The sequence below is a fragment of the Brachionichthys hirsutus genome, chromosome 5 (genome assembly GCF_040956055.1).
Source record: "Brachionichthys hirsutus isolate HB-005 chromosome 5, CSIRO-AGI_Bhir_v1, whole genome shotgun sequence".
Classification (NCBI taxonomy): Eukaryota; Metazoa; Chordata; class Actinopteri; order Lophiiformes; family Brachionichthyidae; genus Brachionichthys; species Brachionichthys hirsutus.
In genome coordinates this window covers 2,178,278-2,322,456 of record NC_090901.1, presented here as the reverse complement: position 1 = coordinate 2,322,456, position 144,179 = coordinate 2,178,278, and the positions used below count along the sequence as shown (strand labels likewise).

General features: G+C 41.2%; 4 protein-coding genes and 1 non-coding gene across 5 annotated transcripts; 4 read left to right on the top strand and 1 right to left on the bottom strand.

The window, feature by feature from the left end:
• Window positions 1-1,772: 1,772 nt before the first annotated feature.
• pclob (piccolo presynaptic cytomatrix protein b) lies at window positions 1,773-24,913 on the top strand. The gene is made up of 30 exons (XM_068739899.1): window positions 1,773-1,880; window positions 2,053-3,938; window positions 3,989-4,070; window positions 7,402-8,641; window positions 9,099-9,839; window positions 9,954-10,654; window positions 10,778-11,043; window positions 11,393-12,206; window positions 12,469-13,507; window positions 14,655-14,723; window positions 16,213-16,301; window positions 16,381-16,456; window positions 16,567-16,692; window positions 17,087-17,195; window positions 17,417-17,478; window positions 17,578-17,660; window positions 17,715-17,819; window positions 18,075-18,122; window positions 18,204-18,334; window positions 19,140-19,166; window positions 19,568-19,661; window positions 20,403-20,474; window positions 20,849-21,016; window positions 21,071-21,149; window positions 21,410-21,623; window positions 23,235-23,321; window positions 23,425-23,483; window positions 23,948-24,085; window positions 24,177-24,322; window positions 24,770-24,913. Exons 1-30 carry the CDS (start codon window positions 1,773-1,775, stop codon window positions 24,911-24,913), a joined length of 9,003 nt encoding a protein of 3,000 aa, XP_068596000.1.
• Window positions 24,914-29,964: 5,051 nt separating this feature from the next.
• On the top strand, window positions 29,965-68,332 carry LOC137894131 (voltage-dependent calcium channel subunit alpha-2/delta-1). The gene is made up of 40 exons (XM_068739605.1): window positions 29,965-30,053; window positions 33,741-33,822; window positions 34,046-34,162; window positions 39,563-39,622; window positions 39,722-39,757; window positions 40,644-40,773; window positions 44,875-45,006; window positions 45,932-46,001; window positions 46,108-46,158; window positions 46,369-46,468; window positions 49,134-49,292; window positions 50,458-50,562; window positions 50,810-50,888; window positions 51,134-51,183; window positions 51,264-51,353; window positions 51,434-51,508; window positions 51,587-51,667; window positions 51,906-51,980; window positions 53,127-53,186; window positions 54,843-54,899; window positions 55,103-55,174; window positions 55,474-55,535; window positions 56,180-56,256; window positions 58,938-58,998; window positions 59,092-59,183; window positions 60,154-60,235; window positions 60,694-60,756; window positions 61,348-61,451; window positions 61,959-62,048; window positions 62,167-62,234; window positions 62,330-62,368; window positions 62,609-62,680; window positions 63,985-64,137; window positions 64,316-64,368; window positions 64,692-64,747; window positions 64,861-64,990; window positions 65,748-65,860; window positions 66,508-66,590; window positions 66,827-66,905; window positions 68,295-68,332. The coding sequence occupies exons 1-40, from the start codon at window positions 29,965-29,967 to the stop codon at window positions 68,330-68,332; spliced, it is 3,285 nt and encodes a 1,094-aa protein (XP_068595706.1).
• Window positions 68,333-76,250: 7,918 nt separating this feature from the next.
• hgfb (hepatocyte growth factor b) lies at window positions 76,251-90,835 on the top strand. Its single transcript, XM_068739416.1, has 18 exons — window positions 76,251-76,299; window positions 77,120-77,273; window positions 77,548-77,660; window positions 78,075-78,189; window positions 79,570-79,718; window positions 81,760-81,880; window positions 82,610-82,728; window positions 84,870-85,035; window positions 85,129-85,259; window positions 85,814-85,907; window positions 87,075-87,205; window positions 87,931-87,960; window positions 88,414-88,519; window positions 88,780-88,854; window positions 89,041-89,190; window positions 89,304-89,410; window positions 90,019-90,161; window positions 90,656-90,835. Exons 1-18 carry the CDS (start codon window positions 76,251-76,253, stop codon window positions 90,833-90,835), a joined length of 2,133 nt encoding a protein of 710 aa, XP_068595517.1.
• A 20,629-nt stretch (window positions 90,836-111,464) lies between these two features.
• lrrc4.2 (leucine rich repeat containing 4.2) lies at window positions 111,465-113,459 on the bottom strand. Its single transcript, XM_068739500.1, has one exon. The coding sequence runs from the start codon at window positions 113,457-113,459 to the stop codon at window positions 111,465-111,467; it is 1,995 nt and encodes a 664-aa protein (XP_068595601.1).
• A 19,063-nt stretch (window positions 113,460-132,522) lies between these two features.
• On the top strand, window positions 132,523-132,594 carry trnae-cuc (transfer RNA glutamic acid (anticodon CUC)). Its single transcript has one exon. It is a non-coding gene; the product is annotated as a tRNA-Glu (tRNA).
• The last annotated feature ends 11,585 nt before the right edge of the window (window positions 132,595-144,179 follow it).

Here is a 144,179-nt window from a genome sequence, read left to right as displayed (position 1 = left end):
TGCATTGCTGATGATGAAGATGATGATGAATATGTTTATTAGATGGAACGTTAGAGCAGTAAAAGTACAGGCAAACAATATAATGTATTACAGTACAAGTACAGTCAAACACCCCGTCTAAGGGGAGCATTTCAAAAAAGCCCTTGTGGTCTTGTTTCCGTTGAAAGTCATTTGTACGTAATTCATGAAAATGCATGAAAAGGAAATAACAGGCAGAAAAACTCTCAAAATAGCCTAACCTAAACCAAACCCCGACGGTTGCTGTTCTTTTGTCTTGTCGATATCAAACATTTGAAGAGTGTCTAATAGTTGTATTTGACAAAAGTACATTTCTATTTTCTGTGAAATAGGAAGATTCTTTTTCTGACAGTTATTTTTTTATGATAATGGGGGTGGTGTTCTTGCAATCCATCGACTCTCAGTAAACAACAAAACAAATCTCTGGAGTAACTGTAACTGTGTCTTCAGTTAAATTTGGCAGAGGCATATTACAACACACTCTGCTCATTTGGCACATAATTATTGAGAAATAACGCTGACAACGATGTCCTCCTAATGTAACTAACACCTCATTCTTGTGGACTCCAGAGAGGGGAAAGCCTTAGGGTGTGAGTTGACCGAGGAAGTGACACAGATTGACTTTTAGAAGAGCAAAAACAGAAATAGTTTATCTTTAATGAAAATGAAATAGATTAATTACCATACTCCATGCTGCTTTATAGGATCTGGTTCATCCAAATGGTTTCATCTGTGACTTCTCTACCATGAATGCGGATGGCTGTCACAGAGAGAAGAAATTGACTTTTTCAGATATGAAAGGGGCTTTGAGGTCTGAAAGAAGATGAGGTTGCTCCAGGCCAAGCAAGGGCTAATAGCGAGGCTTGCTTTTTCTGCCTCAGCTGATGCCATCAAAAGCCCAAGAACGATTGTTGTCTGATAAGTGGGACACTCGTGTGTCATGCAATGACAACTGAATGCAACTGAAAGTCTTCTATCCTGTACATATTTTGATGTACTGTATTGTAATTGTTGTGTAGTATAGTTCCTAATCCTGTATTCTGTTTGTTTAATCACAGAAGGAATGGCTTTGCCTGAACTGCCAGACTCAAAGGGCTTTATTGGGACATTTGGGAGACTCACCAGCATCTGTCAAGAGAGACACACAACCTCCACTGGCAAATAAAAAGGCAGAGCCCAAAACTACACCTATCAAAGCAGCACATGCAGTTCAAATCCCCAAAGAAAATACAGAACTTATATTGGTCAAGATGGAAACTAGTGCCTCAATTGCCCCTGTACAAATTGAGCATGAAACAACAATTATACCCACAACTGCAAAGGTTTTACCTGCTACAATAGAAAAGCACCCATTAGCAGCACCAACACCAACATCTTTTATACCCACTATGCCCACTGTGCAAGAAAAATTATTAACAACAATGGTTGATGTTTCAAATACAGATGTCCCCACCACTGAAGCATTGGGAGCATATAAAGAAGCAGTGAAAACCCCTTCAAAATTTAACCCTGATATAGATGGAACTTCCTCTTCCTTAGTGACCATAATTCAACCCATTTCCTATCAGGCTGCAGAGGTGGATTTAGATGGAATTGTTCCAGTGACTGAAACACAGCCAGAATTTTCTGTTACACAGAGAACTTTTGAGGAAGTACAACATGACGATCATATAAAGTTGACAGGGCCAACAAAATCTTTACAGCAGTTTGGGGTGAGATCAGAGCCACAGCAAGTTTCAGGAGCAGAGCCAGTCATGACTGTTGGCAGCAAGGAAGTTGAAGACAAGCTGGTTGAAAAGATTATTGACATCCCTTCGTCTCCAGAGAAACAGCCAGTATCTACAAAGAGCATCATCATGAAAGTAAGAAGGGGTCCTTTATATCGAAATGTGTTCCAATAAAAAATGTAAAGCACAAAAAGAACATGAATTGAGTGCATTTCTCTGAAGAAAGACAGAAGTCTATTACTGAAATAATTTGTTAGCTTTCTTAATTCTTCATGTTACTTATCTTTGTTTTTTGATGTATTTTTAGGAACACAAAGAAACCAAGCAAGAGCCAATGCAAAAAGCAAAGACCTCTCTATCCACAGATAAGAATAATGTAGCAGCTACTGAGCCTAAATCCAAAGTTGATGGGGATGAGGAAAATCAACCCAAGATTGTACCCATATCACAAGAAGAGGAGGAAGTACAGGTGGTTACGGATACAAGTAAACATAATATAAATACCTATTCATCCATGCCAATAGAGGAATGTAAAGCTGAAAGAAAACGCTTAAGTTTCCAAGCTATGGAAGAAAGCAGTGAAAGTGAGCTGACACCTTCACCCTCACCTAAAATCCAGAGTAAAAGACTAAAGGCAGCCAATGTTTCATCCAGCAGTGAGGAAATAAAAACTGAAAGTGCTGACTCCTATATGGAAGAGGAAGACTTCATCCGGAAACAGATAATGGGTATGTGTGATGAAGAAGAAATGTCTCATTCAGAAGATGAAAAAGAAAAGAAATTGGCAAATAAGGAAGCTATTGAAGAGACTGAGCTTGATAATGTTAAAGTGATATCCAAATCATTATGTATAAAAAGTAGCACTGACATAGACAATAGTCAAGAAAGGAAAAACATCCAGAAATCTGGCACTGCAATTACTAAGGATGTTTCTCAAAGTCCAATAACTTTCAAAAAAGCTATTCCAGTGATGAAACAAAGGCAAAGCACAGATGAAGAAGTAGAGAGCATTACAGATTCCCTTTCAAAGGGATCATCTAGTGTTCATGCATCCAGCTTTACTCCAGGATCTTCACCTACATCAGCCTCATCCCTGGAAGACGACAGTGATAGCAGTTCCAGTCATGCAAAAGTCAGTGGGGATAAACAGCATCGCAAAGGTAAGCATAGACAGAAACCTCAGCCTCTCCCTACCATTGAAGACTCCTCTGAGGATGAAAAGATGAGAGAGGAGAAATCTAGAAGAGACCAGGAAGATATTTTGGACTACAGAAAACCATCGTCTCCAACTGAAAATGTCTCCTCCACAGAGGATCTGAGGCAGGCCATTATACTGGAGGAAACCAGCAGAACATCTGGCTCTGAATACTCTGCTAGTATAGAATCTGAACCAGAGGCAAGACAAGCCATTCAGAGAGGACGTAAGCCTCCAACAACAGTGATTCCATTCATTTATTCTCCTCCTTTTGAAGACAATATTGTATCAAAATCATTGAAGAGTGCTGAAGAAGCATATGAAGAAATTCTTCAGAAGGCAAAAGCTATTCCAGGGGAGAGTCCTCCTGATATCGAGCCCCTCTATGAAGGAATGGCAATAGAAGACTATCTATATGAATCCTTGGTGGAGGAGCCTGAAATTAGGGTAGATGATCCTAAAGATGAAGAGGATACTGACTTGGATTCTCTCACAAAACTCAGATCTCCAGAGCAGGTTTATGAAGAGATGATGCAGAAAAAAAGAGAACTGGTGATGATAGAGGAAGAGTTTCAACAGGCCCAAATAGCCATGGAGTCTTCCTCATCAGGGGCTTCCGTCATACCCACAAATGAGACATTGATAACTGGACAAATCGACACAATTAATACAGGGACAGAAACACCTAGTGATGCGCTAGTGAAGAAAAAGAAACGGCCAGCTCCGCCACGTCCGTCTGAACCTCCGAAGCGCACTGAGATCACTGTTGTTCCCAGTACTCCTAGTGGATCTATAAGTTTTGTTAGGCCAATGGTCCCTCAAAACCCAGCATTCAGAAAGGCCTTGTTCCCCATACCAGACCTGAAGATTACCCAGTGTTCATCTGGCGAGGAAGAGGATGATAGTCTTGCAGACGAATACGGTGTTGGTATTTCCTCTGACATTACACCCAGTGATGACTCTGAGACTAAAGAATATCCATTCATAAGTTCTCCTTTGTCAGAAACTGCTGATATAGAACCTCTCTGTGTCGTTTGTGAAATTCCAGAGCCAAAACCTATTCCAAATCCGATTTCAGCTCCAGAACTCACGACTACACCTTCACCCATATCACCAGTATCACCGCCAACGTCCCCAGCCACACCAGACTCCAGTTTTTCATCTAATGCTACATCTTCATCCTCCTTCCAGGCTCAAACACCTCTTTCACCAGATTCAACTTTACTCTCTACACCAACACCTCCAACTTCATTTGTATCCCAATCACCTCCTGAGATCTTGCCAACATCACCTATCACAACTTCAGCAGTAATGTCTAATGGTGCTCCGGGGAACTGGAGCACCACAGCAACCACAGTTGTAGTTACAATACCAGATGTTGTTTTGGACCAGTCGAAAGGTCCAACAACTGCTACATTTCAAATGAAGTCATCTACAACAGAGACTCCAGCTTCCACACCAGTAGCAGTATCCACTCCTTTGCCTGTTGTGGTTCGGATGCCAGACTTAGTTTCATCTCCATCTCAAGTTCCAATTGAGGCTCCAAGTGTTGTACAGGTCTCAGCACTCAGTCCAGCTCTTAATCTTGTTTCAACTAAGTCTACAACACGAATTGCAGCTACACCAGTTGCAGTCTCCTCTGCAGGACCGGTTGTAGTCCAAATGCCTGATCTGGTTTCAACCACATCACCAATCTGTTCACAAGCCCCACTACCAGTCTCAGCAATCATGACTACCCCAGCTCAACCCCAAGCAAAAGTGGTGCATTCAGTTCCTGTACAACCAGCCATCCAATATAAAAGCCCGGTAGTACAAACATCAGCTAAAACATCTCAAATATCTGTAACAGCTCCAGCATCAACTACTATAGTCAAAAAGAAAATCCCACCCCCTCCTCCTCCTCGATCTACTCCAGTGTCATTACCTCAGCCTAATACAGAGCTGCAGCTTGTAAAGCCTGTTCAGCATGTCACTCCTACCGTGACCACCTCTATAGCTTTGGGAACCAAAGTGCCTGGCCAGCCAATGCAGTCTGTTATTGTGGATATACAACCAAGAATAGAAGAAAAACAAGATCATATGGCTGTACCTCAAGTAGTAACCCCAACTAGACCCGGACATGTAGTTATCATAGTGCCTAGTATAGAAAACATGCAAACTCTGCCTGGAAATATTCCAAAAGATATAGTTTGTAGAGGTCCACTTTCTTCCACCCCTTCCATGATGCTAAATAGTTACATAGCCACACAATCTGTTTCAAATATGCCCAGTTCAGTTCTTCCTTCACTATCCACCAAGGTATCTACAATGCCAGTGATTTCAGCTCCACCACTTCCACCTAAACCAGTGACTGGGACCAAAGTTATAGACACAGTAGAAATACCTGTCGCAGACACACCTCCACCACCTCCCACAACTTTACCCAAGCCAACTCTTCTTCCAAAGCCACAAATTCACACTGCAACAACAATTACCACAACAACAGGAGCACAAGTTGTTACAATAACTGGCAATCAACTTGCCAAGCCTCCCCCACCCATACCGCCAAAGCCTATATCAATCCCAGCAGGACTTGTTTTCAGCCATAAGCCAGGGGAGAGTGTCAAGCCACCAACTCTGATCATCCCCAAAGCTGCTACACTGCCCAGGACCAGAGAACCTCCAAATGTTTTGTCTCTTAGCCTGACACGACCTGTGGAGTCTAAATTGGGTGTTTCATCGCCAAAGTCACCCATATCTCCTAGATATGCCAAATGTTTGAAAACTTATGTTGTGATAACACTTCCATCTGATATTGGCTCACCAACAGAAGGCATAACAGTCCAGGCACCTGTTAGAAGAGGCTCTATCCCATCTACAAAGGTCTCAGAAGTGAAGACCTCAACTTTTGAGCAAAAAACATCAAATGAAGCATTCTCAGCACAGGCCACAGTTAGAAGAGCATCTGTACCCACTGTAAAGCATCCGCCACTCATACCAATAACTCCAACTATGGCTGGAGAGCAGATAGAAAACTCTGAGATAATATCTACTGATGCACAAGCCAGGAGAGATTCTTTGACATATGTGGTGCAACCATGTATTAAAGTAAAAAGTGCACCCATTCGAATTGAGAAACCATATATTCAACAGCAACAACCAATTACTCAGCCAATGGTACCACCTAAGGCAATGGCTAAGGACAACACAATGCCCTTAGAGGCAAACTTTGATACTCAACCACTAACAGTGCAAGCCAAAGCAAGAGTGCACTCTAAGCCATCTGTTACTCAGAGTGAAAGCATAGCGACAGAGGTAATTTCAGTTCAATCAGATGTTTCATATGGAGCACTCATTCCTCAGGCCCCAGTACCAACCTTACAAATGCAGCCACAACCTCTGAGAGATGTTGCTGCTCAGGCTCAGCTACTTTTTGAGTCTCCAGTTCTGCAAGATAGACCAGCTGTAGTCCCATCCACTGTTATTTATCCACAAGATGCAACTCAAATAGAAATACTGCATGAAGAACAAGATATGCCTACTGGCATCATTACCACTGAGGCATTAACAATGAGACTAAAAATGCCAGGAGTGAGTGAGCAAATTCCTGCACAAAAGCAACTCATGACAATGCATGTCGTCTCATTACTACCCCTAACTGCGCAGCAAGCAGACGTTCAGTCCTTAGTAACAAAGCAGATACACATACGCCAACCAATTTTTGCAACTCAAGGGGTGACAATCCCAACAAAGACTGAAATACCAGAGGATATTGCAACTGAATATGCTGTTAGAATACCACGAATAATACCTGAATCATCAGTACCTGAAGTTTGCCAAACTGCCGTTGTTCACTCAGTGCCACTAAATACAGAAGTAACATTGTCACTTCCTGTGATTGAAGTTCAACAAATGGTACTACAATCAGAAGGTGATGACATTCCACAAGTCCATGGAGCAACTGCAGAATCCGTAATATCACATTCAACACCACCACTGGGGACAGTGCCCTTTAAGCCTGAGCATGAACCCTCTAAAGAGACTATCAGAAAAGATATAGAAAGAGGAGCATCAATATCAACCTCAGTGATGCAACATCAGACAGTCATTGGAATGCCAGCTGAGATTATTAAAATTGAGGAAGCAACCAGTCAGAGGACATCTATATTACCCACAGTACAGCCTCCAAAAACCACAATCGAGATATTTACCTATCCCAGAGAGTATGAAAGGACTGCACAGGTGGTTACAAGTGCTGCCTTTACTGCTACCAGGCGAGCATCCATTGCCTTGCAACAACCAGTACTACCGACACAATGCGCAAATATGCCACCTGAAAGAGATGTTCCTTTTGATGGCCTTGCTGCTCCCATCCACTACAGCAGATTGATTTCTTCAACAGAGCAAAAACCACGCTCTTTACCATATTCATTGGACTATGACCACCCTGTGGAGATAGTAACCTCTGATCCTTCTGCACAGGATATTGCACATGGTGATTTTGTGGCTCCTGTTACCATCACTGAAATTCAACAGTCTATTGAAAGCCAAGGGATTCGAGGATTAGAAAAAGTGGTTTCCAGTATGAGCCACATGTATTCTTCTTCAATTTCCACCTCTAGCCAGCCTCCTGAAATGTTGCCTAACCTGGTCACCGAGGTTGTCACCACTGAGCTCCAGAGGACAACTGTTTCTGTTGTCCATGAAAGAGTTCCACAGATCTCCCCACCAAGTGTAGCAATCACTATACAACCAGATGTGACAAAAGTTCAATCTTTGTTGAAACAAAATGGGAAGATAATGTATCCCGGTGATGTTATTGATTTACGCACCATGAAGGTTGGTGTAGACATAACAGATAAAGGCATGGACCTGACACCGCCTGAGTCATTACGGCAGTCTTTTTCAAGTGAGTGTAGTGCCCGTCAAATCACAGCAGTACAGCCCGAGATTGTAAATCTTAGTGCGGAGATCCCACCTGCAACCACACTGACTGTTGTGACTAATAACATTACAATAGTCACATGCACGGCTACCATTGCTTCATATAACAACACTCCCGCAGAAAAACCTCTTAATTTGCAGGGCCCTGTTACATCACTACCTTTGCCTCTCACCACATACAAAGCATTCGAGCCACTAGCACAGATTGTATATAGACCTGTGAACTCCCAGGGCATCAATAGGGCTGCAGAGCCCACATTTCAAGACATACCCATTAACCTTTCCTTTGGAGTATCATCAGGAGGCAAACAGTTGACTACTTTATCCTCAGTAGCTATTAGCAATGGAGGCCCTATCTTTTCATCGGAGACTGCAGGGGCCATAGATTTGTCAAACTACAGGCCAGTAAGAACTTTGGTAGCTTGGTCTGGAACAAGCCCTGGAGTGATGACTACCATCATTGATGATGATGATGGGACACCAGTTGACCTTACAGCTGGAAGGAGGAGCACATGCTGTGATGTCATTTACAAGCTACCATTTACAGGGAGCTGTAGAACACAGCCACCGATTACAAACCAGCCAGAGAATAGAGATGACCACTATCGATATGATATTGCTGGGCTGTATGGTATCAAAGAAATGACTGACATAAAGACCTCAGTTTCTGAGAGTAACTTGACAGCAGCAGGAATGTTCTCCTACGATCCTAAGAATGGCCATGAAGGTGGATCTTCAGATGGAGCAATAGACCTCACTGCTACCCAACTTTCTGTTGGTGAGTATGGGAATATTGCTGCTTGTTTACTATTATCTATTTTTACTTCATGGGGTTGAATTTCAATGCAACGAATTGATTAGATCAGACATTGACTTATAAAACGTCTTTCTGTACCTTCTATTATTAAGGTTCAAAGTGTATGATGTATGTTTTCATCTTTAAGTTCATTGATGTATGCCTTCATTTAATGCTTTTTGTTTGATTTGCTATTTGACATGCATGATTTAATTTTTTTTTCTCTTTTTCTTCATACAGATGCATGTGTGTGCCTGCGTGTGCTCCCTCGCTATTTCGGGCTTGCATCATGCTAACCAAAATGACTGCAGATGTGCATGTGTGGCAGGAGTCTTTATTTTATCCAAGTTGCATGGCCCTTAATAGATACAAAATGCAGTATGTTTTTGATATTGCAATATATTTAATTATGTCAAATCTATATCTTTGATTGTGGCAGGTAAAGCTCTTGACTACACTAGCAAAACTACTGGAGTCTATCCTGAGATGGCGACTGGTTCCTATTCCCAAGGCCCTACAACTGGTTTTGGTGCAAATAATATTCTAAGAGCCTCTGATGGAGTAGTTTACTCCTCTGTTGCCACCCCAGTTCCATCCACATATGCAATTACAACTCAACCAGGCTCCGTCTTGAACACTCCTTTAACACCCATATCAACAATCCAAAACCAGACATTGCCACATCAATATGGGTTCATTCCCAGTGCAGACCCGGCACAGATATTTCCTTATGACACAGGGTTACCTAAGGACCTTCTACCCACTGCTTTTGCTGACATTATTCCAGGATATCCAGAGATGTACTCAGACACTACCCTTGAAGCAATTGCTGCTTCTCTAGATGCTTTAGCATCCTCCCCGATATTCCCTGGCTTAGACAACACCAAGATGGCCCAGTATCAGATGGAAAGGGAGTTTCTAGAGCTAGAGAAGCTAAAGCAGTTATGTCTTGCGGAGGAGCTGGAGTGGGAGCGGCAAGAGATCCAGCGTTATCGTGAACATGAGCAGCTCATGGTTCAAAGGGAGCTTGAGGAGCTTCAGGCTCTGAAACAGCAGCTGCTCCTGCAGCAAGAGGAAGAACATCATGCCCACATGGTGGCACAGCACAAAACCTATACCCAGCAGACAGAGCAATTGCAACAAATCCAACAACTTCAACTGCAACTCCAGCGTCAACTAGATGAACACTATGGCACCACAGGGAATCTCCTAGATGCAAAATATGCAGGGGTAGGGGACAATGGCCAGTACTGGCCTGTCAAAGATGAGTCAGCAATTTCATCCATTGGGACACAGTTTGAGGAAAGTCAAGAACAGTTTAAGCTAGTAAATATTCATCAAGCTGATCAGGACACAGTGAAAAAAATAATCGATAGTGGCGTACAGACAGACGATGAAGACTCAGAAGAAAAACAGCATATAGGAAGGAAAAAGAAGAATAAAAGAAATGTTGATAGCTCAGGTCAGACTGATGTTGAGGACCAAGATGAGTGGGATGCTCCCACAAAAGCACGACGGCGCTCTCGAAAACACAGCAGTGAAGGGAAACATGGATCCAAGGTCTCCAGTATTGCTATCCAGACAGTGGCTGAGATATCTGTCCAGACTGATCACTCTGGAACAATAAAACGACCCAAAGTCCACATGGACACTAAGGTGGAAATCATAAAACATATCTCAGCTCCAGAGAACTCTCAGAGAGGTGGCAGTCTGAGCTGTCAGACAGACTCAGACAGAAGACACACTCCAATTGAGGTGGGCTACAGTACACATCTAACAGCAGATCTACCCTCTAAGCCTAAAGTCTTTTATAACACAGTTTCTCCACTATCCACGGATAAATTGACTGGAGGACAGAAAATGTTGACTGCTGACCCAACTAGATTTTCATCTGGGCCTCGGATATTGAAAGCTGGTCAAAAGTCTCTTTCTGACCCTAAATCCCTCAGTCCAGCCACAGAAGACAGGATGAGTGGATATGCAGACAGCTATTCAGTAAGTCACAGTCAAATGTGGTATAACTGGAATAAAAATTACCTATTTTATCACTGTTGATGATTCTAATTTTAAACATAATTTAATAATTACCCGATTTATGATTTTATTTTTGCTTTCAAGGGTCGTGGTTCTTCTTCTGGTACAGGTAGGAAAGTAAAGCGGACACTGCCAGACCCCCCTTCTGAGGATGACTCTTTGGTAGGACGGGGGGGCTATAGCAGCAACTCTGCTCGTCGTCGTCTTGCCCGCAGTACAACAATGGCCCGTGCAAAGATCCTACAGGATATTGACAAGGAGCTTGACTTGGTAGAGCGGGAATCTTCCAAACTTCGCAAAAAGCAGGCTGAGCTAGATGAAGAGGAAAAGGAGATTGATGCAAAGCTACGGTGAGATGGCAAATTTGTAAAACCAACACAAACTCTTCACAATTCAGTGTGTGGATGTGCTTGTGTGTGAGTGAGAGTGAGAGCGAGAGAGAGAGAGTAAGAAAAAGTGATCATTCATCCCCATCATGGAATCATTTGTCCTAATTCATCTGCATGATTCCCCTCTTACTTTGATAGCTTATGGGCCAAAGGGCTGCCTTGACATCTCACAGTGAGACCTTTCTACACTCACACATAGTAAAAGGTAGTAATGTGTGAGAACCAATAACATTGTTTGTCTCTGGTAGACATTTTATTGATTTGTTAGTGTTAAAATGTAATAGCATGTTCCATTTATTCAATATTGTAGGTACCTGGAGATGGGTATCAACCGGCGCAAGGAAGCCTTGCTGAAGGAAAGAGAGAAACGAGAAAGGGCCTATCTTCAGGGGGTGGCAGAGGAAAGAGACTATATGTCTGACAGTGAGGTTAGCAACATTAGAGAAACTACAGCTGATGGCCATGAGAGACCACGCACAGCTCCACAGTCTGAGTTTGAACAATTCATCCCTCCACAGACAGAAGCAGATTCTCAGTACAACACACTAACAAGTCCCTACTCTCATTATGGCCAATATGTTCCCCAGACTCAAACCACAAGTGACTACAACCAACAGAACCTATATCAGCAGCAGTCACTTTATCACCAACAGGTGTCTCCTTACACAACCCTATCACTCTCTCATGCCCAGGATCAAACCACCAGCTACCAACACGCTCTGCTCATTCAGCAAGGAAAGCCACGCCAAACCTCCTTGTCTGATTTAGAGCCTAAAATCACTACGAACTACGAAGTGATGCACAACCAGCCCTTACAACTTATTGTACCAACCTCCACAGAAAGTGGCTATGGGGTAGCGCACCTAGGGGCCAAGTATGGCAATTTGGATTTAAGGCTAGGCCTAGAGGAGAGGAGTGTGGCCTCTAGTCCAATGTCTAGCATTTCTGCTGATTCCTTTTATGCTGATATTGATCACCACAATGCCAGGAACTATGTGCTGATAGAGGACATTGGAGAGTTGACCAAGACATCACCAAGGCTGAGCAACACAGGCTTGGGTTCTGGATTCAACCTTCCTGATAAGGAGTTGTCCAAGGCAGACAGGCTGCTGAGGGCAGCAGAAGTCAGGCGAACAGCTGAGGTAAAATATGTACTTTGATATAATTTAACTTTCTCCATGTACTTGTGAATATAACTACAGTATAAGAGGTTTAAATTTTATTTTTTCTGTGCTTTTTTACTCATCGGTCAGACTAAAATTTAAAATATAGATTATTCAGAAAGCAGGAAAACAAAATTTTAGTGTTGCATTAGGATGGCAGGGTATTCAAATATATGTAAAAATGCATGAAAATTATCTATTTTTTCTTTTATTTCCCTTGCAGGTAGCTGATTTTTTAGGTTCACCTCGGCTTCAGAGTTATGTTAAAGGGGACGATGAAACTATGGAGGAACCCTATGAACTGAAGCTACTGAAACAGCAAATTAAGCAGGAGTTTAGACGAGGGACTGAAGGGTTAGAACACTTAACAGGCCTGGGCCTGCCTCATTATCTTCCAAGTGATAGCAACTTTCGGCACTTCCCTAAAGGAGAAAAATATAGCATTGGCAGGCTCACTCTTGAAAAACAGGCAGCAAAGCAACTTCCAGCTGCTGTGCTGTACCAGAAACAGATGAAGAACAAAAAGGCCTTGATAGACCCAAAGGCCATTACAAAATGTTCCCCAATTCAGGAGAGTAGGGACCTAGAACCAGACTTTTCAAGCTACATTGGTTCTGGGGCTTCCTCTGTCACCAATCTAGCTGCCACAGCAAGGTTGCTTCAGGATGAGATCACATTTGGCCTTCGAAAGAACTTGTCGGAGCAACAAAAGATTCTGGGGTCTTCCCTGGGAGGTAATGTTGCTGGTTCTCTTAATCTTGGGCAGCATATTGGGCTAGGTTCCTCTATCAGGACAGCAGTCCAGGATGATAGCACCTACCCAAGTGGCAACCGTTCCCGCCCCTCATCACGACCCTCTTCTGTTTATGGCCTGGATTTATCTATCAAAAGGGACTTATCCAGCTCCTCACTCAGACTTAAAACCGAAGGTGAGGTTTTGGATGCAGCTTTTGCCCCTGGGGTGGCTAGGGCAAAGCCCACCAGTTTACCCATTAGCCAAAGCCGGGGCCGCATCCCCATTGTGGCTCAAAATTCTGAGGAAGAGAGCCCACTAAGCCCTGTGGGACAGCCTATGGGTATGGCTAGAGCATCAGCTGGACCCCTTCCTCCAATCGCTGCTGATTCCAGGGACCAGTTTGGGTCTAGTCATTCTCTGCCAGAGGTACAGCAACATATGAGGGAGGAATCAAGGACACGTGGCTATGATCGAGACATAGCATTCATCATAGATGATTTGCAAGGCGCCATGTCTGACAGCGAAGGTAAATGGAGGCTGATACCATTGCAGCAACTTCGCTGTATAGATCTGCTTGTCAAGCATGCAAATGTTGAGTGGTCTGACTGACTGTGCATTAACTGATTCTCTCTCTAACACAAATGCTCGATATAGCTGTTGTTTTTTTTTCATTGTTTGTCATTGTAGATAGCACATTAAATGTTTGCATGCTATTTCCCTTTTATTTAATATCCTGTTCATCAATACATAATACTCTGTTAGCCTTGAGTTTATGTATGTAACCAATCAATTCTATCCAGTTATTTCATTAGCATGCTTTATTATTTTGTTTTCCAGTGACTTCTTTTCTTTATACATATGAAAAAAAAAATAATAATAATAAGCTTTACATACTAAGAGATAGCACGGTTGGTAAGCAAAATTCCCCACTACCTCATTATTTATCCCAATAGCAATATACATATAGAGTAGAATACTGTAAAAATAAATTGCAAGAAATAGAACATTGTATCATAAAGAAGGTAATAAAGTAATCCAACTGGTTTCTTATAATTTGCATTTATATTAACCTGCATAGTAATTCAGTGGGTTTCTCTCGTCTAAATGACTACTATGCATTTATATGGACTGTTGAAAACTACAATTAGCTTCACATTATTGTGTAGCTTTTGTGTTGTGTCAACCATGTCTTTTTTGGATACTCTAATTCTGGTTTTGCATCCGTGCATGTTATCCAATACATTTCCATCCTAATAAAATGAATGTTTTCTGCCTGTTGGTTGTTGCTGTGGCTATCCTGTTGCTTGTGATTTTTCTATGTGTCATAGTAACAACTAATATTGACAATATTGACATGTGCAATCCCCATCTCAGTAAATGTGGGATTGGTAGAGTCCCATTAGGTTGAACAGTTAGTTCAATATTCCTTAAGATTGAACCACATACAGCATGGTATGCATGTAATAAAACGAATTAAACAGTCACATCAAAAAGGACCAATGGCCTGTCAGCCCCATTGCTTTTTAGATAAACAATAGCAATAGCAGTAACATACATGTTTAGCAGTTAATAACTGTGTTTGTTGGCCACTCACAAATGATAGTTGAATTTTTGAGAAGAAAATGATATTTACCCTGAACCAATGTCAAAGTGTCCATCTGCCTTGATTACAGCACTAAGTGAGACCATGCTGGCTATGAACAGAGATGATGCCAGAATCTTTCATGAAAGTATCAGACACGGTAGAGTATCTTACAGTACTAGTTAAATTATTTGATAGTTGGTTCTCTTTTCCAAAATGTGCTTGATGTCACTCATAGTGCTTCTGCTTGAATTATAAATCAAGAGGCTATTGATGTTAATCTTAGTATCAATAGTAATTTCATTCATGTATCTACTGCTACTACTACAATTACTAATAATATTACTACAACTACTACTACTGGTAGTAGCAGTATGACAATTACTTTTAACACATTTCTGAAAAAAACATAATTTTGTACCCCAGCTGGAGGCCCAAACTGGAATATAGAAGGTGAGAAAACATCCCAATGTCCATGTAGTTACAATAGTGTCTGCCTCCATGCCACATCATGGTTCTGAATGATCCACCTCTGGCTGATTTTGTAAACATTCCAGACTCATTCTGGAATGACCCACATCTCAACATTATATAATACTGTACATGTCATTTACAAGCAATGTAGTTGTAGATTTGTCAGATCCATTCATAACACTAAATATTTTTATGTGCATATAATTTATTAACTTCAGTTGCATATTCTGGAATGACTGCACATCATAGTGGTTCTGTAAGCATATCAGGCCCATTCTCTGTGTTTGTGTTCATGCACTTTTGCAAAATTGTCACTTATACCTTGTGCGATCATGCATACGTATTATCATAAAATTATGTTTGCATTCAGTTCCAATAGGTGCCCATAGGATTGTTGTGCAAATGTTTTAGAGAATCCTGAAGGTCGATGTTGCCGTCATCAATTGACTCTCAATCAGAAAACTGATAAGTGCTGCAATCAAAGGTATGCAGAAAACAGGCAACATTTATCTTCAGCGGAAATCATCATCAGGCAGTTTCTCTCCATTTGATAATTTATTAAAAGGTATGAGACATCTAATGAGCATCACCTACAGTACTTCAGAACTACATTAACATATGTAGAGGACACTCTTCACCATTCGGATTTTGATCCAATGACACAAGTTACGGTTGAAGGTAAGGATGTAGCTATCGTGTAAATAAAATCCTGCATTTTAATACAAAGGATACAGTAGAGACAATAAAATATGAAAATACGTAGTGTCCTTAGGCTATTTCTTAAATGTTTTTAGTATATATTAAAGTATGAAAAAGAAGGAGCCCTTTTCTCTGATGTGGGGATTTTGCATGCTACGAAAAGAATGGCATATTAAATTTTACACTTATTCATCATCCATTTAGCATTTGCATTGATCAGTTGATCTCACACATAATGGGTCTAGAGTGGACAAGAGGTAATTACATTTTCGCTTTCATCCAACCAATCAGAGATTATGCTGTATTCAGTTATAGATGTGACCAATTCCAACAAATTATAAAAGCCTTTTAATTCAAGATGGATCTCTGTTGAATTTGTCATCTGGAAAGCAGATATCCATCAAGCTGTCAAAGATACAGCAAGGTGTGTGTGTGTGTGTTTATACTTCACTTTTAACTGCTTCCCCTCTGCCTAGCCTACCATCTGAGGAGAGAAGACACTGATTGGTTTGATAAGCCCAGAGAAGGACATCCACAGAGCAGAAATGTTTCTGATAGAAGAGGGGTGAGCTCCACATCTAACCATGTCTAACTTCACATCATGCTGTTTCTTACGCTGACTTTCCAACCTCGACTGACTTCAGATGAAACTGGTCCCGTATGCCTTCCCTCACACTTGCATCAAGCTCAAGAAGGATGAGAATGACAGTAGTGTGTCTGGTAGGGCAAATACAGCAACACACACACACACACACAGATAACTTACAAGGATTCTAAACACAATAATTTTCTACCACAGTGTTGCTGATTTGGATTTACTTTTCACTCAGGGAATGGACTTGGTATCCATGTGGTAGGTGGTAAGGAGATTCCAGGGAGCAAAGGAGAGATTGGAGCCTTCATTGCCAAGGTTATTCCTGGCGGTGTGGCCGAACAAACGGGAAAGATTGTAAAAGGTAAGGGGAGGAATTTGTTTAAATAAGGAATTGCAATATTAAAATTTTAAATATGAATAATCTAAATGAGCACTGGCTCGTGCATTCCTTTGGCTTTGCTTGGAAATTCATTCCCCTTTGAGACGCTAGTGGTGTGACGATAAATGTTAATGTTTACCTTCTGTTAAAAATCCTTACCTGAATCATAAATCAGTCGAAAATCTAAATTGAAAGTGACTAAAGATATTCATCTGGGTAGACTTGAATTGTTGTGTTTTAACTGCTATGAGAGCATGAAGGCTTCACTATGTAGATTTTGTTGTATTTCATATAGAAGGGATGGGGTGAAATGTGTGTGACATATACACACATCCCGGCTGGGAATGACAATCTAATTGCCCCTGTCGTGACATAGGAATGCAGGTGTTGGAGTGGAATGGAGTCCCTCTGACAGCAAAGACTTATGAGGAAGTGCAGTGCATTATGGGCCAGCCATGTGCGGAGGCGGAACTCTGTGTGAGACTGTGAGTTACATCTGTCATCATTTATCCGTGTGTTCCACTGAAACTCCTACGTGTTTAGCTGCAATCTGGTACCTCTGCATCTATGAGCACGTCCACTCCTACCTCCTTTCCTTCTTCTTAATTCAAAGCCCCTTCATTGACACAAATCACTCTGTGACTACCTTCTGCTAAGATGTACTGGTTGATATGCAAGCACAAATTTCCTGTATGGATCCACATAGTGACCTCAATATGCTGTCGGATCCTGAGTACCCGCAAGCCTTGGAGCACCATGTCCAGGCTGGTATGTAAATTGATTGGTTGAGATGTTTGCATATATGTATGTTTCTTCATACCTATTTCATACAAATGCAATATGTGTTTGAATGCACATATGTTGCAGCAGGTGGGCAACGTTCCCCAGGCGTGGATCCTCAGCAGTTGGCTGCAGAACTGCAGAAGGTCTCCCAGCAACAGGCTCCTGGTGTGGCTGGAACCGGAGTTGGTCCCGGGGGGTTGGGCATTCTGTCTGCACTCGAGCACTCCGCCATCCTGCACTCAGGTACTGGATCAGCTGCCTCTAGCGGTGTGCCAAGCCCCGGCCAGCCTGCATCCCCCGCTGTAAACAAGAAACAACGACCTAAGGTAGTGGATTTGGACAATTCATGTTTGACTTGGCTCTCTTTTTAAATAAGACACCATGCAGTAGGGAGGCTGTGTAGGAACATCAAATGGAAAGACTGTGCTCAGGGTTGATGACAGGTTAATTATAATGGAACAACAAATCTGTGTGATGTGATACAGAGCCTGATCCAGAGAGAAATATGACTGGTCTAATGAGAACTCTTCTTTGACTAACCACAATACCTTTTGTTATTTTCTTCCAAACTTTTGTTGAAGCCAACAGAGGTAATGAAGTGTCCTCATCCTATCACGGGAGAAATTCAGGTAAACAAATGTCATAAAGATCTTTTTTTTTAGATGCCGTTTGATCTTTTACTCATAGCTTCGACTCCCTTTGGTTTTCAGCTCCAGATCAACTACGACAGGAACCTAGGAAACTTGATCGTCCACGTCTTGCAGGCTAAAAACCTGGCCCCAAGGGACAATGACAGCTACTCTGACCCTTTTGTCAAAGTCTACCTCTTACCTGGCAGAGGGTGAGTCATGGATGGGTTTGAGTCTTCACGAATGTCTTGTCCATGTCTCCCTTTCTGCTTCTGTGTCTGTCTTGTTTTCTCTTCCCCCTGTTTCTTTCTGACTTGGTATAGACTGTGCCGCATGGAACTGACTAACTACATAAGCTTCTCTGATAGAATGAGACTGAATAGAATGAGACGAGGCAGTTATTGTAAGATTAACTTGATGGCGAGTGTAGATTTATATATCTTTTTTTTTTTACAAAGTGAGAGGAGATCCTAGGTTATGCTGCAACACACGACTGTAAATTACCTGGTTGTTGATGGCCTGTAAGCGAGGAAACATGCTGACCAATGTGCTGAATTCACCAGCTCTTTCTTACTCGATCCACATTTACCTAAAGTGACTTTTAGTGGTGCCTCCTTGTATTAAATCACTACATGCCCCCCCCCTATCCTGTCCACTTTACTGTCTTTCTGAGCCACAGAAAAAAGGATCGATACAGCCTTTATCTGCTTTGTAACAGTATCTGCAGTCAGATAATGAGCCAATCAGACCAATGCACAGTCATGGTATCTCAACAACAGCTCTAAATACTGATTTAGTCCTTCTCCCAAGTGTGACTTGTAATCACTGCAAGGTCCTTTGGGCACATGTCACATACATGGAGCACAAAAACAGCAATACACCCTCCAGAGGATATACTGATTGCCTCAACTCTCTGTCCGTTATTGCCATTTCTTTGAGCTCTCTGGGCTTCTCTGACTGTTTTGCTTTTCTTGTTTGTGATATCTGCCCTCCTCCTCCTCTTCTGGACTCCCTCAGCCAAGTCATGGTTGTCCAGAATGCAAGGTAGTGTGGTGCCGATCTTTGCTTTTAGTTGGTGTTATCTCTTTCTTTCTCTGATTCGTCTCCAAAGTGGTTTTTCCATCCTTTGTTTGTGGCCTTTGTTGTACGTCAAATGTTCTGATCTATTTCATTATTTTTGAACAACACTCCTATCATTGCCTTTTCTCTCTGGGGGTTTTCCCAATTCTAACTCACCACAAATTCTATCGCTGAACTTATTTGTGATTTTGTTAAAAGGGTCTCATGCAAAACAAGACACAAGACAGTTAAAATATCCACTATGCTGAAACCATCTGTCCAGTCTGCATTTGCAGTGGTAAATGTCTGCAATTAGGTCAAACAGAAAAGGTAATTTATCACTTGTTTAATGACAATAAATTAATCTGACTATCATGACTCATCAGTGCTGATAACAAGAGAAGGACCAGGTATGCTCAGAAGACCATGAACCCAGAATGGAACCAGACTGTCATCTACAAGAACATTCATTTGGAGCAGGTACTGTGCAGAAAACTATCAGCACACACACACACAAAACCTTTTACTGTGAGCCTCTTTGGATGAAGAGGATGTCTTATAGCCTCATTGGATTATTTTTTCCCCTTCTGTCTTGTCCCCTGGGCTGTTATCAGTGTCCCTCTGAAAGCTCCACTCAGCAGTCCTAACACTACAGTTAACAAACCACTGCAGGTTTTTCACAGTCTCAATACAGACAGGATGTTTTTTTATTTAAAGAAAAAGCAGCAATAAATAGAGCTAATGTGTCTGTGTTTGGTCAGAGCATGTGTTGTTTGAGACCCCACCCCCCCGCCCCCGACGGAGACTACGACTATGAAGAAAGAATGCAGATATGGTAGCTTCACCGGTCAGAGTAGAGGCATTGGCTGCTCTGAGGGCCCCTCTGCTAATCTTCTTTGCTGGCGGGGGGGGGGGGCGTAAAGATGCCGCAGAATCACTCATTTGCTCACTCACCCCTTGAGATAGGTTTCCGTTTCCTCCCACAAGTTTGTGCACACACATTCACAAACACATGCGCACACATGCATGGGCATACAATACATGGACAACAATTAAATGCAAGTCTTCTGTGGTTGGTTGGCATTCATTAATGCGCTGTAATAATGTGATACTTCATCCGCCCACATACAAAGAAACAATCATATTTCTCCACCACAAACACACACATGCACACAGGATCTGTCGCTATAATCTGTGCCTCGCTCCTCTTCCTCTATGCAGTTAAAGAAAAAGATGCTGGAGGTGACGGTGTGGGACTATGACAGATCCTCCTCCAATGACTTCCTTGGCGAAGTGAGTGTTTGTGGAATCTGGGTCCCACTTTTCCAAATGTACATCTAATATTCGCCTTATGACAAAGGGTTTCTGTGTATCTTTTCGAAAGATCAACCTTTCTTAAAACAACTGAGTCATATTTTCATATTATATTATATAATCTGTCTTTCAGCTCATAAAGTTGGAAGTCAAGATTTGCTGTCCGTGGATCTGTCTAGTAAACATTTGTTTTCTTGTGCTATATATCAGTATGTACAAGGAAATTGTTAGCTGCCTTCATTCAAATCCTCATCTCTGTACCTTTCCATTAATTAGTATTTTTGTTATACCCCTGAGTGTTTAACTTTAGGTACTTTTCTTTCATTAAATGTTATCGTGTGTGTGTCTTTCAGGTGTTGATTGACTTGTCGAACACAGCACAGCTAGACAACACTCCTCGGTGGTTGCCTCTGAGGGAGCAGAGTGAGAGTATTGAACAAAGCAGAGCCCACCATGCTGCTCAGGGCCCTCCGCGACCTGGGTCCGGTCAGGGTCAGGCACAAAGTCAAGGCTATATGTCAGTGCCCAGTATGGGGCACGGGCATGGTATGGGACAGGGTCGAGGACTAGGACAGGGAGATGGAAATCAAGATTCACCTAGAAACTCTGTAATTAAAAGCAGAAGCCATGGAATCTTTCCCGATCCAGCCAAAGGTAAAATAATGCACACGCCATTCATTTACAAATTTCCATGAATTAATTTTTTCTATATTGACAGTAGGTTTTCATTGTGCAAGTCATTTCTAAGGTGGTCACTCAGTTGGCTGTTACCATAGAAACAAAAGTGCTGTAATTAGACTCCAGAATGTGAGTCAGGTTAGGGCGGCTGTGGAACAGACTTAATCTACATTACATTTCTTTACACTTATCTGAATAGCAATCTTAATTTCCTATTCTATCCTTCTATTCTCCAGACATGCAGATGTTGTCTTTGGAAAAGTCACACAGCAGCCCAGGCAGCTCCAAGTCTTCCTCTGACGGCCAGCTACGCTCCCACGGCCCTTCTCGAAGCCAAAGCAAGAGCAGTGTTACTCAGGCCCACCTTGAGGATGCTGGAATTGCCATTGCTGCTGCTGAGGCTGCTGTGCAACAGTCCCGCCTGCAACCAAGTAAATCCCAGCCCTGCCCGTGATTGTCTTCCAGTGAATTACTTCCCTTTTCCTGTGCATGCAGGCTTTATTAAGATTGACGGAAACCTGAGCCAGTGTTTGTTCACCTCCCATTGACTTCTGCTCTCCTCATCTTACTTTAGACTCCGAGGAAAATAACAAAGTGATTTGATTTACATCTACAACCTTAATTTAATTGTTGCCTTAATTTCTTCCACGTTTGAGGATTTTTGCTGATACACTCAATAGGGTAGATGAAAAAGAAAATATTGTGTTTGAAAATCTGAGCTTTCTGCAATGACATTCCATCTTTCATTTGAATCTAAAATATCCATACATCTGACACATGCCTGACTCCAAACAGGTTATAGATTTGAAGAGATTAAACATAATCTAACAATTAAAAATATATATATATATAAGAAAAACTGTATTTAATTAACTCTGAAAGAGGACCCCCAGATCCTTCTACATGAAATATGCATGTGCCAGTCCCAAGCATATGGATTCTACAGTGTGATCTCCAACCCAGTATTGAAACCAAACTGGGACATCAACACCTAAATTAGCATGATTCTATTTATGCATAGGCATAATCTTGTTCTCAAAATGTAGAACTATGTTGTCGATCTTTTGTGAGATGAGCTAGCACAGCATCAAAGTTTCTGTATTTAAGCATGCAGTTGCAGCTTTTCCAGCTACTGGACCCTTGTCCCCAAGGATTATGTGACAGTGCAGTCTCTGTTTGTGTTTATGCATGTGTGTGCCATATGAATGAACCTTTAGAGAACTCACAAAACAACACAAACACATGGTTATGATACACAAGGCTCCCCTCCAAACCCAATCCTCTCCCAAACCCATCACCTAAAAAAAAGGAGGGCCAAACATGAGGCTGAACCTGACAAACCAGGAAAAACAGAAACGAGATGTTCAAAAGTCAACAAGCCATTCACTCTGCACTCACCAGCCAATGAGTGTAAAAGCTTCACCTGTGAGAGGAGCAAAGGTGCCAAGAGAAGGTGAGGCAACATAGGAAACATGTACTGAAAAGTGTTAACACAGTCAATTAAACGAGAAAAAAAATGAACACAAAAATGTAATCTACCATGTAAACAAATGTTTAAATAGTGATGATTTTAATGTTACTGTCTGTGTATATTTGTGTCATTTTGCCACCTCTGTATTAATATAGTTACATTTCTGCGGCTGTAGAGAATTTAATGCTACACTTCACATACTCCCTGAACTAATTATGCCCTTTCACACTGTTTGAACAGAACTCAATAGTGTGAGCCAAGAACAAATGATTAAGTCTATGAACAAACAGCCATACTGTCTTGCATTCAATTCATTTCCATCTTTGAATTCCACTTTGTGACCATTATTATTTATTTTGTGGGCTGTAGAAGGATTGTAGAAGGAACCAAGACTATACACACTGCACTGTTAACTGGAGTGGGTGATGCTCAGTCAAAGTTTTGTGTGAAAGACAACATTCACCCGGAGTGAATGTTTCTGCAGACACGCAGGCATGGATGGATTGATGATCACTTTCACACTTGTCACCCTCAGGACCAGGACACCGACTCGGTGATGTCTCTGGACCGGTAGTGCTTTCTGCCCCAAGTCTTGTAGGAGACGCATATGGGGGTCTGGATGGGGAAGAAGGGGAGGGTACCGGAGTAGACAGCGCCATCTTTCAAGTACCACGCATGTACGACCATTTTATTCATCTGTTGATGCTTAAGGAGGGTAGAAATGCCTCAAATTGCATTGCCATTCCTTCGATAATATGCCATTTCCTTTTTTTTTTACAGTGGCAAGACACTCCTCAACGGCACAGACAAAAACCAAGCAGGAACTCCAGAAAGTGAAGGTGAATTCCTGAGCTGTCTTCCTTTTTTTCCAGAAAAAGCAGCTGCGATGCTGTGGAAGAAAAACACAATCCTGGCTCTTCTCACTCTAATGCTCCATCTACTGGATGTTTTCTGTAATGGCATGATTTGTTTTTCTATATCTAATTGTGTCCTTTAAGTGCCTCTAATTTATGTTTTCATAATGAGGACATGCATTTGTTCAGTTAAATGTTCAGTCAAATACCATCAATATTTACCAATGGATTTAATAATTTAATTTTACTTTTTAAGTCCAGCTTCATTTATGCATTTAATTATTTAGACACAATTTAGTGACAACAGGAGATAACGCTTCACTTCATGTGCAAATGTAGATTTGTTGGTGACACTCATGAATAGCCAAAGGAAGAAATCTAGAGAGAGAAAAAAATCATCTTTAACTACAAAATGACCGTCTACTTCTCTCTGTCATTGTTGTTTCTAGGTGGCAAAACACAAGTGATGGGGGAGATTAAGGTTGCTCTAAAGAAGGAGGTGAAGACGGAAGGAGATCAACTTGTCTTGGAGATCCTGCAGTGCAGAAACATCACTTACAAATTCAAGAGTCCAGACCACCTCCCAGGTCTGGAAGTAGTTTATGCATGTGCACGGGTTTAAATATATGGTGTCAAACACCTTTAAGGTGAACAAATCCATGATTTATTTCATTGCAGACCTGTATGTGAAGCTCTATGTGGTGAACGTGGCCACACAAAAGCGGATCATTAAGAAGAAGACCAGAATCTGTCGCCATGACAGAGAGCCCTCTTTCAATGAGACCTTTAGATTCCCCCTCAACCCAACAGGACATTCCATACAGGTAGAAATATTTGTAGCAATTTATCAATTAATTCTGTCCAGTTTAGCGTCTGTCTCTGAAATGACTCATTAGTGGAGGCTTGCAAGCCCTGGCAAAAGAAATTACTGTAGAAAATCGTCATGTCAAATTGTTATCATTATTATCATTATTATTGTGCTGCATGATATGAAAAAAAAGTTGCTGCTAGTATTTACAAAAGGTTAATAGTAGATATAGTTAATAAAAAATCCAAGAAATCTTTCAAGATCTCAACCAGACCTGTTTATAGGAGAAAATATGTTTAAATGAATATACATGTAATGTGTAATAAACAAAAACACATACATTTATGTGCTAATATATCCATATCATTTTGTTTTAAAAGGTAAGCTTGTTATTTATTTTAGCATTTTTTTCACAATGAAAAATCTGCATTAGTAAAAATTGCCCCCCCAATGTTTTTTCTAGCTTTTCTTGGTGTCCAATGGAGGCAAGTTCATGAAGAAGACACTGATAGGAGAAGCCTACATCTGGTTGGATAAGGTGGACATGAGGAAGAGAGTGGTCAGCTGGCACAAGCTGTTCGTCAGTTCCACTCAGACCAATCCCTGAACACCATGGCAAAAAAGATGGAGATGAAGTCAGAGGATACGAGTTCAGAGGGCTGCTTTAACAAAACATGAGAAAAGTATAAAGGGAAGTAAAAAAAAAACTCGATGTAATCCCTCCGTCGTTTCTTTACCTCTTTGGTTCATAAGTAATAAAAAAGGAGGTAAATATGTGCTAACACCATATCAGCTGTTTCAACCCAACACTGCCAGCAACTTGTCCACCTCCTCCCGTGTATAGTCTATGCTGGCTGTAGGACTTACCTGTGGGCGACATGCAACAGCAATGGAAACAGACTTATCAGCAATATGGCTGTGAGATCAGTGATGTCATACAACCGCTCCATTTCATGACCCGCGTGACACTTTGTTCTTTCAGTTCTGTGAGACTGGGCGAAGAAAAGGTGAATCTGATTTCCTGTAGTCGTCAACTGAATTAGAGTCGAGTTCTCTTTGCCAGGAGTCGCTGTGATGTCTAAAAGATCAATGCAATGTCGATGGAAACAATCTACCTGTTTTAGATATTTATGAGGGAATGCATATTTTTTTGTATAATAGTCTTTTAATTTCATGTAAAAAAAACTAATATATATATATATATATATATGTCAGTGCCCATATATATATTATATCACAGACTGCACAGAACAGAGGTTGGCTGACGTTTGCTGTGCGATGAAGATAAAATGTATAGTACTTCAGAGTGTAGATATCGCACATGTAGAACAGAGCATATCAGAGAATCACACTGTACAGTGTGATGTTTATACTATACGGAGATATCAGATGCAGAGTATATCGAGATACAAGATACAAATTAAAAGTTCTCTTATCACTATAATACATATAAAATATAGACTGATGGTGTGGGTGACGCGGTGACAATCCAGTAGGCTCCTTTAATCTGAGGTGTAGGCAGTCATCAGAGCTTCTCTGTGAATGTGGACCTGCACGAGCTCAAGGATGTTCTAGAACAGCAGCTCCTTCGGTCTTTTGATCACACTAAAACACCACAAAACATTCAGCAGGGCTGTGGCAGAGGACAGTTCAGTCAAGGAGTCGACATCCCGTGACAAGTTGCTGTTTCACTGTGATGCTATGGAGAAGGGTAGGTTAGGGATACAAAGAGATTAACAGCATATCGTGTTTGGAAACACATGCTATATTGAATGTTACAAGCCAACTGTGGAAGATAACAAGAGTTAATCGTGTCTGTGTCACGTTTAGATGTGAGTATTTTACTTGGAGACTGTTGCAGTTGGTCAGAACACACGTTGTCATACATGTTATTAAACTGTTGGAATGAACATGTAATTCGCACAAATTGTTGTAGAAAAAAAGACATGAGATTCTGCAATTGTGTTTACGTAGCCCCCCCCCCCCCCCCCCCCAGGTCTGAGTCTTACCTGCAATAAGAAAAACATGTTGCTACCAAATCAAATGTTTGCATTTCTCAGAATGTGCTGAACACTCACCGCCACGCCGTTTTGGGTCAATCGCTCCAGAACCCGTCTCCTTCGACCAGTTCAGTTTTGAATCAGAGGACGTCTCATTGCTAATGTGGAGCGAGGGACCCAAGTACCGTAATCATTTGCAATGTTTTACCACAACTTCTAAAGAACAATCAAAGCGCTCAGATGCACTTGTGTATTTAGGCGTATCACCGGGCTGATGCAATTTCTATAAGAATTCAATATAACAGAGGAAAGAAAAAAGACACAGAAAACAAAGTTCCTATAGAACATGGGTTAAAAATATATAATAAGGAATGGATGTGTGGGCGACCTATCAATAATGACATTAGTGTGCCATTTTCTTTCTTTCTTTCTTTCTTTCTTTCTTCCTGATTCCAGATCCATTGGCTCTTAATCCTATGCAACAAATGTGTTTGATATGTTTGGAACAAAATATGATATCTTTGAACACATAATCAAAAAAATAAATATAACCTTAGTTTGCAAGGAAATATTATTATTTGTAGATATTTTTTTTTTTACTTTTAATATTAATTGTTGTTAACAGTTGTTAACATCTAAATGGAGCTTGTGCACTTTATTATGCCATTGTTTATTTCCAAGTCTCATTTTCATTGTAATGACATGCAAGATGATTCATGGTTTATGTGCTGACAGATGATATTGTGGTGCACAATTTGTGTCGATTTGGCAAAAGAAAGACATGCAAACGTGTTTGGGAGTTTCCAAGCAAAATGCACAATCTGAGGAAAAATGATCTTTCAACATGCTCATAGCAGACTCAACTGTGTGCAGTGAGTTCAGTAATTAAGACATTTGCACTCAATGCTCAGTCATGACTGTTTAACCCCTCGTGTTTCAGTAGAATGTCCCGAAACTAAAAATCCCTTTTGTTCTAATCAGCTGTGACCTGTAATTGTGATGCCATCAATTCGTTGTTGTTCTGAGGGGTGTGAATGTGACTTGAGTCGCTTGACATGTGAACAGAACGTGTTTATTTTCTACAAAGACTGAATGTTTATATTGTCTGATGTTTGCGCATGTGAGTGTTGGGGGAAAAAAATCACAAAAGACTTGCACAGCAATATGCATCTATAGATGGGAAATGGGAGTTGACTGTGTAAACCAATGTGCAACCACGTCGCGCACCGGACAGGCACAACACGAAGAAACAAAATCTACCCAACTTCAGTAGTCGTCTGAGAATTCATGTTTTGGATGTTGCATGTTTTGTTGATGCTTTGTCTGTATGTTTTGCTTGCAGATTACGTTTGAAAAGAAACAGAATATGTATAGATTTATCCGTATTCTGACTGTAAAGAAATAAGCTTGTAAAATTGTCCTGTTTTTTTTTTTCATTCTGTGTAAAAAACAAACAAACAAAGAATCAAATGTTATGGCTTTGTGGTTGTACACAGGATGTGTTGAGATATTATGCAAATTGTTCTAAAAAATAAGATCAGATGTTTCCCCTAAATCTAAAGAATAAATATTAAGAAGATCTATATTATGTGTGTAGATGTGTCTCCGTGATTGTGATTTTACTAAATAACCTCTAGATGGCAGTGTTATCTATCTGCTGTTATTACGCGGTGTACTTCTCCTGGGGCGCAATGAGACATTATATTAACCTCATTTTTGTAAACAACGCTTATGTCTGCGAGTTTGTTGTTTCTCCTGAAATCAGGATCAGCCTCCTGACCTTGTATTTTAAAAGTTTAAAATATCCTCCTGGGACCCACCCAGTTAGCATGCCATATGTAATGGACAAATGTCCACTACAGAGGACATGCTAACTGGCTGGGTCCCAGGAGGATATGCCTAGTCATTAATATGCAAAATATTATTTAAACATTATAATCACCACTTGCGAAATTGTTAACAAAAAATATTGCATTTTGAGTTTCTGCTCAAACAAATTGATTATAAACTCAATTTAATTATTTTTGGTCTCATAATGCAATGTAGTATTTTGTCAGGCTTCAGTCTGAGAGACATTCCATAGATGCCATACGTTTTGATTGTGTTCTTTTTATATACATAATGTATTTCTTGCACTATGTGTGAGGAGAGCTGGATTGTGATATCTGAAAAGAATTAAGGCTTCCAACTGTCCATCACCTCCACACTGCTCAGTTAAGAACCTCTTCTAAACTGTCACTGACTCTTCTCAATCCCTTCTAACGGTGCGTTTGTTGTTCTGCTTGGGGAAAAGAACGTGAGAACGGTGTCATGTGAGAGGATGCATGCAGTGAGGGTCACGTGTTGCACATAGTAAAGGGATGACCTGAGAATAGCTGAGAAACTGAGGGGGGATGAGCATCAGTGCAATCGGGTTGGAGCAAGGGGAGAGTTGTAGAATGGAGAGGAAAAGGGGGGTTGGGGCTGGAGAGAGAGAGAGAGAGAGATGAGAGTGATGGTGTGTGGTTGCCAAGCAACAATTGATAACCAAATCCCAAAGCATCCTGCTCGTGATGCCCTGCCCTCCCTCCAGGCCTGAATGAACACAGTCGGTTTACATTCTCACTTTATTTAATTATTTAGTCATTTCAAAGTGTTGATGCTCATTTAAAATACAATAACGAGAAACTGTGATTTTAGATGCAGAAGCTAGAATAACTCATGGTGTATAATCCATCCATCTCCATCCATCCTCCACCGCTTGCCCGAGGTCGGGTCGCGGAGGCAACAGTCTATGAATCCCGAGGCGTTCCCAGGTCAGCCGATATGGAAGCAATCTCTCCATCTTGTCCTCAGTCTTCCCCAAAGCCTCCTCACGGTGTATTAATCCATAAATATTTCAGAATGCACAGCACATATTCTCAAATTCACTCTTTGCAACTTGAATGGTTGGTTTATACCGCTGAGATTTATTGGGCTTTTACGATACCTTTTTTTTATTATATTTAAATACGATTTTATACCATAAGTGTGCAATCAATGAAACTGTCACAGAACTGGGGCTGATTCCCATGTGGGGTAGTTTCAAGATACTAGAATTACTGATCAAGTGTCTTAGTTTGCGCCATTCAAGCCGCTCAATTACCCCCCCCCCCCCCCCCCCCCGCAGCCCACATAAAGTGAAAGGTTGCAAAGCATTTCAAACACATGCTTGCATCAGTATTCAGTGTGCATGTGGTCATGTGTGTGTGGGAACTAGAAAGACCCTCCGTGTGCCAAGTATTTCTTTACTGAGGGGTTATTTTTATTTTACAACGAATAACCTTGAGGGAAAGAAAACACGTTTAATGGATCCGGACATACAAATAGATACATTTACAAATGAATAAGAAACAGTTATCAGGCTAAAATGAGCATGTGCGAGTTTTAGGAGGAGGGGGGGGGGGCTCTGGGAGAGAGACAGCGTGAGAAAGCGATAAAGAGAGATAGCGAAGGGAGATAGGTGATGAATATCCAGCTTCAGTACCTGTTCGAGCTCCTGTTGACCGAGTGAACAGATTGGAGTCGTCAGGGTCCGTTAATCTGCCGCCTGTGCGCACCGCCGCCTGTGCGCACCGCCGACGGGAAGCGGCGTTCGTTTGGTTTTGACGCGCGTCGGGGAATCTCCCCTGATAATATCATGGATACCTGCCTGGTACGAGCCTGCCTGTTTTGGGCACTGTTGTGGCAGGATGGCTCTTTTGCGTCGCAGTTTCCGTCGTCGCTCATGTAAGTAAAGCCGCTTTAATCCGATTTGAAGCAGTTTGCATTCCGCATGCCTTTCGTCAGCACTCAGGGTGTGCAGCTTGTGTTTTACGCTAAGAGTTGGGCAGGCGGCATTTCATTCATGCTCCAGCGTTCATCTGGAGGGAGAGGTTTGGGTTAGAGTAGGCACTACGTCTTTCTCTGGCTGCTCGCTTCAGGCGCTGATTATAATGTTGGCTCCTTTACGCAGTGAATTAAAGTGGCCAGCAGCGCAGTGACAGCTTCTCAAAGAAGTTACCTGCATCGGTCCTGTGCCCCTGTGAGAAATGACAGAAGTTGTCCCTTGTCTGGAGTCCTTACGGCTTCAGAGTTTGATTCCATCCATTCCTCATCCAACCGATTCGAACCCGCGACCTCCTTGCTGCAAGATCAGATACCAGAATTAACAGAATTTCAATATATGGCAATTTCTGTTTGTTTAATGAGAAAAATGATGAACTTTGATATATTGAAGTAGCTAAAGTAATATTGTCCATTGAAAATAATTATTGTGTTTGAAAAAAAGCCTGATATTGAACAAATGAAAAGTGTATATACGCAATTTGAGAATGTACATAGAGTGATTTTTGACTTGGCAGAGTTTTGTGAGAGGAGGGTTGAGGGGCTGGGAAGCTCTGAAGAGCAGGAGCTCCTGGAGGAATGAACAGCAGACGTCTGCTCTGATCCCGAGCATTTATGAATAGGAGGGCTCCAGACGTATCCGTAAATAACGATGGAAAAAATATATATTGGACTTGCATATTGTCTTTTTCAGGGCAAAATAAACCAACACATTTGAGGCTGTTTCCTGGGCTCTGTGACGAAGGCTGTGAGATCTCCTGCATCCCACTGCATTGGGAACCGAAACTTAACAAACATTGCTTTAGGCAACAGTGCCTTTTTGAGAGTACTGTGCCCCATTGAATAATAATTGGAGCCAGAGTTCTGGGTTCTTGATCCTTTTTGACAGCACATGTTACATTTTGGAAATTCTGCAATTAAATTCCGAGTCCCGACACACAGTTAACTTTTTGGTTGTTAATGAGGGGGATTTACCTTCACTCTTCTTTCTCAATCTGTCAGCAGCAGTGAGTGGAGGTGCAATATATTGTAATTAGTCTCACTTCATTCTTATTGACCGGAGTGTTCATTGAAATACAGAGGGGCTAAAGGAAAAGAAAGAAGATTCTGGGGGGGGGGGGGGGGGGGGTAACCAGAGTTCTCAGTGATGATGGATACCATGAGAAACTGAACTGTGCCCAAACACAAGCACACACCCTCAACGTTTGCCGTCGCTCACAGCCATTTCTCTGAAAAAATAAGCGCAAGTCAAACTGTTTTAAAGAAGAAACAGTTAATTGATGAGTCTTATATTCAGGTCTTCAAATCCCACAATTTGTTTTGTTTGACGTCAGGATTTGTTTTCAGGGAAATGTTTCCGTTTTCTCTGGGAAACTGCCCTCTTCTGTGTTTCCGTGTCCCGGACTTCTTAGCTGTCTGGACTGGGCCCCTTCTGTTTTTGCTTCTATAATGATGTGTAATTAGACTGTAGTTTAACACAGATGCTTACCGAGGTGCAGACTCTGGGCAGCTCATTACTCTCTCCGGAGCCTGAGTGAGAGCGCCACAACATTATGTCTCTCTCTTTTTTTTATTGCCTTGTTTTCTGTTTCATTCCCATTTGCTCTTCCTGTGTCTGAAAAACAATGTGGGGCAGTGTCTGACCCAGTTTCCATTTGTGCGTGTTTATGTGTATGTGTTTAATTATCCAGCGATGTACCAGGGGCTGCTGCAATCTTATCCCAGCAACCAGAGCAGAAACATTTTGCTACCTCAGCTCAGAAGTATCTACTTTTATTACTGTTTTGCCATCACCGAATTTCTGTCTCATTTTATCGATTGAAAGAACATCATTGTGATAATATTTTGATCGCGATAAGATAATACGCTTCAATGAATTTAATATAATTAATATTTGTATAGAAATAGCAACAACCTAATTCATTATTCCCAATTTCATGAGGAGATAAAACTTCACAAATCAAAAGAGTGTGCCACTCCTAATGCCTTTCGAGAAGCATTGTCACTTAATGCATGTTTGGTACCTCAAGGGATCATTGAAAATGAATTAAGACAAAAGAATGAAAGTGCAGAAATGTTCTATGCCTGAGGATCATACTGATACCATTAAAGGCCAATTTCTATAGAATTTCAACAGGGATGCAACCGCAGATCCAAGTGGAACTATTTCAAAGGTAATGGAACCGTAGATGTTGCACCCCAAACGTGAGATTCTTGTATCCCACGATGGCGAACGCTTGTATTAATCCTCCTGTTAATGGCTTATATCCTGATATTATATCAAGATAATTGGGCTGAGCTTTTGAAACAAAATATTCTAAATAGGTTTGAAGAGAAAAAAAACCCCCATGGACACACAATAAAACACATCCTCACACACACATTGCACCAGTGTGTGTGTCACATCCATTTATCAGTGCCGCGAACAGAAGTTAAACTCTGGAAAGACAAGCCTCTGCTTCTCACACAAAGACACACACACAAAAAATACCAAAAAATAAGTTACAAATAAACAACATAGTTCTCCTGGAAGAGCAGTCTCTGGCGTCAGAAGCAGCGCTTCAGAGTTTTCAGCCAGTGAAGCCCAATCAGTAACTCCTGGTCGGGAATCACAAGAGACTGGAGACCTAAGGATGTAGCAGGTCAGAGATCTGGCCGTGCAGGGCTCGTCTAGATGTGGAAACAACAAGGTTGAACTTCACTGGAAGCTAATGAACGGGCGATGAAATGTTGAAATGGCTGTTAGGGGATTTCCCACCCAACCTGTTCGGCAGCCTTGCAAGGTGTCAATCATTTGTGGACTGTGTATTGACATCTCACTGGGGCAAAAGGGAGATGCTATGGTCCAGCCAAAAGAAAGATAGAAAGAATGTCAAGAATATATGAAGCTTATTTCAGTTCTGCTGTTCCATTAGTTCAAGAGGAAAACATTCATGCATCCAGAGAACTGTTTGCAAGCATCAGCCACTCTCAACGTGAATACAGTCGGCCAGCAGCGATTTGTCCATCCTGAAATGTAATCTTATGTCAATAATGAAACACAAAGACACACTTAGTGGGCGCTCAAAGCCTGCCTTCAGGTGGGACAGATATTTTATAGACCTATGAACTGCTGGATTACCGGTAGTAACTCATTAAGAAAATGCTGTCAAAAGCGAAACAACTTTTTCACATAATAGTCAGGAAGACATCCAGCTAAAGTCTTGCGTGTCAAGTCAATATAATATAGAACATAAAAACATCAAACTTGCCAGCGGAGATAAAAATAGAAATAAAATTAAACACACAAGCCCATGTTCTTATTTATTTTATTTATTGTTTTTGTGTGTCCAACATGTTGTGTCACAAGACACAACATTTATCTTATTGCAATGCCATGTGTCTGATTTCTATTGGTTCCTGGTGATTCTGGCAGTGATTGGAAGATATTTCATTTGACCTATCAGAGTAATGGTCTTTGGCTTATTTTTCCTTTCACCCTGTGTATGTCGATGGTCTTCATAGCTAACAGGTTTCACTGTGAAATGTCTGCGATGTGTCTTTTAAAAGGATTACGCCTGCATTACGTGTGTGGATTGCTTTGTTCCCTAGGATTAAAGAATGGGTTGATCAGATGCAGAAGGAGCTTGTCACCCTGGCTGATGTGGCCACAGCTCAGAAGAGCCTCACTGAGGTATGAATCCACACATACTAAAGACACAGGCATAAAGAAAGAGCCCCAGAATGTCTCTGCATCCCCACAAATGTCAGCTTGACTCAGTTTGAGTTATTTAAAAGTTTTATTCTCTTTACATCTTGTATGGAACATACATTTATGTCACAGGACATTTCTTAAATACTACATCATGGGCATGACTTTACATGGCGTGATACATATGCCATCTGTTTGTCTCTAGATTTTTCAGCAAAGCCAGCACTTGTACACTGTGGAACAAAATGATGCAGAAGAGCTGGTGGCCAGAGCAGCCACAAAGATTGAACAGCTGCTGCTGAAGAGGGCGGCTGCTTTGGAGGTAAGCCTCACCCCAGAACCTGCTGTCCATCTGCACATTTACATGGTGCGTTTCTGGATGGGGAAAAAAAAAATCTGTGCTGAGGAAGCCAGTTGGTTTGTACATTTTATATCCATACACAAAAGAGTAAAAGCAAATCCTTGAAAGATTCAATCGGATAGTAAGCATGTTGACCCTGGGGATAGTCTTTCCCCCTTTCACCCCCTTTCTTCCCTCTTTAAACAGAATTGGGTCAGAAATGTTCATCAGTATCAGATGTTTGAACTGTTTGCATGCATTCAGAGGGAGTTCACAGCACTGCTTCCTCTGCCTTTATAAGGCATCCTCATTGTTGTCTTATTAGTAATGAAGTGGGAGTGTTTATGCATTTTTATAAACACATCTCCTGCCAAGTGTCTGTTTTGTGTATGTTCCCTGTAAACTCCCTGATGTTCTTATCGTTTTTCCGATGCGTAAGCAGCCAGGAGAAAACTGTCCTCTGTGTTTTATCCCAGTGATAGAAGAGCGGAGGTGGTCACACATGTCGGTTGTGTTTGGGTCAACGTGTTTTACTGTGTCACGGGTGAGTGCTTGGTGGTGGGGAGGGTTTCAGCCAGCTTGATGCTGATGATCCATCCAACCTCCAGACATCAATCGCTGCTCATTTGTTTTTAGTGAATTGTGAGCCTCATTATTACCCACGACTGACCTCAAGGCACGCTGCTACAAAATTATCATGTTAAACATAAAAAATGAATGAAAGAAGGAATGAATGGATGAAGAAAGTAGAGCATGAACATGTCTTTCTGTTTCTGTTGTCTGATGCTGTGGATGCTGTGGATAGCAACACACCTTTTGTGATTGCTTTAACAAACTTATTGCAATGCTTTCTTGACTCAACGGGAATACTCACAAACTCACATTTGCACAAGGGGGGCGGGGGTGTTACGAGAGTGGCAGTAATCCTGCAAAAGCAGTGTTTTGTTTTGTTTATTTGCAGTGTACTTGTGTGTGGAATAGACTATAAGCCACTGCTAGCTTGTGGACGTAAACATGAATATTGAACATTGCGTGCGGAGAAAGGATTGACAGATCAGAGAGAGAGAGAGAGAGAGAGAGAGAGAGAGAGAGAGAGAGAGCGTTGTGAATAGTGAATCTACAGTATGTGATGTGCCTGAGCTAAATTCTCAACTCACCTCTCCATCACTCAGTCCCACCATGTTTTCTCTTTGTCTTTCCTGCTATCTGTGTACATTGTATAATTAGAAACCCATTCATTGATGGTGGACAAGACAGAAAGCAAACTGATATCACACAAGGTATTGTTCTCAGTCCACGTCTCTCTCTTACCAGCAACCAGCCCTTCATGTTATTTGCTGCAGTTGTTGTTTAAACAATCTGATGTGTGTGTGTGTGTGTGTGTGTATGTGTGTGTGTGTAGGCAGTTTACTTTTGTTCTCCTGGGGTAAAGGGCTCTATCCAGTGACTAATGGGCCAGTCCACACCATTACTGAGAGTAATACCTCACCCAGCACCAGAAAAGCTCCTGCAGGACAGCGGTAGTGTGGTGCTGTGTGTGAGTGTGTGCTTTGATATGTACGTGATCAGGAGTATATGTGCAGGCAAGACGCACACAAGTGTGCTTTTACAAATACATGTACCGCGTCTTACTCTATTGCACTGGCTTGAGTTGAGTCTTGAAATTAAATGATGGGTTCATTATTACCTCCCCCGAGGCCGAGGTTACGTACCCTCTGCGTTCACTTGCCTTAAAATCTTTGGAAAAAGAAACAAACAAAAAAAGAGCCAGCAGATGCAACATTGTTTATCTTATTAGTATTTAGCAAATACCATTCATTGGCCTCTAATCTGCTGTCAAAATATCAGCATTGAACAGAGGATGGCGCTTTGTCATTGGCAGCACACTATAGGTTTCTTATAAGCCTTGGCTTGTTGCTGCTTCAATTGGCAGAATTTAATCATCAATCTATGCTCCTCCAAATCCCTAACAGTTAGCAACAAACTGGATTCCCAATCTGCTAGCTCTCCATCCTGCACATCCCTGGCCTGCTAGCCTCCAGTGTACCAGCCTCTGGATCAATATCCTCCATCCTGCCTGCCCTGAGCTGTGTATCGTTTTCCCTGCATGCTCTGATCCTGTAGTTTCTGAACCTACATGAGACTAGATGAGGAGCCTGATGTCCAGCGGCACTCATTCACTGAGATTTGCTGTCCTATTTTCAAATGATATTCCCATGTCCCTGTCCCTCATCAACAAACTGCTGTCTCCAAAGATGCCCAGAAACACACAGACAATGGCATATATCTACGCTTCATGTCCATAAATGTACCATTCAGTGTTACATCTATGTAACCAGGATACAATGATCGGATGAGTTAAGAAATTTCACTCCAGTCGTCCAATTTGGGGTTAGAGCATATTTTTATTCTGCCTGCCTGCTGTCAAGATGCTATAATAATGAGCGCAAGATGTGATTATGTTTGTCTATGTGTGTGTGTGTGTGTGTGTGTAATACTGTGATGAGCAGAGGCATTGATACAATTAGAGACACATCCCAGTCTCTGTAGCAGATGTTACTCAACCTCCCATCTCTTCCTTGTGCTGATAATGTTAAGAGGTGTCTGCATGTGTCTCTTTTATGGCATTTCTATTTGTGTGTATGTGGTGGGGGTGGGTGGGGGGTTATGTGTTAGGCCTGGAGAACAAGTCACAATGGTTCTCACAGCGCCCCCTACAGAACGAGAGAAAATAATTGTACAGGGACTCAAAACATTAGTTTCCCAGAAATGAAAGAAATCTTTCTGTTCCTTTTCCCCATTCAGACTCCTCTCTTTTTTCTCCATCCCTATTTTCTTACCTCATTGTACCTCCCCTATTTTTACTTTCTTGATATGTCTTGAAGTTGAGACTTGTAACAAATACACAACCTTCATGATTGTGGCCACATTAGGAACAGCCACACGGGATGTGGCTGTTAATGATCTTTAGACTGTTACTATTGCCTGGGGAAGAAGACAGTCTGCTTTGAATGGTCCATTGATTTCAAGGGTGTGGAATCTTTAGAAACACTTATTTCTACCCCCCCACCTCCACCCCCACACGTACACGTACACACTACACACACCACCAGAGAGTCTGATGGGCTCAGTGAGGTTTAACGGAGCCCGTCTCATCTTCCCTGTCTATCCTTTAAGCTGTACTCTGCTTTCTCACTAAATGCTCGGTGGGCTCCTGGGCTGCCCTGGCAGAATGACAACCAAGACTTGTGAGGGCATGGCAGAGCTACCTCTCTGTGGCGCTAGCAGGACTCTGCTGCCATCCTGCACTATCGTCAGCTATTAAAGTTATTTTACTCCCAAAGGCTGCAGAGCTCATACATCAGTTTGCATGAATGGTGCAAGGTGCATGAAATGAGAACTATTATGTCACTGGCTGTTGGAATATTGATAGGCACAGCAGTTTTTGGGCCGCTTTTATGTCCACCAAGCATCTATTAACAATGCTACATGCAGATAGTAGTGGATACTTTGCCTTCTAGTATTATGTCCAGGATTGTTATGAATTCCTTCTCCTCCCGGTCCATTTTTCCCTTTGAAGCATCACATTCTGAAAACCCCTGCGCTTCTCTGCATCTATTTATCCAATTCCCAGTATCCATATTCTTCTTCCCCGTGAAGTCTGTCTGCAGGGGAGCGGCGGCGCTTCTCAGGTCTCCATTGGTCATTCTGAGACAGAGTGAACTCATTATGGTGTGAAGGTGGGTTATCGCTGCTGCAATAAGTGAGAGGGAGACTAATGAGTACGTGTGTCTCCAGGGAATGCGCTCTGTGCTCCGATTAAGTAAACTATTGTCGTGGTAAATTTGTCGCTTGAACAGAGTAATGCTGGCTTCTCATCAGAAGCATTGACTTGTAGCAGCACTGTAATTAACCCCAATGCTGTTTCGAGAGGTTACCTTCACCTCAGAGAATGGTCGCGTCACATGATGCAGCCTTTGTGGAATTTGATGGTGGCATTGCTTTGTTTGGGTCGTCTGGTAACGCCTCTCTGTGTGTACATGTGTGACAAAGAGAGAACGAAGAAGAAGGGTAATTAGGCATCCTTTCCTCACACACTCCTCCTTACCCTCCCCCGTGTTTCCCAGAGGAGGGGGGGGGGGGGGGGGGTCTCGTCAAAGCCTTGTCATGAATTTTTAACGACCCTGTCGGTCTTACTCTTCTAGGAGGCGTGTGTGTGTGTGTGTGTGAAGGGTGTGTGCATGGGTTTGCATGCACATGTGGACATAGAGACACAAAATACTGTGGCTGGATATTCTCCATTTATGTCAGCTGAATTGCTGCTAAAGTAAGATGCATGATGTGTAAAGTATCGAACAGCTGTTGCCTAAGCGTGAATCACGTCGCATAAAATGTCATGCCATGGGAGAAACCTCAAACAGAGGGAGGATCTGAAATCCATGTTTATTCTCCTATATGTTTGATGCTGCACATACCACATACATTAAGTAAACTGAATCTATTTTGAAAGGCTATGGGTGTATACTTAAAACTCAGTAGTGATGTTAACGCATGCAGTGCGATGTTAGAGTAACATTAGTTGACATTCATCTCATGACAAGACCCCCTGTACTTGGCCTTTTCAGGATGGCTATGGACGGCTGCTCCGGCTTTCTCTTTTGCTGCACATTATCGTATATCTTTTTGTTTCTTGAAATCCGTATGGAATGAAAACATGAATCACGACTTTGGTTTGAGTTTAAATGAGAATTTGTTTTTCTTTTTATCTCATGTGGTGCCATTAATTTCACCATAATCCCATGCATAAATGTAACACAAATGACAGAAAACGTTCTGCCTTGGTTTTCGGTTTTATACAATTTCTGTAATACAATCTATGAAAGCATATTTCATATTAGAGGGGAGTGCTGAATGGGTCTCTCTGGTCCTGTTGGTGTCATCTGATTGTCAAATGTATTTTAGGAAATCTTATCAAGTGAAAATTAATGCACAGGCACATGGCAGTATCCTCAAACAAGATTCAATTCAAAACTCATGTTTCAGTAATATACGTATAATTACTTCTGTTGAAATCTACTGAGCAGTAAAGGCAGTTATTTCTTCCCAGAGTGATAAATACCTGCAGCTCAGATTGTGCTGGCTGTTTTTATTGCTTATTGTTTAGTAAATTTTCAATTATGATAAATGATCTACTCTTCCCACTATTTTCATTTTGCCCTAAGCAAATCATAATCCTTTATCGGCCTCTGTTATGATTTCCATCTTGCCTTTTAGACATGCACTTTTTTTTCTCCAAGGGTTTTCTGTAATTACTGAATGCTATGCAGGCGACATACCTTATGCGGTTTCCAGTCTTAATCCCTGGAATATTTCACTCCCCAGAAACTGGCCACAGCTGCTGAGGACTTCCAGATGCGCTATCAGTGGAAAGACGAGTTTGAGGTAGCAAAAAGACACAAATGTTTCCGTTCTTTGTGTAACACCCTAAAGTGTCCATGAGATGATGTTTGTGCTTCTGTGTGACTTGTTACTTGTTTACAGGATGGCGAAATTGCCTACTACAACGCAAAGGACAATGTGAGAGTGGTTTCTACTCCCTACTGTTTACTGTCCTACCATTTTATGTCTTGCACACACACACACACACACACACAGTCACAGTCAGACATGTTCATTGACTCCCTCTCTCTCGTCCTCCCTTTCACCTCATCATCTTCCGTCTTCCATTTTGCACTTCTTATTTGCCACTTTCATGTCTTATTTTCTTTCACCTTAGCTTTCTATAATTGCCTTAGCCTTTTTACTACTATCCCTCCATATTTTGCCGATGCTCCAAGCTTTTCTTCCAGATTCTTTTCTATCATCCCTCCCCCCACTCTTTTTCATGTGAAGAGGTTTCTGCCATGTTTCTCTTCTAATTGACAGATGAGATGTATGAGCTGGCTACACTGTTGCTTTATTAGGAAGCAACTGTTCACACTCCCCCCCCCTTGTTCCTTCTCCAGGCACCTCAGTCCCCAGACTCTTTCCCGTTCCTGCATTCTTTCCTCCATGTCTCATCATCCTGTTCTTCGCATGTCTGCGTCCCTGTGCGGCTCTCATCGGAGTAGATTGGTGAAAGATTGGTAGGAGTTATAAATCTCCTAAAGGGATACAGACAATCTGGCTGTCTCCTGGTACTCTTCCCAACCGTGAATGATCGGGAGGCGAGACATCACTAACCATATGGTCGATGATGCCGTATTTTGTCAAACGATCTAGGAGGATGTGATAAGTGCAGGGTTGCCATTATTACATCAGAGTTGATGAGGATCTATAGTTAGACCGACTTTGAGATCCTCTGCTTTGATCGCAATCTGCAATCTCTTTTGTGCATTCATTGACACCTCAGCAAATAAAACAATGTATAGATGTGTGCGATATCTTAAAGCCACAGTCAGATTTTAGTCTTTGCTTCGCTCAGGTGGATTCAAATGAAACGGAGGCAAGCAAATACAGGATTCGGCCAGACTTTACAGAAGACCCATCGTTTAAACGCCTGACTGATCACAACCACACGGCTGTCCACATTCCCACTGACATCTATGATGGATGTGAGTACACACTGTCTCTCACACACACAAACCCAAGTGGTAACCATGGATACAGCTGACACTGTAAGCGCATTTTGAAATGTGTTCTTTATAGGTTGCACTTCTAGTATATTAGCATGTTTAATTTGTATAATAGGCAATGCAGTGTAATGAAGTCTTCTCCTGCATGCTGCTGTACCCTGAATAAGCTACGTGTCCTTGGGATTCAAGGAATGAATGGAATGATGTGTGCTTTTGTTCTCTTTCTGTGGAAGCTTACAAACATCACAAACATGGTTGCCTTTTTTTTACTTTTTTTAAAGGAAGATCTAGATAATAAGTCTCGATTCATGCTTTCATGCATCACATGGTTTTGAGCAGACCTTTATTTGGACATGAGAGAGTGGGTTTAAACACAGGGGGGCACTGACAATGCAAATTATGTTACTGATCCATTCAAGCCATGTTTAATTCCTGGAAAGGCTTTTTCCTCACTAAATGAAATGGAAGCTTAATTAATTTCATGAATTAAACCTTTGTTACCTGCTTTTCCATGTCAATATGACTGCTTTGAAAAGGTCTTGTAAAAGCTTTGATGCATATTCGTAAAGGAAGAGTTTCACTGAATTCTGGCCAGTGGCTCCACTGGATATGCGCTGTAAAAACGGCATTTTCTCAGGATACAACATTTTAGTTGCAAGTGTTTCTTCTGTGTTTTTATGTGTCTGCTTTGACAGCATTACTGCATTTGCTTCATACTGTGACATCAGGCAAAACTGCTGGATGCGGACCCTACACCACAAACCCACTGGCAGTTATGAAGCCGCATTATCAACACTGAAACAAAGCAGTTTGCTACTATTTTAATGTAATACAGAACCATCAGCAGCATCGGTTTTGAAGCCCTTGTCTATGCTTCACATTGTCAGCTGCCTTTGTCTATCTAAAATCATTGAAGATGATGATGGAACCTCATCAAAATGTTTTGGCCTGTCTGTTATTTTATCATGTGGTGATATTTATTTCGAATATTACCAAAAAAAATCTCTACGGTCCCTCTGAGTTCAATATGAATTTCAAAGACAGGAGGAGTGACTGCTAAATAACTAACTCTGGTTTAAATCATTTCGTCTTCCTTCTTTGTCTTCCTTTATTTGAAATCCCTGGTCAGCTCACTATATGCTAAAAGTGTCATAAGTGAACAATAAAATGTTCAGTCTTTTGAATTATGGGACACCATGGATTTGAGCAACAGGCTGCACGGATGCTGTGTGAAACAGTGTGTCTGTATATGTGTTTAGATGCTCACTAATTAGCATGGAGTAGGATGTTGTGTGTTAGCAGTGACTTGGAGGGACATTTAAATGGAGTGACTTCCTTAGCATGGCCTTCAGCCTGCTGCGGAGTCGTCTGGCCCCAAGGTCACCTTTCCGCTGACCCCAAACGCCGGGGAAGCAAAGTGAGGGACGAGGATGGGGCACACTGATGTTGGGTTCTGTTATCTGTGAAAGTGCATGGTTGGCTTATTAGCATGCTTTTGTACCTGGCCAATTTTTTACTGAGACACTTTGGTTATAATCTGGGCTCGGTGCCATGGCTTCTGAAGCTTTCTTTTTCTCACGGATGCTGTTTGTTGGTAGCCCGTAATGAGTATGCATAGTTCCACTAAGCTGCTGGGACATATCCTGGGCTGAGGTCTTCACCCTATAAATGTTCCAGGAATAGCCTCTGCTCAGCTGGAGAAAATTGGATTTTCTGGGTAAAGTGGGATACATGTTTGTAAAATCAAATCCTATAGGCAGTAAGAAGGCATGTGTGTGCGATAAGAATAGAATAGAATGAAGAGAGGCCGACATAAAAGCAAAGCTGTGGACCGGCGAAGGATGAATGAGATAGAGGGAGAGATACTGAAGACAGACGAGGGGGAAAAATGGTCCAATTCATTGGTGTTGCTTTTGGATGCAAAAGCTGAAAATGTCTGAATACAGTATGACACCAAAGGGCAGGACACATTAATAAATAATTGTAATGAGTATATTATCATGTCCAGGAAATCTTATTAGGTTATGTTTAGTTTCTATTTTGTCTTGTGTCTGTGATTCTCCCACTTCCTGTTTTATTTTGACACTCCGTCCTTTCAGACTTCCTCCCTTTGTGTGATTGTAAATCCCACCCAGATTGGTCTCACCTGTGTTCCCCTACCTCATGTATAAATGGTTCGTGTCTCCCCTTTGCCCCGTGCCAGTTTGTCTTGAGTGTTTGAACCAGAGAACCTGCGCCAGTCCATGTCAAACCAAGCCGAGCCAAGTGAGCGTTGGATTCTTTGGTACTTTGCCGGTGTTGAATTGATACTTTGTTCTTTGTCGTGGTCGTAGTTATGTTAGTCTGCGAGAATGATTTCTGTTGATACTTTGTATTAAAGGTCATTGATTTGGACTATTTCCACTCTCTGTGCTAAGCCAAGCTATTGGATGCTGACTCTATTTATCTTACTGATACCAGATTTGCATTCATTGAAATTAGAGTGCAACAAAGAAATTAATTAATTGGGATGATAATCAACATTATAAGGTCTTTTACAAACTATCGTTATCAAAGACACGTCTGTTATCAGTGTAACTCCTTTTTCTTTGGACCTGGTATTCGAGTCCTGATCTTGAGGACGGGGAACTGTTCCCTTCCTCGTCACCTTCTGCTGGGTGAGGCGCTGAAGCCTGTGTTTCCATCAGCCTCTCCGGCTGGTCCAGCCAGTTTTCATGCTTTCACCCTCTGCTCATTGTTCTGACTCATGTTATGATGCATGAGAGAAGCGAGTGTTATTGAGAGGCATTTTATCTGCTGGTAGTTTGAGGGTGTCCTTCTCTTGTGTGGAGGGACAGACAGATAGTTTGTCAATTCTAATAGGTATAAGCAGGCTAGTGCTACCATATAGTATTAATAGTATCAGAGTCCCTGCTAGGGGAAAATAATAATAAATCAAACATGAAGAGCACGCGTACATACCGAGCTATTTGTCATTTTCTAACAAGGGCTCTGGCTTTGCTATGCTTTCTTTCCTTTTATAATTCTATGAGATAAAGACATTTCAGAAATGGGCACACACTACATGCTCTCTCTCGCCCCCTCCTACCCCCAGTTCTGTAATAAAAAAAGAAATAAAAGCATGCAGTCTTGGCAGCCGAGGTTTCATTAACGGTCTCCTCCATCGGCATGCATGCAAATTAACAGTTCTTTGCGTTACACATCAGTGGGCTATGCTGCACTCGATGCTGTTTACCAATCTGTCTCACATGAACAAAAACAGGTGATGGGAACCGCATTAAAGCATAGAATACTAGATTAAATAAGACATTTAATTTATGCAAACTAATTTAGATTAGGATAATTTAATTGTTACAAATGTCACTATACTTTGCTTAGGAAATTAGCTTTAAATGAATGCTCCACTATATCGCAGTTAATTATGTATGTATTGGGTGTTTATTTAAACGTTTTACTCTTTGATTTGTTTTTATAGTCCTATAAAAATAAAGACCGATCTGCTCTCATTGACCCCCCCTGTATAAATAAAGGTTAAACAAAGAAAAGCGAGAGGCAGAGGGAAGATAGAGTTGGGGCAGCATATGCTGCGTCTCCATCCATCATGGAGTGTTATGTGGCTCTGAGCTGTCTCGGTGCTGTGTCATTACATCCATAATATCTGTTACCTTTCAGGACGTACACTATCAATCACATGCACACGTGAAAGCAAACACACACACACACACACACGCAATGTGAGTCCTTCAGGTACAATTAGACACATTTGAATTTTAATCAGCAAAAAGACATTGCCAGAAAGCCATCTTCTGCATTCCTTACTGAATATACTTACACGGCTTGCAACGTGTCCTGCTGGGCAAGTGGGTTGACTGAGTGGGCCTGTGTGCGAGTACATTTGTTAATTTGGGTTGATGGCTTTTACTGTCCACAATGATTTTCATACCAGTACCACTATGCAATGTAAATGCTATTGCACATAATTGCAGGGTTGAGTAAAATAAACATGTGATCGCAATGACACACCGCAAACCTGTGCCAGTGATTCACAGAGTGCATGTGTGGTGGCGTTTGGATTTCCAGCTAACATCGTGCTGAATGAGCTGAACTGGACAGAAGAATTGGAGGAAGTGTTTCGGAAGAACAGGGAAGATGACCCGACCCTCCTCTGGCAGGTGTTTGGCAGTGCGACAGGCCTGGCTCGCTATTACCCAGGTAATGCATATGAATTCACCCACATTCGTATTTGCCTGGCATTGATCAAAGGCAAAAATCCTTCATGAATTATTTGTTCTATTAAATTGTTTGTGCGGCTTATTATCTCACTATGAAGCTGTGTGAATTTTAAAGGTGTTAGTTTAATCATGATTATAACTATAATTTGGTTGACCTAAGATAGAGCATGCGGCTCTTAATCAGAACTACAAACAACCAGGGGCGCTCCTTTCACGCATCACTGAGAAATTAATCTCGATAAATTATAACCGTTGCTCTCCTTGCACTGGTTTTGTATGCTCTGAGCATCTATCTGTCTGTCTGTCTGTCTGTCTGCACGTTGCCAAGCTATTTCTATTCATGAGACTCCCTGTCATGGACTTTACAAGAAGGGTTTGTGTCTAATATTCATGACTTTTCCTTGGCCCTGGATTTTGTTTTCCTCTTTGTGCCGTCTTTTACCTCCTTAGTATGCACTATAGACAGTCGACCACCCTCACACTGACTTGCTTTTTCATGGTTGACCCTCACTGATAACACAGATACACATAAAGAAGACGATTACTGTCAAAACAAGTCAATCCACTGCTCTGGGCTTTGCCGCTCAGATGAACATTTTTATTTCATCTCCGTGCATGTTTGCCTATTCATGAAAGACTTTTGTGTGCGTTAAGCATCTCTTATACCTGGATAATTCTTATATGCATTCAACAAGGTGTCTGTGATCATGGGGCAAAGGTGTTTTTTTGTTGTTTATTAATGTCGACAGGACTCGTCTGTGTTGAGTATGATCACAGTGTACATTCCTAGATATTTGCAGCTCAGCGTTTCAGACTGGTCTGTCAGAAAGCAGCCCAAAATAGTGCTTGAATATGTTCCCTATAATTATGAATAAATGAATGACACATTTCCTCTCCTCCTAAAGCCTCGCCCTGGATGGATGCACGCAAGACTCCGAGTAAAATTGACCTGTATGATGTCCGCAGGAGGCCATGGTAAGAGATCCGCTAAGATAATGGTATAGCATCTATCCTTGTGTGTTATGTGTAATTCATTGGTTGTTATTTGATTGCATTAAGTCATTATTGTCAACTAATCCAGGTACATTCAAGGAGCGGCCTCACCCAAAGATATGCTAATCCTTGTTGATGCGTGAGTGACTTTCTAACCTGATCTGTAACGTTTCACGTCAATCAATCGATGTTACTGTAATACACGGCTGGCCACATCACTTCATATATTTCCCTCGGCACAAGCATTTCTAATTACACCGAGTTAAACCTCACAGGACGACAACTGAGATCTGAGCTGACAGATTGCAGTGAGAATTTGTCAGGTATTTTAATTTTATTTTTTTCACAGTAGTGGGAGTGTGTCTGGCTTGACTCTCAAACTGATCAGGACCTCCGTCAGTGAGATGCTGGAGACGCTGTCTGATGATGACTATGTCAATGTAGTTTATGTGAGTATTATTAAACGCTCCGTCGCTTTCTGATGTATGATCTGTTTGTTGTTTGTGCCAGGTGACACACACACACACACACACACACCCAAGAAAGAGACAGAGTGATAGGTGACAAGTAATGAAATATAGATTTCTCTCTGGTCTGGCCACCCTGAAACAGACCTTTAATGAAATACCCACTGCTCTATTTGGTGCACGGGATTAAAACTCTATGCCACCTGCCCCCACCCACTTCCTACACCTCTGACTGGAGTGAGGTAGCACTCATCCATCACTCTCTCAATCTCTCCATCACCCTTTTGCTTTCATTATTGAATCTTAGTATGTCACTTTAAACCTTGATTCATCTCTTTGTGTCATTACATGGTCTTCCTCACACTGTACACCATGTCTCCTCCATAGTAACCTAAGGAGGCTGCAGTTTGTGGAGAATTTATGTCTTGTTTTTAAACTGAGGGTTTACCAGCAAATTAAGTCCATTTTGTAATTTGGGTCTTATATTCATGAATTTCTACAATTTTCCTACTGATTAAAATTGCATGATTTTTAGCCAAGCTAAAAACAAAAGTCATTAATACAAACGATTACCCTTAGACTATTAGATGGTTTGTAAACAGTAACTGTGTAATAATTGTATCCAAACCAATACATGTGTAAAACTGTTATGCTGCTATGTGCACAACCACCATGAGAAAAGCGTCTCGATAAATGTTAACAACATACGTTTTGCATATTTCCAGCAATAATAGCATATGATTTTTTTTAATAGATTATAAATGTGTGCAACATTACAGATATAGTACACAGGAATCCTACATTCTTTTCTGTGTCATACATTCTCCCTCAATGACTCACTGACTCACACATGCAATGTCCTGTGTCTGGTCCTGAGGGTGTTCTAACCTCACACTAAATCATTCATCTCTGATATTACCCATAAATCCCTCCTCATTAACAGTAGCCCAGGGACAAAGTTGGCATTTGGTCTGCAAGATACTATCACACTTCCTCAGCAGCTGCACCAGGCCAGAAAGCTGCTTCCTCTGAGCTCATGCGTTCTCCCTCGCTGTCCTCATCCTCTTCTTCTATATGTACCTCACCCTCTCAGTTTGCTGAGCCTCCTTCACCTTTATTCCGCCTGTTCAGCCATGTGTAATCTGGTATCTCCACTGTTAGCCAATGTCAGTGGAGCAGGCGGAGTAGCAGAGAGTCCATTGGGATTAGAGTTTGGCGATTAGCCTCTCTCTTGTGTCATTACTAATCCATTCCTAAAACCTGGTCGCTCTCTCTTTCGCTCTCTTTCTCTCTCCCTCTCCTCTCTCTCTCTCACCCGCGCACACACACACAAGCTTTTGTAATAGGATCACAAGGGAGGGAATAGTAGAATGTGTAGCAATCTTGTTCTTTACTGCACATTTACCCAAATGAATTCACTTTTATGGGCCTGATGATTACCTCTTACAAAGCAAGACTTGTTTTTTAAGGAGCTGCATTTTTTCCCTTCATGTCACAATGACTCATTCTTAGAATTAGCATATTTCTCACAATATGATTGCCATACAAATGTTTCTCTACATGTAACATGCCTCATCACCACCCATCTATTATATGTGCATGCTCACGCTCCCCTTTCTGTCTTCTTCTTGTCAGTTTCTGCTCCTCACCCTCCCACACTCCCATCTCACCTTCCCTTTCATGTTCCGATAAATTTTAGATACTGTAAAAGATGCTGCCATCAATGATGTGGTTTGTATTTCTTGTGTTGTGAGGTTGTAAACATTAAATATTCCCTCGAGAAGCACAATGCATACATTTGACAGTGTAGCAGTTCCAGTTAGGGTAAGTCTAATTTGTGCCTGTTCTATGTGCTGAGTTTATGCGCTGACTGTCACCTTGATCGGTTGTTCTGCCTCTCAATGGAGAGGTGTGTATCTGTCGTTGTCACTCTGAAAGAAACATCAAGGCTATCACACTCGTTGCGCACACACACACACACACACCGAAAAGAGTCCGGTTTCTCATGGCTTTCCTTTCTCTGATTTTCTGTTTATATTGGCGTATCCAGCCTTCCTTCTGACCATCTCACAGAGACATATTGATTGTAGGAATCGATTAGATGCTGTGATTTTTTTAGAAGAGTTCTATAAAATTGTGGTTTCTTAAACACCTATCCCATAGTCCTCATTTAACAAGATTATTTTATTTTGTCATATCCTCCTGAGACCCAGCCATGAGCCAGTTAGCATGTCATCTGTAATGGACAAATGTCGACTACAGAGGACATGCTAACTGGCTGGGTCTCAGGAGGATATAATAACTTCTCTTATTTGTGCCTAACATCATTAGGAGTTCCTTGAGCTCAGCTTTGTGTAGAAGGAAATAGGCTTTTATATTGTGTGTGTGTGTGGATGAGTGGATCTCACCTTTAACAAAGATAGTATTGCTGCCTAATCTTGCTCATATACAGCAGAACCTTGTTTCCATGGGTACCAAATCATTGAGCTCCAAGGATGTGAAGCAATTAGTGGGACTTGATGAATGTGTCTGTTTGCCACTTCTTGATAATAGCCAAGACCAGGTGGAAGTGTTTGTGTTCACTGGCTGCAACAGCATAATGTGGTTCGAATTTGCACGCGTCGTAATAGTATCCCCCCTTATTCAGTTCAATACCAGGGTGAAGAAGACGGCATGCTTCGACCATCTGGTTCAAGCCAATGTCAGGAACAAGAAGCTCCTGAAGGACGCTGTGCAGAACATCTCAGCTAAAGGAATCACAAACTACACCAAGGGCTTTGAGTTTGCTTTTGAGCAGCTGTCTGTGGTAAGGTGACCCCCCCACACCCCCACACCCCCTATTTTTGTTAATGAAAGAACATTACCTTGTTTATTGGAGAGCAGATGAACAGTACTAGATAATGTGCTTGTCTTTCACTGCCATCTGCTGGTTAAATGAGTTACTGCTACTGAACTGTCAAGACGAAAGAAATACTACGTTGCTAATACAGGGTATGATTATAAAATAATACCAACGAATCTTGAAATTCATGAACAAATTGTATCCTAGAAAAATTTTAATGTTGATTGAACTGTTTTTGCAGTTTCGGTCTCTAAATGTATTTTTGTGGGTGTTGATAGCTGCAAGGTGATAATGGTTATTTCTTATAGAAATATAAGTCTTATAAAGGCACTTCCATATGAATCAGGTTTTTTTTTATGGACTACAAGCTGCAAGTGTTGATGGGTTTGTCCTGTTCTTTTATGCCCTGTTCTTTCACTTCTCCAAACTACTTCAAATCCGTGTCTCACTTTAACGTCATCCAGTCGAGCTTCTTGTTCTTTCCCACCTGACGCACATTCGGTACTTCCCATTCTGTTCTTCCCATTCTGTACCTCTTCCACAGCACTGTCCAAATCCACAAAGACTGTCTGTCTGCCATTTATGGAAGCCTCTTATGATAGTTTTTGGTATGAAAAAAAAAACAAATCCTTATTATTTCTATGATACAATGTACAAAGGTAATACTTCAATAATAATCAAGAGTGGGGGCAAGTTGAGCCGCCGGTTCAACTTCACCAATGTCCTTTGAAATTACCTGACCCCCACCAATTTAAAAAACTTGTAGCATCCACCAATTTAATGCTAACAGCATATCACAAAAAAAAAAAAATTCTCAAAGCAATAATATGTCTGTGAATTTTTCCTTCCATCCATCCAAATGACACTTTGTCAGACACTCCCCCTGTCTCTGATTGGTGGTTTAGATTGCAGCTGGGTGGATCTCTATATGCTGTTAGGGACTGTGGGAGTTTGAGTTTGTCACAGATTTTCCTCCTCATATCGTATGTCCTAATATGGAAAAAAAAATGTATAACCATGCGAACTAACATTAACAGGGCCAAAGTGGGACGGACTGTCATTTAGAACAAAAATCTGTGGAAAGTACACTCCACACAAATATAGAATATACGTCTTTTCATTTGTCCAGACAAATGTGAGCAGAGCAAACTGCAATAAGATCATCATGCTGTTTACTGATGGTGGAGAGGAACGAGCTCGGGCCATACTGGAGAAATACAATGCTGATAAAAAGGTTTGCCGATGACACACATCTGTATACAAATACTCATAAAAAAGCACAAGGTAGACATTATGAACAACAAACACATGTCAACACCACTGTCAACACAGGACATTACTTTTAAACTCAATGTCTGTTTACGTTACAATCCTGGTTAGTATAAAATTACATTAACAGGATCAAGATGGTGATAAATTGACTGAAAACAGAAAAACAAATATGTTTACTTTCTGGCTTTACAAGACATTATTTTTTCCAGGTGAGGATCTTCACCTTCTCAGTAGGACAACACAACTACGATAAAGGACCCATTCAGTGGATGGCCTGCTCCAACAAAGGCAATGACAGACACCATAACACATGCCAGTACTCCTGGGTTCAATTCTCTCAGACTACACTTGGTTTTGTGATCTCATATACGTGTAATCCTTTGTTTAACTCTTCTTAGGTGGTCTGTGGGTGGCATAACGGAATATATAAAGCTAAATTAGGTTAATAGGTTAAATGAACAAGTGCTGAAATACTATAATTGAATCAGAAGAACAGCTTTCCAACCTTTCTCTCATTTCACATACATCTCCAGGTTATTTTTATGAGATTCCTTCCATTGGAGCCATCAGAATAAACACACAGGTGAGAGAATAATTGATTATTGTGATTTTTAAGTCAATCAACTTTTAACGTTTTGGTAATATGAAGTTTGTCCAATTTAGGAGTACCTGGATGTCCTAGGAAGACCAATGGTTCTGGCAGACAAACAAGCCAAACAAGTCCAGTGGACCAATGTTTACCTCGATGCCTTGGTATAATGCTCCTCATGTAATGTTAATGTTAAAGCGGTGAGATTCCTGACTTGAATAGTATTTGCCTGACTCTGTGCCAGGAACTGGGTCTGGTCATCACTGGAACACTACCTGTCTTCAATAAAACCAGGACAAAGGAAGACAGGAATGGCGAGGTAGAGGACGCCTGAACACGTCGCTGGTGGAATCAGCGTAACAAATGTGTGTTTTACTGTTTACTGTTCATGCCTCAGCACCAGAACCAGTTAATACTCGGCGTGATGGGGATTGACGTGTCACTGGATGACATCAAGAAGCTCACGCCACGCTTCACGGTAAGGTGAAAAACCACATACGCACACATAGACATGCATTGAGCGTTCCCTTGGGTGCAGTTACAGACTAATGTCGCTAGAAACCACGTTTATAGAAACTCATCTGCATATAAAATGTCATTAGTTACAGCTTATTTGTTGAACATTATACTTTTATGAAGCAGCCGATTTCAACATTCTTTCAGATGTTTTACAAAAAACTCCAACGTTGCCATCTTGCTTTCATTCTTTGCTTCAGATTGGTCCAAATGGATACTACTTTGCCATTGATCCCAATGGATATGTCCTGCTGCACCCCAATCTCCAGCCAAAAGTAAGTCTATAAGTCATTTTGTGTGGCTTGTATCTTGAAGAATAATTTGATATTCCGGCTATTTATATCGGTTGTGCTTTAATTCCTTGCTCTCAGTAAATGATTTGCTGACTAGCAGTTGCTCCTTTCAAACTCGTCTATGTGCCGTCGCCTCATGGATCTTCAGAAAATGAATTAATTCCCCAGTTAGAGGATGACTGTCGTCAGGCTTCAGCTAGAAGGTCATTCAATATATGAGATCAAATAGATTTGGCAGCACACTGGAATATATGTTTACGAATGAAGGATAAGAAGGGGAACCGGTGCATATAGAATAGATGAAAGTGTTTGAAAGTGATAGTAGCACACCCAGAATATAATTTGATTTGTTCTGCCATGGGATCTCATTCCTGCAGATTTTACTGCACATTTAGCCAAATAAATTAACTCCATATATTTCATTAGATAATAATTTTGAGTATTACAACAGTGTTGAAATCATCTATTACTTTCCATATGATTTCTTACTTTTCCTGTCAACAACGACCCTGAATATTCTGACAAACCCTTAGATCGGTGCAAGGGAGCAGATTGTTTTGGCGTTGGTGCGTGATAAGGTTGCAAAAGTCAGCCATGAGCCCGATAGTGATTCCAACTGCAGCAGGCTCTGACAGGCAGCATGTTGGATGCATCTGAGGTGATGATGATCAGAGCAGCACCTCCTTTCATCTAAAAGAGTTTCTTTTTTTTTTTGATGACGCATAGTAGAAGCCCACTTATCGGTCCGCAATCTAATGCAAGCAGACAGGAAAGTGAGATGAGTGTGATTTCTAAATTTAATAACTATTATTATTGTGAGAATTCCCATGTACCGGTAATTTTTTTTTTAATACATCTTATGTAAAGATGTCTCCAGGCTTATGGAAGTTACGTGGATAGATTGTATTTAAACAGCCGTGTTCTGTAGATTGTCAGAAATAGATATCTACAATACTTGTCTATGTTTTTATATGAGTCTAGATTACCAGTTCAATAAAAGGACCCCCCCTTGTCTTTTACCCCATACTGATCTTCAGACAGGTTGCAATGCTTATCTCCTGTCAAGCTCTCTCGCTCTCTCGCTCTCTCTCATCCGTATCACTGTGCATCTTTTCATAACTTTCCTAGACAAGGATTCGTAACAGGAAGCTCAGACTCAGAAATAAGTATGCTGTCACTTTTCATGAGGTGAGACTAAGTGCTAGTACTACAGAGAGCAGAGGTAGTTCTTGAAAGTAGTGACAGTTTTGTGTATCGTAGCCCCTTAGATACGTATATAGTTGCAGTCTCTATAGGTATGATGCATTATCTCTAGTCCTGTGTCTGAATGTCCTTAAACCCAAAGCTACTGCCTTCTGTTTCTGGTTACAGTCGCTGCTGAGATCATGGAAGAACATTCAAAACAAACGAGCTGCATGTTTTTTAAGTATGCATATTTTCATGAGCATACTATTTTAAGAGAATACCGCTTGTAAAATTAGACGATTAATGGGTGAAAATCCAAATCCAAATATGGATGTGATTAAGGTTCTAAAATGATTTAATAATTAGCTTTTGTTCTGCGTTGTGTCGTAGAGAACAACTCTTTCCTTTGAAGATGTTTAATGCATGTTAAGCTCGTTTTACTCTGGAGGAAAAAAAGTATGTGTGTATCATTTTTGTGAGGCTGCCTGCCGATCATTCACTGAATCAGATTGGATGATCGCTGATGTTTGGCCTTGACAACATTTACCGTGTCTCTTCTCTCTGGCTCAGCTGTGGGTCTTTATGTAATTTCATTACATTTGCAGATGTTTAATATTCAACACACAAGCCTCCCCTGTTGCATTTTTTATTTTGATCTCACACCACAGTTTTCCTGAACAAAGCTTAGTGGACAAACACTTTCTCTCCCTCTTTCTCTGTTTCTTTTCATCTCGTTGTTCCTCAGTCACTTCTTCTCCCTTCTTGATTGTTGTTTGATCTTCTTTACTTTGCTGTTTGCTCCATCCATGCACCAATTCCTGTTCTTTTCATAGCCAGTCTTTTTTGTGCATGTTTGGTATTTTATTCTGTATCACTTAATGTTCTGCTTCTTCATCTTTTCTTCTTTCTTATTTGACTTTCACATTGAGATGCTTCAACTTAACCATCATCCGTTTCATGTTGTTTCACTCGCCATTACATGTAAGGAACTCAACTCATCACAATTAATGACAAGTTCCAATAAGTAATTGTGACTGCTTGCATGTGTCAGTATAAACACAAGACACTATACTGAAACATTAATATGCTTTCATTGTGAATCTCAAAGTGAACAAACTTTTTGCGGGACAGACTGGTGCCAGATTCCATGCACTGCTGTTTTATAGAGAAGTACTAGATTACTGCTAGTATTTTATACCGCCATAAAGCAACGCAGACGTATAGAGTTTTTAAGAGAGGACATTAATAGGGTCCGATGTCACTTTGTATCAAATCTGATTTCGGCTGCGCTCCGTGTCATGGATATTGTGTCAGAACGCTGCCATATGTTTTTCCCTATTATTTTATACCTTAGATTTGATGAAGTTCATGTGTTTAAAAAATGATCAGTAATTAACTGAATATAAAAGCCACTGCTCAAATAAGTAGCATTCACTGTGTTGTATTTCATGTCATGGCAGTAAGATGCAGGTAACAACTGTTCATCTGTGACTAGTAAGAGTGACAAATATAAAATAGCCCATTGCATGTCATTTGCTTGTACTTTACCAGTTCAGGCTTTAGACAGGGTTCTATGAAAGACATTTATTCCAACCTAAGCGAGAAGTAGAGGGTGCTCAGACTGAAATGTTATCTTTTACACAGAATCCTAAATTCCAGGAACCCGTTACCTTAGACTTTCTGGATGCTGAGCTGGAGAATGACATCAAAGTGGAGGTGCAGTGTGCAGTTACATGGATATAACACACACACACACACACACACACACTGACACATACACACGTACTGACGTGCCAGATGCCTCCACATAATTATTAACAGTTTGAGTGTATCAGAATAAAGCTGTTGATACACACTGAATCAGATCTATTGACTCCTTAAACTGCCTGCGAATTATTAGTATTTTTTCCTCCTCATAGATCAGGAAAATGATGATCGATGGAGAGACGGGTGAACGTGTCATTCACACGCTGGTGAAAAGTCAGGATGAGGTAAGAGGAAAATATCTGAAAGGATTGAGGATGTCACATTAGAGTCTGTGTGTGTATATCCGCTCTTAGAAAGGTCTCCTCTGCATTTTGGATTTCCAGCAGCATAATGTACCCAGATATTGAAAAATAGATCAAAGGCGGCTGAAATCATGTTTGTCTATTTTACGAAGGAAAAATACTTATATGACAATAATTATGATTCATATACTTCTAATGAATAAATGCTGCGTGGTTTTAACTATAAAGTTCATATTAATATTACAAAGTAATTCTTATTTCATTTGTTTCATCTTTGGCAGAGGTACATAGATAGAGGAATCAGGACCTACACATGGGCACCAGTCAATGGAACTGATTACAGGTGAGGCTCGTCAACAATCGGTCAATATTTTATTGCTCTTCATGAAGTCACTGAAGATAATTCAAAGACAAACGACTGAGAGCACTGCAGCTGATGGAGGACTCTACTTAAGCCAACAGGGGTCACTCTTTTGTTTCAATCATGCACCCCTGCTTGATAGGGTGCATGGGGTTTTGGCCTTTTATTGAATATGCAGGGACATATATATATATAAGACATTGAAAATTGAATTACAGGTAGTTGTGTATTTTGTTTTCTTTATTAATAAAAATTATCCATAACCACATTCAACTAAAATACTCGGCAGATCATTTTGAAAAGTAGCGGAACAATACGAGTCACGGGCGATGGTGGCGCAGTGGTTGAGAGGGTCGTCCTAAGATCGAGAGGTTGGCGGTTCGATCCCCGGCTCAGGCACACGTGTACGCTGTTGTTGTGTCCTTAGGCAAGACACTTCACCCACATTGCCTGGGCGCATGCGCACATGGCGACCAGCAGCAGACTACAGTTAGAAAGTGTTACTGCTGTAAACCAAATTTCCCTCCGAGGGACAAATCAATAAAAAGTATTTAGTATTTACTCCAATGTCCTCCGATGAGAAACGTCTTCTGAGTAATGTGATCATGTGTTGTTGTTTTTTGCAGCCTGGCTCTTGTTCTCCCTAAATACAGTGAACACTTCATTCAAGCTAAACTTGGGAATGACATGAAGCAAGCTATGTGTAAGTGTAGCATCATTTTCATCATCTTGAACATGAACTGTGTTCAAATACATGGATCAGGTTTTGCCAGTACTTCATGTCCAGCCCCCCGCGCATACTTGTTTTGGAGCATCCACTGGCTTCGTACCACTCGTTCTTTGCTGGAACCACAGCCACTCCTTTCTATCCCCATTGTGGTTATCTTTTGTCGGGTAGCACTCTGGTCAGTCGCCCTTTACTCCCACGCTCACTGATGTGCATGCTCCCCTTCTCAAGCTCTCCATTTTTTGATCTTGTGTATGTTTCGCTCTTCTCTCCATCTTGACTCCCTCCTTCTGGTCCTCCTTCTGGCTCGGAGGAAGATGAAACCTCCCACACCTCTTCCCCGTGCTCATTATCGGCTCTTCGAAAGAAAAAAAAATCCCCCTCTGGCACTCAACCATCTTCCCTCTGTTTTGGTGGCCAATTCCATCTCTCTACTCCTCTGCTTTTTCAGCGGGGTCAGCCCACCGTTGACAGACTTTATTGGGAATTGTCTGCCTCTCTGATTGTCTCTGTCTCTCTATCTGATCTGTAAACCTGTCCACACTTAACTTACACTAACTTTATTCCTATATTTCTGATGCTTTCTATCCTTTTCTCCCTCTTCTTTAGTTCACATTCTTTACTCTTTTGGTGCTCTTGATGCTTTTCACTATACTTTGGCCATCTCAAGGAGAAAATCGTTCATATTTGCATATATTCTCAAAATGACGTACTTCCTGTAATTCCTTGTACTTTTTCTGACTCTCTCCTGTCCTCCCTCTACACTGAAATTTCATAGCTTCAACTTGGGGCAAGTACTCACTATTCCTCTGTCTCTTTCCTTGTATTACACTGTGCAAGCATGTTTGTCCTTTGTGTGTATGTGCAATTATGCACAGATGGATAGCTGGGCAGATGCACGGGTAGATTGGAGCTTTGATCAGAGGGTATAATTGGCAGGACGAACACTGGATTCAGCACATAACCATCTGGCTTCAGTGGATTTGTCATAACTTTGATGTGACACACTAAACAGAAACGGCTAATGGTGAAATTTTCCGACATATGATATTCTGACTCAGTGTTTGAAGCTCTGTGTCTCCCTGTCTGCATACCAAATCTGTCACTTTGCCATAAGGAATGTTTAGAGGCCTGTTAAGGATAATGACAAACCCTGCCTTGCTGTCACAGACGACTTTGATAAGGAGATGGGGACTTTTTCGGGACTCTCTGTAGAGACATATATCATTTCACAATGGAGTCAGACCACCAAAGCCTTCACTCTATTTTTACACTTTCTGCTATAAGGGGTACCCCCCCTCCCCCCAGACACCTAAGGGAGCGTCCCTGGCCAAGGGCTGGATGGATGAACATAAATGTTTCTTATTCTGCATGCAATAAATAAATAGCATAAAGCCCAGGTTAAAGAGATGATGACAGAAGTAAAGAGCGAGAAAGAAGAAGAAAGAATGTGTGGAAAACAATTGGACATAAGAGACACCCATTCAAGAGTACAGAGACATGACAGAAAGACAGTGTCCAGTTGTTGTTTTTCCTCAGACGACGCCACTCAACCCAATATATTTTAAAGGGACTGTCCAAAATGTCTTTGGTTTCAGAGACCAGTGAATGATGGCCATCAATGCCTGTCATGACATTTATGAGACAGGAATTACTAATGTATTTATATTTTAATGAAATCCAGAGCAGAGCAGACAAAGCACGGAGCAGAATGATTTCTTATCTCTGCTGTATCTTCGTGTTTTTTCTTTAGTTCGTCCAAACCTCGTCCTCTGATCATTCCCTTTCCTTGTATTTCCAAAAGTCCACATCTTCTGAGAAGTTCATTCGTTCATTCAAACTATATCTGTGAAATTGAATATTCTTCCCCTGTAGTTGCACTGTGATATTTTATTATCTACTGTGGAGAATATTTCTAATTTTCACCATGGAATGACATCATCTGTCAGATGATGAATGACTTTGTGTCACTCTTTGTCTTTCCTGCTTTCTCTTTTCCTCATCTGGTTTTGGGGTCACTACAGGGCAAGAAGGCAAGTATTACTCAGAGTCTTGTTGCTCCTCCGCTCCACTCACTCTCTCTACTGTACCTTAATCCATCACCTCACATCTGTACATTGTTTTATAAGTCTGCAGAGTTCACTTCCATGTCGATGTGTTGCTCACTGGCATTACTAAAAATGCAATATTCATCCTCCTCTCAAACATGTCAGGTTAAATGCTTCTGTAACTCTGTGGTCCAAGTCTGTTTCTCACATACCAATGGTATGTGCTTTCAGTAGTAGACAGAGTTCAGCATACAGCCTCTACACAAGCTGCATAGCTCTTCAATAGGATAAGACATGAGGCGAGCCTTTGCTTCATATGAGCATCGATGCTGCTGTTTCACTGGCTGCCCCTCCTTAGCCCACGTTTTATTGGTGCACGCACTACAGATCAGCAACTCCTGGGAGGACCTGCTGTTTTGGAGATGCTCCAACACATGTCCTTTATCATTATGTACTAACCGCTAATAGGTGCTATATATCATTCAGCTACAACATTACTTCAACTGACAGGTGAAGTGACTCAGAAGAAGATGTCAGGGGCATATATTATAATAAGATGACTTTGTAGGCAGCGTGAGACTGAACCAGGTATCTTTGTGTTTTAAATAGCCATGGAAACCATACAAATGGAGAGGTTTGACGAATATGGCTACACCTACATAGCTCCAAGGTGAGTGATCTCGGCGCTGCTGTACAACGGGATTTCACTACACAGGAACAAACGTGGCGCTGAGCTTGAACCTGATCCATGCCGTTTCTTCAGGGAGTACTGCAAAGAGCTGAAGCTGTCACTCAACAACACCCAGTTTCTGCTGGACTTCAGCCAATACATTGACAGAAACACTCCAGATGCATGTGAGTCATGCATCTTTTCCCACTGTTTTCCACTAGACCCATTTGTACTGTGATGTCAGTCTGTTGCACTCGTACGATTATATCCCACTGGCCCTCTCAATGTCGCCTAGATCAATACAGCGTTTTGCATTACCGTACTGTATGTGTGAAGTGATGTGAGTGGTACCGCACTCATGCATTGACTGTTTCACCAGGACTGGTGGACGTTTCCATTCTGATGTCATGGTGATTAGCATCTGGAGGTCACAGCATGACTTTGGTCAATAGATTAGTGCGGTCTAAGCAGAGTGACATCAGCCTGATCCACTGAGTTTCCTAGAAGTCCAATGTTGTCACGCTACACAGTGATTCATGATGCTGGATTTGTCATCATCGAATGGATCATTTCCCCTGATATGGCTTACCACCATCATCCAGCTAATGGATCTCAGCACACTTAATCCATTTTAACTGGAGGTCAAGTCATACTCTTAGGTATTAATTGTTTCGAGTCACTGTTTGTGAAGTACGTTCTCACAAACCATTTTATCAGAGTGTTTACAAAATGTTTCGGGAATACATACATTTTATTTGAAAAGTACATTACATTGGGTTTTGAACTCAGTACCTTGCTGTAATCCCTCTCCTCTTATCTGCCATGCACTCATATCAGACCTGCTGGATGAGTTAATCCCCTCTCATTCATCCAGGGAAAAGATGTTGCTGAACACGTGTTTTCACCTTTGTTCACTTAATGAGTAATCTTTTTTTTTAGTATTCTTTCTATCAGCCAAAGAACAGGTCTACTTAAAGATACTTGCTTTTGCCAATTCCTCCGTGACCCATCAGTATTAATACTTGTTCAAGTCAAAAGCAGTGAATCTTCAATTTGCCTGCCAACATTTTTTGAAGCTGTTGGTATTTGTGTTGCTGCCATTACCACATTTCCATGCCGGGATGATGTCAAATGCATTTCGCCTTTAATCCACAGGTAATGTGTCCCTTGTAAATCGGCTAATCTTGGACGCAGGTCTGACAGCCGAGCTGGTTAAACTTTGGAAGAAGCAGGCAGTGTGAGTGATGTGGAAATGTATTCCTTATAACATGGAAATGTGTGTTGCATGTGTCCATTAGTGCTTTGTACTACTATAGTTGATGCACATTTCACGGAGAATTTCTTTTCTACTCGGGGTAATGTGATCAGATCTAAATGGTGAAACGTGATGAAAGCAAATTGCACAAATACAGCGTATATCACACCCAGCATTACCGCACTCGGCTAAGACAGGCTGTTTTGTGAGGGAAATAAAGTAATGACATCAGCGCGTTTCCTTTCATGGCGTGCCCACTTGTCTGAAATAATCTGAACACACAGGGTGTCTGTTAAACATTAGGACAAATAGAGACAAGTGACTGTGGGTATGAAATGATTTGTGCCATGTCTGCAGCGTGGGCCATGACTTCAGAGGCACTTTCTTCTTTGTGTGACTGACTTTGATGTTGGATTGGCTTTTGCTTTCCATGCTCTCAGGGATGGGATAGTGGCCAGGTTTGTAGCCACAGACGGAGGAATCACAAGAGTCTACCCAAGAAGGTACTCTCCCCCTTCTGCCCTTTAAGTTGCTCTCTCACAGCTTTAACTCTGAAGTTGTATAAAAATGAAAAAAACATGGGGGTTTTCACCCCAAATATCTGATGGTGTAAATGTGTGAGATGAAAATGGATCCAAAATACATTAATCTTCAAACTGCTTAAGCCACCTGCTCGCTGAGTCCTCCTAGAAATACTTCAGCTGAACTCCCAGAGCTTGCCAGAACCGGACGTGAGTTTGATCCACAGACTCAACAGCCAGTTGCAGCTCCTTTTCTTCAGTTTCCCTGCTGATGCTTTTGCCTGAACTACACTTGGGGGCTCCACTGGGTTACAATATAACATTCCAATTGACGATGAGTGCACATTCCTCCTGATGACAAATCATGTAATACAATCAGTTATTGCTTTTGCTGGATCATGCCCTTGATATATAATACCAGGATGGGGTATGACTCTGACTTCAATGACTAACATTCGACTGTAGATTAAAATAAGAGTATGATTTGTTCAGATAGATCAAATACGTTTGCTTGGTGTTGTATGTCTGTAATGATTCCTACATAGCATTACGTGACTGTATTAATGTTTTCAGTGCCGGCGTAGATTGGACCGAGAATCCTGAAACATATGAGTCCAGTTTCTACAAAAGGGCCCTGGACAATGACATTTATATTTTCACAGCTCCATCTTTCAACAGTAAGTTTTCTGCTGAGGTTCCAATTCATATATGTGTGTGCGCTGCGTGAGGGTCTTCGATGTGGCCTGGCACCAAGCCTAACCTGCTCGCTGCCGCTGGACGTCATCCAAGCCCTCACACTCCCAGACCTCTGTCACTCTTTATTCTACTCTTTCTTCCCCCATTGTGTCTTTCAACGTTTATCTCCAACCTCCCTCCTGCCCTGTATCCTTCCTGTCATCTGCACTGATCTTTCTAGCAGACGTCAGGGTAGACTAAAGTCAGGGTAATGTGCTTAGCTATGCTTACGGCTACACTTGACTAGATTAACACATGTCCTGCCGTCATAGACTCCGCTCAACATACATAAATTACAAGCTGCAAAAAATGCATGAAATGTCCCACAACATAATACCATGTTTATCCTGTGGAACTCTCATTCACAATATGAAGTCACATTTTAAAGATGATTTTTAGTTGTATTACGGGGATCACCTATTCCCTTATGTTTTTCTTTTCAATTGCAGCAGAGAACAGGGAATCTGTGACCGAGTCTGGTATCCTAGTAAGCAAAGCAGTGGAGCTCACCATCGACAAAGTGACACTCAAACCTGCAGGTCAGTCCTGCTGACGCCAGAATGGATCTTGTGATGCAGCATAAATGAATGAACAGCAGTTCATGAAAGTGGCACCTCTGCTTGTTTCTTTCTTTGTTTCTTTTTATTTTTTTTGCAGTGGTGGGAGTAAAACTTAATGTCTCATACTGGATGAGCAGCTTCATGAACGCTACCCTGAAGCAGAATGTAAGTCACAGTAATACGTTTTTATTTTTTGGATTGCAGGAACCATATTTGACACCTTTATTGTATTAATTTGTTATTGGACTTCATATTTCTAGTGCAAAGATGAGATCTGTGGCTGTCTGAGGAATGACAAGGTACAGCAATGCAGTTTATCAAGTTTAACTCCACCACTTATCTTTTGTTTTCTTAAAAATGCTTATCCCTTATCAGCACTTGGTTAAAAGTCCAAAATCAGAAAATAACTTGTCCTATAATGTTTTTTTATGTATTCAAGACTGATTGGTGTCTCATTTTACTAAATGTATTATTTCATTTCTGCATTTCCATCAGTAGAATTTGTTGCATTTCTTTCTGTTCACATTGTTCCACTGCAGCATGTAGACTGTGTAATCCTAGATGATGGGGGATTTCTTCTCATGTCCAACCAGGATGAGTACATCTCCTTGGTGAGTGACTAGTAACCATTTTCATCATGTTAGTAAGCATGTATGTGTTGCATTTCCTTAAATGATCAGTAAGCGATGATAAAACACCTCTTGAAAAACATCTGTATTCAAAAAAAGTTCAAATCAAAGACAACTGACAAACTAGAATATATACTTCTTACCGTTCTCTACTTTATTACACACACTAGCTCACATTTCTTTAGTCACGAGAATACATCAATCTCAAATAGAGGTCAAATAAGGGGCTTGTAATTCCAAAATGTTGTGGGAATGGTCTCTTAACTGTGAAAGCTCCGTTTCAGCTAACATTTCATGTCAGACCTGTAGGACAGCAGTACATCCACGTATCCGACAAGTAAAGCGCTATAGCCACTGGAGGAGGATCAAAGGGAAGGTTCTGATGGGTTTTCAGTCAGTCATGGACGCCGTAGCGAAGCGAGTCTCTCGAGCTTAGGCTGCTGCTACAGGCCCCTGGGTGTCAGCGTTTGGATATACAGAGGGGTTGGACACATTTCATGTCAGCAGTGACAGGACATCTGCTGTCTTTGATCCTTTCTACCCATTGTCTGACATTGAGTTTATGATCTTCAAGCACTTGGATAAGCACCCTCTTATATCTTTTCACATCTTGTGATACATTTGGTGTCCATTGGGATTGTGCAAAATGTTTTGATTATCTTTGTGCTATTGTCAGAATACAACCCTGAATCCTTAAAAAGACGGTAAATTACGTAAACTGTCAGCAAACACAGAATGCAATAATTTACAGGTCAATTTAAGACAAAAGGAGTCGTTTACATTTCACATACAAGATCTTTAACATTCATACTGATTTTTTTTCTGGGATGGGACAAGTTCACAATTGTGCTACATTGTTTTCTTTTTATCTGTAAACTTTACATTTCTGTCTCGTAATTGCACTTCTCAATCTCAATGTTCCTATAGGCTCATTCATGCCTATGAATCCTGCTCTAAAACAAGAACAGCCACACAATTGTTCATCCAATAAGTTTTCAGCTATAGTTTAGGGTTAATCTATGTTCAACACATTTCACTTTTAAACTAGTCAGTTTTGTTTTTTATGTAACATAAGCTGCTGGACAAGTGATAGAAATTCTTTACAATTCCCATATGAGTTTCCACATATAATATTATATAATATAATATAATAATACTATAATTTTGATGGGCTCAGCATGCAAATGTAACACCTAGCACAATGCAAAAAATATATATATCTTGTAAGATTAAATAATATGTGTGTGTGTTTTCTTTGTGGTGTCTCTGTGCATGAATTCATATAGATAGGTCAGTTTTTTGGTGAGGTGGATCCAGTGCTGATGAACAACCTGGTCAACACCTCCCTGTACTCCTTCAACAAGACCTACGACTACCAGTCAGTCTGCGACCCAGAGAAGGACAGCAAGGCTGCAGCAGGACGCCGCTCCATCTATGTGGTGAGATACATCGCTTTCTCTTGGGACGACAGTATTTTTATTCACATTTTTATTGCAGTAATATGCTTAGGAAATTGGATATATATATATATATAGTAATGTAATTCATGACTCAAATGTTTTTTCCAACCCTATCTGCTTATTTTGGAATCTCTTTCTCTTGTTTGACCGTCTTCAGCCAACCATTGCAGATTTGCTCAGTATTGGTTGGTGGGCTTCCACCGCTGCCTGGTAAGTGTGACTTTTGAGCTTTCTTTATTTTTTCCTACACTCTTGCATTTTGGTGTGTGCTTTTTCTATTTTGTGACAGGAACAGTATGATAGGCAGAAAAGCGATAAAATAAAAGGTAGGCGTTGTTGTGGGCTTTGTGGGTCAAGGGCAGTACCACAAACGTATGTTTCATCACTGTCTGTGAAACTTTCCAACTGTTATAAACGAGTTTCAAAAGGGAGCGACTGATGCCTTCCTACATTACTAGGGAATGTATTCTTTAATATGTGGACTTCAGTTGTTCAATGTTATGACGTATTTTGTTTATGGGATTTATGTCTAGGTCAGTACTGCAGCAGCTGTTCTGTGGTATCATGTTTCCTAACCTTCTAGAGGCAGGTGAGCAACAAAACAATACCGTATCTATCAAATCTGGGTGTCAGTTTTATATTAATAGAATAACAGCAATTTGTTCCCTGTAACAACTTTGTCACTAATGTCTTGTATTGCAGCAGAGTCAGCAGATGAAGACATACCAGATGCTATGTTTAAAGAAAGCTGCATCACAGAGCAGACTCAATACTTCTTTGACAATGACGAAAGATCATACTCGGGTGTCCTGGACTGCGGAAACTGCTCCAGGTACATGGATGTGTTTTTGTTTGTGGTTATGTGTGTACAAATCTGTTTCTGTATCTCTGTCCCCTAATGCTGACAATGGGGTACATTACTAAAGACATGCCTTATTATTGTATCTTCTTCCTGGAACTTCCCGTTCTTGGTCTACAGGGATGGGCCCAGAATAGCGTTAGTTTCCTTTCCCCATTCTGTTGTCCCACCTGATTTCAGGCAGCTGTTTTCTGATGACTTTTGATCGGACGCAGGTGACCTTGATCTGCCAGTAACCGGACATGCAGAAGGAAACACACACAAAAAAAAAGTGATCTGTTTTTCTTACTAAGCCCTGGCTGCACTTCAAACTCACTAATACACATTCACAGACCACTGCACATTTACTTTTCTCTAACCTCCTTTTGTGTCAATTTGAGCTGTTGGAAGGGGGTTAAATATGGCTGTAATTATGGGGTGTTATGAGTCCCACATGTCTGGTACTTTGCTCCCCCAATGTTAGCAACTGTAGACACAGAAACTTTCTTGACTACCATAAAAAGTCAATCCAAAAAGGAGAGAAGAGGCATGGATGTGTTCACACATGCCCGATTACACGCATACCTGCATGTGGTTGCATGCATTTACTCTACTGTATTCCACGCAGTCTATACAACACAGCAGTGTAGAAATAATTATTTAGAAGCTCAATTATATCCTGGTATAGTGCAGGTGTTTTACAGTATGAAAAAATACTTTTATAAGCATGCGTGGCCATGTGTGCTGCTAGGATGTATCGTGCCGAGATGCTGCCAAACACCAACCTGGTGTTCCTGATCACTGATGCCAAGGCAACGTGTTTGTCATGTGATCCCAGACCGCTTCGACAGGCTGAACAGCCATGTATCCTTTCTCTCAACTTCAAAACTGAAAATAGAATTGATCTTTCCTTTTTTTTTTACGTTCTGGCCCATTATCCATCACTCATGTGACATTTAGTCTTTAAACTCTCAATACAAGGACACCCACCTAAGGGGTCTGCAACACCCCCCATGAATGTTCATGGACGAACAGTAAACCAGACGTGCGGCGTATGAGAGCCCGTCTCGCATTACCCTCAGAGTAGTTTTCGTTTTGTTTAAATTCATCCGGGCTGAATGCTGCTGTCAGGCTGAATTAAGGTTAAGAGCAGGCGTGTGTTTGTGTGTGTGCAGGTGTCATCTGAGTTCACTATTGGATCGCAGTGTGCGCTCCTAGTTCCTAACAAGCACACACATCAACACGCACATGGTTTGTCTTGAATATAATGTTTATGTTATAAGGAACACACAAAATGCGGGCTCCAAGACCATTTCCTTTGCATTTCTTTTATTTTAATCCCTCTTAGATGTTAACAGTTAAATAGTTGGAAGACGATAAATCAGGTCATCTTGATGAGAAGATGTTTTAATGGCATGGAAATTAAAAGTTGAAAAATCATTTAATTGTTTGTTAAATGTTAACTGTGTGCTGCTGTGGCTTAAGCATATTTTCCTGAGTTTTTCCTCCAGCTGAAGGTCCAGATCCATGTGAACTGGCCCAGAATCCCAGGTACCGTAAAGGACCGGACGTGTGTTTTGACAACAATGAAAATGTAAGACATGACCACATTGTAAATTCAAGCAGGAAGAGTTTAGTTAAGCTTCACTTTTCGCCTCTGTCATTGTCTGCCTGTTCTGCATGATGATCTATACTCGGTTTTAGTCAGTTTATTTTTTGAATCCATTCATAATTATTTTTAAAGTGTTGCATGCAGTTGTCACTCACTTGTTTTTATTTCTCCTGTTTCCTCTGCTCTCTCATTCTCCATCTCAATGGCTGTTCTGCTAGGATGAGCCATTGTGTCCAGTCAGCAAAGGTTCCACTCTGTGTCCCACGCTCCTCTTCTTGTTTCTGGTGCTAATGCCTTGATCGGCGTCCTCTCGCAGCTTCATGCTACTTTGTTACTGAATTCTTACAAAGTATGACCTTAATTTCTTCTAACACATCCTAATATGGTGATCCTGCCACATTTGATATTTATTTCTGATGTGCCAGCCTATGAAAGAAATGGCTCACACGACAAATTTTCCTTACCAAGATTTAAAATCTTAGATGTAGAAATACGAGAGTAATTACTTAGCTTTAAAAGTTAAAAGCCAATTGATTTTGCGGCATGAGAAGACAATTTCACGAGTACGTAGCATTTTACTCTTGTATTCCAGCTACTCTTTTTTTTGCAGTGCATGAGTGCATCATACTATAAGCTTCTTGTTTGTGTGTCTTCTTTGTGCAATATTACGACTCTCTTTTGCATCGTTATTTTTGTATTTATTTTTAAGGGAGGTTAAATTTTAGCAGTGAATTTGAACAATTAATTTCATTAGAAATTGTGTATAAATATGTTCCTCGAGCAGGTTTTTACATGCAGCAGTCAGATTTGATTCAGACAGTAGCAAATGCACTCATGATAAGTTCAGGTGTTGCAACATTCCAGCGAAATTGTCAAACAAAGGAGTGTGGCAGACAAATTGTGTGTGAGATCATTGCTTCCTTACCCAACATCGAACTGTCAAAATGTCAAAATAATTTTGATAAAGTATTTCCCATATCTCTGTGAACTCAATGTGCATAAAGGTGCAGATAGCCCACACAACAGACCACTAATTAATGTGCATGTGTGTTTATATGGTGGAGCAGCTGTGTTGGGAAGCAAAGGGAGGGGGAGGAATAGCTGAGGAAGTAGATGAACAGAGTAAAAGTGGGTCCCTTTTTCTTGTATCTACCATCCGATTACTTTTGGCGCAGCTTCTTGTAGGAAGGCAAGTTATGTTCAGACCAGCCCATTTTGACACTGGTGTAAACAGAGGAAGTTCCACAAGGCTTTCCTGCCCTTTGAATGCAGAAAATTCCCACCTCTTTTTCCTCATTCTTTGGCATGCACGGACATCCTGAATATTCCTATTAAATACAAACAAACTGTGCCTTTATAGTGGACAGATGAATTTGTACAGACACACATGCTTGAAAAGTAGCGCTTCAGAATAACTACGTTGCAACAGATCACGCATGGGCATGGTTCATTTTGATAAATGCTCTTGCTTTCTTTCGTTGACATGAGTTAGATAAGAAGACTGCTGCCACTCTGTCTGCAGAAGATATCTGATAAGAGCAAAAACCTGAACAACACAAATTATATTTAAGATATTTGGAGTGTCTTAAAGGTCCCCATATTATGAAAAACTCACTTTCTCCTATTGGTAGTGCAATCAGAGACTGTTAATCCAGTCATATTCATTGACGACTGATTCGTTCAACAGGAGGATGATTCCGACTGTGGAGGAGGGACCTGTCTAAGCTCGTGTCTTTGGTCGATGCTTGGGCTCCAACTGCTGCTGTGGCTCATCACATCCTGGCATGAGACATGACCCTAACACGCACGCACGCACACACATACACACACACATGCACACAAGACATCTCATCAAACAAGAGGACACAAGACATCCAGGATGTGTGCAGAGAATTGACAACACAGTTTTTTATCAGAATTTCCATTCTCCAATGCCAAAGGGTGCTCGATCATTTCCTACTTGTCATTTTAAAAACTAGAGACACATTTGCTGAGCTCAGCTGCGCTCATGTCCATTAATATTATTATATTGGTGCAAGAGTGAACAGAACCCTTTAATTATGTAAAATCGAGTTCTCCGAGTTATTTAGTGGAAGCTGAAGAATTGTCCCATTATGACAACTAATAATCACTCAAAGACAGTATTATATATAATTTATTTGCTTAATCTAAAGTTTCAAATGACCATATGGATGTAATATTATTTGATTATGAAGAATGCTCATGTTATTTAAGTATTTTCACACATCTATCGATCATTTTTGTACTCCGAATCAAATAGCAAGGTGTTCTATTGTAGCTGCATGTGCTTAAAACAAACAAAAACTCAGCTCCACACAACACCATAATCTACATACATGCAAACCTGCTACAGAGAATTATCAAGCTAGTGTATCTTAGATTATTCCATCAGACGTGAGATCACCACTAAAGTTACCGTGGTATCGAAGTAAATAGATATGATTGATATTTCCTTGATCAATTATATTCAAGTATTTCAACTTTAAATGTGTTCTAGCTGGTCTGACAGCTTTTGTGATCTTCAATTTGGTGCATCAAATTCCCAGTGCCTACTGCGTAGCTCAACCGGCGTATTATCTGATGAATGAAGCGACGCACCAGTTGTGTTTCTGCAACGCATGCGTGCGTCTGCACTGCAGATAACGGAGGGGGGGGGGGGGCTGCTGCAGTGACCCGAGACAACAAATCAACCACTTTGATTGTATGTGAGAGGAACACCATTTTCCACGATGGTTAAAACAAACGAGACTCCAACACCTCTCTTTGTTAGTCCGGTTTCCTTTACTGTTCTGGTTCGCCACACTCAGGAGCCTCGATGACTTGTGAATGAGATCAGCGCAACAAAACGACTGTTTCTTTCTCTTCCTCTCCTTGCTGTTCTACTCTTTATGCTCCTTTTCCTTTCTGTGTTGCTCTTTAAGTGCTGTGAAGCCGACGCTGAAAGCTCAGCGTCAAAGTGCTGCAATGTCAATGGTTGAGCTTGTCCTGTGTCTGAACGCTGTGTCGACCTCAGGTCAGCATCGGGGCCTGTTGGAGAGAACTGTGACAATGCGTTGCCTTACTTTGCCGTGGGTGTGTTCACATGTCATTTCTCTCGCTTTAGACATTTTATTTTAGTTCTCTCCACCTCGTCTTCACTGTGACCTGCTGGTGTTGAGTTTTCAGGTTATGCCTGTTTATCAAAGTCGTGTTTTCCCCTCGGGGGGTCTGGTGTCTGTGCAGGCATGTTTGTGTCCCTCTGATATCTGATTGTGCTTTAATATTGTGCTTGATCTACTCTTTTGTGGAACTTGACTAGCCTGAATACATTTTGTATACATTTGTACATTATTTACTGTATAAAAGAGAAAAGGAAAGGAAAGCAAAAAAATGTTTATAACAGTGTTGATTATTGTGCAAATATAATATATTCACAATAAAAGTGTTGTATTGTCATGAGCCAATGTGTTGCTTTTGATTCTCTCCAATCTGTCCACGCTGTATCTGAACTGGGAACAGTTTTTTTTTTTTTATCCTTCTTGCGTGAAAGAGCTCCTTAAAAGGAAACTGCATCCAGATCTGTTTCCTCTTACATCTCTATTTGTGTGTGAAGTGAGCATTAATGGCAGCTAATTTTTCAAACCATCTCAAACATTTTGATAACATTAATGCATATAATGTTTAGATGTACAGCTGGTCCTCACTTACCAACTTACTTGTTTAATGACGACTCGGAGATACGACGAGCTTTCCGAAATTCAAAAGTATGTGTTTAGCGACAAATAATCGCTGTTACGATGAGCAGAATGCACTGGCAGCAGCGTTAGGAGTGAGTACATATATATGTACAGTATAAATGCCCTATATGTATATAAACATTGTCACTTTGTCGGTCAGCAGGCGTTTCGTTTAAGAACAAAATCGTTAAGCGACGGAATTGGGGTGAGGCTCCTCAGGGAGGAGTAAACTTCCGTGAACAAATAAAGCTTATAAATCATCTTTATAGTTGGGTGTGGTAAGAAAAACACACACATTAACGATATGCAATAGGAATGTGCAAATGTTTGCACCCTCTAAATGTATCTGCAATTTTTTTTTGTATTTTTTTTATCTGAACATTTCCAGCTAAGTGATGCAACAGTGTTGATTTATTTCCTCTTGAAAATGCATGTAAGATTTTAATATTGCAAGACTGAAAAGCACAGCTGTGTGCAGAAGCCTCATCAGGTATCATCACCAGGTATTTGCGGTCTGTTTGAGAGTGTTTGTGTGCTGTATAGTGATGTCTAGAGGGGAGGTTGTAACGGGACACTCTTGTAAACGGGGGCAAGGTCGTAGCCTTGGCTGACTTAAGAAGTTACAGACGTTGGAGAAGCAAGGCCACGTAACATCTATTTTCAGTTTGGAATTAGAGTCACAAATCTACACGAGGGGAATGAATCAACACGTTGTTTCGGTTGTTTTCAGCTTTTATTTTTGCTGACCAATGTCTACGGGGGGGGCACTGCACTGGGGTAATCACAGCTTAACTGAATCAGTTCAGCACAGGAAACAGCTTCCCCTTTTTTCCCTTTTCGATTCTAACTTCTTGTTTTTCCTTTTCCTTTATTTGATCACTGACTGCAGGTCAGAGTTAAACTCTGGCATCCTGGTGAAGTCATGTGTCTTAGACCGCCTGCCAAACACAAAACAGATATTTACTTGTATTTAAATTTGTTTGCAAAATAAACAAAATTCAAAATCATTATATTTTCTGATGCCTCTTAAGAATCCTTTTTTTCCTTATCACCCGCACAGTGCAAATGTGTGCTAATGTAGATTTACTGTTTAAAGGATTATTATAGTAGATATGTTTCGATCATCTTGGTTTTTGTATTCAAATGATTTGATAAATACTTGTAATTTGATAAGTCTGAAAAATTTGCTCTTTTCAATGGAGATAGTGACTTTTTTTTCTCATGTGATCTTAAACAGAACAATGACCTTTAACTGGAGTGAAAACATGTTTGGATCTTTTATTTTTGCTTCATGAAAAAATACCACTTTCCATGTTCAGTCTTTTTTTGTATTTTAAATTTTTAAGAAGTTTTTTTCTGCTGAATATATTTTCTTCGCACCTGCTGAGCTAATATGTAATGTATTTTGCAGTATTACTCATTGGTGGTTAAGTTTTACGAGAGTTGCTTTTGGATATGTTCCACTAATTGCAGGATGTGAGACAACGTCGACAGCGTGACCTGGATCAGCATGTCACTGATTAAAGTTCGTTAACTTTTATTTTGATAGCAATAAAACATCCATTTCCGTAGGTTTTTTACCAACAAATGCTCTTTTTTGAAGAAGATTGTGTCTCTATGATACTGTGATCACACCATTAGCACTAAATTTAGCTGCGACTCACTCGGCAAACTCCAGGTCGTGACACTCTCAGGACAATCAACCCATGTCTAAATGAACTTCCTTCTATCTGGTTACTATAATAGTGTTTACATTAGCTGCAAAACTTTTAATTAGCACCATTTGTTTTGTGTAATTATATAAAATAAAGTGTCTGCTTCCTGTAAGCGGCAACAGATGGGTTACAGATTTTCCTGTATGAGACACCCTCCCACTGGCCCAGAATGCAGTATAGATAAATCATGATATTTTGTTAACCATTATGGATATCCTAACAAGTTTTGTTAGCATCAAATGGAACATTCATATCATGTCAAATACGTTCTTAATCACAGAAAATATATCCTAAATAAGTTTCAAATATGTTCCTGCGATTGTTTAAATGTTTTGCCACCTGTTCTTACAAACCCCCTGACCCAGCAGGGCAATGACATAAGCTGAGGAAAACCCTAAAATATGATTTCGGAGAACAGAGGAGAAAAATGGCACAGGAGTTGAAAAGAGCACTTAAAAAAAAAACAGAATAACTTAAAATAAAGGGACTATTGGTTAAATGCCGCAGGCTTTTCAGAAACAAAATCGTACTTGTCTGTTCTCACCACCTTAATGCTTCTTTGTCCTCTCCTCCCAGGTTGTACGCATGCTGTGCACGTTTCAAATTGAAGGTGCAATAGTGTAATTTGAATCTTTAAAACTTAGTCCAGGCGAATGACCCCAAGGAGCCACTTTCCAGCCCATATTGGGGATTGATTTGTGGATATTATCTATGTTTAGATTGGGGCCTAACACATTTGAAACAATAACAATGATGTGTTTGATTTGTGTGAGCCACGTGCCTTCACCAAAGTCAGAGTAAATGTCACTCTGCAGGGATTAGGGCTTTTTATGTTCTTTGTGAATTTAAACAATTACAGCCCTAATAAAAAATAATAATTGCAAACCGGTTTGTCTCGATGGTTTGTTTGTCAAGCCAAGGAAGAACAAACGACTAACCTGTCACTTTCCACTGCAGGATCGAACTGTAAAGAGCATTTGATGTTAAGTTGAATTAATGTTTCTCTGTTAATGAAAATAGTTTAAGCAAGAATAGCTATTGTGCAACTACAGCAGCGATTACCCATGTCCTGTGCAGAGACTGAACAATGTAGAGGCATTCATGGCCCCCAGAGGAGGAATTTAATAGTCCCCCGACTCTTCCCTTAGCAACCCCAGTTTTTACTTCATGTGAAATATCTATTTGGCTGTTGGGAGCAAAATGTGGTAAAGACATTCATGATGCTCAGAGGAACGACACCAAAGGTTTGAGTCTATTTTAGCATGTTTAACAAACTGATATCTCTGAATTAGCACCAAATGTAAAGCAGAGTGGATCCTATTCCTCGGGTGTTTGGTCAGAAACCAACATTTTGGACAAATCGGAAAATTTGACCTGATGATGATGATTCAAAAATGTCTTTGATATCCGTGGACCATGAATGTCTTTACCACATTTTTACTCAATCCATTATGATAGCTGTGAGGGTATTTGAGTCAGTGAACCACCACATCTCAGGGGGATTCATATGCTGGGAGCCATTCTGTGTCTCAAAGAAATGTTAGAATTCATTTAGTAAGCTAATAAAACTTTGACCTGCTTTAAATGTCCTACCACAGTATGCATTCAAATGAAACTGAAAATAAAATAGATATAAAGTGCATCAGACATACATAGAAATAGTACCGATCAGCAGAGGGGGAGGGAGAAAAACACCTGACAGTGGAACACTTTGGTGATTGCTGTCGAGAAATATGTTCTTGCACAAGGGTGGGATAGCAAAAGCTACAGCAGCTGGTTCCTGAAGAGTGTGCAGAGCACGGCTCTGGGTTTTCTGTCTTTTCATGGTTCAGGTTGTGTGTGTGTGTGTGTGTGTCTGACAAATCACTCAGCCCTCTGAAGACCCAGATTGCATGGTGTCCTGCTTGCCATATGTCGTCTTCACCAACATGTTAATCAGGCATTTGAGTTCTGATGCAGGTGTGAGGTAACGTGCCTCACAACAATGCATTGCTGTTTTTTTTATTTCCCCACCCCTTTTAATAGCTGCCAAGTCTAACTGACTGTTAGTGGAAGTGTAAGAAATGAGGACATTCAGGTTTGTGTGTGTGCACATTTTAAGACTTAATTCACACTTTTATTCTTGTCCAGGGACAGTAGTCTGTGTCAAGTTTGTCTACGGCACAGTGGCACAGTGGATAGCGCTGTTGTCTCACAGAAGATCCTTGGTCTGATGCAATAAAGATGTAAGTTTATTATTTATGCACAATTCTCACATTTCAGCCTATTTTCCACTGTTCCAATCAGAAAATAATTGTATACAAAGGTTTCAATCTGAGTATATCCAGAAAACCTCACAGTGAAACCTCTTGCACGGACAAATAGAGTGCATGCAGTTTGTTTGTGTTACCCGGAACTTTCAGCAGGACTCAATTACGAGCAGTGACTGCAACTGCATGCACTGACAACAGGAAGTGTGTGTTTGTTTTAAGGAGGATCACTTGACACACTATCTGTGTTTACAGCATCCAGTTCTCCCACTGTCATCACGAACCCCATCACACACACACATCTTTCATTTTTCATTACCTCGACCTGCTCTCTGCTGTGTGCTGTGTTCTCATCGCGGTTCCTTTCTACTCCCCTTATCTTTGCCCATCTCACTCAACGTGTCACTGTGTCTGGTCCCTGTCGTCCTTTAAATTGTCCAATCTGCTCTGTGTATGACAATTAGAGTTCATAAAAGGGTTCAGCTGATTTGTTGCAGATGAAAACTTGTAGATACAGGAATAACAATATACATTAGGACTTGCACAATGTAGACGAAACATTTGAACAAATATCAGGAAGACCATTAATACGCCACACACTCAACAGATGTGCACTCGGACAAATCAGGCAACTTCCTTCTCCTGCTGAAACTTTCCTCTACCGACGGCATGAAGATGTAATGTTTTTGGCAAAAACCCACCACAGCGGAGTCTTGAATGGTGACGGCACTCATTTCTTTGGGCTACTGGGTTTCTCTAATTCCCGTCTTCTTAGCATCTCTCAGACGCAGTTAAAACACCCACTGGATTCTTTCAAGGAAAGTCAGTAATGCGATTTTGACCATGATGACTTATTGTCGCAAGCTCAAACTGATGAAGGCTCCGCATGCAGTCATCTGCTGCTCATGAGTTATGAACATGAGCTTAATGTGAACGTGTGCAGAAAGACAGAGGAGAGGAGTCTGAATGCACAGTTCCTAAAGAGAGAGAGAGAGAGAAATAGAACTAAGCTGTCTTTGGGTGAAAGTATCTGACTCATGGCTGTTTATTATTGCTAATGACTCTGTGGTCCTCTCAGGAAGCCGAGATGCGTATTTATCTGTTTCTCAGATTTGTTTTGTGCACATGGCATTGTGTTAAAGAGAGTAAAGGGAGTCCCTGCAATGCAGTAATGGGTAATGCACATTGTGGTTTCCATTGGATGCTGGAAGACAGGGGTGAAGCTCTGCGGTCGCCACCTCAGTGGCGTTTGGTCAAACTGCTGATGCCATCTCCTATATCACGCTGTCATCGCTTGAAATAGAGATGATGCTAAGGAGATGGGTTGGCATGGCCTGTCCACATCCACCTCTCATCGGGAACTTCACTTCTTATCAGACCCGGGGGGGGCTTAACAAACCCTAAACACTCACTCCCATTTTACACCCCCCCCTGCTGAGTTTCCTGTTGATGACAAGGACCTGTCGACCTTCTTTGTTTTGCACACGGCCGTTCGGTGATTATGGTAAAAACAAACCAATAAAAACAAGACAACTGAGGGGGATACAGTTAAGTGTTCATAAAAAAAGGGAAGTTATACTAAAGGAAGGAAATAATTATGACAGCAGGTCACCAAACAAGGTAATGGTACAGTAGCACACAAGTCACAAACTGTCACATAAAAATGAAATAACGACATTTTCAGAAATCTTATCGAAGCAGTTATATGACATGACATTCAAGGCAATAGCGAAGGTTTAATGGACATGTGAAGTGATTGGAGAGAGGGAGAGAGAAAAGAGAGAGAGAGAGAGAGAGGTAGAGAGAGAGAGAGAGAGGGGTACTTAACGAGGAGACGCATCATCTGTGCAGAGGTGGAAGCAACATCTCCAGCTTGCAGACCGACAGCTCCGCAAACACCGGTGCCAATTTATTACTGAAACTATTTTCTGTGACACAGTTATGTGGATTTACAAGCTCGTGTTTGGACTCTTCTTAATTTCCTGTTCAGGTAAGTTTGGCCGAAATCATTTTTTCCCGACCGCGCTGAAGGTCCGTCTGTCGCTGCTGCTGCTGCTGCTGCGCATCCTCGCTTCAACTGTAGGATTTACTTTTTACAGCACAGCCTATTATCTTCTGCTGTGTGTGAAATCATTTTAGCCCCTTCAGTAAACAAAGTATATAATCAGTTTTTAATATTCAGTTTTTGCATCAAGGATTATGTCCTCTTAGAAAATGATCAACTATCCTTCGCTTCGGATTCCAACAGGATCGTTTTCAGCCTATTGATAGAAGTGATCAGCCTATTGATAGAGGTGGGGGCTTTAACCATTACAGATGGTCCTGCAGAGGCGTTTTCATCCCAACTCACTCTCGCTCTGGTGCGCGATAAACCGAGACGCACAAAATCATCTCGAATCTCGGATCGCGCGATAATTAGATGCTGAATTGAGACGGTTCATCCTCGCGTCGCACTGCGCGACTCGTGTTATAATCAAATCAGTGGTTTGGTCATCGCGGTTCGAACTAATTGGATTTCACGGCGCGTTACGCGTGAACTCAAGTTGCGGTTCGGACCAACGTGATGCGCCCTGGTTCTCCTGGATCTTCATGGCTGCTTGTTGCATCCGCAAATAGTCCAACAGGACATCATGTGAATAAGTTTAACATTTGGTGATTAAAATGAAAAACAAGCCAGAGCACTGTGGCTTGCGTTTTTGCCCTTTTTTTTTGTCCTTTTGTATTTTAGCAAGGCACGTTACTAAATCCTAAACTTGTGTGAGTGTAAAATACTGTGAAGTCGTCATGGACACGGTTGTGTCATCGATCAGAGGGCAGGAGAAATGCACTCCAGGACTACCAGAAGAATCACAGCACGCAGCTCCTGTTCCCTGATTCATTCCACCGGACCAGAAGCAAGAGGGTGACTTTGACCAAGTGTGCCAAAGTCTGCAGCCGCAACAGAATACTTCCCTTCGCCTGCAGGTGCGTCGGCTCCCTTGAGTTGCACGTTGTATGTCAATTCCAGGAATGGAAATGGGAGTAAACAGAGCTGTCGTTGCCCAAGATTTTTTGTGGCCCTTTTATTTTAACCTGAATAATGTAATGTCGCCCGGCTGGTTTAGCAGGCTTCCTAACTGCTTCGTGAATGCAGTGTTTATTGCACAGGTTCGGCTTTCAGTTCAAGACGTTAAAGATAACTAACCATCATGTTCTCCCCATTCTCTCTTGCTCCCGTCCTTTTCCTCGTGTCCTCCAGAGCATTCCTCTACGATCATAAAAACAGGAAATGCCAGTGGCTGTCGTTTGACAGCAATTCACCAGGAGTTCAGAGCCAACAGGACTTCAACTACCATCTCTATCAAAAGAAAGGTGCCATTTGCTGCTTCACCTCTTCTGATGCTGACTGGAGACACCACAGAGGCTCACACAAAATCGACCGAGTTTCTTTAGCGCACTCCCCGTTGCTTTAAAGTTTGTGGGAGAACGCTATTACTCCACTTTCAGTGATTATATCTTTTAATCCCTCAAGAGAACAAAGTTCAGGGGCACGGGACATTTTGGCTAATTTTCTGTCATTAAGCCGTATTTGTGTAAAGAATGGACTCTGGTCACAACTGTGAACATGCAAGCTGTGTGAGCTGTTTTAAGGGATCCAACATTTTTATTTTTTTTTGGCAGACGATTAGGAAAACAGCCATGTTGACCTCAGCATCACAATAATGATCAGGTTGTTGGCTCATCACACTCTGCTTAACTGCCGTATTTCCTCTCTTTTATCCCTAGACTATGTTAGGGAGTGCATTGTGGGTACAGGTCAGAGCTACAGGGGGCGTTGGTCAGTGACAGCAAGTGGGATCCTGTGCCAAGCCTGGGCCTCTCCCATTCCTCACGAACACAAGTAAGAGTCAGGTGTATATTTCACCACAATGTTGTGGTTGTAGTGATAAACCTGCTTCTTGCTATTAGTGTTGGCCTGTAAGTGATATAGTTAGTAGTGAGGGTCTAGTCTGTATATGTGTGTATGTGAATTTAAGTATGATGTATGATGGGGCTGATTAGGCTCCTGGGAGCAGTCGTCCATCAGACTTGACCTCATTGTAACATTTTATTGAGTCACAGATCATTTCCTGCTGTAGCCCAACTGTTTATCTATGTGTGTGTGTGTGTGTGTGTGTGTGTCTGTGTGGGAGTGTGTGTTGGTGTTACTGGGATTAGGCTCGTGTCTAATGTTCAGGCTTTGTTTAAGATATGGGAACATCTCCTGAATAATTTGTCGAAGAAACTCAACACCCAGACATAGTTTTTATACAATGTAGCACCCAAAGGGAAATTAGATTAAGTATTATAAGCAAATACTTAACACATTTAAAGGTGTATGATTGTTATTTTATTTTAAACGTCAACAAACCACAACATTCTGAAGTTCATGCATTGCTATTTATTGTGAGGAAAAGCAAAACCATACAAAAAGGTTTCTCAGATATCAACAATCAGAGAATCGTACACATTTTAAAGCTTTACGATGGTCAAACGTGGCCCCATCCTTCACTCCCGGCTCTTCTCTGCCAGGAGGTTTAACTGACCATGAAAGGCTTTCGAGGAGATGTTGCTGCAGCAGACAAACACTGTAGTGTATGTTTGTACCTCAAGTGAACTGGCTTTATCAGTCTGCTATTGATTGTCTCTGTTTATCATGTAATTAAAGCCAGGTGACTTGCACATGTGATTATCTGATCCTACACACACACACACACACACAGAACATGTTTTATCAGTGAAAGGTTTCTGATTACTAATCAGGGTTAGGACTTCTAATTTCATTTCATTTTAATCTTCATTGAAAGACTGCAGAACTTTTTGTCATCATGTGGAAACATGTGTTTGGACTCTTCGCCGAGGTCAGGACCGTCAGTGTGACTACTGCCCACGGCCACGTGCACGTCTGGTGTATCGGATATGAGTCAACGGCTTTACACTACACTTAGACCTAGCCTCAAAACTAAACATAGGTAATACTAATTAAATGTTTTTCTTTATAATAACATCATGCCATTAACAGTGAAATCCTTTTACATTGCTGTTTACTGTCGTGATGACAGGCAGTTTTCAATCCATCACGGCTGCGTAGCGTCAGCAGAGGATTTTTCATTCCACCAGACTGAAAACGCTGTAAACTTAGTTTTTTTCCAAACAGAGGTTGCGCTTGCATGATAGCATAAATATTTGGTAACCAGTCTTTGTATATTTGTCTGTGTAACCGAGGTTCTGTTCCTGACAGATTCATGTCTAAGAGGTACAGGAAGAATGACCTCAGAGAAAACTACTGTCGCAACCCAGACAACTTCACCACCGGACCGTGGTGCTTCACCACTGACCCACGGCCACAACTCAGACACCAGGAGTGTGGCATACCTCTTTGTTCGGAGGGTAGGCTACACACACACACACACACACACCCACACACCCACCCACACCCATATGCATGCTCAAAACATGTTTTATATCCACTTCAGCCTTTCTTCGCATTCGAATAATGCCTTTTGTCACTACAAAATGCGTCATTAATTAACGCTTGATAGTCTAAATCTTTGGATGAAACGACGCTGACCAGTGACTTACTTCTTTCTCTGAGGCCAACTGCAGTTGTTTCCAGGTGTGTGGACCATCACCCTAACTGGAAAGATACCGGTGTAGTTTCCATGAGATAAATTGTTTGCTATTTTGTTCAGCTCTGTGTCACACACAGAGGGAAGCCCTTTGAGTGTGAATTATGGGTTTGTAAAAATACAACTTTGATGTTTACGGGGTTGCCATGAAAGGAAAACACTTTCCGACCCGTGTTTGAGCCTCTATGTTACATCGCACAGTATTACTGACAGGCTCTGATGTCTTCTTTCAGAAAGAGATGCTAATGACCTCTCTTATCGATTCAAGCTGTCAGTGGGGTTGATGCCTCTGAATGTGTGACACTGGATCACATTAATTAGGAGCCGCACTGTGAGTCGATAAGATGCTACAGGAATCCTTCAAGCTTTCCGGTTCACATCCTGCGTGGTGTCCCTCTGCGTTATTACAGGTTGTAACACGGAGATCAAGCTTTTTGTTCTGATAGAAAACCTCAGTGAGTCATTCCGAACGAAATGACAGGGTTTTGTGTTTCGAAATGAGCTGCTTTGTGGGAATCGTGCACAGATAGATCAATGTGGCGTCCACAGAACATACCTGCGTTGCCAGTAGTATCAAATGCGCTCTGTCGCAGCAGCAGTCGACTCATAAACGTCTGCTTCCGATAAGCATGTTCTTTATTGCTTATTCGACTCATCCCACAAAAATGCTGCTTCTCAGCCTCAAATATATCATTGGGTTAATTAGTATGACACACAATAGGGGCTTCCATATATTCCTTGCATTTATTTATGATGTTTGAAAACGTAACGAGTTTTGAAAGGTTTTTATTGCTAAATGTCGTTTGGAATCTATGAGAGAGGATGATCTGTGGCTTTCAACATAACTGCCACAATGTCTTCCTGTAATTATTTAAGCTATAGGAGAAATGACAGACAAAGAAGAAGGAATAACTTAAATACAGTAATACCTTGACATATAATTTGTTCCAGGACCGAGCTTGTAACTCAAATATATTTTTTCCCATATAATTTCTGTTACGGCCGTTTAAAAAAAAACCAAATCAACGCTGATAATAATGGGGGAAAACCATTTTAAATTGCTATATAGACACACACACAATTAAATGATAGATGATATACAGTATTACTGTAATAATAATAATAATAATACATTTTATTTATAGAGCGCTTTTCTGGAAACTTGCTTTTCACAGTGTACATTACATAAAAACAGCAAAGAAATACAGACAATAAAAGTGAACACGGTTTAATATTCAATAAAATGTAAAAATGCAAAAGTAAAATTATACTGTACTATACTTTACACTTTATACCGTGGCGTCCCTCGTCATCGTGTCTCTTCTTGTCACTGCTATCCTTACCACTCGCTTCCTTTGGACCCATCACTTCTAAGGAATGCTCACAGATACAGCCACAATCACGTAATGGAAACACAACACGGGATACGCGCAGGAGACGAGCACGGAAGGTGGTGGACACTCAATGAGTGAAACGCACTCAGAGCGCTCGGCCATTTACCGCCAACGTCTGGAAGTGGCTCCTGTCTCAAAACCAAAGTTCGCTCGTGGGTTTGCTCGTTTCTCGGAACACTTGTATGTCAAAGTATGACTGTACCACAACCATAGCATGGAAATGATCCGTTACAAGTAACAGTCACGCTGTATTAGCATCCAATCATTATGAAGTACTCATTGTTCAGATTGGAATATCACAGACCGAGATGTAACTGCAAGACTGAAGAGAAAGTTTAATTGTGCATTTGTCTGTTTGCCTGTGTTCATTCATGTGTCTGAATGTGTACCTGTGTCATTGCTGCGTAGTTGAGTGTATGAACTGCATTGGTGAGGATTACAGAGGACCCATGGACCACACAGAAAGTGGAAAGGAATGCCAGCGCTGGGACCTGGATAGACCACACAACCACCTGTACCAGCCCAGGAGGTGACATGCACGCACACACACACGTACACATATGCATGACTCAATAGTCTGAATGAATTGAACAAAAATCCCTTTAAACTTTAGGCAAACTTGTGTCCAACCATCCTTCCATTTATTGTGTGTGTGTGTGTGCGCGTGTGCATGTTTGCACTCGAGTCTCCTTTGAACAAGCACGTCTGCGTCGGGAGAGCGTTCCAGATAGTTGGATGGCAGGTGGTCTGGATTAGTGGGGACTCGTTAACACATCCTTAATCATCCCAGTGTTTGTGTAAACGAGGTCCCAGCCTGCTTGTAGCACGAAAGCAATGAAGGGACCAACCGCCTGCTATTCCATGCCTGGAAGCTGGAAGCCTTCAGGGATGTGAGGCTTTGGGATGACTTACTGTTGAACACCTGCAGTGCTGCAGTCTATTATCTTCCTCAGTTGCCTCTTCGCTGAGCAGATTCACAGATGGAGACCATAGAGCACTATTACTGTGATTATTTTGGATACAATGGAGAGCTTTCTTTCCTCTTTTCTTTTTTCTCTCCTGAAGTATTTCCCCTTTAGACCAGCTTTAACTATGCTATTACAATTACCAGTACTGTTGTGTACCACCATTACTAGACTGCTGGTCTTTACTACAGTCTGATGGTTGTTTTGTACATTTGCTTTTCATTCTTGCATATATTTTATTCTTATTTTTTTTAAAATACACTGAGCTTGTTGTGTTGCATGCTTTCTATTAGGCACCCTGAAAAGGGCCTGGATGATAACTATTGTAGGAACCCAGACGGACGCCACAGACCCTGGTGTTTTACCACAGACCCAAATACCCTCTGGGAGTACTGCAACATCAAAGTTTGTGGTAAGCATGTGTGCGTGTTTGTTTGTGATTTCAAGAATTAGCATTTGTCATGCATGTTAAAAGGGTGTGCCTTGTATTATGTACATACCAATGAAGTGTGACTGAAACCACAAGCATTTAAAACTCCCTTATCTGTGATAAACACTGCTTGGAACACACAAAGGCACACACCTACACCCACACACACCCACACACACATACAGAGAGGCAGGGAGAGAGTGCATTCCCGTCCTCGTGCTGGTTCTCTGTCTTTTCTAATAGCCAGAGTGTTTATTTTTCTCCTGCGCCGCTGGCCTGCTGTTTATTGTTCTATGCCAGCTTTTATATGTGGTGGTCAAACTGCACGGGGCTCAGTTACAGCTCCACGTTAGCCTTCTGTTACACACAGACACAACACCAGGGTCACACACTCTAGGAGCAGATCAATTTCATTGCACCTCGTATGCTTTGTGTTGATGTCCAACAGCTAGGTGCATGTGTCATGTCTGGCTTTGCGTTTCACGTGACCTTATACATAAACCAGCAGATAGTATTTGCTCCTAAATGATCTATAATTAGTGGCGAGTCGCTTAGGCAGCCACTGTGGTCCTCGAGAATATGATGCAGAGCGAGAACTGGTGTTATTGTTGGGCTCAGCTTCTCTTTCTCCAGAGTCCATGACTGGCCCGTTTGCCTGCTAGAATCATCAGCAGCCCTGGTACCGTGTTTACTGGATCACACTCATCCATGTGGACCCAGTGATTCACTGTTCCCACCTCATCGGTCCGCTCTTTCTCTCCTGTTCTCTCTTGATCCATCCCCATCTGATATGGAACTTTGTTGGAAACAAAGCAAGTGTATGACCCCCCCCCCCCCCCCCAGTCTTAATCAAAACAAGGCAGCAAAGAGAGACATGGACATTCAGTGCTCTGTTGTAAAGGCCTGCTCTTCTATTGTCAGAACTAGTTCATCTATTTATAGACATATGGATAGAAAATGTCGCTTTGTTTCTCCCTTGGAGATCTTGGCATTTCAGGGGGAGTGGTTGACTGATGACATAAATTGGTTCCGAGGGTTTTGTCTTCAGTCGACTTGGTCATAAGTTGGCCCATGTTAAATTACCGTAAGTAGATTATGCTGTGTCATGGATACTGAAAATGAGAAGTAGAAAGAGACAATCTCCTCTTGGTAAACATCGTGGGTGAGACTGCAGAAACTGTAGTACCGGTACTCTCAGCTCGCTCGCTTTCCGGTATGTCATAAAAACACGACATGAACAAATACACAAAAGCAGAGACTGTTCATGATGTCAACATCAATAAAGCGTGTAATATTTCTACTTTGGTTAATCATAGAATATACCCTTCTAGAATAACTGGGTTATAACAAAATGAAGGGCTGTAATTGACAACACCCCACACATGTTGACAAGTTTGAACATAAGGGTGTGGGCACAGTGGAATCTTTATTGTCTTATTGATGTGAGCATGTCTTGGTCTGTTCCGTTTGGCACTGACAGTTTGGTGATATAATTTTGCATTGTGTGATTTTTACAAGTGAATTTGAGAGCTCTACATCATGCATGCAAATGTTGATGCCTTGCATAATCTGTAATCTGGTGCATAAAGGTTTCAGTGCAGTGAAACCGGTCATCTAAAACTAAGTTGCTCACTTTCTTCCATTCCCCATCTTGACCAACGTTGTCCTTTAACAGTGTCTTTGCATGGCAGGATAATTGACAGGCGGAATTCTATTTGATAGATGTTTTTCACTGAAAAACCCTGTGAAAACCCATATTTAGGGATTGTCCTTGGTGATTAGAGTAGCGTCATTTGATACTTGTTATTAGGGTGCTGCCCTACATTTAATAAACCTTGAGTTTATTGACGCAAGTGATGACACACAACACTTTTACGATCTTGGCTCGGGTTCAAGTATAAAGCTTTGTTCATGTTTCACAGGTAATACAACACAGGATGTTCAAACCATAACACAACCAGATTCTGGACCAACAATCCAAAAGCCTGCAAATTGTTTTGTCATTGGAAAAAAAATCAGAATACCTTTTCTGAGACATAAACCAAGCTGCAGCATTCATGGTAAATTAGTTCCTATGTGACGAATGTCGCTCCACTCCTTGATGTGTTCTTGTATTTTCAAAGAAACAACTCCCACCATTAATGTGGCGGAAACAACCAAGTGCTACCAGGGCAGAGGAGAGGGTTATAGGGGGACAGTCGATGTGACCCCCACAGGACTCAACTGCCAAAGATGGGACTCTCAGTATCCCCATAATCACACATTCCCCCCCGAAGCCTACACCTGCAAGTAAGCCAGACTATCATATACATTTCTTTTATCCATCCACCCACCTGCATGCACTTACAGAAGATTACTGGACAACATTTTCCTTGTTTCCAGTGATTTGAGAGAAAACTATTGTCGGAATCCAGATGGCCAAGAATTCCCATGGTGCTTCACTACGGATCCAAGAGTACGAACAATGCTCTGCACCAACATCCCTCAATGTGGCACCCAAAACCAACTTGATGGTGAGCAACTCCAAAATCTTTACTTGATGTTCAAAACAATGAGGGCAAAGTAGTTTTTTTGATTTATCAACAACTAAGAAAAATCCTGAGTTCTCATATTTTGTGGACTGTGGAGACCATGAAACCACAAATATTGGCTGCAACTACATTGTCTCTGTCTCTGTGGAGACCTGTAGTTCAATCTTTCTGTGGGAATGACTGACCGCACAAACATGTGAATCAGGGTGACAGACCTTCAAACCCTCATTAACACCTAATTGTTTCTATGACATCATTTTGCGCACTCAACTTGCCGAATCCTAGATCCATTGATAACTACGGCAGCCCGGAATGAGTTGATTTTAATTCTTCTTTACATAATTAACTCCTCCATTGTCAACAGGTTTTAAAACATTAATCCATGTAAATGCAATATTATACCGCATAAATACTACTCTCAGAGTACTGCAGGGTTGCAAAAACAGAGGCAGTGTCTATATTCTCCATGTTCTCTGTATGAATTATATGTCAAAAATGCCTGTCTCATTTTATTTCCTCTTCGTGTCCAAATGCAGACTGCTATGAAGGCTTTGGAGAGAATTACCAAGGACAGCAGTCAACGACTAAATCAAACCTTCCCTGTAGTCCCTGGAGAGACCACAACAGCAGGTTGGCCAACTGGATTCCTGCTGCCTTCCAACCTCATATTTTTTCCAAACCCTGCTATGATGTACAGAACAGACATCATGCACTGTTAATATTGTGCAGACAAGAACATCTACTTTAGATTGAAATCAAGATGTCACAGATCTAAAATGCCTTACCAATCAGAGAAAGTCAAACACAGAGTAGAGTTTTTTTTATTTTATTTTTATTCTGTAGGTTCAAAGAAAGTCATTAGTAATGAGCAAGAAATGTAAAGATTTTGTGGCTTGATGAATTAGCTCATTTTGATACAAGCCTCTGCATTATAGTATCCGTTTTCACTGGAATGTGTGGGAACCTGCGATGTGGCAGTTAGTGCGGGGAGGTGCGTTATTATTGACCTCTCGTTAAGTCGGATTGTTGTTAGCGGATCGAGTCACGTCTCTTGCTTCTCAAACTGCTCCTGCGGGTGCCATGACTAGCCCCTCCAGCATCTCTTAATGGCTGCAGAAGTGTTTCCCTGAAGATGACCCAACTCAGCAGGAATGACTCCCAGTGATATCTTGGCTGGAGGATATACACTTCCCTCTTCACCTCTGACCCCAAACCCCTCCGTTGTATGAACACTTCAAAGCCAATCAGCTCCACTTCTTGGCTCCTGCCCAGGGGTCAAAAGTCAGGGTGAGGGAGTCACAGCGAGAGCTGGCTGTTATGCTAGCTGCTGGAAATACAACATACACTCACGCCCACCTACACACAGATTTAGAACCGTGGATCTTTGTGATTCTGTTCCCAAAATCCTTCTCCCTCAATGTCCCCCTTTTTCCGGTGCAAAGCTCCACTCAGTGTGGGAAAGGAATCTGCTTGCGGTTTAATAGTTGGAGCGAAGACACCATGCGTGCATGAGCATGTATTAAATATGTGGGTGTAGGTGGATAAATACTGTCTCAGTGAGTAATTCCTTTGAAGATCATCTTATCTAGAATAGAGAGGAAGAGCCTGCACAGCTGTTCATTCTGACTGCCTATATCCTATCAGGACACTTTTTGTTTTATTTTAATAATAGTAGATATAGATCACTGACAAGTCCTTTTTACTTTCATCATAAAAAAGTGAGTGGGACTAAAAAATAGTTCCTAAAATCAAACTGTCATGAATATTCGTATTTTTATTATTTATGTTTTTGTCCAGTGGTGAGAGGGGATTGGTGATGGACATTCTGGAGGCAAACTACTGCAGAAACCCAGATAAAGACAAACATGGGCCTTGGTGTCACACTAACAACTCTGCCATCCCCTGGGACTACTGCCATATAAAACATTGTGAGTGAATGGAAGTGTGAACGTGCAACACTATTGCAGATGTACACAATCACGTAGAAGGAGAAACAAATAGAGAAACATGAGACTGTATACAACTGCCTGGTGCTTTCTCTCTCTCTCTCTGTCTCTCTCACTAACACACACACACACACACATGTATGTGTCGACACTTTATTTGCAGTCTTTAAATCTGTCTGCACTCATAGGTCAATGGTTGCTAGAGAAGATTCACAACTCATTCAGGGCCCTCTGATTATTCCCACATGGTCCAGCAGCAAAAGGCATCAGGATCGTGTGATTTAATAAAAATGTCTTTAGCCACAACTACATTATATACCATTAGACTTGCATATGTTAACGTATAAGGCATTGCTAATACACATCCGTGCAGTTAGAAAAACAAATACCGATGATAACGTGAAACTTCAATATGATAAGATGGTGGATTATACAATACACGCAATCTGTGAGACAATGTATATTGATTTTCATCCCGAATGGACAGAAATCAATATCTAAATCGACTAACCTTAACCCTAGCCCAACTTACCAATACACGTATGCATGTACATACACAGGCTGGCCTCCTAATTTATATTCCACAGCATTTGAAAAGTGATCATGACATGAGAGGCAAGAAAAAGGACCCTGGTGAGAAAGGTGTCTCTTATCTTGTATCAGTTAATGGTCCATGATCCCTTGTTTCTGCTCTCTTCTCCCTGCAGGTGAGACTTCACAGAACACCATTCCACTCGGTGAGTGTCTCTGTCAGCTCATCCATCAGTCTGCGCCTGGGGATGTCTCAGCTACTGATTTGTATTTGGTAGCATCCGGAGCAAATTGAAATGTTTTTGGAACCTTATTTTCCTTTTCCTGCTCGGCTATTATAGCATGAATAGAAGGACATTTGGCCCTGGTGGCATCTGTGTATGTGTATGTGTGTGCATGAGTTGGTCTGTCTCTTTGAATAATTATCTTTGCATACAGAGAAGTTGCACTTAGTGTGATTATATGAACATATTTCACATTTATATTAATTAAAGGTCTCATAAATACCGTGTAGCTGGTTGGGTTTATATATTATGATGATGGTGGATCATTATGCAGCTTAAGTGTTGTGAGCATTACTACTGTGTAAACAAATGTCACTCACTATACTGTAAATGCTTTGACATGAAAAATGCTGACATGTTTGACTGCTTTGCCAGGTGAGCTGTCTTCTGTGGGTTGTTTCATCCATAAGAGAACCCGGATTGTGGGAGGAGGTCCAGTCAGAATATCAGATGGCAGCTGGGTGGTCAGCATACAGAAAGGGTACATTCAATGTTCCACTCATGTTCTTCTGCTGCTGAAGAAGAACATTAGATGATCCTGCCCAGACAGGAAAGAACACCTTTATATACAGTGAGAGAATGGATGCCATATTTGCATTTTCTTCAATTGCTAAACTTTATTCCTATGCATTCCTACAATTGTGTTAACAAGCAGTTATTAATTTGTTAATAACCCCCCCCACACACACACACATAACTTTACTAAATTGATGTAACATTTGTGCTTTGACCTTTTTCCAGCCCAGTGCACTGGTGTGGGGGTTCTCTCATCCGAGAGGAGTGGGTCCTCACGGACAGAATGTGCTTCTCTTCGTGGTAATTGTCCATTTGTTTATGTAACTTTTTCCCATTTGCTTGAATCTTTTTGTGTAAGATTTTTTACAGAATTCTCATACTGACTCCATTCAGTTGCGACTCTCTGCACTCGTCTGTGGCAGTTCTTGGAGGGCAATGAATGTGGACCGTTTCATTTACCGTTACATTTGTCTAATGCGTCTCCAGTGTTCCGGACCTCAGTGACTATCGGGTGTGGTTGGGAGTCTCAGATATGCAAGAAGGTGCTGAAGACTGGTCCAGGAGACAGGAAGTCAAAATAGCTCACGTGATATGTGGTCCAGACGGCTCCAGTTTAGCCCTCATCAGGTTGTCTAAGTAAGTAATGTTATGTACTATTCAAAATAATATTTGTGTACATGTATTGTGCAATGTTGTTGATCCATGATGCTGATCATGCTATATACTATACATTCATTAAATGTGCCCAGGCCTGCCCTTCCCGCAGACAATGTCCATACAGTACAGCTGCCAGTGGACGGGTGCTCCATTCCAGAGGGCACATTTTGTAGAATGTATGGATGGGGAGAAACCAAAGGTACTGCTATTTATTATCCTACAGTCTCTAAAGCTGCGTAACAGATACTGTAGCTACGCTCCAGGTGTCCAGGCTTTCCTGAGTATTGCATTTCTCTTGCTGCAGCACGGGATTATTGAGACATTTCTTGTTTATGATATAATGTGGCGGTTTCAGAGGATATTGTAATCTTTTCCTCTCTTGAATTGCTGGTTGCTGTGTAGCATGGGCTACACATTTCCCAGCCCTGGGTCAGTGTTTCTTGATGGGTTGCTAGACATGGACTGGAAGGGTAGAGATCTATATTTGTAATGAACATGTGTCATGGTTTCTGCATTCACTATTGAGACATTCCTCCAAGCTCCTGAATAAAAAGATGAGTGATATTGTTCTATATTATATTTTTATTACATTTGAAGACCATGCCAGAAACCACTTCTAAAATGCAATAGTTGCCCTGGTATTGCTTCTGTAGATTCTCATTCATCCAGGTTATTGAAATCTTTGAAGGCTGTATCAGAGGACTTCTATTAACATCTATATATATATTTACTTCCTAAATGGAAGTCAAGTTGCTTCAGTCTTCGTATTCCTAACGTTACATTGTAAGAGTCCTCGCACTTTTTCAGGGACTGGCCATGATGATGTACTTAAGGCTGTCAACTTGCCCATCGTCAGTAATGAGAGGTGCGAAGAGATGCACAGACGGAACCTCCAAATCACCAACACCAGGATTTGTGCTGGGGGCAGGAGCAATGAAGGAGTGTGTGAGGTAATTTTCCCAGTGAGGTGTTTTGCTATTTAAATATGAGGTCAAATATCTGTTTCAGTGATCAACAGCTCCACAATAGAACTTCCATGTTTTGCTCAGTCCTTTCTGTTTGACAAGAACAGGCCTTTAGTGATTTGGAGTCTGTAATTATTCTGTGTGAAATTATGACAGTATGAGGATGTTGACACAATGCAGTGCTTCAAAAGCTCAGCTTGATCCCAATCTCAAACAAATGTTGTTTGAATCTGTAGGCTTAGTATTCGGTCCATTTGTAAGCAGAGCAGCTGGAGGCTGTTTCTCCAAGTTTCATCAGTGATCAAAGTCTTATTTTGTAGTTTCAAAGCTTTCAAGCTGACCATTTTTGCAAATACTGGTGGCGATGTCTGTTACTAAGAGAGTGAAAATGCATTTTGCCATAAATGCAAACATTATTGCAAACACGTGTCAACCATTGATGCTTTATTTGTTTTGTTTTTTTGTTTGTTTCTCTGCAGAGGGATTACGGCGGTCCTCTTGTGTGTCAGGATGGTGAGATCAAGGTTATTGTGGGAGTAAGTGTCCATGGTAGAGGCTGTGCTCGCGCCAACCAGCCTGGCATCTTCATCAATGTGCCATACTACACACAGTGGATCTACAAGGTCTTCAAATATTATCCCAACCCTGAGATAATCTAGAGACTCAATAAAGACTAAAATAAGATCAGGAGACTAAAACATAGGACCGCTAATTCTATCTGCACTCAGGACACTTGGTTTGTCCCTGCCTACATGACTGACAGATTAATAAGAATCTGATCGGAGGATTCAATCTTAAACGACGAATGAATGGGACGACACTGTGAAGGCATCGTAATGAGATGCCATACTAATTAGGACAATCATTGATGGTAATGAAGAAGAGTAGAGGTTCCAAGACAAAGAAATGAACAGCCAAAGCAGCTAATACAAACATTTTCTTTTTAAAAAATAGCATTTGAATGCTAGACTAATAAAGTTTGTTGTTTTTGATTCAGTTGGAATCAGACCAGACAAACACACATTTGTTTTCATCCGGTATTCTTTTAACAGCAAATGCACCAGAGAGGTGTGCCTTCTTGTAAACCGTCTTGATTCCTGGCATTACTTGAATTGTTTTGAACGCCAAAGTGTCGTAGAGAACTATCCAGTGTTAGATCAATATTCAGGGCACGCTGTAAGCTTCTCACAGGGCTTAAATAAAGTGGCCCTTACTGTATATAGTATTTTAATGAGTGTATTTGTGACACAAAGTTATTTGGGTCTTATAGACCTATGATAATAAATAGATAAATGAATGTACAGTGTATTATCCACATTTCATCTTTCGGTAAATTTGGTGTTTAATGACATTGTCAGTTGTTTTTTTTGTAGCATTTTAATGTTACTTAGACCCACTCATTGTATATGTGGCTAAGGCATTTGCATTTTGTGTGGATTAAATACGGAGTAAATTTGTGTGTGTGTGTGTGTGTGTGGATGGTTAAACCAGAGCTGAATGAATTACCCTTGTCCCAAACTCAGACCTTCGTCGACATCCAATCACAAACCACTAAAGTCACAACGTTCTGTCATTCAAACTCTGTCGTGGAAAAGAAGAGATGGTTGTTGCTGTATTGTCTGAAATCGATTCTTTACTGCGATGATTGAGTGGCTTTTGAAATAAATTAGGACATATTTTAGTGGTGTAAAACCTTGGAATGGCTGTGTACACAAAATAACTACATCATTAGCAAGACAGAAAATGTTTATCTATGTGTAAAGAATTGTGTGCACTGAAAGATGCTGCAAGCTGCTACATGCTACAGGTTGTCCAGCACTGTTTGATTTTCTCTGTATTTTGACAAATTTATATACGATTTATGCCATCTTATCCACCATGATAAATGTTAACCAACTTCAGCCATTTTGCAAAGTTTAATGTCTGTAACTATATTAAATGTTTTTTTTATAATCAAATGGTATAATCCCATTTTGTGTTTTCCCTGTTAGTTGTTTTTTATACAGGGACAAAGTGTACAATGTTGTTGTTAACTGTACACTACAGTTAGCAACAACATTAACCACTGGGGAGATATTCATTGTACCAGGTTACAGCCGGGATGCTAATTACCACTTGTCGTCCCTACGGGCAATTCAGAATCTCCAATCCATCTAGTTGCTGTATCGAGTCAGTCCAGGAGATGACGCCATAGTAGCATAGAGACTATAAAGATGTGTTCTCTCGCTCTCTCTCGCTTTCTCTCTCGCTCTCTAACATGCAAATACATGCATCTGCACACAGTATCATTGTAGCTGTACTTGAGTGTTACATGAGTGGAAGCATTCTACTGTTCCTTAGTTCGAAGATTAATATATTGAAAGTAAGGGTAGATATGAAAAGGACATGATGGTGTGAGTTTGAGTGTGTGTGACGAAGCAGACTTGATTGAAGGTGAAAGGGAAAGGAAAGTGGGAACGTTAAGATGGCGATTAATTAAGAATCCCTTGATGCTTTATGAAGGAACTTATGAAGCAAGCAGAAAATACACACGGGTGGACATTTTCTCTTGCCATGCACGCTGTGCACTGATGCTGACACATCACATGCATATCACTCACGTGCAAACACACAAACAGAACCCTCGGTGCTAACAGCTACTGTAGACTCATCTAAAGTATGAGAAGTTTGCTTTCATCTGCTGGACAGGGACAAAATATAGACGTGAAGCAGAAAATGGACAATGAATGAATGTCTGCAAACATACAAAATCTCAAATGTGCAGACAGACTGAGCGACTCAGTGGATGCTCTCTCAGATCTACAGCGTACATGAGGCTAATGATCCAGACGACAAGGCTGATGTCATGGCTGATCATGCTGAAAGTGTTCCTCTGTGTGTAAGCAAATGAGAGAGGGAGAGATGAGACTGAGAAATGGGCACCCACTCATGAAAGGAAATTATTTCACAGAGAAACCTAATAGTGTTTACTGACCTAGTCGGTGATATTAATGTGTAAAAATATAAAAGTACGTCAGCTGACATCCAGACGTGGCCCAACATCATCATATAATGAATCGTTTGGTAGTCAAAGACGGGACGATTTCAATTCTGTCATATATTTGTGCATTGCACTTGATTCTATTGAAATACTTTATTTTCAATTCAACTGCAGAAGAACAGCCACAACCTCATAGGCGTGAGGGGTGTTATTGTAAGTGATCATTTCAAATAAATTGCATGGTTTTGGAGGCGGCAGGGAGCCAGAGAAGCCGGACATAACCCACAAAGACACAAGGAGAACATACAAACAGGAGAGGATAGTACATGGGAAAATACAGATCCTCCTCGATCTGCGCCACATCCGGTGACAAGCCTCGCCAGAATTAAGCATGCATTAAGATTTGCTGTGGCGACTCCGGGTGGGACAAGCCAAAAGAAGAAGATTTTCCTCTCAAATAATAAGTGGTCTCATAAAGACACATATTTATTATTATTCAATAATCAAATGTATTTCTGCTTCTTTTAGGATTATGATTTGAGTTTAAATTACATAGTTCTATTTGGACATATTTATTACCTCTACATAAAATCTGGGCTTCCCTGCCTGCGAAGCTTTATTAGGTTCCGAGAACAAAGGTTCAAGGAACCTATTGTTTTTTGAGAAATTATTATTAGGTTCCGAGAACGAAGGTTCAAGGAACCTATTGTTTTTTGAGAAATTATTATTATTATTATTATTATTATTATTATTATTATTATTTTCAAATGGCTTTTTGAGGCACTTCCCGGGCACCTAGAGGTGTCGAAACCATATAGGAGTGTCACATCTGGTGTCTAGTTTCTAAATCTGGAATTTGATTGGAATTGTATATGGATTGGGGGCTCCATAGCGCCACCTGAAGTCGGCTTTTCTCCGAAAAGGTGCTCGGATCGTCGCGAAATCCGAGTACGTCGTACCTCTGGGGGTCCCGAGGCCAGTAAATATTTTTGAGATTTTACACGCAGACAGGAAGTCAGCCATCTTGGATGGCGTGCGAAAATTTGAAATGTACGAACGCGTTTTTGAGGACTTTAGGATCGACGAAAATCCATGAAACTTTACGCGCGGGTTCGCAACGGTACTTACGAGGATTTGATTGTGTAATTTTAACGTTACGTCGCGTATTGGCTCTTTGGCGCCCCCTTGAATTTTTTTCCCTTGTAGCGTAGCTTTGACCCCCTCAACATACGCGAAAACTCTTGAAAATCGGTCGGGAGACGGACATCGGCCAACTCGACCTGCTCGTAAAGCGATTGCTCTCGGCGTGTTTCTGGGGCTCCAGAGCGCCCCCTAACGCACGGGAGGCCGTAGTTTGAACGTAGTTTGTCCGATAGTCACGAAATTTGGTGGAAAGGTCCAAATCGTCATTCCAGACATATTTGTAATTGGCTTTCTTTAGCCCCGCCCACCCGGATGTCGGCCATATTGGATTATGTACGTTTTTTGGCATACTTTGACGAACTCCTCCCAGACGCTTTATCGGATTCGCGTCAAATTCGGGTGACGTGATCGCCAAGTACCCGCGACGTTAAATTGCGAAGGGATTTTTGATCGATCGAACGATGAGCTCACAGGCCACGTTTGAATGTGTCATTTTACCATTTTAGAGGTCTCGAACTTTGCGATACTCCTCCTAGAGGTTTCGAGATATCGATCTCAAAGTTGGGCGACGGCCTCTCGACTCATTGACGACGCTAAATTGCGAAGCTTTTGTGTTTTCGCCAATCGCTGTTGCCGTGGCGGCCTTGCGAACTTTGATGTTTTGGCGTGACGTGCGTGGCTGTTGGAGCTTCACTTTACACGGTCCGACCGTCTCCAAATTTCACACGCTGGATGAGAGTCCAGACCTGAACTCGAGTACATGCCATTGACGGTGATAGTCTCAGCGCCACCTACAGGAACAGGAGCATACATTGTCCGATCGGTCCCAAACTTGACACGCTTCATCAGGGTCACGTCTAGAGGACGTACGCGTGTTTCTGACATTTGTGGATTGCGAATAAGCGCGTACCCCAACGTACGCCGGGTTCGAGGAACCTCTCAAGGCTGCTTGCAGCTTTAATTTCAATTCAGTCCTTGTTGAGAATGGAAATGGGGATTTTCTGTGTCGTCCCGATGTTTGTTTAGAAGGGTCCTAATCCAAGAAGTCCGTGCTTCATATTTCTTGAAAAGTCTGTCAGGAATAAGGAGGAGTGATGGGCTCTATATTTACTGGTTTGTAGATAGCCTGGAGAAAGGAAGTTAATCCCCAACTGTTGGGATTAAACTGCTCATAGGCCAACAATTTAATATTATATTTGCATTGGGCGACACCCATTTGTGAATATGCATAAAATCTTGGAATAAAAGCATCACAAGAGTTCACTTTCTAAAGCAATATTTTTTATAGCTACACATCTAATTTTGTTTGTTAAGCTCATATGATTTAGTTTTACAAAACCACGCCTGCAACTAAATCTGCATCTTTTTTTCACCACCAGGTCTGGATGAATGGATGCCGTAAATCTGTGTGTGTGTGTGTGTGTGTGTGTGAGAGAGAGAGACAGTGGCTAGGTTGATATTAATCATTACTTATTCAGTCCCACAACTGAATAAGACTGAGAGACATTCAGGCATGCAGGCACACAGCAGGGTGAATCATCAGAGGAGGAAAAAGGCTGGAGGACATTAAACAGCAGTCCGTGACATCATCAAATCACAGTTTGTGACCACATCACAAAGTAGCAATTTATGCTCCACGAGACATGGCGACTTGTGATGGAGTCTTCAAATGTAAGAAAGGGACCCAGACTCGTCAGGCTCCTCGCCTGTGGTGTCATCTCTCAGTATTGGCCTGGGAGGCAGACGTCCTATTTAACATTTAAAAATTGCCTTATATTATTCCCATATGCTAATATAAATAATTTTTGAGGACACAAAATATCAGCCAAGTTCTTGGTCAACGAGGGTTTAATTTAATGATGAAACCGTTTAGCGCCGGAGTCCTCGGAATGTACCTCCGTGAGAACCAGTTGTACGTTGTTGTGATTTGATGCAATACACAAAAAAACATTACATTTCTCTTTGTGTATGTCCCTTCTGCTTGTATTGGCTGTCTGTGGCAGTGGTTGATGGTTTCTTTTCTGCCTAATCTTATCCATTATGTTGAAGTATTGATTTTTAAAAGGAAGTGACCAGCTATTCCACCATTCTTCAGTTGTTTGCCAATTTGTCCAACAGTCTTGCTGTCTTCTTTTTAACTTGGCTCTATCTGTCCTTTTGTGACGAAGATATTTTTTTTTATCTGCGTGAAGAACACCACAGTGCGGTAATATCTCCTGGAACAGCCAGGGATCTGATTGGTATCACTCAGGCTGTTTTTCCCACGACTCTACACTGAGTTATTGTGCTGCCTGGTTTTCCTCCTTTCAGTCGCTCGCTCTCTTTGACTCTAATCCTTACACTCTCGCTTTCAGGAGGATCCAATGGGGAAAGTGGTGCGTTACCTCTCTCAGTTGGAAATGCTGCAGATATTAGCCCTTTCTGTTTTTTCTTCTGACTCGGTATGACATTGTGCTACGTTCATGTATGGTGGAATTGCACTGGTGAGGATGCAGTTGCATTTGTGTAGATTTGTCTTGGATGCCAGTTGCCTTGCAGAGTGTGTGTCGCTAGTGCGTCACCCGACTTTCTCCGGTCCAGACTCCCAGCTGTGTTCAGCATATGGTAACCATGGGATTCAGACTGCATATGATACAGATACAGATAGTGTGCCACCAACTAGTGTTTGACGTCATAGACGTGCTCTCCTCTCCTCTCCTTTCCTCTCCTCTGGTCTTGTCTTGTTTCCCTCTCCTTGTTTTTTTTTATAAAGGAAATATATGAGAATCACAAAATGTGACTAAATGAATCCTCAGGAGTCACTAGCATCTATAAAATGAAGGGTCACTGCACTTGACCTGATTTTATCAATCTGTGATTAGAGTTTGAAAAAAAAAAATCAATCTGTCATTTGTTGCACACAAAGATTATCATACATTTCAATTGAATCTAATTACAAACTAAATCTATGTGAACATGTGTGCTCTGCTGACTAATTGTTCCTTTGAGATAAGGTCAAAGATTAGTGACCCAGTGCTGCACTTTAAATTGGCTCGAGGCAACGTACAAAGTAATTTGTGTTCTGCTCATTGATCGAGCGGCAGCACATCGACCACTTCCTCTTCTTCCCTTCCTCTACTGTCGCCCTGTTGCTCTGATTGAAAGCCTTGTCATGGATAATGTTGCTTGGTGACATTTGAACTTAAGTAAAGGGAACAGTACTGCTGTGATAGCCATGTCTCCTCCCTAAAACTTAACAAGGCCCTCTTCTCTGCTAAAATGAAACCTTGGAGTAAACTGCTGTGCTACAAGACTGAAGACTACAGGGTCTTGTGGTCTCATGGCTACACCTTCAACGACAGCAAAGGTAAGCTATGGATCCAGCTGCTCAAAGCCATTATGCATCTCGTCCATCCCCACGGTCTCAGCCAAAATGAGCTGAATGATTTTAGCTGTTAATACGATAATCAATTATACATGTGTCAGAACTAATGGCCTCAGACACCGCAAAAGGACGACAATGTTTGACTGAAAGTCCAAAGGAATTACAAGAGGAAACATTATTTCCCTTGGATACTAGAGAGGATTAAACTCGTGGGCTTGTGGGAGAATGGAATTGTTTTTCTTTTCCCGGGGGTTATCTCAGGTAACAACTATTCAAGTATTATTAAAGAGCTAAAAATGGCCCATACGGTTATAGCAACCTGAATTCAGGTGCCAAGGGGTATTTGGCTGAGTGTGTGTGTGTGTGGTACTTACACGGCACGTATGCCATGACTGTGTGTGACAGTGCCCTTTGAGACTTGCGCTGACGCGTGTGCGGTGCTGTGTGCTGACGGAGGCAGCTGTAATATGTGTCTAAGAAGAAATCAGAGTGAGACCTCCTTAAATGTGCACAGCTCTGCAGAAAGCAACTTCAACATTTGTGCTGGAGGACAGCAAATAAGTATCCAATAAGTATATTTTGTCACTGCAAACACTGCGTGTATTCAGCAGGGTTTAGCAATATTTCAATGATATATTTGATTGTTGTGCATTCTGAATGCCCAATCTGCTCTGCAAAATCTGCTTTTTGATATGGGTTGTTTCTAATTTTATTTTTTTATTTTTATCAGTATCACTTTTTTAGATTTAGCAGAATGTAAGTAAATATACAGGACTCTAGCCCTAAGTGACGCACTTTCTTTACCTCTCGGCTACACTCTCTCTTTTATCAACCCCCAACTGCAGCCATTCAGTCTTTTATTATGGCACTGACTGCGCTCTCTTTACATGTAAACAAGATTGAATGTCTTTTTATCTCTGTTCATGCATGGTGGTACTGACAGGCCGAGTGCTCTGGACATTGGGGAAATCAGGTCAATCACCAATGCAGCTCATTATCCTCCACTATAATGGCAGACAGCCACGGACATGGATGACATTTATTGCCCAATGGTAGTTTGAGAGCACAGCTGCTGTGTATTTGTGTTTGAAGCTAGCGTCACATTTTAGACAACAGTTTGGGGAAGATGTAACCGCAGTGCCAGTTATATTTAACTAATGGATCCAAAAAGTAGCCATTCCTTTTAGTTCAAATGAAATATTTTGTTACTGAATAACACATTACTATCAACTACCGGTAAATATTTCTAACCGAATGACGTTTTGTAATTGACTGCATTTTGCGCTTTATTTAGTCTTCCTTTAATCATTGAACCTCTCATAAGGCAGCTGGTAGGCCTGTATCCCATGGAGTACTGACTGTGTTTGTGACTAAGGCTGAAGTGTATTTTATTGGACAGCTCCACAGCTACCCGTTCTTGTCCCTCTTCCCGGACATGTTCACTTGCGAGAGACAGAGTTCACGTGAAGTTTTCTGCACTCTGTGAAATCATGTCTGTTGACATTTGCGCTACGGGTACCTTGCTATGCTGCAGAAAGCACTGAGGCCATGAGTACCGGCACAGGACTGCATTCCAAATGAAGCTCCTCTCCGTTACCTTCTGGAGCCTTTCCTCACTTTACTTCCATTCATCTTCTAACGTTAGCGCTGGTTGCATCTTTCTGCCCCCCCCCCCCCCCCCCCCCCCACCCGCAGTGACTGTCACTGATGGATTATGGAAATTCCCAGTTATTATTCTGTCTTTGGTAATGGGTACAGTGAATCTGAGAGTGGAGGAAGAGTAAGGAAATCGGTGGACGCACCTTTACCTATTGACGGTGTTCATTCAACCACATTCGTATGTTTTGAGCATCATTACTAGTGGCAGCTGTTACGCTATCATATAATATCTCATATCTGAGTTTGCACTTCAATTTCAATAAATTCAGCAACTTTATTTGAGACCTCTTTTGAAACATTGCTCAATCATGTATAGTAGTTTGTTTGTTGTTTAAATTGTGCATGTCTATGAACTAATTATGTTTTCCCATGCAGGATTATAAAGGCAAAAACAATTTGGCTAGTGATAATGCAGTATGTCCTGATTTGCATCTGTAACACAAAATTAGAATGTTAGCTTTAGGAGCATGATTCAGTCATGAATACTGATAGATGATTATAATAATCCTGCTAATTCTGCTTTGCGAAATACCCCCTTGAGGATGCTTTCCTTTTGATAAGTGAGGTTCCCCTGCATAGACGCAATGTTTTTTTTTTGTGTACTATTGCTTTGATGGCTTTGTGCTATTATAAAACTTGAAATTGCGAGGGGAAAATATTTGCAATCTACGGTTTTTATCTGAGAAAAAGCTGTCTTGTTCTCTTTCACACAGGCTTTGCTCTCTAAAAGACGGCTTTGGATGTGCTGTCGGCTAATCAGAATTGCCTTAAGGGAGGACTGTCCAAATAAAGCAGCAATTTTGACCTCCTTTCAGACGCACTCTTTTCCAGCAATTCCAACATCATGTGTAACTGGCCTCAAATTGTATGAGTGCGGTATCCTGGTGGTTTCCCTTTGCTGTTTGGATGAATCAGTGGTGAAGTGGCATCATAATCCTGTCATATTGAGGCCCCTTTATCTCTTTCCTGCGTAGCAATGGCAATAATGAGTGGAAAGGGGCACAAACATCCTGTATTTGGCTGTGCCTCCTGCGATAGCTTCCAATCTTCATATGGCTAAATAGTCAGCCCCAAACTGATGCCAATTATCATGATGAATGGATGATTATTTTTCTTATCATTTTTTAAAAAAATTGGCAAAAGAGTTTGGAGAATTTGTACTTAAATGTAAAGATTTTTTTTACAAAATATGGTCAAAATATGGTTTTAAGAAGTTTCATGATCGCACCAATGAAAGCACGTGTCCATTTCTCTGGCGCTTTGTTATTTCACTATTAAAAATGTGTGTGACATCATGGCCGACATTGCAGCCCTGATCAAATGCCCCATGTTTTTCATGTTCTTCCCAGTGTATTTGTAGGATGTCGGGGTTCTCTGGCTTCTTCTCATAGTCAAAATGCTGCAGTTGTGGTGCTTTGTTTAAATGGCTGTTTGGCCTTGTTAACTGGGAACTTGTCCAGGATATAAACTGGGAAAGGCTTCCAAGTCCCCAACTACACATGAGTTAATGTTCAGATTAAAATATCATCTAAAATGCTTACACTATTATAACATCCCATTATTTTCACTACCATTGTTTAACAGCACAGACACATTGTAGAAAAAAGAATGTATTGCCTGTGATCAGATTGTTGCTGGCAAAATAGGATCATAGTACCAACGTTGTAAGCTTGTCAACATTTGAAAACATTTCAGTGTGTGTGTGTGTATGCGTGTGTGTATTCTAGTTTCCATGAAAATGTGTCCCTTGGAAAATCCTGTTTACTTGACACCCTGTTTAGAACCTTTTAGGATTTATGGCTGTGGGAATGTTTGTATCTGAGAAGGTTACTGCACTCTGTGTGCGTCACTGGCTGAGGTCATGCCAAAAAAAAGAAATAATCCACATGTTAAAGATCGTGTCTAAGCCAGAAAAGATGATGTTGCACAGGCTGTCCTTAAAGCTCAGAGAATAAAGCACACTTAAGATCTATTCAATGACAAAAGCAGGGACTGCTGGCAGGAGAAACATTTGCATAATGATCACAACAATGCTGTCCCTGTGAGTTGTCTCAGGAACCCACACAAACATACTCCACAACCCAGTTGTGTGTGTCTGTGTGTGTGTGTTGCAGTTCCGGTATCATGCTCCTTCTGGATAATGAGGCATTACGAGTGTGGAAATGACACACTCGTAATGCCTCATTATGACTATTCTACAAACAGGAATATGTCATTAGGTGATAACCAAGCCTAAACCTTGTTAGTGGTGTTGTGAAAATAATCATTATACTGTGAAATCAAGCCGCCCTGTCTTTGAGTGTTGCTGACTATCAATGACCAGTGTGTGTACTAACACCACAAACTGGTAGTGGATCATATATATTGGGGGAGTGGGTGGATGACAGAAAGAGAGAAGGTATGTGGATTGTGGCAGTAGGGATCAGTTAGAGCAAAGTGGCAGGAGAGAAATAGTGGGGGAGGTACCAGGAGCGCGAGGGAGGGGGAGCTAATTATCACAGGTGGTTTGTATTGAATTTATCACTCCTTAGTGTACGAGTGTGTGTGAATGGTTGTCTGTTTCTGTGTGGCCCAGCGATGCATTGGTGCATATAAACTGAGCATAGCAGCAGTATGGACTAACAGACTAATTAATTTTGAAGATGCTAGTGTAATCAATAGAATGCAAAGGGCTTCCATTGTCAAACACGTCCCTTGTTGTAGAGACATCTAATAAAGATCCTTGTGACCAATGAGTCAGGCCCGTAGAATATGTCTAACGTTGTAATTCACTCAAGCACTCTCACTCCTAGTTTCTTGCTGTCATTGTCTGCCATTGTTGATTGAGAATGTCATTGCTATCAGGCAGTCGCATTCACTGTAAATCACTTTATTTAATGGAGAAAAGCACAAAATAAGACTCCATCAACCATCGTGGTTAGTTTGTCCATATTAACTTCTTGTTAGACCAACATTTCCTGTATTTTAGAGCTATCTACCAGGCATTATGGCCAATTGCAAAAGCTTGCACAGACTGCATTTTTTCCCCAAAAAAACCTTTTTACAGAGTTTGTCGTGTGTCAGTGGAGCTGTGTAATTCTAGTTTTGCATACACACAAGCCTTGTTGTCTCAGTTTACCAGCCCCTTCGAGATTTAGATTTCTTTTTTTAGCACACATTTTGATGGCAGTAAAAACTTCATAGAAGTATAGTTAATTGCCTCCTCAACATGCTAAAATCGTAATGTGTGAAATGGAGATGTGGCTGTGTAACACTAAAAATCAGCCAGATGAGTTTTAGGTTCCTGTGCAGTCATGAAGAATCGAACTGTCCTACTTTTCTTTTCTCAGGTTTCCAGGTTTAATTTTAGCTTGTTGGAGTCTACTCCAACCAACTGATAAAAATACTTTCACTATGGAAATTGAATATATTTGAATATTTATTACTTGCGGACAACATGGTGGGTATCACTGCTGCCTCGAGCAAGAAGGTTCTGGGTTCAATCCCCCCCAAATAATGAAATATTTTTTTAGGTTGGGTCTGAGTGGGTTCCATGGGTACTACAGCTTTTTTTCCACAGTCCAAAATCACGAAACCGGACAGTGACTTCAATAACCTGTTAATCTGGTTACTCTAAGTTACCCATAGAACTCAATGGCTGTTCGTCGCTCTTTGTGTTGGAGCTTTGATTAACTGGAAAGCTCAGCTGGAATAGGATCCAGCCCCGCCAAGGTCAAACATAGGATCAATGGATGACTTGCATTAAAACAATACCTTGGACATATTTTGCAATAACCCAGTATACCAAGTATTTAACTTATGGTTTCCTATGTAAAGGCTCCACTGTAACATAACATAGCAATAACCTATTTATAAGGTTAACCCCCAGATGATGCTTAGCACAAACCTACTTTTTGGCAGAATATTTAGCCAATCTATGCAATATTCAACCCAGCTTTAAGTTTAATTCCTGTAGCTGTGTCATTTCAACCCGGCCTTGTGTTGGGTCAGAACTTCTGCAGTAGTGCAGTTGAAAACTACCCACTTTAGGGTTTTTAACTGCGCATTATCATGAACCAGATCATTTAAAACAACGTTTCACTTACATTATCTGAAAGGCATCAGCTAAGACTGCAGGCCTCCTCTCGCTTGTGCTCATCTCCTCCTACCTTCTCCTCCCTCCATGTCTTTCTCTCTCTCTGTGTGTGTGTGTGTGTGTTCGTAGTTCTGGACTTCATAATGCTGACAGGCAGAATGAGAGCAGAAGGAAGCTAAGAAAATGAGAGAGAAGGAGCAATAGAAAGGGGAGAGGGTGTAGAGAAGCTGGGTCGCCTGTCAGTCAGAGCCCAAACCTTATCATTTATAATAAAAAAAAGAGTGAAAAAGAGCGTGTGTGTTGGCGTGTGCCAGCCAGTGTTTTTAAGTAGGTGAGAGGAAAATTAATAATGAGACAACCGAGTTAAATTAAGTCTATTTGTCAATAAATGCCAGTCACTGTGAATAGCCCATGGCGTTGCTGTTTTGTGTATTGCGCCGCCTTGCATATTTTAAGAGGGATTGATGTTGTTTGTAGTGATTGAGACAAATGATCCTTGTTAGCAAGGTTGTCTACGTGTTTTTAGTGGTTTACCCTCATCGCTCCACTGCTGTCTCTGTACATGATCATCCAGCCACACAATTAAGGGAAAGAAAATATGTCAAGAGAGAAAACGATTATTTTGTCATATATGAGCTACTCTCAGCTGGTTTTTACAAGTCGGAAATGTCATACAATTAATGAATCAGGAAACTCCGACATGTATCAGCATTTTTCATCCTTGAGGTAAAGCTATGTGAGCTGATTTAATGATGCTGCTTGCAGCAGCAGAGACGCAAGTTTAGATCTTATTCAGGGTAACGAGCCATTCACCTGTCTTTACACATGTCTTGGAAAAGTCTTTTAAGTGCCTTGCTTTTTTTAAAAGCTGTCATCGTTAGAATTGGCTTGTGGTATAAACAGGACACGAGCGACTGTCCTTGACCTTTCTTTACATGCTATAATCCTCTTCTCTCATTAGGGACAGGAGAACACGATGGTAAGGTGTAAGGGCAGCGTGGGAGAGGAGAAATTGAGGCGTGTGTGTGTGTCTTGCTAATCAGAGGTGCTCATTCTGTAGGATTCCAATGTGAAAAGCAAAGCCTCAAGCAGCAGCGTAATGTATGCAGCTGATGAGCACTGCTGTGTGAAGTGTTCCCTCCAACGAGCGCCTGTGAGCTCTCCCAGGCTGCTGCATGAATAAACAGTCTCAGGGCTCCCATGACTCCTCCTTCCAGAATGCTGCATTTTAATGGGATAAAATGTAAATCTGAACATCTACAATTTAAGAACAATAAATATTGAATATAGTAAAATGTTAAGAATAGTCACTGCATGGATAATGTGGGTGCACAGACAGGCAGAGGCTGAGTATGTATGTACTCCATGAACTCGTTATAAATAACAGTAGAATGTTGGATCAAATCGCAGTTAGAGAAAGGATCTTCAGACCATGACCCCACATGCTGAGAGCTACATACAGCTTGTACTATTAAATACTGTAACTGTCGCAGCGATTTCCCAAGACGTGTCAATGTGCAACATGTTGAGGTATGACAATGAACAGCTAGTGCCTGTTATCTTCCGACCGGGCATGAAGTGACATCCTCTTGAGATGCTTGACTGTGAGATCAATTTCAAAGAACCACTCCCCACCCCTTAAAAATACAGGGCTAGAAGTTGAGATAAAAGGCTGAAAAGTCTGTGCCAAAAGGCATCAATGTTTGGAGTTTATACGGTTTATATAGATATGGATCCATACATATTTAAATATTACACATTTTTTGAGAATTTATGGAGCCAAACGGCAAGAAGAATGACATGAAAGGAGCACTTTTTTATGATGTACATTATCGCAATGACCTGGCCTCGGATCAGTAGTTGAAGATGGATGGATGGATTATCACAATTCTCCTACCGTCACAAAATGTCTTGCAGTCAAACCCTTGGACTCTTCACTGCCCTCTTGTGGGGGGTATCAATGTAAACGTAAATCATGCATGGGAGTTCATAGGCATGGACAGACCATTTGAAATTGAGAAATCTATTGATGTAAATGGAGTATCACTATGGATGGGGCAATGCCTACTGAAAGTAGCATCAGGAAGAAGGAATTTAGCCTATTCATTAGAAAGCTGCTTCATATGGTCATAAATCACAAACATAATTAATACATGAATGCACAAACTCTGATACTCTCTTTATGTTTACATTTGATGGTTGCTGCGTAGCTGATGAGGTCGTGTTTTTCTATTTTTAGCAGACTTTGCCTTTTGATGATTATGTCCTAAAATTAAATAGGATACTCTTTGAATCAAAATATCTTGTTAATTTGAAAATGTGCACATGAACAAATTCTCCCTTTTTGTTAATTAAATATACACTGTCTAATCCAAGCAGTATTGCCATGGAGATTGCAAGTCTTATCGGTGCCTTATTTCTGTCTGCCCACCAACTGCTTACATCGCAGCAGTTACGAGTTGCCATGAGGATTCTGGAGAGAAGTCCTTAAGGCCACATGTAATATGTAATGATGACAGAGAGCTGGATGTACAGTTTCATATTGGATTGGTCTCTGAAATTATATCGGTGGCCTAATTTCCAGTCTAATTCTAATAGGTCGGTGGTGACATGTCCGAGGTGTACCCCGCCTCTCACCCATAGCGAGCTGGCATGGTCTCCAGCAGACCCTTGACCCGCAAAGTGGGAAAAACGGCTTTAGACGATTGTCTTATCTACAAGAAAATTGATAGATTATGTTATATATATATATAATGAAGTTGATTAAGGTTACCGTACATAGTTTAACACCCAGAAGATGTAGCCTGTTTTCACTTTAGCTTCTTCCGTGTTGCTTTGTTTGACCCTCGTGCATGGATGTATTCTTCTTGAACCCTTCATTCTCGAGTGGGAGAGGTTAAAATAACAGGGCAGTGGCTGTCGCTGCTGTGGAGGACACCCTTTTTCACACACACTGCACTGAAAACAGAAAGAGAGACTGACTGACTGACTGACACAGAAAGAGACCTTGAGGAGCAACATCCAGCTGCCACCCCTTATCTAGAGCCGTACCGGCCCGAAGAGAGCACACTGGCCTACATTACTGAAATACACTGCACAGTAGTGTGGACTGTGTGTCTGCTTTTAGGCTGTGTAAGGGTAGTGTCACATTTTATTTGGGTATTTTTTCATACACCATGGTATGATGATAGAGGTTTTCATATTCTTCTCGTGGTTATTTTTTTACCTGCAGTGAAAGACCAGAGATGTGAGCGGTCGGGCAGAATGTGCCCGTCTAAAATGACAATAACTTTGCACAAGCCTTCCAGTAATTTCTTCGTGCTCTCAAATATACAAGTGTGGCAGAATCCTCACCTGGTGCACACAGCAATTTTGAGAAATGTATTTTTAAAAAAGTGCATTTCTGTGAGTCAAAAATATCTTTCTTCTACTATTTATTTATTTACTATTTAAGTAAAAAAAGATTGTGAGGTCTTTTTTTGTTCTCCATCTTAATTAAAAATATGTGCCATTTATGTAAAGCAACTCCAGATTAATTTGGTTCCACTTTAAAATGCATTCATTTGTTGTAGTTAAGCTAAAACATTTAAGTGGATAGATGTTTAAGGAAGCGAGTCGAGGCTCAAACCAAGCAAAAAGCCAACCATAATGGAGAAAGAGTGCAGTCAGGTGGAGGCTGCCTAATCATGCGTTGGAAGACTGATGAGGATTCAGAGCAGCCATTCCGTACCTCGTAAGAAACCATGGATCATTTCTTATAATCCCTTTTGTGAGAACCTGTGACAGAATCGCTGTGGCCTGTCATCTGACCAACACCTCTTACAGCTCGGGACTTCATCAACAGATATGGATCTTGTGGATCAAGGGCGTGTTCCCAACTAAACCTCAACCTCGTAGATTGCTGTCCTTAGTGCCATAAGCCAGCGCCTTTCCTGTTATCCGTGCACATCCAGTCTCGCTTCGGTGAGACAAACTACATAATAGTAGATTAGCCATTGTTTTCTCTTCTTCTACCACCTGCCAATATGCATAGCATGAACCTCCGACACGCTGCTGACTTCCAAAAGATGCATCATGTCTTATCGGTGGTCCATTGCCTTTAAATCAATCAGATGGATGGGGAGAAAAGAAATGTGGGCATGAGTGAGTGTGATCCTAATGGCTATGGAAATTAGTACAATTCACAGAATGAGACTTGGGGGGGGGGGGGGCTTACAGCACAATCTAACTGCATTTTATTGGAGGGGTTTCAGTCAATGATTTTAAAAAAAGGTGACAGAGAAAGAGAGAAAGCAGCAGTTTAGACGAGGCATCTTCACAGCTCATTTGCAACGCAAAGCCAAATTCAAGAAATACGTGTGACTCCGCTGCAGAAGATATAATATCAGTCACACCAGACAGTCAATCGTCTCGTTTACAGCCGCTTTATCCGCCTTGTGGCTCGCAGGTTTTTGGGAGCCTATCCCAGCTGACTACGGGCGAGAGCTGGGGTTCACCCCGGATGCGTCGCCAGCATATCGTGGGGCTAGTTTTAATTCATTAAATTAAATTGTGTTAAAATAAATTTCTAAATTTCTCCTAGTGCCTTAATACCATCTGTCTTTTTAAGTCCATATTTAAAAAAACGAAATTAGATGATACGATAAGACAGAATCATATGCCCATAGATGGAGAGAAATTGGATAAGGTGCTGGCTTCACCTAAAATCAGGCCCTTTTTAGAAGTGAGATGCAACATCTCAAGGAGTTATCCTCCAATATCCATACATTGTCTTTAAGATGGGACAACCTCATTTGTCCCCTCTACAGCGACTTTTAATTCAACAGGGTGTCCCTTAGTTTTAATTGTACTGTTAAGGTCTGGAAAACACTATGAAGTTAGAGCTCAATAATTTAAACAAGCGATTTCTGAGAAAGCTGCAAGCAGCGATATTAGAACCCTTTCCCACCGAACAAACGTTAGCCCTGTTGATTTACTGTTAACCATGAAGAGGAGGCAGATGAAGAAAAAACAAGAAGGGAAAAAGTTGTGAGTGCTCGTTGGCTGGCTGAGACCCATTAAAGCCTCTTGTGAAGCCACTAGCACGAACAGAGCCATGCTGCAGTGAGGAAATAAAAAGAGCCTTCTCAGCTCACGCATCCTGAAACAACTAAGGACATTCTGTTTGGTCAAAGCAAAAGAAAAAAACAAGCCTCTCATTCTGGCAGCGACTGGGTTTTTAACAGAACATTGCACCCACATTTGACAGATAATGAAGAAACACTTATTATAGTCATAGTCTGCTCTGTTAGGCCCACCTGCATTCGCATTCATCATTCATAATTTTAGCTTGGGAAACCTCCCAATGGCAATATGTCAACAGAGGTATTTCCTTTACATATGCAATACTTTCTATATTGTAAACCCTGTTTAAAGGCATACTATGCAGGATTTTCCAGTTCTGTTCCTAAAAACACAATTCAACGGTGTAATAGGCAAAAAAAAAAAAAAACATTTTAAAAAGTTGATTATTTATTATCGACTCCAGTTCTGAGAATGAATGGAAACACTCGGTAATTATTCTCCAGCGGTAACATTCAGAAGTATCCCAAACACAGCAAAAATAATAAAATAGAAGATACAGGCAAAGAGCACATTTCTGGTGACTCATAACGATGATGGACAGGAGCTAGTTTTCCATTCTATTCATTGATATATTGTTTTTCCTGCACAGTATACCTTTAAGTATTACCTACTGTATACATTTCACACATTAATACAAACCCCTTATAAAATAATAATGACTATTAATTATGTCCTTATGACATCCACCAACTGTCAAAATGTGCCTATATCCACATTGGCATATATTAATCAGTGATTTATAACACATTATAGACCATCTCTCCATGGAGGTTTTAAATGAATCCTTGTGATCCCTGACAGCCCACCATGCTTCATAATTATCGCAGAACAGAAGGCATGCTGTCATATATCCTCTCTATCTCCCAATATCCTCAGCGTGAACACTTCCGCACTGAAATAAAGCTTTGAAATAATCAGTAACCGGCATGATCGAAAAGCATAATATAAATGGTGACTAAACGATGGACACTTGTGAGTGTTGCACTACAGATAACAGCATACTGTAAGGTCATAGCTAAGGTGTTGCGGTCAACACAAAGACTAGGCACACTTATTTATGGTAGCTGACCTTTAACTGCATGACATCAAGATAGTTCAGATTGCTTATACACATGACATATACAGTATCTGCAAAAAAAAAAAAAAAAAAGATAATAAACACCAGTCTGCTTCTGGGTGGATGTATTTAGATTGCATTCTCAAAATATTTGCTTTGATAAAGCAGGTTCATTCTATACCTCATCTCAATGAACTAGCTATAACTATCTTTTATTCGTATTAGATGCACAATAAGTAATTGTTTACCTAATAAATGCCATATTCAGATAGGTCGGAACTTCAATCTGCATATGAACATGTAAGGAAAACAAATCCACAAATTGTATAACTGTGGGATACATGTATTTTCCCCCTTCACATTCACTGAGAAATCAATAGTAAAAACTAAGCTGAGGCATCAAAGACCAACAGCCTATTTGACCTGCATAGAGCCCCACTGTGGGGTATAATGCAGCATTGTACACAGCTTAGACCCATTCATGCAGACACTAAGTAAATGCATAGGACCGTAACATGGGGCATTCGGGGCTGGATCCAATTTACAATACTGCTGCAACCTTATAAGATAAAATAATAATAATAATTCACATGAGTGTAAATATAATTCAGAAAAAAGAGAAAAAACATCAGATGGAAATGTTTGATTTAGAGAAATACAAACCAAAGGTTTTAAATTTTTCATAGCTTTCTTTGTCTCTCCATAAAAATAGCATTGCTCAAAATAAATGGTTAAAGAGTCAGAAAAGCAAATCATCAATGTAGTTCATGGACAAGCCCCAGTGTCAGACATTCATTTTGTTTCACTTCAATGTGTTTTTATTTCTTTTCATCTTTAGGCCCGAGCGCCTATTTGTTTCTTTTCCAAAAGCAGAATGGTCAGCAAAGCCTTGTATCACTGCACCATGTCTGTTCCTTTGAAAGATTTGCATTGGAATGAGCCCTTGCAGAGACAAGTCAGGCGACTGCTGTTACGCATTATTAAATTAGCCCTAAACACTAAACAAGCCATTAAGAAGAATGTAGAACTTCGGGGAAAATAAATGTTACAAAATGCAACCAATAACAAAACAACATATTTGCAACAACTGTTATTAGCCTGCATTTTGTCTTTGCCAGTTAAACCAATGGGGCATCATGTGCACACTAAATGTTTAGATACACCACAACTAAGAAGCACAGCCACTGTCAAAAGAATACAGCTTCGCTCCAGCAAACAGATGGTTAAAGCTTAGCTGCAAGAATTCACTGCGGACCAAAAGCATTTGGCTGATAGCTACTGAACAGCACAATCTATCTGTACCATTAAGTTGCTATTCCTGGACAAATGTTTCTACCCATCAAGATTTTTCTTCTGTGTCTTTTAGTGTTCGTAAATCTGAAAATACTGATTTATTGCATATAATATTTGGCACAGTAAAAACTGGAGTTTACATCTGGGGCTGTAATTAGAAACTGGTGCCTCTATAAAGAGATCTTCACTGCATTTCAAATATGATAAGAAAAAACACATATCTTGTTTCCTACAGTAAAGTAGGCGCCACCATCTGCTAACAATCACAAAGCAATTCATATTTTTCCCAATTTTATGTCACGTCACCAGTTATGAGAAAATAGTTTCAAATTACTTTATTTTTTTAATACAGTCTGCATGTCCCACCATTGTCTGATGATATATATATATATTTCTTGTTCCTTTTTCATATTTATATAATTATGTATAGGCATGTACAAGAAACAAAAAAATGTATCTCTCTTGCACTTCTGTACAAAGAAACAGTTACAGTTTTGTTCTTTTGTGCATTCTATTGCGTGGACTGGTAAGCCAATGGTTGAAGACGAGAGGTTGGGGCCGAGTTAGAGAGCTAGATCCACAGGGAGAATTACTCAGATTTGGGTCTCTTGAACGTTCTCCTTGACTTGAGTGGTCTTAATGATGTAGGGATCAGCAATGGTGCTGATGTGGCTGTGATGCTGTCTGACTGAGCGATGAAGAGAATTGTTCTGGGTCCAGTGGGCTCCATAGCCCCCTTGCCGTGATGAAGAGGACACATACCCAGGCTTAAAAGTGTTGCTATTATGTTCCACTAATGTAGGCAGCACCAACACTGTGTCATCAGAACCACTTGATCCAGAGGTGGGTGGTGGAATAGGAGGAACTTCCTCCTCCATCTGTATGATTTCTATGGTCCTAGCTGCTGCTACCGTACTCCTTTGTTGATGGCGCTTGCGCAATTTATAGAATGCTATTAACATGGCAGCAGCCAGCAAAGTGACGGCAACAAAACAGCCGATGATGATTTTTGTGGTTTTCATCATCTCATCCAGGCTGGCAGCTGGCCCACTAGGGACTCTGATTGTTGGGATTGATACCTGCCGTGGAGTCTGAGTGTTTTTGAACAGCACAGTAGGTGTGGAGATGAAGACAGGCTGAAAGACAGAGGGTGAGGCAGGGACGGTAGGCTTGGGTTTCGGGATCTCTTCCACTGTGGGCTCCACAACTTCGACAGTTATGGTTGTAAAGTAGGATAGATTAGATGTGTTGAGTTCAGCATTGCTGACATTTAGGTAGGCTGAGGCGTTGGAATTTCCTGCCATGTTGCTTACCATGCAGGTGTAGATTCCTGTGTCTGATGGGAGAACATTGGAGAAGTTGAGTGTGCCATCATTGAGGACTGATATCCGTGGGTGAGCTGAGCCATGGGTCAGTATTGTCCCATTGGGAAGAAGCCATCGGACTGAGCTCATGGCGGCTGTGCGACACTTCAGTTCTGCCACCCTCGCGGCAGAGATGTTCAGGTCTCTTGGAGCATCAAGTATGAATGGTGCCGAACACTGAAAGCTGCTCTGATCAACTTCCACCAGGTATCGTCCTCTCATGGGAGCTGGGGTGTGGCAGCGTCCACAACATGTGGAATTTGTGGGAATGTATTCTCTGAGCCACCAGGAGAGCCACACTACATCACAGTCACATCCCCAGGGGTTGTGATGCAGGTGTAGCTCCACCAGGTACTGTAGAGGGGTGAAGAGGTTATGGGGGAGGGATGACAGGTTATTATGGGCTAAATTCAGTTCCACCAAGGCTATGATGTCATCAAATGCATTCCTTTCAATAGTGGTGATGGCAGAGTTCATAATCCATAGTTTCCGTAGATTTCTCAGCCCACGGAATGCGCCGGGCTTCAGTTCTGGAAAAACATTCTCTGATATTTCTAACTCCTCCAAGCCTACCAGTGGTGAAAGATGGGGAAACTCCTGCAGGTTGCACATCCCCAAATTGAGGTACTTGAGGTTCTGAAGGCCTTCGAATGCCCCATCAGCGATGTATTCCAACTTCCTCAGTTCTCCCAAGTCTAGTCTCATGAGGGAGGGGACACGATTGAAGGCATTTGAGGGAATGCTCTCAATTGGATTGTTTCTAAGCCATAACTCTCTCAGTTTTGATAGGTACTCAAAAGCTCCGCTGGGTATGACCGTCAATCTGTTGTCAAACAGCTCCAGAGTATTTAGGCTGGTCAAGCCATTGAATGCCCCAACCTCAATTTGTCTGATAGCATTTCTACCCAGCTGCAGTACCTCCAGATGCCATAGATGCCTGAAGGTATCTGCCTGTATGGTCTCTATGCTGTTTTCCATCAGATTCAGATATCTAGTGTTGGCTGGGATGTTTGGGGGGGCCCTAATCAGGCCTCGGCGGGTACACACCACTTTGCTTAGCTGGTTAGTACAGGAACAAACACCTGGACAGTTCTGTGGGATTGCTGAGCTCAGTGCAGGGCCTGTTGACTGGCACATGATGAGAGCAGGCACCATGAGATAGAGCACGGCAAGCGGGGCTGTGTTCCAGGTAGGCTGCACACTAACCTGGCCCAGAGGACTCATGGTGTGGAGGGCTCATTATTCTGCATGGTGGGGGGAGATGGCACACACCAGAGGACAGACCACCTTAGCCTGGCTGGAGCAACTCAAGGCTCCCAAGTTCCATCGACACTGCAGGGAGATCCTACATCAAATTTGATGCATGGGAGAGAAGTGGTAAAGTGGGACCAGTAGGAGGAAACAGAGAGAGCGGGAAATACATGAGATGCAGCAGAGCAAAAAGCAGTAGATTAATGTAAGAAAAAGGTTTCATAACAAGACCAGTGACGTACCTCATTAGTTCTGAAGTAGTCCTTTCCGCCTCTTTCCGAACGTTAAGAATCATGCGTCATGTTGATTTATAATTCCATCCCATGGAAAGACTTAAGATTTGAAATTGTCTTGTTTCTTCTCTCTGGAAAAAGTGAGGTGGCCCTCCATTAGCCAAGGGTACAAAATGGCTCCTGGTATTAAAGTCTGAGAACAGCATGAAAAGCACTCACAGGCAGAGGTAAGGCCATGAAGGCTTGGCAGGTGCCTGGATCCTTTCTGCCCCCACTAACTGCTCCCCTGCCAGGCTGCAGTCTCCAAAATGCAGCTCCACTGTAGATAAATCACAATGATCCATGCGGCTGTTAAACACGATAGAGGTGAAGAAAAGAAGTTGCAAACTAAAACAAAATTTAAAAAAAATCCCCTAATCTGTCGTTTCCTGGTACAAGTGTCGGCTCGTCGGCTTGTCGGCTGGTCGCTGCGAGTCCTCCCTCACTGTGACTTTGCCAAGGGCTAGTTGGTCACTGATTAGCCCAGTTGTGACAGAAACTGAGACAGAAAAAAGGCTAAAGAAGTCACGGCACAATCATACCTCTCTTCCCTCCTCTGCTGTGTTCTCCTTGCTTCTTCACAGCATTGGGCTGACCCTTGTCAGAGCAGCTGCAGGCTGATGTGTGCTCAGTTAGCAGTAATCCATCTATTCCTCTTGGGGGGGGGGGATGCTGGCGCTGGGTGTGGGGTGGGGGTGGAGAAGGGGATGCACACTGTTGAAGCTATGCAAAGGCTTCCAGAAGAATGAGAGAGAGAGAAAGAAAGAGAGGGAGAGAGAGAGCGAGAGCACACTCTTGTCCTCTTCTGCAACGAGAGAAAAGAGAGAGGATGCCGCTGCGAGGATGTATGTGGAAGCTCCGTATCTGTATCCAAAACCAAGGAAGGTATTGAGGATTCTTCTTTCCGCTCGAGATCTGCCCCTTGAGCTGTTTCCTGCGGCGGTCCTCAGCTTGCCTATTCGCTGGTTTTTCTCCAGAGCTGAGGTAGTAAGTTGTGGCAGTAAGCCATGTGTGTGTCTGTCAGACTTGCGGCTGGCTGGTGGACTACTGCAGTAGCCAGAGTTGAAATGAGAGAGCGCAAATGCGAGAGAGGGAGCGAGAGAGAGAGAGAGTGTGTGTGTGTGAGAGAGAGAGAGAGAGAACTACTGCTAGATCAAGAGCAAGAGAAAGAAAATGAGACACACGAGCACTCAAACAGGCAGCCCACCATCATAGAAGCAGCAGGAGCAGCGTTCTAATCCACATCTCCTCTTTTTGTTTATTCTCCAACCTCTCTCTTTTCTCTGCCCCCCCCCCCCACCGCATGCCGGTGTTGCAGGCAGCTGAGATGCTCGCTCTGCCCCCTCCCTTTGTCCTTCAGTGGGAACGTGAATGTACTGCTGACGCACTCCTCTCAGCTGCTCCGCCAGCCTCAGAGTAGTGCATTGGTTTGATGCAGTGTTCCTGTGTATTAACACATTCAACCTCCCCTCCTCCTGTATTCCTCATTCTACCTCCCCTCGCTATCTTCGCCCGTCTTTCTCTCTCCCCCCTCTCTCTCTACTTTGTTTCTCACGTGGGCTGTCCCTAGCCTTTTTCATTCTCACTCTCTCATCATCACTTTACCTGTGTCGATCTTCCCGTCACTGTTGCTGTTTCCGCATCAACCCCTACCAAACAATCATTTAAAATTGAAAGCCTCTCATTCAAATGCATTCAAATCGATAGAGATAGAGAGAGAGTGTGTGTGTTAGAGAGAGTGAGAGAGCGCAGCAGTGCACCAGTGTTTTGAGTGGAGATGTGGCTTCTGCTGTTAATCGCCTCTTTTAACAATTTGGCGAGTGCATCCTTGCATTATTTCCCTGACAGACACCATCGACTGCTGTCTTTCATTATCGTATCAGCTTTGCTTTGTGATTTTGTTTTTAAGTTGTGGAGAATTCTGCATGTGTGAGAAGATCACAAAGGTATATGCTGGAGGGGATAGGTCACAGGGGTCTGTGGCATTAGTGGCTTGAAATGCTGACTCTGCTTTCCTCTGGGCAGTCTTCTCTTCAGGGAGCAGAAAGAGGTTGTACACAGTTATCTCTCCGAAAGATGATAGAGAACAACTGAGAGATAGAGGAAAAGATTTCACTGAGTGCGAGGGAGAGAAGGGCAAGACTGGCGGACGTGTAACCGTCCCTGATGAAACGGGGGGAGAAGTGCCCATAGAAGGAAGAGACAAACTGCATATATCAACATAGAGGACAAGGGTGTCAGAGACGGATGACTGCATTGTGGCCTTTTGATTGAAGGGAGGAGGGAGAAAGGGAGGGATGAGGAGTATGGGGTAAGGGGTGGGTGGGATAAGAGCAAGCGTTCATATGGATTCGGCATTATTTGAATTCAGGAAAAGGACTCTCCCTCTCTGCATTTTAGTTAATGACCACATTCTCTCCCTCTCCTCCTGTCTTTTGTTTGTCTTTGTCATGAAATAACATGGAAAACATGAAGACGACGGGAAAAAAAATACCTACAAGAAGAAGAAATACGATGGATTGAGAGGAAACACAACTCGTGTACTTATTTCATTCCAATCAGAGAGGGAGGAGACGCCTGTTCGTTCAGGTGGTGCAGACGGGACTGGTCAGATAATTGATGACCAGGGCTGTAGGTGCTGCGTTAATGCTATTATGAGGGCCTGAACATGGAAAGGTCAGATAGCACACTGACATTTCATCTTGCTGTCTTCTCTCTCTCTTTCTCTCTCTCCCTCCCTCTTGCTGGCTTTTTCAGTCATGTTTCTGGATACATAGTTCCATAAGGCATCCAACGTATCAGAAATTTCAGGCATGGCCTCTGCGGTGTAGTTCCTCTTTTATTTGACGATTTATTGCCATGAGAAATGAATATATAGCGTGTTGTAAATCACAAGGAGTTTTAAAGGAATTCCTCAGAAATATGATGCGTAGGTTTAAGTGACGGCGTGTCAATTTAATGACATTTCAGTGATAACAAAAATGTATTCCTTTGACAATGTCTTATCGTTTGTGGTTGCTGGGATATCTGTCAATTTATACGTCCTGTGAATAAATGATAAATGACAACACGGACCACAACAGGCAAACCAGCAGCCAGACTCGATTTGCTGGATCAAAACCTGCCAGAAAGGTTTTATTTTTATTTTTTTTCAGTGACCATCAAAGCGTGGAATTAATCTGCTTCCTCATCAAAAAGTTGAAAATATCAGTGTGGCATTGCTCAGCTAATGGAAATTCTCTGCTGGTTGATAAGCTGAGAGAACAGAAAGCTTGATTTCATTTTGATACAAATTGCATGGTGAATGATTTGAATACTTCGTGCCCTGAAAAGGTGAGCGTTAAATACAACTACGGTATTTATCACACTTGATAAATGCCAAAAGGGCTGGGGTGCATAAGCTGCAGCACAGAAAGGATAATCACATGCAAAACTTGAAACGAAATGCATGCCTTTCTGCAGCAGCAGGTAGAGAAGATCATGAAACACTTATTATTATTTAATCTGTCTATTAATGTCTCTAAGCCGTCCATCATGGCTGGCCTCACCACTGTCTTGTAGACCTTTCCCTTCATCGTCGCTGACACTCTCCTTTCACAGAGCACATATGATACTTTCCTCCACCCTTTCCAGCATGCCTGCACACGATTCATCACTTCCTTTCCAACCGAGGTACCTGAAGTCCTCCTCCTTCTTTACATCTGTTCCTTGTAACTTCACTGTTCCCCCTGGGACCTTCTCATTTGCACACATATACCCTGTTTTACTCCTGCTCACCTCCATTCCTCTCTTTTCTAGCGCAGACCTCCACTTCTCTAAATTTTGTGCTCTCACTGCAGATGACAATGGCATCTACAAACATCATATTCCAAGGGGAGCCTAATAATACTATAATAGAGTATATCGATTTCCCATATTTGAGATCACAGTAGATATGAAGCTGTTGAGAGACACAAATAACCAGTAAATGGGTTTGGAGATTCCGATCCTATAATAGTCACAAAGGGAGCTTTATTTACACTGAACAGACATCAGTGTCAAAAAAATAGGTGTTAAACACAAGGGGGAGAATACAGAAACATCAATAATTATCCATCAGTTATTCTGCTTGGCTGAAAGACGAAGCATTTGTGCTGTGACATTGTAATTTATTAGGTTTTATAAAATAAAAAAAAATTCCAATCCTTATGTGCAACGAGGACATTTTAGGACAGAGCTCTCATTGTTTGGAGACTAATGACCTTCATCAAATAGTCTTTCCTGTTTCTAGGTGTGGAGCTGGGTGAATGTGTGCATACTGCGCTCAGGCTTAAAGATTATTATCATTCCATGCAGTCTTATATGTATAATGCAAAGTCACAAGGGAGGAGTCAGAACTAACGCTTACTCCACTGGGCCTCAAACCTGGGAAAACCTGGCGAAAATGAAGTTGATCATTTCCACTTGTATTTCTTTGGCAAGAAAAGAAGGGAAATAGGCTTTCACAAATGAGTCAGAAGAAAAATTCAACAGTCCTTTTTTTTTGTGTGACAGATGCACACTCAAGCATGAGCACAGATACTCATCACAGTTTGCTGGAGATGTATGAGGGCAGTGTGCTGGATGGACGCCCTCACCTCTCAAATGCAAATATCCCCCCCCCCCCCTTGTGCAGCTCTGTGATTGGCTTGCTGTTATTAATATTCTGCCAGCGTGCCACTTCGTTAGCCTGGAGTTACTGTGCCAACAGGCAGCACTAAAAAGAGACTTTGTCAATGTTTGATGTCTTGTGAAGTGATGCAGTGTGTGTGTGTGTGTGAGAGAGAGTCTTGTTTTCTAAAGAGATTCAATTTTGGACGGTTGAAGATACCATTTCCTGCTGATATCAGACAGAGGAGAGTGCCTTCTGAATATAATTGCACTAAAACTGTCAGTATGGATGCCCGTTTCCTCCTATGTATCTCTTTAGCGTAAGCAGCCACGCACCGGCTCTGTTCCGTCTGTAACTATTACTAAAGATCTATTTGGTTCACTGCCACGGATGCCAGTGCTTGTAAACGACCAACTTTGTAAGCTGAATCATACAAGCCAAACTCAAACATGTCGGCATGTGATGTGAAGCCTGAACTGGCTATGACATATTTGCCTGTGGCCAGACCCGTCAGCTCATAAAATCGCTGACTGCCGTACTTCAACAATGACAGCATGAGCAGTGTGTTTTCAAATCGGATCATAGGGTTTGTCATGGCAAGTGGAGACGGACCACTCTGCAGTGTGCGCACGCAGGTGTTCAGTGGATGTGTGTTTGTGTTCGAGGATACAATAAATCCCTGAAACTGGAGCTGGTGACCCTCGGTATTTAATTTCCGTTGGCAGACCGGTTCTGAAATTCCCCCCCAGGTGCCTCACAGTTTCATTGGGGGGAAAAAGTGGAGGGCAGCATTTTTGAAATTGAAGTCAATAGCAATCGGCCATTTATCTACAAGCACACTGATGCTAAGGGCATCTAAAGGCTCATGTGTGAAAAATACACACATACACTAAACTGTGTGATCTTTCCAGATGCTGAAAAAAACGATATACAGGCAATTGTAATGTTGAAATGAAAATAGCTGTCCTAATCGTCCAAATATTATTAATTCTATTAAAGTGTCTGATTGTTTGCTGTCAAGCTCCAGTGGCCAAGGCATTGGTTTGTTTTTTTTGGGGGGGTGTTGTATGAAATAAGAGGATTTGAAAATACTGAAACTAATTACTTCCCGTCACCCTGGATTGAACAGACTATTGGAACTACAGAATTAAAGGGGTACATTATGCACAGAGCAGCAGTAAGCTTTCATACATCTTTGTCCTCCATACATCCTGATGCTGTCGAGTCATCACGGAGCTCTCTCTCTCGCTCTCTCTCTCATTGAATTTATGACAACATCATGTCTCAGGTTATTACCAAATAGAATAACATCAACGATCCGTCTCCTTGCAATGCAATTTAAAATATAAAAATTAACTGGACAGAATGACCAATCGTTAAAACAATGTGTCATATAAAACTATGAGTGCCTTTCATTTTTCCTTTTTGATTAAAGTTATTAAAGCAAATCCTTTATGCTTGCACTTACTCTCGCTGAGGATTTAGATCAAAGTCATTTTTAATGTTGAGTTTGAAAATTTGTGGTGATTCGAGGGGAATATTTTGTTTTCCTGGCTATTAAACAAAGGGATTACAAGTCATTAGAGGTTTTCAGGCAATTAAATGCTAAAACACACAGATACCCACCAGCAGAAATACAAGCGCTTAAGTCGTGAGGTGTCGTTAGATGTGAGGAGATGCTAAATGAGGTTTGGAAGCTCAGCTGAACAGCAAAAAATAAGACTAGAAATGGGATTATGTGTAGAACAAGGACATGCCTAGAAAATATTCTAGGTAATGACAAAGATTTTGTTACTTCTACTTCGTTTTTTTTTTTGAGTTTATACTTTTTCTTTACACATCAGTATAAAAGCTCTCGATCTCAACTTCCAGGGTGGCTGTGGTAGCAGTTGGGTAGAGTGGGTTGTCCACCGGCCCATAGGTCAGTGGTTCAAATCCTGGCTCTGACTGTCCACATGTCAAAGAAAATAGGTCTGAATCTAAACAAAACATTTATTTAAAGTAATATTTAAGTATTGTGTGAGGGTTCTTCCTTGGATCGTGCCTTGACAAATTATCAAGAAGTTTAATAGCTTTATCCAATAATCAGAATAGATTACAAAATACTTTCACCTTTAAAGTAAACAAGCAAATTAAGATGCAGTGTGCAGCAACATTTGTTGCATAATTTCTCCATGATCTCTTTCATTATTATGGGTGCTCTGCATGTGCCTATATCCAAGGCTTAACCCCGCACATTGTGAAGGGGATTATGCACTCCACAGACGGGGTAATTTAATATCCATTGATTGAATCTAAAGTCAATGTGAAATTCAATAATTGTAGTCATTGCTATTGATTTTAATAACTCGGCTATTAGTTCATTCAGTGCAGCTCTCATCGATACAGAAAATGACCTGCCCCCCCTCGTGGGATAACAGTGCTTAGCCCACTGGTGTGGCTTGTTGTTGAGAAATATGCTGTGAAGCACTTGCAACAGTGCTCTCTTTTTTATTGTTTTATAGTTTGTTATGGTACTTTAAACAATGATGGAGTCACAGCTATTACACACAATGAAACATAATCACATTTGAAAAAATGTGACTGGTGTATGAGAGCCATTAATGCTCACTCTGGATGGATAGGTTAGAATTCTGTACCCTTTCTAAACTCTTTAACAGCCCCATAAATCAGGCTCGTTTATTTTAGGCACATTCCAATCTTTAACGATAATGTTATAAATATTATCTGAACCCTGGGGTTCCAGAGGTGGAAGTTTTTAATGCAATATATATATATTTCCACAAGTTCAGGAAAAAGATTCATAGAAGGGAACTTTGGGAGGTGAGATGCAACAGACACATGCAGGAGATGCTCTAAGTATTAACTTGATTTTTAATGACATTCCTGCGGAGAAAGAATTTGACAAGATGAGACAAGACACAACAAAGACAATATAGGTGTCAAAATGGCAAGCAACTGTTTACTTCTCATATTGATGTGTTGTCAGAAATATGAACTATTTTGCTAACACAATGTTTCAGACATATACTGTTAATAAATATTTTGAATGCTAACACTAGCAAGGTAACCATTATGCCCTCCCACGGAGGACAGCACCTTGATCATGTCCCACAGTCCCAGTGATAGATGAGTGCATTGTCCCAATTTCCCAGTAAATTAACAGACACAAAAAGATGTGCACCAATTCAGTCCCATACTATCTATCTCTGGTTTAAAGCTTTCCTAGACAATATAACATGCATTGTTTAAAGACTGTATAATAAGCAGAATTCTTAACAAAGCGAAGCATTTTTTCATGAATATAATTACACAATTATAGCTTTCCACTTACAATAACAGATAATTATATTATTATAATTGTTTTGAATTTTTACGACACAAATAATGATGGGAGCCGAGTTGATGGTGACTGGTGTGTAAACATTATAATAATATTAAAGATAATTGTGAAAGTGCTTTTCTTTATTGTCAATGATTCATGCAAATTCTTTCATTTAAATTCTGTGTATAATATGTGCCAAATGTATAACGTGCAACATTTCTTCAGAAATGTATCAATATGTTTTAATGTGTCAGTGTTGTCTGCTCTGCATGGTGTGATTCAGAGCCTGCGGTTGTGCAATGAGAAGCAATTCTTTCTAAGGAGACAAAGCATAGCTATTGCAGCTCTAAGTGGGAATGAATGGATGGCTAATTTGAAGGGAACCGCTTTTCTCCCCGGCACATTTAAAACCCCATTACACTAACATCCAATGTGAATGTGCCATAGGTCACACATCCATACAAAAGTATGTAGTTAATATGACGCAGTTTACCTCAACAAATAGTGCTGAAAAATGGATTGCATAGAAATGGCTTAAGTGAAAGTGCAACAGCATTATGATTACTAACCCATGATAATACTTAGTCTTTCAAAGGTAGCACAAACATGGTCTGTCTGCCCTCTCCTCGTCATCGCACTTCTGTCTCATGCATATATAGTCACACCCACACACACCTGTCATTGCAGCCCATTAGTGCCCATGCTGAGCTTCTTATTTGGTGTTTAGACTCGGGCACTGAATACCTCTCTGTGAGGAGAACAACTTCTGATTGTGGTTCACTTTTCAGTTGTTCCTTGTTGATATTTTTATCCACAATATTGTCGATTTTACCACAAAAACAACACGCATGCATGCATGTACATACACACTTGCACCCGCACGGGCTACTTAGTGTTCATTCAACAGTATTGAAAGTGACAGTGGTGTGAAATCACAAATGGCTCACTGACACGTTTGTGTTCATACGTGTTGGAAAGGGTATGCTTTGAGTGAGTGTGTGTGTTTGTGTTTGTGTGTGCATGCAGGAGTATGTGTCTAAGATCTACTGTGTAGGTGTACATGCAGATGAAAATATCAATGTCCGAGGATTGTTTTGTACTCACTGCTGTTACCTTTTGCTTTTTCACCTCCATTACAGCCCCCATGCATTAGCCATGGATGGAAAATGAAGACCTCCATCCATGTCTTTGCTAAAGCCATGGGACATATTAATATCACTCACACAAATCAGCCATCTTCTTTCCAGAGGTGGATATTACAGTATCCATATTTACTGTTCCTGCATGTGCGATTGTGCACATATTAAGAAGTGTGTGCATGTGTTATATGCGATACATCCACATGTTTGTGGATGTGTAAGAAGAGCTGAGATGCAGAGGCAAAGATAAGGGAAACGCGGTAGTTGCAGCACCTTGGGCGGTGCACATTTAGATGCCAGGCAAATGATTAGAAATGGTTTTTATTGACATTGTTAATGCGTTTTACACAGGCATTAGTCTGCCAAGGGGATAAAAGACTCATGCTATCAAAGCCACATGCGGCAGGCCTCCCACAAGGCAGGACTACATGTGTGCCAATGTGTGTGTGTGTGCCGGAGTTTCAGTGTTTTTCATAGCTTGTCTTTTAATTACCCCCCTTGCAAATTAGCTGAGAAATGGGAGACTAGCTATGCAACGCTAAGTATCTCTGGCGTGGAATCATCACTTTAGTCTGTTCTGTTTGATCTTCAGAAATAAGTCATCAGTTTGCTAACAATCTGCTTGCTCCTGATCCCTCCATTGTTTCTCCCTTTCTCTTCTCTTTCTCCACCCCTGCATAGTATCTTTATTTAGGCTGTTTCTTTGGAGCTTGGTGACTCAAACTGCCCGATTACATAACAAAAAAGTCTAACGAGATTTAAATAAAGGAGGATTTGGTGAGGACACGGTTAACAGATGAGATGGGAAGAGAACATGCATAAGAGGATGGAGGATGTGAATCTTTATTTTCAGCGGATTGTGAAAATGACGGGGCTCGTTGTACAATACATCACACATGGCGAGAGGAGGCCGCTTCTTTAAGCTACAAGGCACAGGCGAAGAAATGTGAGTGTTCGTGTGTGCGTTTGAGTCCTCAGACAGGGTGCACATAAAAAGATTGTTAACACTGGATGAAGAGCAACCATTAGATGGTAATTGGCTGACCAGATGCTCTTCTTGCTGCATACAAATAACAGTCTTTAACATCACCATGCATCTGGCTTTCTCTGTCCTATCGCTGGCTAGCGGAGCTACAATTGGTGCGTTCGCTGACAATAAGTACAACGTTTATTTGGATGCATACTTTACTAGTTGTGCTGTATGATAGCAACGTTTGATGTTTGGTCTGTGTACCTGTGGCAGCAAAGTGTTTATCAGTGATTGTGTTTCTTCTGTTTAGCAGATAACAAGATTCCCAGTGCTTACAGAAATGCTTCGGTATAAAACATTAAAGGTGAGAGCCTCCCTCTTAGTCTTGCTGTGTGTATTTTGTACCAGGGTACCTCAAAGCACCTTTTAAGTTTCTTAGACAGGGCGCCAAACTGTGTCAATGCCAAAAGAAGCATTAGTGGACCCCCCAAATGGATACTACTAGTCCAACTTTTTCTTCCTCTCCATCCCTTCTAATCCCCTTCTATCGCACACTCAGTCCTCAATTTTCTGTCTCCATTCCTTTTCTCCTTAAGTGTCAATAACTCTTTTGCAACACGCACACACACACACCTACACACACACAAACACACACACACACACACAGGTAGTAGTTGCAGTGTCAGGCTTTCCACCGGGGCTGGTGTAGTTATATACTAGACTCTGTGGGTTTCGTAAAATCCTCATTAGGTGCGAGTATCCTCCTTCTGCTATCTCATCACAAACTGCTTACCTCAACAGAGTGCTCCCAAACACACAGCTGCATATGGACCAAACAAAGAGGAAGCAGTCACACCTGTGCATGTGCACATTCACACACGACATATGATTCTCACCCAGATGGAAAGTGTCTGTGTGTACCATTTAAATGTAGAATGTTACATCTAGCAATGAGACAGTTTGTCGCGTCAGTTTATACTAAAAGGCAGAATCTGATGGCTCTACATCATTTACTAAGGGATTCAACTGTTACATACATACAACCTGAGTGTTGGTAGGAGTCTTTACATTTACTGTATTTCATTCTCCTGAATTGTTTTCTTTGCATGCGACACATTCCTGAGGAGCAACCCTTCCACCAGCAGAATTATCTCGAGTATTAGTACCTTGAATATCAATCCCAATTTGTACTTTCCTTATTATACCAATCCAGGAGGAGCTCAAAGCAGACCACTCCATGTGGAATCTTTCAAAGTGAGGAGGGGTTATGAGATTAAACTGACTCATGTTGCTTTTGATCACTTGAAATGATTGGCTCAGCGCATTTGATCCCCACTTGAACCCACCAGCACCAAGACTGTTCACACTGGCTACTACGCTGCTTTCTCTTACATTTAGACACAATCAGTGAATGAGCAGCTCTGCTTTAGGTTTAGGGTTAGAATAATTTACAGGAACAACTACTCCAATCTCAAAATGTGTAAATGCAGAACTTTATTGACATTTTGAAGATGCAGTAGTCGGAAAGTTTGTATTTGACTTATTTGATGGTTTATTTATCTTTTTAAAATTAAGAATTATTTTCACACTGAGTCCTTCTGTTGTCTACCATTTCAAAAACATTACAGGCTCATTAATTTACATATTTGTCTGACAAATAGCTGTTCAATAGACTTTGGGTCAGACCGGGGGTACATCCTGGGCTAGGCTCCAGTTTATCACATGCCCACAGGGACATAAAAAAACAGAATCACTGCTGTTTTTTGCAATTGTTTACACTGATGAATATCAATATTAAAGTAGCATTCGTCATTCCATTTCAAACTAGCATGGGGTGCTAATGGCAAAACAGATTCTGCAGTATTACTGTGGGACATTTCACAAACACAGAAAGCAGCCTGCAGCAGCCAGACATAAGGTAGTATCACCCCAAAAAACGCATCTAACCCAGGTCTGCAAGCTTTAGGATACAAATATTATAGCAGAGATAGAAATAGTTTTGTTGATATGAAAAGAATGCAAACAAAAGATGGTTTAAAGCATGCCTAACAAATGAGCGCTTCAAAATCGAGCATGCAGCCGGGTGCTGTGACAAATGATGTCTCCATCTATTATACAGAACAGCTGTATGTATGATCACATTTGACAAATTAAGCATTTATTATGTGCACACTAACATATGAAAGCATGATTGATATGCCTGATTGATACACAAGAGTGATCTTTTATAACATGTAGCCTGCAACGGCTATGTTATAAAAGACAGACATGACAGGTGCAGGCAAGCTGGAAAAATAGCATGCACTTTAATGCTCTTGTTCTTTCGCCATTACTCTCTCACTCTTTTACACACACACACTCACACACACACACACGCGCGCACACACCTATACTTGAAGGTTGAAGGGCTGCTCATTTGGGTAACAGACCTCATTACATGGGTGGATGGACCATTGACCCCTTGGTGGAGGAATTAGAAGAATCTCTTCCATTCAGAACGTGTGATGTGACGTCCCGGAGTTATTTCCTTGCTTTCTGAGGCATGATAGCTAATCTGAGCCCCAGCACCAAGACACTGAACATAACAGGGATGTTTGTAACAAAAGAAGGTAGACAGAGTAATATCTTTAAGAACAACTTTACAATTATGCATGGTCACAATAAGCCAATAGATTTTTACTTCATTATTGACACATTAAAAGGTGACCTGGCAACAATTTAAAATAACAATGTCAATGTCTTACTCATTGAAGACCCTGTGTAAAATTGATGTTCAAGAAGTCAATGTCTACAATTATTAGTGAATGAAATGAAATAATCACGTACAAAGATTCTAATGGGACTAAAGTTGGGACCTCTCGGACACATTGTCCTCTGTGTCTATCATTCTTTTTAAGTTGTTACTTGCAAGTTACCCAGCATTTTGAAGGTACAATAATACATTCTTGGAAAGACATTTATATTTGGCTTGAAAATGCAAATTTGTTTTTTCAAGGAAAAATCAAATACTTGTTAATGACTCCTTTCAACCAAACTGCTTTCAGGGTATTTGGTTCACATATAAATACCTACACCTGCAGATGAGCACACAGATGAAAAACAGATGTGCACATGTGATAGTTTGCTAATCATACCTCAAAAGACAAGAAAGTATATAATTCATAGTTGCCATTCAAGACAGCCGACCATGATACTTTAATTCATTCTGTTCTATTCTGTAAGGCAATCAAGGCTCCAGATGTGTCCTGAAGACTGCAGGCATTTTAGGCAGTTCAGGGTCCCAGCTGCAGAGACTCGCATTATCATGCCAACACTCATTAATATGATGACAACCGGTTAAATCTCCACTACAGCAGGGCCCTGGTCAGCATAGTAACACATCACAGCCAAGTGTTGCTGACATTCTTTCCAGAACATCGGCCCCACACAAAAGCCGTTTCACACCCATACCCAACAGCACACAGTGATCACTGCACGGCACTGCACTGTTATAGCCTCAGGAGGTGTATATGTGTGACTGGATTTTGGAACAGCTTGGAGCTATGTCTCATCTTCTGTGACCTCCCAGCTGCAGGCCACTGGAGAGAAAACTACTAAATCAATGAAGCTTGGAATGGCAAATGTGTGTTTAAGTGTGTAACTGTGTGTGCATAGACATCAAACCTGGACACTTGACTAAATTTGTTCAGGGAATAATGCATCGTGTTTGATTGGGCTTTATTAGTCATTGTATCTCCTTTCGCTCACCCTTTCAGCCTCCTTCCTTCATCGAGAATACTGTCTGACTTTGAGGTCACTTTTTATAAGAAGCATGCCTCCCATCTCCTCCTTTTCTTCTCACCCATTCACTTTTGCTCATATATTGCATCCCTCAACCTCCGACCCTGAAGCCCACATCTCCTTTAAAGATGTCAGGCAATGGTTTCATGCTGATCAAATGAGACGGTCTGTCAGATCCATCACAAGCCACAGGGAACAGTAGAAGCAAGTGGAATTGTTTGAGTGTTTATTACAGATTGAGGGCCAGCACGTGCATGTGTGGTATTATGCCAGTGTCTCTGTGTGTGTTTTTTAAAGTCCTATATGTAACCGGACTTGTTTGTTCAACACATTGCTCTGTTGGAATCGTTAGCCATTTTTGCAAATGATCACCTTATCAATTCCATGTGGGTGAGAATGACATCACTACGCACGTTGCATAAGCTACGCAACGTATATATATATATATATATTAGGGGTGTCAATCCATATGGATTGGCGACCCTAGAGTCAAGGTGGAGGACACCTTCAAAGGTGGTCGAGAACAATCAAGCCAATATCCTGTGGGACTTCCAGATCCAGACGGATAAACTGGTGATGGCCACCAGTGGTGGTGGATAAACATCAGAAGACAGCGGGAATGATGGTTGCAGCAATCCCGACAGCGATAGCAACATCGGGAAGCAAGAACACAAAAAGCTTGAGAGATGCCAAGAACGTTTCTAGTTTTTTGTTCTAATCTCCACAAAATTATTGCTATTTCAATACATTTCACGTCCCTATAAAAACCTTATGAGAGCATACAAAAGCCCAGACATAGGTATTGAACCCACACTTTTCCTTTCTTTCTCAGGTATTCAGGGATTTTTAATATTGCAGAACTGTGATAACGGTCACCTTTTACTTCAGACTCTTTCATCCGAGCATTAACCTATTTCCTCCACCATTCTACTGAGTTTTGACTTGTGTTAAAAATATAATTTTAGGTAAAATCCCAGACTGCCTAAAGCATAATACAGATTCGGTCCCTCTCTTCATTTTACTAAACTTTACCTCGGTATTCTTAAGAACTGCACATACTGTCACTTTCTTTAGAATGCAGCCCATCATCTTTTAGAATTTTGACCCAGCCATCAGAGAAACATCCATACAGACACTCCTTTGCAGATTCAGCCTTTTCTTCTTGGTATTGCTGATGTGAAAGCGGGAACCCTAATCTGGTGAAATTACAATTGCAAGCCTTTACAAATGCAAACTACCGCACACTCACACACCATGCAGGCCTTGAGCAGATGGATAAAGTAGGGAGGATGTGACCAGAGGAATGATGCATGACAGGGACAGCTGCGCCAAGCTCTCTTCACTCAAGATCTACAAGCTCAGTCACCAAACACAGTCAGTGAGGCAAAGTGTCAAAGCAAGACACAAGTGCAAACACACTCAGAGGAAAAAGAAAACATATTTCAGAGGAATAAACGGAGGTGCATCATAAATGGCAGAGCTGTATTCCAGTGACATTTTGGTCCTGCATGAATCCCCTAATATTTTTCAGCTTAACATCACAGAGTGTCGTTGCAATCAACACCAAGGACAGGATTTTACCCATCTTGTGTTTGACGAGGCATTGACACCCAGCGGTGGCTGGAGCTCAGCGGGCAAAGAAGTTAGCAGGCTCTCGGTTCTTTATGGTTCAGGTGGTTCTGGGTTCAATCCCCTCACCAGGACTGGGCCTGTTTTTTGGCTTATCTTTCTGAGTCGTGACTCATATGTTTGCTGACTTGTGATTATTCTAAATTCACACAGCTGGTAAAGTCCATGGAGGCGATACTTTATTGATTCTTTATTTTACCAGGCAAGATCAATCGAGGACAACTTGGTTCTGTTGAGCCCATGTGGTCCCATATGGTCTAGCGCAGGGGTGGGCAAACATTTTGACTCGCGGGCCACAATAGGTTCTAAAATTTGACAGAGGGGCCGGACCAAGAACAGATGGATGGAGTATTTCTGTGAACTAACATAAATGACACATGAAAGCTACTGCATGAAAGGATTTGGCCTTTTACAGGTAGCATTACAGGGAAAAGGTCAAATGAATGAGGTTTAATTATAATACAATTTTATTTAATGATATAATTTGGACAAGTTTGGCGGGCCGGATTAAAAAGACCAACGGGCCGCATATGGCCCCCGGGCCTGGGTTTGCCCATGCCTGGTCTAGCGGTTAGGATTCCTGGTTCTCACCCAGGTGGCCCGGGTTCAACTCCCTGTATGGGAACAGTTAACTGTTTTTTTTTATAGAATTTTCTTTGCGATAAAAGTCCTGGAGGTCCACTTCATGCGCTGCAGCTGGGCCAGTGACCTCCACCCATAAGTCATCCCAATGCTGATGACTCACTAGCTCTGCAGCAGACCAATCACAGCGCTGGATCATTTTTGTGATCAATGGGATCCAGATTCGAGGGGCAGGTTTTCCTGGTACAAGAGTCACACGATGAGGCTCAGCCAATCAGTGGACTGATGGTTTCAGGCACACTGACAGTTTTCCAAATGAATAGAAAAACAGAAAATTCCTGCTGGACAGATTAGCGTTGACCCACTGAGGACTAGAGAATAAAGACCGTGATCCAGTACAACCAGGACCAGTTCAGATAGAATAAGTAAAACGGTAGAATATTACATTTGTATAATTTTTTCACCTAAAATAGACAGAAGGTCTAATTTGTAATATTTAGGTTATTATGCACACAGACAAAAGTAATTAACTCCACTTACCTTCTGTGTTCTTGGTTCCCACGAAGTCCATTGTGTTGAAATTGGAGGAAATTTGCAACGGAAACGCACGGAAATCGAGTTTGGTTTGATTTTTGGTTTTTAGTTTTTGTAGTTGTTTGGTTTTTAGTTGTTTGGTTTGATTTTTAGTTTTTGTTTGACCCCACACACACCCTTTTGCATCCTACCTTTTGTCCTGGGCAGGATTCGATCAGACGTCCTGTTGCTTCGGGTCACCATCTTTATCCGCTGAGCCATCTTCAGCGCTGGTTAACGCTGACGACCAGAGAGAGAAAGTGCGCTCCGAAGGAGGCGCCGACAGGAAACGGATTTTACCCATCTTGTGTTTGACGAGGCATCGACATCCAGCAATAGCTGGAGCTCAGAGGGGAAAGAAGTTAGAAGGCTCTCAGTTCTTTATGGTTCAGGTGGTTCTGGGTTCGATCCCCTCAGCAGGACTGGGCCTGCTTTTTGGCTCATCTTTCTGAGTCGTGACTCTCATATGTTTGCTGACTCGTGATTATTCTAAATTCACATAGCTGGTAAAGTCCATGGAGGCGATACTTTATTGATTCTTTATTTTACCAGGCAAGATCAATCGAGGACAACTTGGTTCTGTTGAGCCCATGTGGTCCCATACGGTCTAGCGCAGGGGTGGGCAAACATTTTGACTCGCGGGCCACAATAGGTTCTAAAATTTGACAGAGGGGCCGGACCAAGAACAGATGGATGGAGTATTTCTGTGAACTAACATAAATGACACATGAAAGCTACTGCATGAAAGGATTTGGCCTTTTACAGGTAGCATTACAGGGAAAAGGTCAAATGAATGAGGTTTAATTATAATACAATTTTATTTAATGATATAATTTGGACAAGTTTGGCGGGCCGGATTAAAAAGACCAACGGGCCGCATATGGCCCCCGGGCCAGGGTTTGCCCATGCCTGGTCTAGCGGTTAGGATTCCTGGTTCTCACCCAGGTGGCCCGGGTTCAACTCCCTGTATGGGAACAGTTAACTGTTTTTTTTATAGAATTTTCTTTGCGATAAAAGTCCTGGAGGTCCACTTCATGCGCTGCAGCTGGGCCAGTGACCTCCACCCATAAGTCATCCCAATGCTGATGACTCACTAGCTCTGCAGCAGACCAATCACAGCGCTGGATCATTTTTGTGATCAATGGGATCCAGATTCGAGGGGCAGGTTTTCCTGGTACAAGAGTCACACGATGAGGCTCAGCCAATCAGTGGACTGATGGTTTCAGGCACACTGACAGTTTTCCAAATGAATAGAAAAACAGAAAATTCCTGCTGGACAGATTAGCGTTGACCCACTGAGGACTAGAGAATAAAGACCGTGATCCAGTACAACCAGGACCAGTTCAGATAGAATAAATAAAACGGTAGAATATTACATTTGTATAATTTTTTCACCTAAAATAGACAGAAGGTCTAATTTGTAATATTTAGGTTATTATGCACACAGACAAAAGTAATTAACTCCACTTACCTTCTGTGTTCTTGGTTCCCACGAAGTCCATTGTGTTGAAATTGGAGGAAATTCGCAACGGAAACGCACGGAAATCGAGTTTGGTTTGATTTTTGGTTTTTAGTTTTTGTAGTTGTTTGGTTTGGTTTTTGGTTTTTAGTTTTTGTAGTTGTTTGGTTTTTAGTCGTTTGGTTTGATTTTTAGTTTTTGTTTGACCCCACACACACCCTTTCGCATCCTACCTTTTGTCCTGGGCAGGATTCGATCAGACGTCCCGTTGCTTCGAGTCACCACCTTTATCCGCTGAGCCATCTTCAGCGCTGCTTAATGCTGACGACCAGAGAGAGAAAGTGCGCTCCGAAGGAGGCGCCGACAGGAAACGGATTTTACCCATCTTGTGTTTGACGAGGCATTGACATCCAGCAATAGCTGGAGCTCAGAGGGAAAAGAAGTTAGAAGGCTCTCAGTTCTTTATGGTTCAGGTGGTTCTGGGTTCGATCCCCTCAGCAGGACTGGGCCTGCTTTTTGGCTCATCTTTCTGAGTCGTGACTCTCATATGCTTGCTGACTTGTGATTATTCTAAATTCACATAGCTGGTAAAGTCCATGGAGGCGATACTTTATTGATTCTTTATTTTACCAGGCAAGATCAATTGAGGACAACTTGGTTCTGCTGAGTCCATGTGGTCCCATGTGGTCTAGCGGTTAGGATTCCTGGTTCTCACCCAGGTGGCCTGGGTTCAACTCCCGGTATGGGAACAGTTAACTGTTTTTTTTTTATAGAATTTTCTTCGCGATAAAAGTCCTGGAGGTCCACTTCATGCGCTGCAGCTGGGCCAGTGACCTCCACCCATAAGTCATCCCAATGCTGATGACTCACTAGCTCTGCAGCAGACCAATCACAGCGCTGGATCATTTTTGTGATCAATGGGATCAGATTCTAGGGGCAGGTGTTCCTGGTACAAGAGTCACACGATGAGGCTCAGCCAATCAGTGGACTGATGGTTTCAGGCACACTGACAGTTTTCCAAATGAATAGAAAAACAGAAAATTCCTGCTGGACAGATTAGCTTTGACCCACTGAGGACTAGAGAATAAAGACCGTGATCCAGTACAACCAGGACCAGTTCAGATAGAATAAATAAAACGGTAGAATATTACATTTGTATAATTTTTTCACCTAAAATAGACAGAAGGTCTAATTTGTAATACTTAGGTTATTATGCACACAGACAAAAGTAATTAACTCCACTTACCTTCTGTGTTCTTGGTTCCCACGAAGTCCATTGTGTTGAAATTGGAGGAAATTCGCAACGGAAACGCACGGAAATCGAGTTTGGTTTGATTTTTGGTTTTTAGTTTTTGTAGTTGTTTGGTTTGATTTTTGGTTTTTAGTTTTTGTAGTTGTTTGGTTTTTAGTTGTTTGGTTTGATTTTTAGTTTTTGTTTGACCCCACACACACCCTTTCGCATCCTACCTTTTGTCCTGGGCAGGATTCGATCCGATGTCCCATCGCATCGAGTCATCGTCTTTATCCGCTGAGCCATCTTCAGCGCTGGTTGGTGCTGACGACCAGAGAGAGAAAGAGCGCTCCGAAGGAGGCGCCGGCAGGAAACGGATTTTACCCATCTTGTGTTTGACGAGGCATCGACATCCAGCAATAGCTGGAGCTCGGAGGGCAAAGAAGTTGGAAGGCTCTCAGTTCTTTATGGTTCAGGTGGCACTGGGTTCGATCCCCTCAGCAGGACTGGGCCCGTTTTTTGGCTTTAAAGTATATATCAATCTATCTATGATGAGGTCGCTGGTTGCTCAGTGCCGGTCGGTGGTTCTGGATCATGAAGTTAGGATCCGAGCTGCAGAGTGAAAGTCCTGGAGGTCAACCTCATGCGCTGCAGCTGGGCCGGTGACCTCCACCCATAAGTCAGTGATCATTACGTTACCACCGTCAAAGAGGAGACAAACTGAACACGTGTGTTTTTGTGTGTGTGTGACATCATGATTACGGTTGTCAAACATTTAATAGTTCTTGTTGATTTTATTGTATGATTTGAATATAACACATGCACCTTGAATTAATCAGTGGATGTTTTACTGTGAACTAAATTATATTAATTATGCTCTGTGATTGCATTTTCAATTGTGACTTGTTAGAAATGTAATCAACAAAAGTAATTTGCACACTAACAGAATGACATCATAAAATGAATTCATTTTGTCAAGTAAGATAAATATGAAACTAATGAGCCTCATGTGAAGCGAGTAATGGGCAGTGAACCAGCCTGTAATCCATCCCTGGCCGCACTCGAACGTACTTGACCTGTACATCGTTTATGGACACGCTGCATGACTGACTCTTCAATGAATAAGTGTGTAGCAAAACAGCTGATAGTGAAAGGGGATATATATTTTAAAGAAAGATAATATTCTGAAAGTAATAAAAAAAAAATGATGGCTATGGATGAGAAGTTCTTTACTAGTATCATGATAGAAAAAACATGAAAGCCTTAATTTGCTAGCAATAGCTTCTGTAGCAATTATTAATTGAATCTAAAGAATATTTATAAAATGGACCTTATTCATTCACATCATATTCTAGTCTAGTGCATTTTGTTCAAGTATATTGATGAGATTAGTGTGAATGACTCTTCTGTCCCTGTTTAAATGATGAGGTATTCAACGATGTCCTTGCTAAATGATTAATTCATCATTTAACGCTGGAGAAAGAACTATCGACTGTTAACTTCATCCTCTTGCTGTCACTGGTCTTGTGTTCTGTTGTTTGTTCTTCAGTGGCAGAGATGCCAGCAAATATGTGCAGATTATATTGTCTTTATTAATTACAAGTACAGTGACAGAGGATTGCACATTTATTAGTCAACAGTCATTTTATTAAATGAAAATATAGCAAATACAGAGGAACCCAAAACCTTTGCTCATATCAAAACACACCGATAAATATCACATGAATTACATGACCTGATTAGGAATGTTCGAACCATAGATGCCGGACTATGCCGCAAGTAATTTATTTTCAACTACAGTGGATTTCCCATAAATCAGAGGTTGAACCTTTGGCTGAAGCAACAGCTGAGCTTTTAAAATCAGGATGAAACGTAATAGCCTAAGGTGCACAGGCACCTGTTCAGATTTTCCATTAGCGCTCTCCACAGCATTTTTAGCACCAGTCAGGCATTTTTGTGCCACAGAGTGGACTCCCTAAACCATTTGCAATTTATATTTAATATACAGTAATTTCGTATTGATTAATAATATTTTCACTGGTACGTGTGTGGTTAAACATCATGCATTTTTGTGTTGATTCTGGCTTTACCTTTAAAGAATAGGATGTGTTTAAAAATGATTCATGCAGGATCATAAGCAGCCTTTGTCTGTATTAAATGAAGCACTTATTGATTATTGATTTATCATGCATATGTCATCGTAACTGATTATTATGCGTGGGAATTTTGCAGTGTATATGTTGAGATTGGTTTTAAAAACTAAGGTGGTAAAGTAAAAGTAAAAACAAAGTTAGTCAACAAAACCCTAAATTAGTTTTGTCGAGCTATATTTTCTGTACTGGATGAAAGCAAAGAGATGGAAAGTTTTATACAGGTATAGCCTTCAGTCTTGAGCTTATGTCATGAGTTCACGAAATATTCTTGCTCATCCATTTCCTCTAAATGATTAGACATCCTTTGACTTCACAATCCTTCCTCTGTTAACGCTCTTGCCATTCTCTGTTTCTTTCTGCTGCCATCCACTCATCTTGGAAACATTTATACCCTCCTCCTCAGCTTCTTCTAGCCCTGGGCTTAAGTGTGAGTATTGTGGTGATTCAAAGGCGTGCATAAAACTCCGCCATGCGCAGAGACCATGAGAGAGGGTGTGTGTGTGTGTGTGTGAATATGTGGTTCCCATATACTATTACTAGACTTTATGAAACCATAATCTGCCACATCCAATGCAGCAGTTCCCTCCACACCATACTTCCCATGGGAAACTGCATAGCTTCAAATGTGTGACACCGTTCATATGAGTGCGTGGGCATTGGTATTCACTTCATGGAATTTCACTGTGCCACATAATTGTGGCACAATTATGTGTAATTATGAATTATGTGCCACAATCAGTACAAATGGCAGTGTGGTCATAATGAAATGTATTATTCATCATGTTTGTTTTCTTCCATATGTTTGTAAGGGCGAGTGTTGTCTCTCAGAGTGGCATCACTCACCACACACTCGCAGCAGAGTGAGTAGATGAGCAGGCTGACGTGCAGAGGAGCTGTCTTTGCTGACAGGACATGTATGAGTGCCATGATCCGGGTTTTCTCTGGTGGTACTATAAATACAGGTTACTCACATTATAGTCTGAGAGGAGGATGATAGCAGAGGACACTGAAACGGAAATCAGGGGGCAGCAGGTCTGGAGAAAAAGAGACACGTGTGCGCGCGTGTGTGTGTTGCTGCATTTTGAAGACAGCCTGCAGTCCAGGACAGAATTATATGTTGATGCTACAGCATGCAGAAATGACACACACTATCCATCTTATGCTGGCATTCATTAACACTGCATGGCCCTTTGGATAGCAGTGTTTACATTCTTTAATGAGTTTCCCTCCAAATCAGCAGCCTTGAATGTCACTTACTGTACAGCCAACTGCGGACTGAGCTGACAGCTGATGGTGTGTCAGGGTCTGTTGCAGTGAGCACAATGTGTGTGCCTGTTTTCTGATGACTGACACCAAAGGAAACAGACACTACATGCCACTCGTGAAAACGAGAGAAGCCACAGAAAGGACGAGGCCGAAACCAACAGGATTTATAGGCTACTCTATGTGTTTTGGGATACATTCTCATCTTGCTCTCTGGAAAGATGAAATGTCAGAATAAATGCCACAGACAATGTGCGTTTATTCTGGGAATGGCCTTTTAGGCTAGACAGATTATATTATTCAATTAAAAGCCATAGAACCCACTGGCCTTAAATAAAACCCCAAACTGGAAGCAAATTTGCAAGCCACACATCAAAGAATGAGAGGGAGTGACATTTGAAGTGTATAACCTTAAACTGATGAGATGTCCCATTTGTCAGTGATGCAGGTGTAAACAGCCCAAATGAAAGCTTGAAAAACAGATTCTATTACTCATTACAATGATGGATGAGTTAGTGAATGGACTTTTGCTTGATTTACAAAATAACTGTTTCTTTTGATTTCATTCAAATTATTTAGGCTTATAAGATGTTTGGCCAGGATGTCATTTTATGTTTCGTACGTGTACTTGTATTGGACTTCTAAGTAAATCAATTGAAGAGAGTAGCAAGATAAGAATATCTGAAGGCTTTCATTCACAATCATTTACATGTGGAGAATGAAGATTGAGTGATGCCCAGTGTCCCTTAAATTGACATTTCCAGTATCTTTAACCTGGACTTTGCTGCAAGATTGTTGTTTATCCTGTTGTCAATATCTCCAATAAAGTATGTGTTAACATTCTTTAACTTTTCTCTTTGCAATGGAAGGCTCATGGTGAGTGAGATTAAATAAAAAACATACGAGTATGACGTCTGCACTTCTACTCACTGCTAGCGCTAATTCTCACTATACTATTGAGTTATGTATTTGTGCTTGTCGGCATTTTACCTGCATAAAAGTGGTCAATAGTGTGAATCTGTAGTTTCATTAGCAAAAGTGTTCAAGTGTGAATTCATTACCGGTGATGTAATTCACACTGTCACCTTTCATTACTTTCACAACCCAGCCCCACTCTTTGTATCCCTCTTGCCCTTCGACAACTCTTTTCTTCCTCTTTCACATTTTATTTCCCAGTATTGCTGCTTTCACTCCCTCATTCTACATAATTTCTGCACCACATAAGAAGCATGTCCTTTCTTCAATCTATTCATTCCTTATTTCTCCTCCTCACATTATAATATAAGACATGGATAGGATCCCCATCTACCAGGCTCACGTTATTTTAAATGTACTACTCTTTTTGAATTACTTTTTTTTTTTTTACAAATGTTACTAATGTTACGAAAAAATAAACACAGAATGTCATTTCCAATTTGTACAATTCTCTACATTTCCATTTCTTATCTTATAATTTGTCTTTATTCCCTGTCATACCTCTCTCTGGTCCAATACTGCTTTCAAACCAACTTCCTAATACAGGTTTAAAAGACAATGGCTTAGAAAAACATTCAAAATAATCCACTAGACTGATCGATGGTCTGTCAAATACCAGTCGCTGCTCTTTTTAGACCCAGAGGGTCCGCGTGCGTTTGTCCTCTCTGGTGGCTGACGTAGACTGAGGACACGTACGTGAGAGACACTGCAAAGACAGGTCCTCAATAAGTCACGATTGATTTTGTCTCCTGCCAGTTGGGGGAAAAGAAAAACACATTTCCCACAGGACCTAGTGAGGCAGACTGCGTACCGAGAGTGCCATTGTCACTCAAAAGTAGAATTTCCATGAAGAGGAAAACCTATTTCTCCTCCCGCGCTCCACGTTTCTCATAATGACAGATGCTCTTAGCCTGATAGATGCCATTGTTTCCAGTCACAAACGTCTCTTTCCCTTTGTTTCTCTTTACGGTACAATACCGAACAGATAAACAGTTAGGAGTGTTACCACTGGGTCCACAGTGCAGATAAATCCCTGAACATGTATGGGAGTTGGTGGGGTACAAATTTCAGCACAGCTGGATGGAACCTGTTGAACCCACTGAGAAGCTTTATATTAAATTTGGCAAGGATCAATTTATTTTTGTTTTTGTTTTTTTGTAAAATTAGAATTCATGGCAGGAAATAGAAGAAGGTATAGTATGAGAACAACATGGAGAATAATTCAAATATGTTTACACAGAAAATAATCTCTTTACTTATCATGAAATTTCAATATTTTGAATTAAATGGGACAACAATTTAACTTTCAACAAAATGTAAAATGCACAGTGCAGCTGGAAGGTATCTTCCTTGATTCCTCCGGTCATTGCTGCTGCATTTAAAACAAAAAGCATAAAATAGAAGCTCTAAAGCTGTTCATGGTATGAACACCTAGATTTTGCAGTGAAATGGGCAAACCTTGCTGATGAGTTATTTTAATGAAATCATTTTATGTCATGCTGGTAATTCCATTCACTTGGCTTGTTTAGACAAATAGCATGGTACTGCAACACCACGATACATAACATAAAGAATAGCATTTATCAGAGAATGCAAAGACAAGGGCCTCTGCCTTTCCAAACCACCATATCCATTATCCTGCCAAATGTTCTGCAAACCCCTGCTAAATATGGAATATCATTTTTCTTCTTGAAGAAGTGTCATGGGAGCATGCCTTTCCTATTCTCTACGACTCCAAGCTTAATTAGAGTTCTGTAATTACTGGGAGTGCAATTTCTGGGTTGAAGAGATGGAATGTGTAGTGTAGGTTGCAAAGTTAATCCTCTGAGCTTTCGTGCAATGCTAAATATTTTCTCCCCAATGTAGTCACATGGAAAGACTCATTTCTAAGTCAAGATAGAATGTGGTTGGTTTGCTGAATTATCTTATCTTATTTACATCTTAATTAATTACAATCAATAAGCATGCCAGCATTTATAATAACTCGGTAATTTGACCCGTAGTTTGCTTAGTATGGCCTGAACCCAACTGTGCAGACAGGAACAGGGACATCTATTTTTGATGCTTTATTTTGTGCCGCAAGACAACTGGGTCAATTCGGGGAAGATAAGCCAATTGTGTTATGCTATCAGGCTGATGATGATGCAATCTCAGGGAGCAAGTTTTCCCTTTTTAAATTTCCCCCAAGCATCCATTTCAAATGGAGGTTTTATCCTTTAACGTTGAAGCACTTTGTAACATTAGCAGCTGCTTTATTCTTTTGTAAGTGCTAAGCAGGATAACCAGAGGCAAGAAACTGCTGCCAGGACACTCTACCCTCTTCAGTAAGGGTAATTACCACTGGAATCAATTCAGCCCATTACTTGGGAGGGTAAACGTAGATGTAAATGTACAAATATGTGACTATATGTATGGTTGATTCATTTACATTTAAAATATTCAAATTCAGCTTTTTTTCTTCAGTATTGTCGGGAATGTCTTCCACCCAATTAATTTCTTGGATCTTTAGAGGGTTAGATTTGAGAGCGCTTGCAGAACTTGTCCAATTGTAGATGTATAAGTGACTTTTATTTATTTATTTACGTGTTGACAGCTCTTTCAGCTACTGGGTTTTATTTGTGAGGTAATCAAGCAAGCTCTAAGTGAAGCAGATCTGCTACATGGAGGGAAAAAAAATTCTCAAACTGACAAGAGTGTTCAAATCCTTATCGTTAAGTTGTTTTTCATTTCATGTTTGGCTGAGCAATTTCCACTTGTGAAGAAATTGATTTGAAGTCTGAGATGAAAGTGTGACATTTCAGGGTGATCTTTCTTTTTTTTCCCCGAACAGCTGATACCTGGCAATGGAGGCAAGGAAAAACTTCGCTTTAACAGGCAGAAACCTTGGATAGAACCTCAGACTCATCGTGGGCTGGCATCTGTCTTGACCGGTTGGGTTGAGAAGGAGAGCGAGACTTGGTAGAAAGACAGAGAGACAATGACAGAGCGAGAGAGTCAAAGACAGGTAGGGGGAGAGAGAGGGATTACTAAGATATATAAGGTGAATAACCAGATGGAGAGGGAGGAGCTCAATGTCTCACCAGTGTTGGCCTATGACAGCATATTGCTAATTTTATTGTCTTTAGTCTACTCTTGAACATAGAGAGCAAACTGGTGTGACGTTTATAGGAATCAAAAAGAACCATAGGCTGAGGGAGCGGACGGCATGGTTCATCTTGATAAGGCTTGTTTGTTTGTTTGTTTTCATCCCTTCACACAGCGCTGACATAAATCGAGACAACACTTGGGATTTGCACGAATAAGAATATTTATCGCACACAGCGCGTCAGAGCCTGAAGAAAGGAAAAGTTAGACTTCTAATCGTACAGAACTCACAAAGGTCCTTCACAGGGGAGCTCAAAGAAAAAATGAAGGAAGCAGGCGAAACCAAGCAGGTAGATAAAAGAAAAGGAAACAGAGGAGAGGTTAAGGAAGAAGGGTTGTAGTGAGGTTTATCTTTCACATCTTTGTCCCTATACTGTCATGTACTTCCACAGCTTGGCTCTGGGCTTTATGTATTCACTTTATTTACATAACTATTTACATAATTACCATGATGAAAACAGTACCCTGTCAATCATTTGCGACTCATGACCCTTCAGTGAACTCATTGTTTCTGAACAGGTGTTGACTGCCTACTAATGCTTCTTTACATAAAATATTCCCTCTCTTCTCCTCACTTTCTGCCCCTCTTACATATTTAGTTTTCTTGTTTTTTTGTCTTGTTTGTCTTCTCTCTGCTACCATACATACCTAACTACAGCATCAGCTTGCACAGAGCCAGGTGTGTGTGTGCGTGTGTGTGTGACCTGCCGTGTCCCTGCTGAAGGCCACATGCACCATAAGGACCCGACTACCTGATCTGCCCCATCTGCTAACAAGACAGGTAGTGTCTACGCCGAGAGAAGAACTCTCTCCCGTTATCTTTCTGTTGCTCTCTTTTTGCCTGTCCTGCGTCCGTCTCAACAAACAGCGATGTGCTCTGACAGCCTTAAGCCAGATGCAGGTCACTTCTTACTGACACATCTGCCAACGTGTTGACTTAGTCACATCCGTCATCTGGCTGAAACAGATGATGATTAGGGACAAGGTCAATTTTGTCCATCCTGAACCCTGGAGGGCTTTTGGCTCAACTTTGACATGATCGCTGAATCTACTTCAGAGAAGTACTGCATGCTACGGTACGGTAAGCTCATGTACTCCTTATTTCGCATTGAAATTTCATTGAGAAAATAGAAAACGCCATTTGAGGCCAGATTAAAACCAACACAGACACTATCAAAGCTGCTTTAATAAACACTTGCTGATGGGCTGTGTTGTCTGGTGTTTTAAGTAAATGAGTGGTATTACTCCCTTGGAAATTTGCCTTGAGGGGTAGTTCTTAGAATAAATTTAATGTACAGTTGAAATGACATTTTTTTTGTTGTTGGTTATTCTTCATTCAGATGCTGAATAAATGCACCGAAAACAGTCTCGTAGCTTCAATGTAAAAGAATGACATGTAGAGCTTTTTTTTATTAATCATTTAAAACTTCTATTTTTATTGAGACGCGAGTTTGATTTTGATACACAGAAACCTTTAGCCACCACTTTAAATCATAATAATAAAGAAGCCCATCTGTTGGTGTGAACCCTTATTATATATAGGTGACAATATATATATATGTACATATAAATACTGTAAACAACCCTTTTTTGTCAAACTGATGTGATTTCAAACGTAGACATAGTCCTTGATGCTGAACCTACTTGTTAAAGAAAAGAAAATGAAAGAATGTGAAAAGGTCAAGATATCCCTTAAGTAAATGTTTTGCATCACTAGTTCACATCTCAAATGCACTGGGGGAAACAAAATGAAACCCTGAGGTACAATAAATACAGAATGGCAAACATACTATGCAGCAGAGTAAAATTCAGAATGTCAAGGCATCCTTTTAACTGTTCAACAAGTGTCTGTACCTCCACTGTCGCTCTCTTGTCCTCTCTTCCCCTTCCTCTCTTTTTTACATCCCTCCATCTCTGCCAAGGACACCATCCCTGCTGTTGTTACCATGGAGACAAGACCAGAAGGGCTGTGGGCGAGACATGTGAGGGACTCTGGGTCTGTGTGTGTGTGTGTGTGTGTGTGTGTGTGTGTGCATGTTTCTACAAATCATTTTGGTCATTTTTTAAAATTTGTTTCCTCATGTCTTCCTTAATTGTTATGATGCTATCAGACATATGAGCTATCACACACAATTTATTCAGCATCATAGTAAGCTATTATCAAAGAGTCAGGGTCATGGATTAGATTTTGTTTACATTATTATAAATGATCCTATTTCTATAATAGTAGATAGACTTGATGAAATGCATTCAGATTGATAATCCGTACTTTAAGTGCAGACTGGTTCAGGGTCGCGTCCCATTTGCTGTGGCATCCTGATGAACTCAGTTATGTATCAGCGTCATATTTTGTCCTTTGGCTTCACATGAATTTGATCTATTTCCCTACTTACAATGCAGTCATCAAGGGTAGATCTCTCTCTCTCTCGCTCTTTCTCTCTCTCTCTCTCTCTCTCTGTCTGTGTGTTGAGAGGTAATGTATATATTGGCAGCAATGATTCATCCTATTTCGTGAATGAACGATTGGAAGAAAGTGTCATTTTCCTGCTCAAACCACACTCCTAACGGTAACGGCCCAACAACAAAAGCTCTTTTTCCTACCAGCGAAGCGAAGTTGTGAAGCTATGTTACACATATTATGTGAGAGTTTATACATTACATGCCAACAATCTGGAAAAATTAAATACGGTACCTCATTTTAGGTTAAGAGGTTTAGGTTGCATTAGTAATAAAAATAATCTGATTTTTGCATGTCCTAATGTGTGACACAAAGCAATGATGTGCTGAGGAACTAGCCATGTTCACGTATGTCTCTATTCCACTCCTTAATATAAGCTTTAAATTAACTTGTTAGTTTCCTCTTCCTTCTCCCATGCTCCACTCTAATGTGACAAGGAGAAGGACCAATTGTACATGTAGGCAATTACCCTCATTAAACATTGAGACAGACAGGAGAGCATTTGTGTGTGTGGGTGTGTGTGTGTGTAGGTGCGTGTGTGTGTGTCTGCTTTACATTGCCTCAGCTCCAGCCCGCTGGCATTGATGTAGCATCATCATTATCAACTAGACCGATGGTAAAATGGGTTCTTGGCAAGATCCCGCATGTCAACAGGCACCATTTTACTACTTAAGTCTAAAATTAGGTCAGCATTGCAGATGTATATCAACTTTAGTCATTAATACTGTAGAAAGTCAGTCATCATTGTTAATTCATGTCAAGGCATTCTGACAGTAACAAATAGGCTTTGTGGGGTTTTGATAAACCCTATTTACTCAGTTGACTGAAGAGAAAAATAAGTTAATTAAAACCAGAACTCTGAAGTCAAATGTTTTTGCTCAGATAGCCACCTTTTCCTTTTACAACAAACACATTTGTTGTATATTCTCTGGGTTATGACAGACCCAAAATGTATCTTACTAAATCCAACTGTAATCCATGTCTTGTTTTGTTACAAATTAAAAATTACACTTTCATACCACACACCCACACAAAAACACCAAACATAACAAACCTGACACAAACACACACAGTTTGTCCCTTCTTCAGTATGAGCAACAGGTGCGATAA

Coding starts and splice junctions, on each gene's coding strand:
- lrrc4.2 (XM_068739500.1), bottom strand. CDS start 113,459: ATGAGTCCTCTGGGCCAGGTTAGTGTGCAGCCTACCTGGAACACAGCC.
- hgfb (XM_068739416.1), top strand. CDS start 76,251: ATGTGGATTTACAAGCTCGTGTTTGGACTCTTCTTAATTTCCTGTTCA. Junction 77,274..77,547: donor ATACTTCCCTTCGCCTGCAG/GTGCGTCGGCTC, acceptor CGTGTCCTCCAG/AGCATTCCTCTACGATCATA. Junction 77,661..78,074: donor CCATCTCTATCAAAAGAAAG/GTGCCATTTGCT, acceptor TTTTATCCCTAG/ACTATGTTAGGGAGTGCATT.
- LOC137894131 (XM_068739605.1), top strand. CDS start 29,965: ATGGATACCTGCCTGGTACGAGCCTGCCTGTTTTGGGCACTGTTGTGG. Junction 50,563..50,809: donor AATACAATGCTGATAAAAAG/GTTTGCCGATGA, acceptor TATTTTTTCCAG/GTGAGGATCTTCACCTTCTC. Junction 62,681..63,984: donor AGGATGAGTACATCTCCTTG/GTGAGTGACTAG, acceptor GAATTCATATAG/ATAGGTCAGTTTTTTGGTGA.
- pclob (XM_068739899.1), top strand. CDS start 1,773: ATGACTGTTGGCAGCAAGGAAGTTGAAGACAAGCTGGTTGAAAAGATT. Junction 10,655..10,777: donor GATATGCAGACAGCTATTCA/GTAAGTCACAGT, acceptor TTTGCTTTCAAG/GGTCGTGGTTCTTCTTCTGG. Junction 21,017..21,070: donor AAAGTCAAGGCTATATGTCA/GTGCCCAGTATG, acceptor GGACTAGGACAG/GGAGATGGAAATCAAGATTC.